This window comes from Lotus japonicus, chromosome 2, assembly GCF_012489685.1.
Source record: "Lotus japonicus ecotype B-129 chromosome 2, LjGifu_v1.2".
NCBI classification, from domain to species: Eukaryota; Viridiplantae; Streptophyta; class Magnoliopsida; order Fabales; family Fabaceae; genus Lotus; species Lotus japonicus.
The window spans coordinates 66,363,364-66,469,145 of NC_080042.1; the positions used below are offsets into that span (position 1 = coordinate 66,363,364).

The 105,782-nt window shown below is 39.1% G+C and overlaps 8 protein-coding genes across 8 annotated transcripts; 3 read left to right on the forward strand and 5 right to left on the reverse strand.

Moving 5' to 3' along the window:
• Positions 1–14,408: 14,408 nt before the first annotated feature.
• Positions 14,409–18,366, reverse strand: LOC130738940 (PKS-NRPS hybrid synthetase cheA-like). The gene is made up of 5 exons (XM_057591128.1): positions 17,568–18,366; positions 16,284–17,467; positions 15,890–16,197; positions 14,949–15,817; positions 14,409–14,854 (listed from the first exon to the last, which is right to left on the reverse strand). The coding sequence occupies exons 1-5, from the start codon at positions 17,829–17,831 to the stop codon at positions 14,660–14,662; spliced, it is 2,820 nt and encodes a 939-aa protein (XP_057447111.1). The 5' UTR covers positions 17,832–18,366; the 3' UTR covers positions 14,409–14,659.
• Positions 18,367–22,235: 3,869 nt separating this feature from the next.
• Positions 22,236–24,650, forward strand: LOC130736884 (uncharacterized). The gene is made up of 5 exons (XM_057588658.1): positions 22,236–22,691; positions 22,840–23,128; positions 23,234–23,536; positions 23,932–24,131; positions 24,228–24,650. Exons 1-5 carry the CDS (start codon positions 22,236–22,238, stop codon positions 24,648–24,650), a joined length of 1,671 nt encoding a protein of 556 aa, XP_057444641.1.
• Positions 24,651–26,306: 1,656 nt separating this feature from the next.
• LOC130736885 (glycine-rich protein 23-like) lies at positions 26,307–26,831 on the reverse strand. The gene has a single exon (XM_057588659.1). The coding sequence runs from the start codon at positions 26,829–26,831 to the stop codon at positions 26,307–26,309; it is 525 nt and encodes a 174-aa protein (XP_057444642.1).
• Positions 26,832–37,997: 11,166 nt separating this feature from the next.
• On the forward strand, positions 37,998–47,403 carry LOC130738941 (trihelix transcription factor ASIL2). The gene is made up of 2 exons (XM_057591129.1): positions 37,998–39,215; positions 47,084–47,403. Exon 1 carries the CDS (start codon positions 38,137–38,139, stop codon positions 39,208–39,210), a length of 1,074 nt encoding a protein of 357 aa, XP_057447112.1. The 5' UTR covers positions 37,998–38,136; the 3' UTR covers positions 39,211–39,215; positions 47,084–47,403.
• Positions 47,404–48,533: 1,130 nt separating this feature from the next.
• LOC130738943 (ARF guanine-nucleotide exchange factor GNL2) lies at positions 48,534–53,526 on the reverse strand. Its single transcript, XM_057591130.1, has 3 exons — positions 52,899–53,526; positions 51,843–52,414; positions 48,534–51,707 (listed from the first exon to the last, which is right to left on the reverse strand). The coding sequence occupies exons 1-3, from the start codon at positions 53,406–53,408 to the stop codon at positions 48,641–48,643; spliced, it is 4,149 nt and encodes a 1,382-aa protein (XP_057447113.1). The 5' UTR covers positions 53,409–53,526; the 3' UTR covers positions 48,534–48,640.
• An 883-nt stretch (positions 53,527–54,409) lies between these two features.
• LOC130738944 (probable pectinesterase/pectinesterase inhibitor 12) lies at positions 54,410–57,445 on the reverse strand. The gene is made up of 2 exons (XM_057591131.1): positions 56,364–57,445; positions 54,410–55,357 (listed from the first exon to the last, which is right to left on the reverse strand). Exons 1-2 carry the CDS (start codon positions 57,232–57,234, stop codon positions 54,660–54,662), a joined length of 1,569 nt encoding a protein of 522 aa, XP_057447114.1. The 5' UTR covers positions 57,235–57,445; the 3' UTR covers positions 54,410–54,659.
• Positions 57,446–57,982: 537 nt separating this feature from the next.
• LOC130738945 (DNA mismatch repair protein MSH7) lies at positions 57,983–66,521 on the reverse strand. The gene is made up of 17 exons (XM_057591132.1): positions 66,140–66,521; positions 65,199–65,739; positions 65,002–65,097; positions 64,856–64,911; positions 64,598–64,664; positions 64,077–64,172; positions 63,817–63,948; positions 63,665–63,698; positions 63,517–63,564; positions 62,606–62,799; positions 62,374–62,500; positions 61,996–62,273; positions 60,956–61,150; positions 59,683–60,090; positions 59,264–59,360; positions 58,921–59,048; positions 57,983–58,607 (listed from the first exon to the last, which is right to left on the reverse strand). The coding sequence occupies exons 1-17, from the start codon at positions 66,439–66,441 to the stop codon at positions 58,131–58,133; spliced, it is 3,276 nt and encodes a 1,091-aa protein (XP_057447115.1). The 5' UTR covers positions 66,442–66,521; the 3' UTR covers positions 57,983–58,130.
• Positions 66,522–67,948: 1,427 nt separating this feature from the next.
• Positions 67,949–68,613, forward strand: LOC130738947 (multiprotein-bridging factor 1c). Its single transcript, XM_057591135.1, has one exon. It carries the CDS (start codon positions 68,032–68,034, stop codon positions 68,467–68,469), a length of 438 nt encoding a protein of 145 aa, XP_057447118.1. The 5' UTR covers positions 67,949–68,031; the 3' UTR covers positions 68,470–68,613.
• The last annotated feature ends 37,169 nt before the right edge of the window (positions 68,614–105,782 follow it).

The following is a 105,782-nucleotide window of genomic DNA, read 5'->3' on the forward strand; positions in this document are numbered from 1 at the left end:
AGCAATTCAAATTGTCAGGCTTTACTATGATTCGAAGGGGCGTTTCAAAGGTAGTGGTTGAGATTCCACGGATTTGTTGACCTTTGCGTCACTTCAGGGCGCAGCGCGTGGCGCAGACCCGACACATGTCAGAAAATCACGATTCAGGGCACGTGCGTAACTATGGTGGGGCGAGCAGATCCAGCATCATCGCCACAACTTGTTTGTGGACTCGAGCCGCCAAGGGAGCATGACAGAGCGTTCAACATTTTAGATTTTTAAGCTTTAAATTACCAAACCATGTTGGCAATTGCTCTTCATTTCCATACCTTATGTTTAGCATTAGTTAGCTTTTTATGGCCATCGCCTTGTTTTCTTCTGTTTAAAAGACACACTTAGCTCTCATGCATCGAGCTCGGTGTCTTGTGGACTTGTGGACTGGGCGAGACCCCAGGGTCCCTCGCCCAGGTGCGCTGGCCTGGGGCGATGAGCATGCTGTGGACTTGAGCCTTCCACCCGGAGGCCCAACTGGCCCGTTAGAAAGATTTAGAGGCGCTAAGTCTAACTCCCCCAACTATAAATAGGGGAGGGATACCAAGTGTAAGAGACTCTTAGCTCATTTGAGAAATAACAAACTTGAAATTCAGTTACACTCTCTTTCTAAGCGGTTACGCTCTCATTCTCTCTAGGAATTTCACATCACGTTCCTTGCACCTTAGGTACTATACCTCATCTCGATGTTCATGAAGGAACAAGATTCATAACATGCAGCATTGTTTTGATTGTTCGTCGGTCACGATCTCAAGATGTCGTTATTTCTGTCTTCAATAAGTCTCGACAGAGCCATCACAACACATGACAATAATCTACACTTTACGTGGGTATCACACCCAAAATAATTTCCGAGTATCACAAAATTCATCATTGTTTAAATGGATTTAATTTATATACATTAATATTGTAAAACGTTTTATAAATGTATCATAATACGATTACTAGTATTGATCTCGCACCATGCAAGGATGATATAAGAGTAATTTATCGGCATACATCAGACATTTTCATATGTTTTCTCTCGTTTTTTCTTTTTTAAATACGTATATCACCTATTTAAGTTTTTTTTTTCAAACCTAGTTACATTTTAATTTCTTTTTATCTTTCTAATTTTTTATTCTTTGAATCAATATGTCAAAACCATTTTAATCTTCTAGATGTATATACGAAAACACAAAATATAAATTTTTTTTGTTAATTTTCAAATCAATTCTTTAAAACTATTTGATATTAATTTTTTGATGAAATGTTTGATATCATTTTGATAAAAAATAACATAATCATTAAAAAAAGATTTTGTCAGTATACATCTTAATGGTAGAAAAGTCGCAATTGACTTTAATAATTATTCTAATGTCATTAAAAATCATTAAATGTAAAATTAAGACAGATGTTATTTTTGAAAAAAAGTCACAATTGACTTTTGTTAATTATTCTAATGTCATTAATAGCTATTAAATGCAATACTTATACATTAATTAATTTTAAAAATTTGAAATTATTTAATATTTAAATTACTAAAGCATCAGAAAATATAAATATGACATCGGCCCCGTTTGGAAGAGCTTATTTGAGCTTATCTGATAGCATACGCGCTTATGGTAGTATTTGGCAGAACTTTTGCAAAGCTGTTTTGAGCTTATTTTCATAAGCTGTTCAGATAGCTTATGAGAAAGAGCTTGTGCTTATATATAACTTTTTTTTAATTTTTTAATTTTTTTTAAATAGCTTATGAATAAGCACTTATGACCATAAGCGCTTAATTAAGCTATTTTTCCAAACGGGGCCAATATCTACCTACTAATTATAGTATGAGATAGAAAACTTACTATCTAACTGTGTTGTTAACACTCTGTTTTTTTATTTTTCGCTTGATTATTGCTTTTGTTGCCTACTTGAGAGGGCTCGTCTCAAGTCTTTTCTTTCAATAATATGAACTTCTTCTTTCAAAAAAAAAAAAAAAACTTATGAACATATAGAAGTAGGAGGTGACACTTGTCGGAGTTTTCACTTTTTTGTTTCGAAAATAGTATATAGTATAGGATATCATTCCATTTTCCATTTTAAATATTTCAAATTTAAATTTAATTAGGATTTATTAATTTATATATGCATTGATAATGTAGAGAGAATTCAAATTTATTTATGATTTGACCTATTGGTAGATTGTAATTAAACTATGGTGTAAAATTTGTTTACACTTTACATAACAATATTAGTGGGGAAACCCGAGATGATCGTAGGCGGTGACATTCCCACATTATTGATGGATGATTAGTTGGTTCGGTAGGGCAGGAGCCCGAACTAAAACTCTAAACTACTCAGAATTGTGTTTATTTTCACCCGAATCACCTGCAGACTGAACCAAGTACTACTAACGTCATAAAAAAACCTCAGTTTAGGTTGTTTGTGGTCGGACTTGAACTCCAAAATTAATATATATTAAAAAAGAAGAATTTCTATTAGACTGATTTGGTGACGTGGCAGCTCCTGGTGTAATCTGCTCCACGTGTTATTCAATTAGATAGCTTCTCTTCTGTTGACACGTGTCATTCCAAATTTTAAAATATTTGTCCTAATTATCTAAGATTTAACTAGATTACTCATTACTAAATTTATTTTCAAAATAAATCTTGAAACCGTTTTCATTATCTCTTCAAATTAGGAAAATATTTTTATTCTAATCCATGATTTGCTTTAAATTTAATTAGTTAACCGATATGGTTTTAACTTTGTAAATTTTTTATTGCTAATTGTTTAGCTTTAATTACTTTATATAAATGGGATATTTGATTGAATTTGTTGCTTACTTTGACTTCAAAGTTAGCATTTTCTAAATAATTTTTTGATTAAACAAGATTTGTTAAAAAAAAAAACATCGTTAAAGATCTTATACGGGGATATATAAATGCTATCAAGTTGAAACTAATAAATAAATTGTAATACACTTTCAATACTTTATTTTATTTAGTTTTTAAGTGTATTGTTTTTTCTATCAATTGTAAGAAAAATTCTCCGTGTACCATGCAGGTAAAACATGACAAAAATATGACATTGGAGTTAAAACATTTTTATAATAGTAAATTTTACCTGCACGAAAAAAAAAAACTAGTTTATTTAAATAAAGAATTTGAGGATTGCCCACTGTTAGTGTAAAAGAAACCACAACCTTCCTTTGAATTTTTCTACCAAACATTCTCGCACAAAGTTGTTGCGGCTTTTTGAGTTGAGAGTAGGCAAATTAAATTCGGTTATTTCTTGCATGTACGTATACATGTTCCATCGTGTAAAACACTCCTTATGATGTAATGCTTGATTGTTTTAATGTTAAAATGAAAAAAAAATGAACTTAGGGTAAAGAAATGAAGTTTGTTGAAAGTGGTTGTGTTTATCACTTTATTTTGAATTTTCTACTAGAGACTCAAACTAAGTTTAGTTTTTTTCTTTCTTTACAGTAAACTAAGTTTGGTTAAGAATTGCGTAAGAAACCGGCACAGATTACTATTTTTCTTGTAGTATACGTGTCTATGTTCCATCGTGTAAAAATTTCCTTATGATGTATAATGCTTGTTTGTTTTATTACAATAAAAAATGAAGCTGAAGTTTGTTAAAAGTGGATGTGTTTATCACTTCATTAGTTCATTTAGAATAAAGTGTTCTGAGTTTAGTTTTTTTTACAGTAAATTAACTTTAGTTTTTTTAATAAAATTAACTTTAGTTAGTTTCAGAAAAAGAAAAAAAAAAACTTTAGTTAAAGTAATCGATAAGAGCGTATCCACAATTTTTTAATTGAGGTAATGAAATAAAATAACAATTTTTTCATTGAATATTATATGTATATATATATATTAATTATTAATAAATTCTGTCAAAAAAATATTAATAAATTCAATTAAATATAATTATTTTATAGTACTAAATTTATTTATTATTATATCAACAATGATTTGTAAGTAATTTCTCTCTAAATATATATATAACAAGTAAATTTATGAGAAAGTTATTTTCAATCTTGTTGCAAAGCCGAGTCAATTTTTAAGCTCGCTTTGTAGATGATGTTGAAGCAGAAAGTGTTAAAATAAGACGTATAAATCTATCAACAAACATTTGTATTTCCAGTTTCAACTAACCCTTTGTAAAACTCGGATAAACTCGACATATTTTTCCTAAATTAAGATCTCGAGAAACATATGAATGATAGTATCTTAGCTTAAACAATATATTCTTTTTTTCCAACTCAAAAAAAATCATTTGCATAATGTAAAGCCCGATTTCTCGAGGATCACTAGTAACTAAAAACCCACTAAAAATTTAGAGGTTGGGTGTTGGACATCTTCGAGAAGATCCATCCACAGTCTTCCAAAAACCATGCTTTTATTCTAGTGCCTACGAATTACTTCACCAAATGGGTAGAGGTAGACCCTTACTAGGACTTGAGACATTACATTCAGAGGTGATTCATTTCATTAAGAATTCGATTATTTACAAGTTTGGGATCACTCAAAAACACACAATTGATCAGGGCACAACCCTTACTAGCAGCAAAGTTCAAGAAGTTCTCCAGCAGTTTGACATTAAAATGGTGCAATCATCGCCTTTCTATATATATGCCCAAGCCAATGGACATGTCGAGGTGTCTAACAAGATTATCATTGAATTGATCAAGAAGAACATAGAGGATAAGCCGAGAAGGTGATAAAACATTGCCTGAAGTCCTATAGGCTTACATAAATTCTAAGAATAATGCAACGAAATGCACCCCGTATCAGCTAACCTATGATCGAAAGGTAGTTTCGCCACTCGAGATAAGTTTACCATCTTTGCGTGTGGATAAAGAAAATCACTTACAAGCGGATGAGTTTCACCAAGTCATGCTCAAGGAGCTAGAGTCAGCCGATGAGGATAGACTCATGACATTGGAAAACATTCGGTTGAACAAGTCTAAAGTAGCTAAAACATACAACAAGCACATGAAAGCTAAAGTGTTTAGAGAATGTGACTTGGTTTGGAAAGTCATTCTCCATGTGGGTGTGAAAGACCCCACTTATGGAAAATGGCCTCCAAACTGGGAAGGTCCCTTTGTTGTTAGCAAAGTAATTTCCGAAGATCTTATCAACTAGTAGATATAAACTAGGATGTAACAAATAAAGCAATAAACACAAAACACCTTAAAAAGTGGCATCCTTCCTTATGAGAGAATTCAAATCTTGTCCAAACAGATGACCACAGGTCGATCACCTAACCTTAAAACGTGGCAAAGCATGTCATGGAGTCTCATCGCTATCAGAGGGAGAAATACCTGCGGTGGGAGGATGGATTGAAGCATGTGAGCCTTGAGGCTGCGCCACACAAGCAGTGCATAATCGATTCCCTCTTGGCCAGCTTGGAGGTCCCGTTCGGATTATTCCTTATGCTGCGAGAGGAATTTGAGCTCATCATCCAGGGAAGTTGATCAAGCATATAGTTCAATCATTTCCAAGATGTTCTCTTTCACGCATTTAGAAAGAGAATGGTGTTAAGACTGAAGGATGTTGATCTCCTTTTGAATACGAACCAGAGAGTAATTTAGATCCTCCAATCTTATACATTCTTGCTCATGAATGGCATCCATCCACTCATGAGTGACGCGCTCAAAATCCGCAGAGATTCAATTTTTCTCTTGTTAAAGAAGATTCAAACGTCGCAGGGAAACACTTCTTCTCTCTCTTTACGAGTTAAATCTAGGGAAATCTCACCATAAACCCATTTCTCGGCATAATAAATCTTCATTAAAGATGTTTTGGCCAGGACAAGTAGGGAGGTTTTAATGGCATGAGCAGTTGTTGGGTCTTGTGGGAACTCTCCTTCCAAAAGGTTTTCTAGAAAACAATGTCCTCTTAGGCTGTAGGTGAAGGAAGAAAACCTGGTGAATAAGTCGTGGCAAAGGAAGTAAAGTGGCTCAGATAACATATTTCAGAGCAGGGGTTGCGGCAGACCCTGAGTGCCACTTCGAGGCGCACCTCGTCCACTAGACGAGGAGACATCTGGAGTGGTTACAGATGTCATCAAAAGATGTTAGCATTACAAAGGAAGCACAAAGTGAAGAAGAATGATGACCGGAATTTTTATGGTATTTTTCCCTTTATTTTCTAGTCTGTTCTTTACTTTTTATTAATTTTTTAGTTCTTAGTTAGTCTTTATTTATATTTAATTCTTTTGGTATTTTAGAGTCATCATTTGCTTAATAGTCCATTTTGACTCTTTTATTGCACTTTTAGTCCTCAAGATTAAGTATTTTTTCTATTATGGTCCTTGGTCTAGCATGTTAAAGGAATTAAGGGTAAAATGTGAATTATATAATTCTAACATGTGATGAATATTCAGCTGAAACTTCATGGCTTGATGATCATTATTTGATGTTTTGTGGTTACAAAAATAAATACATGGTGTGTTTAGTGTGCAACTCACGTTTATGGCTCTTGAAGGAGGAATGAAGCATTGTCCATGGAATCTTTTCGTGAAGAATTGCAAGAGTTGATGATGATAAAAGACCTAGAGATTTCCGAAGTGAATAATAAAGAAGAAAAAAAGTTGTTGAAAGGACTTAAGGACATTAATGTGGAGTTTTGAGCTGAAGAATGAATGAAGAAAAGATGCTGCCAGTGAGGTTTGGCCACATGTGCGTGCACATATGGCACGCACATGCGTGCCAGGTTTGTGGCTTGACACCCTGGAGTTGTGTTGGCCGCATAATCAGTTGCTTGGCACATATGCACGCATGTGCGTGCAAAAGTGGAACGCACAAGCGTGGCAATTCATTAGTTTTTGCCTATAAATAGGAATTTTGTATTTTAGTTTCATATCTTAGTTGTTCTGAATAAAAGCTTGTGAACGATGTTTTGGAGCTTTTCTAAGGCTTCTTCTCAAGTTAGAAATCATGTTTTCCTTAGTGATGGTTGGCTAGGTTTCTTTTAGCATTTGGGATGTGGATCCCTAACTTGTTTATGGTTTATTTTCTGAGTTTATATGGAATAAGGTTTTCTTCTATGAGTTCATGTTCTCTGTTTCAATATTAGCTTGAATGCGCATCAAGTTGTTTTACTTTTTTTTTATAAGCCATATATATTATATTGAAGTGAAACACAAGGGGTACTTCAACCCAATACAAGTAGGAAAAGAGGAGAAAAGAAAACTAAAAGTAGTAAAATTACAAGATGTTTTACTTATTCTTTGCACAACTGGAAGTTTGGTTTAGAATAGGGGACCTGGGTGGGATTTAATAGTGCATCTACACCTTAGGAATGAGGGTGGGGACTAGTAGTTGATGACCTGAACTAAGAACTACATCTTCAATTAATTTACTCATAGGTACTTGAGGAATCAGACTAATAAAATTTAATTGGAAGCTTTATTTGACCTGAGGAATCAACACATAAAGAACTAGGCTAGATTGACAAAAGAATGAACTTCATGTAATTCCATATACTCTATTTTATTTAAAGCATGACTTGTTTTGGTGGAGCTAAACCCAAGAGTTAGGTTCTAAACATCTTGTTTGTCCTCGTTGAGATCACTCACTGGTGCAATTAATTTGAGGCCGATGATAGTGCAATAGATGGAAGAGGCCCAGTCTCAATCTCGCGACTACATCTAACATTTAGATCTGAGAAAAATCAAAAGAAGAGAGGTAACGACGAAGGCGAGAACAAAAAGGTGGCGCTTTCAGATTTGAAGAGACGAAAGTGGTGGTGGTGGCTAGTGTGATCTGTTGCAACGAAGGGAATAGAGAAGTGGTTGTGATCGCAGTGGCTCATGCGGTCGATGGCGACAACAAGAAGAGAAAATAAATGGTGTCTATGTCCCAAAGGAGAAATGAGAGAATAGAAGGTTGTGGTGGTGGGTGAGTGGCTGCTAGGGTTTGTTGTGGTGAGGTTGAAGACTGCAGAATGTTAGGGTGGTGATAGTGATAGAATTTATATAATTGGGCTAGGGTTTTATGCAGATTGAGCTTGGGCTCTTTTTTTTTTTTTTTTAACTAAAACTGGTTCGGCCGGTTCGCTCGGTCTGGAACTCAAACTAGAACCGACCGAACCATACCACCAGAAACCTTTTTTTCTTTCTTTCAAAGAGCCCATTTTCCGACCCAATTGGCCTGGTTTTACAAAATTGTTTCGGTTTTTGCGGGTACGGTTCGGGCCGGTTTATGTTGGACTGCCCTACAATAGATCTATATATTGATCCAAACATAACGACGTTGTGTGATTAGACCAGTTAATTATTCTAAAAAATTCCAAAACTATTATCATATTTTTTTTTTAAGGAGAAACTGTTATCGTATCACAAGCCAACTTAACCTCACATTAACTGAAAACCTCATGACAATTTTTTTCCTGGAACTAGCAATTATTTAGTTTATATGGGAACTGCCTTCTATATATTGTCTTCATTTAAACCTTTTTGACTAATATGAGAATGTATCACAATTGAATTTCCATACATACTTGATCTTTAGGACTTGATGATGTGAGGTTTGCTTTAAGAAAAATCACTACTAATCCAAGATAATCTCAAATTGAGAAGAAAGAAAAGAAAAGAATATATATGGTGTTTCTCAACATTATTGACACATCTGGCGGTGTAAAGCATAAATATATACCCCTTTAGAATATTTGCATTCTTATAATATCTTTAATCACATAGTCCAAATTAATTTCTTTCCCTTTATTCTCCATTGTGAGAAAATCTGAAGTCCAAAAGTCGTCCATTCATGATATATATACTGAGATCAAACCATAAGAACGCAAAAGTAAAGATTGAAACTAAGAACAGCAATGGAGCACATGTGGCATCCATTAATATATGGAATGAATGTGGATATATAATGGGAGATCGATTTTGCTACCGAATTCAAATGCTAACAAATTAAATTCCACCAGACAATAAAGAAAAAGTGAAATCTCCTAGCTTCCAAAGATACAACTAACTTGTTGAAAAAGTGGCTGGTTTTTATTGTTTACAAAAAAAATTCGATTTATTTATGAGATAGTACTGAATCTCACTGAAGCGTCTGCGCATATGTTGCATATACTTGTTCAAATTGAAGTCAAATGGCCTTTTGTGCAGCTGAGTTTGACTCTTAGCGGTACCAAAACGTCAAAAATTAAATGTGAGTATGCTTTGGTTTTAATTTGACCCGAAAGTGAGGTGCCCATTAGGGTGGGGAAGTAACAAACTGGTCCACCGATGGACCAGCCATTCTGACTTGCTCTTCCAGGTTTGTGGGTTTAGGTGTACTTTTTCCTGTATTTGCAAATAAGGGCTTTGTAATTTCCAAAATAATAATGCCCCCAGATGCAAAACCAAACCCAATACACTCAATACTGAGGGAATAAGACCCAAGAACAATAACCCTAAATCGAGTCCTCACTTCCGAGTACTCTCCACTGTTTGCTCTCCATTGTGGCGCATCTGGGAAGAATCTGGTCTATAACTTGGTGAATCTCCGTAACTTGTAGGCAATCTCGGTTGTTGTCTTTTGTACGGTGTTTGTGTTGGAGCGGAGCTGCGTTTCCTGCTTGGGTGTTTTTTACAACCAACTTCCGTGGTCGTACTCCGATGGCGGTGTGCGGTGGTGAACGATGGTCAGAGGCAGTTGCAGGGCATACGGTGGTGGTTCTGGTTGTTGCAAAGTTTTGGGCAAAAGAAACAGGTTGTTTGGGGATGGAGGCTTTCCAGTGACGAACATGGGAGAAGGTGGTTGTAAGGAACAAGACAGCAACAAGAACAAATTCCAAGCAATTAATGAGTAACAACAACAATATAGAATGCAAGATATATTTTTCTGTAATTTTCTGTGTGAAATTCTTCTTACAATGAAGGAATTTAGTAATTCCTATGGATGGTATGCGTAAGGAAAAAAAAACAGAGTAGAAAGAAAACTGAGATTAGAGAAGAGGGATGATTCCACAATATTCCACACCCTTCTCACTCTCTCACCCTTGCCTAATATACTCTTCAGGCACACACGTAATCCTTCAATTTGGAATTGGGTATTTTTTCCCTAATGCTTCTTCGGGAGTTGGGTTTGGGGCCCCCCCTATGGGGCTCCCCGCCCCACTTAAAGTGGGGAAATTACTGGAACGCCCCCCTTTAATAGAATACGGAAGACACATTTCCGTATTGAATACGGAAGTTTAATATCCGTATTATATTAGTATGTAAACCGGCAAGGGTTTATTCAAACCCATTTCAAACCCATTTCCGTATTTTGCCAAGCTCTTCTCCCCTCTTCAACCTTCGATCTCTGTCGCTCCCCTTGCTTGAACCGTGTACTTGAAAGGTTCCATCATCTCCATCAAAGCTCTTCACAACCCCATTCTCAGAATTGAAACCTAGAGGTAAGGATTTTTTGATTTTCCCCATTTAACTTGAAATTATGTTAATCATTGAACCCTAGGGTAGTCGATTGTTGCTTGTGTAGAGGTATTGTTTGCTGAAATGTCTTGAATGTGGTTTGGGTTTAGGGCCGATAGCTCATTGTCGTTAATGGCGTTTCTGGGTAAATACGGATCACAGGTTTCCGTATTGAATATGGAAAATGGTTTTCCGTATTCAGTATGGAACATGGTTTTCCGTATTGAATACGGAAAAACGTTTTCCGTATTCATCTCAGAACCAAACCCAACACTTATAATTGATTCTGGGTTCAGAATCAATTATAGAAGGTTTCCAAAGCATTTGTGAGTAGTTTCTAGATGCCATAATTGATTATTAGGAAAATAAAAGTTGATCCAAGCATGCATAATCCACAGAAGATCCGATTATCATCTATGTACTTATAAAATTCTAGGAATTTTCCATTTGCTTGCATCATGTTTCTGTCTATGGCTGAAATGGTATATATAGTGAATGTTTGCTCTGAATATATAGTGAGAATGAAGAACAGAAAGAGGTCTCATGCTTCTAGTGAGGATGTCGGGGCTACTGAGGATAGACACCGGCGGTTACATGCTTCTAGCCGGCGCGGCGATCATGCTGCAACCTCTCAGGCGGTGGAGGCTTCAGCTCCAGTTGTTTCTCCGCCGTCTCCCATGATTGAGGTTCCTCTGGTTGATTATCCGCCGTCTCCCACGGTTGAGATACCTACAGTTGTTTCTCCGCCCTCTCCCATGGTTGAGTCATCAGGCGAGGAGTCCTCAGGCGAGGAGTCTTCCGGCGAGGAGTCATCAGGCGAGGCCTCATCCGGCATGGGAGGATCTGACGAGGATAGTATTCCTCCGCCTACTGTTGATGCTGATGTCCTGCCGCCAGAGCAGGGGGAGCAGGGGGCACAGGGTGGCGAGGAGGACCTGATCCAGAGGTTGCCGCCGTTTCCGGGGGGGCCTGTTGAGCTATCGCTCCTCACCCATTATGCTGATCACAAGGCTCCCTGGGCGTGGCATGCACTCCTACGCACAGACGAGCGGTATGTGGACCGTCGACAGTTGAAGGTGGCCACAGCTGGGGGGAAGGTTTGGAACCTTGCTTGTGATGGTGATTCAGACAGTCACAGGCGGGTTCGAGAGTTGATTGAGCAGACGGGTCTTCATCAGCTACCATATTGCAGCTACCCGGTGACAGATGCAGGCCTTATTTTGGCCCGTGTGGAGCGATGGCATGAGGAGACTAGTAGCTTCCACATGCCGTTCGGGGAGATGACTATCACCTTGGACGACGTGCCGGCTCTTCTCCATCTCCCCATGGGGTCGAGGTTCTATACGCCTGGGAGGGGGGAGAGGGACGAGTGTGCAGCGCTCTGTGCTCAGTTGATGGGAGGATCTGTTGGTATTTATGAGGCTGAGTTTGATACGAATAGGTCCCAGACTATTCGCTTTGGGGTCTTGCAGACCCGGTATGAGGCTGCGTTGGCGGGTATGTCTTAATTATTATTGTATTGTCTTTGTATCTATTATTATTGTATTGTTATAAACTATTAACTTAATTCACTTCATTGTAGAGCACCGATATGAGGACGCTGCACGGATTTGGCTGGTGAACCAGCTAGGCGCCACGCTCTTTGCTAGCAAGAGCGGAGGCTACCATACGACCGTCTACTGGATAGGGATGTTGGAGGATCTTGGTCGAGTGTGCGAGTACGCGTGGGGCGCGATTGCGCTCGCTACGCTATACGACCAGCTTAGTCGAGCGTCCAGGAGGGGGACGGCCCAGATGGGAGGTTTTACCTCGCTCCTGCTAGGATGGGTCTACGAGTACCTTTCTGACCGCGTCATTATCCGTAGGGCGGATCCGGAGTACTCGCAGGACCAGCCTAGGGCGCGGCGGTGGGCTATGTCCCGGGTCGGGCATGCAGGCCTTGATGAGAGGCGAGTCATGCTCGATGAGCTGACGGTGGATGACGTTATATGGACCCCATTTGAGGACCATCGGGCTCATCGACCACGGGATCCGAGGGCCATGTATTCTGGCTACATCCGGTCGCCATTTGGCCGTGTTGTTCGACGGCATCTACCAGACAGGGTTCTGCGCCAGTTTGGCTTCATACAGGATGTCCCTCGATACCCCTCTGAGATCCAGACGTCTGGGTCCCTTGCTGAGACCGCAGATGCTGCCTTTGCTGAGTTTGCGTCGCACCTCCGCCCTCAGGGGATCCCCGCTACATATCCGGGAGAGGCTGTGGAGGATTACATGAGGTGGTACAGCGCTGTGTCCCATCGGTTCATCATCCCTGATGATAGGAGGGAGGAGTTCAGTGCAGTGGTAAGTTTGAATTTTATTTTCCATTCAATTGTGATTTTTTGTTCATGATATTTTATTTGTATCTAATGTATCTACATTATTTTTGCAGACTGTTATGCGTCGGGCCGTGGACTTGTTGGAGCAGTCACTCGAGGTGCCAGATGCTCCTGCAGAGGGCACGCATTCCCGATCCCTCACTGAGAGGGCGCTGGATCTTATTAGATCCAATGCCTTCATTGGTACCCAGGGGGTAGCCTTTGCTGCTGTCCGAGGAGCTAGAGCTGCAGGAGGCAGAGGTCGTGGAGACAGAGCGCGTGGAGGCAGAGGCCGTGGAGGCAGAGCCCGTGGAAAGGGTGCTCCTGCAGAGGGTGCGCGTGGAGGCAGAGGCCGTGGAGGCAGAGCCCGTGGACCTAGAGGTCGTAGAGGGGCCGGTAGGGGTCGGGGCGAGTGATTGACTATATATTTGTATATTTTTTTTGTATTTTTATATTATGACATGTGACTCTTTGTATTAGGACTCTCTTTATATTAATCATGCTTTCTATTTTCACTCATTATATGCCGACTCTTGTATTGAAAAAAACCCGTATAACTACACCGTAAATAATCAAAGGCAGGATAAGTAACATAAATAATTCATGGCAAACAGTTTAAAGGGTACACGAAATTATTCAGAAGCAACACGAAAACAAAATTAATCCTCAGTGATATCGATGAAGTCGTGGGGTCCGCTATCCTGTGGAAATACTTTGACTATGTTGGGCAACGTTATATTCAGATAACGAACAGATTTACTCGGTGCAAACACAGCAACCTGCAAGTAAATTGCAAATTTAAAAGATTAATGCGTACTTGTTCAAAGGAAGCAAGATTAATGTTTAAGGTAATAGACCTTTTGGAGAACAAGAACAGATCCAACAGTTATGACATTCCTAAATTCCCCGTCAGTGAAGGCCTTGCGATGGACGCTAGCGTCAACGGTGCCCGTAGGGTCCTAAATCAATGCAATCGTGAGAGAAAATGAGACAACAAATTGACGGTTAAAGAAGCTGGACAAAAGCGAGCAAATACCTTGAGGGTAACTTTGGCATCTCCGAAACCATTGGGAGTGCATGATTTAATAACAGCAACAACACTCTCTACTCTCTCAACATTCGTTGTGATTGTGCCCAGCGGAGTGGCAGATTCCACCAATTGCAGGGCTGTAAGCCAAGCATTTGAATTGAAATCAGGATCGGTTTCGGTTGATCTGTCTTCGAGCGCACGCCTCACAAATTCTTGGGTCGGAATGAGTAGTGTGTTAGGGTTGGATCTACGCCCATACATGGCAGCCTGGACGGCGCCAGCTGGCCCAGGAATGAGAGGACGAGAGCTGCTAGAAGTGCTGCCTTGACGTTTGCAACGGCGGACTAATGCATCCCAGTCTTGTTCCATTGTTTTTTTTTATCTTCGAAAGCAAGACATGAAGAAAAGGATGAAGAAGAATAAAGAACCCAGAGAGATTTATAGCAGAATGGTCAAAAGATTTATGGTGTTTGGTGGATAATACAAGTGTGGTTGGGGTTGGTTGGTGGTAGATAGTAATGTCAGGTTTCAAGTTCGTCATTTAGTGGATGAAAATGACAAGATTCTGATGATGGGGTGGTTGGAAATGACAGGACTCTGATGATGGGGTGGTTGTAAATGACAGGACTCTGATGATGGGGTGGATGAAAATGACAGGACTCTGATGACAGAGTGGTTGTCTATGTTAATTATCCCTGATGCTGATTCAAAATAATAAGGCCCATCAATATAACAATGACCATCAAATTAATATTATTAAAAGCAACAAATGAACATCATAAAGGCAAGGCCCATCAGATTAATATTACAGAGCGTTTACAAATGAATATCACACAAAAGTGTGGTGTCAATCTGAGGTGATGTCTACATAGCTTTGGTGAATAAGAGGAACACCAAAAGTAACAAGCCAAGCTTCATATTCTGATGTGAATCTTCCTAAACGTGTACCATATGGGGCGCACCAGCTTACTGATGTAGGATCAACATACCGTTCCCACTGGAGAGCAATTGGCGGCATAGAATGTCCAGGAGTTAGATGGAGCTACATTATAGAGAATAACAATAAAATTAGATAACTTGCAAATACAACAAATCAATTCACCAATTGGATATTAGTGTACTCAATCAAAAAATACCTGTACAAAGTGATTAATCACATGACCAACAGCTATAACAGGATGTACATCCGGTGGACCTTCTCCTCTTAGTGGAAGGTATGACCAACAACCCGTAGAGGAGATGGATATGAAAACCACTTGGAACCTGGTTGCTACAAGGTATCCCATCTCTGGCAGTTGCATCCATTTATCCTCGGTAGCCGGATCACCAGGAGGAAGAGTGAGTCGGGAATGTAAGGCATTAACCACATGTCTGGACCACATTTCATCATACAACCCTCTGTGTCGTTCAAGTTCTTCTATCAACGCTGCCCTAACCCATGACCAACTTTCCTCACCTGATGGTAGTCCGAGTAATGCAGCAACGGCTCTATAGCCACAGTTACCATCATCCTCAACATTCTGAACTGTTTGTATATATGGGTGGAAAAAGGCTGGAAAATGACCCATGAAATAGCTTGTATCAGACTTCTTCACACGCTTCTTCTTCTTTGGTGGTTGTGAAACCTTCTTTGCCTCTCTGATCTCCCTATCAACATGTTCAAAACCTGAAAGATCACGAGTCAAGGATCCTATTGCTTTATTCTTAGGTGGTATTTTCTCATTCGCCTTAAGAGTGCGCTTGGACCTTATCTTAACCGCAGGAGTACAAAGTGAACTACTTTCAGGACAATAGATCGCTTGAAGCTTCCTCCTTACCATACTCTGCCCTCCAGTATCCAAAGAACTGAAATAATGTGTCAATGCCTCAACTTCTGGTTGCATATCTCCATGGTTCATGCCGCAAATATGGTTGCTGGTAGTATCTGCAACAGGTTCAGGTACATGCTCCCAACTCAGTCTCTTCCAGAATGGATGAATTGACTCATATGGAATTCTTTCATAACCTGCAAGTTCACAAAAGTGTCACTTTCAATAACAAATAGAATTAATTGACAAGAGAGTGGTTGACCGGTGACCTGCAAGTTCACAACCGCAAGGTAGTCCATGAGTCTCTCTCAACAAGCAATCGCATCCGCCGTAGGACTTCATTCTTATATGTTCATCGTCGATGAGCTGCAGGCATTTGTTTGACACAAATCCTCTAATATTTGTGTAAAATGGGAACATGAAAATGTGATCAATTCTGTGAATACTGCGCTCAAACGATGCTAATATTTCAGTATGTCGATTACATGTCAAACTATGCGACGCATCCCATGAAGTGGCCAGGTCACCCTTGCAATCCCGTAACATCTTCTTCAAACTGGCATGTGCACCCTCAGCCCTGCAAACAACAAATAGATATCTTATTAACAACAATCTATCAAATGAACAAACAACGCATAAATTAAGCTCATGTAATTTTTTTACCTGTTACTTGTTGTTGTTCCAAAGTGCATCACATGATTTGTCCATGCCTTGGCGAATTTCTCCTTGTGAACCAACCATGTAGTAGAACAATAGGAGGTAAAGTTGCTGTATTTTGCCTTGCACATATTAAACAATTGCATCCATTTCACTTCAAATTCTTCAACTGTTGCAGCATCCACCACCTCTGCCCACTTCATCATAACCAACTCAGCAAAATCATCTGTGCCAACATAGAGTTTGCACTTTGCCAAAACACACTTGTTGATGTGCCACAAGCATAATAAATGTGTAGTGTTAGGAAGGCTTTGCTTAGCAGCACTCAATAAGGCAAGATCCCTGTCAGTAACAATCACCTTAGGCAACATGGCTTGATCAGCTAATAGAGACTTCATACACTCCAGTGCCCAAACGTAGTCATCTGTGCCCTCATTAACAATGTAGCAAAAGGCTATGGAGTATGTCTTATCTGTGGAAGTCAGTCCAACAATCTCAAGCAAGGGAATTGCATATTTGTTTGTCTTGTATGTGCAATCCATAATCACTACATATGGAAATGTGTTGAACAGTTTGATAGCATTTGGATGAGCCCAAAATACATCCCTAATGACTTCCGATCCAGGCTCATGTCTTTCAAAGTGGACATACTTGTCACCGTCCAACTTCTTCAACAAGTGTTGCATTTCTGTCAATCCCCCGCGGAGGGATTTTCTTAACCTCTTGCAAACACCATAAATCTGAGATATGGTAGTCAAGTTTGAAGGATTGTTTTCCTTCAAAGTCAACAACATCTTTCTCGGTGGAACCCAACTCCTTGTCATTTTTCCCACTTGCTCCTTCTCTCCGGGTTTTAGACGACCAACAAAATTGTGCCCAAGTAGTGACCTAGCTGGTTCATGGTTGTGTATACCTTCCATCACCTTTAGCCGCCAATCTCTATCTATGCCATTTTTCCTAGGTCGTCCTTTTAGTCTAAAAGGACAACCTGTCTTTTGTGATCTCGTCCCTTCAACAAGGTCAGGGTCTCTATAAGGAACATATTTACCATGCTTCTCGCACCCCAACATGACATAAGCTTTTCTGCTTCCATTCCCACCATAATCTGACTTTGTGATCAACGTAACATATCCATTTTCAATCGCAATTCCATGAACCCAATTGATAAGATCATCACGGGTAGGGAAAATCTGTTATAATAATAAGAATTGATTACAAGGGTGATCAAGACATAATAAGAATTGATATATTACACTCTCAAAACAATGCAAAAATATGTTCAAAGAATACCTGATCAGTTGCAAATAAATGCGAGACATCTATACTTATACACGGGGGCACAAATGCTGGTGGTGGCACCTCTGTAGTGGCCTCTTCAGGTTGACCATTGTGAAATCCAGCTTCAATCAATTGTGACTCACCAAAGAAAAATGAATCTGTCATCCCTGGAAGAGAATACGGAAAGTTACATTCCATACTCAATACGGAAATATACTTTCCATACCGAATACGGATTGTTACTTTCCATACTGAATACGGAAAGTACCTTTCCATATTCAATACGGAAGATAACAATCCGTATTATATCACGACTCAGAATTCAAAAACCCATCCTTCTAACTACTTAAACTACTTAATCTAACTACTTAAACTACTTAATCTAACTACTTCCACTACTTAATCCTACAAAATAACAACAAATAAACACATAGACTTACCTCTACTACAACACTTGTTGTAGTGGTGGAGAGCTTGGGAAATGAAGGAGTGGATGGTGGTGGAGAGCTTGGGAATGAAAGTGAGGTAGGAGAGGGTGAGAGAGAGGGTGGTCTGGAGGCATTGAGGAGGTTCAGGGGGGCTGGTGAGGGGTTGGTGAAAGTTGGTGAGGGAGGAGTAATGGTGGAAAAAGGGGGAATCCTGTCAGAGTTAAATACGGAAAATACCTTTCCGTATTCATCAAAATATAATACGGAAAGTACCTTTCCGTATTCAGTTAAATTGAATACGGAAAGTACCTTTCCGTAGGGCACTTTTGGGTTTAAAAAAAAAGGGTGGGGCGCGCAGCCCCATAGGGGAGGCCCCAAACCCAACTCCCTGCTTCTTCTCAATTCTTGAGTGCCAGTGTTATGTGTCATGTGACCTGTTTCAATGACAACTTTGTCCCTCACATTAATCCCTTCTTCTTTTGTCTTGGGTCCCTCTGACTTAATAACAATGGCCATGGTCTGAATATTGAAGGAAGGAAGATGGTAGCTATGGAATTGGGAAATGGTGGAGGAGAAGATGGATTGGAAATTGAGGGTGCTGCCAAGAACAGAGTTGTTTATGGTTTCAGAAGTGAGGTTCAAGTAGCTGTAGCCGGTGTTTGAAAGAGGAGAAGAAGACCCTTTTTATGCTAATCTTTGTTTGATCCTCCCCAATATTATCAGTGTGAAGTCCCTTTCTAACCTGAACAGATCATGTGTAGTCCTTCTCACATTTCTTCTTCCATGCTAGTTAGACGAAATAGGTGAGTTAAAATAGAAGTTTGCAGATAAAACTCAGACCTTACACTTCAAAAATGGTGATTTTTTTTAGTCTAGGGACCTGGGACCTACACATAAGACAAAATACAGAACAAGGCACACAGTACATGAGAGAGACGGGTCATTGAGGGGGTGTCGTAGCAAAATATAAAAATCATGTTAGTGACAACCACTTGACCTGTTGCCAAAGTAAAAGTTGCAAAATCCTGACCACCAACTTAAAATATAATATATCAACGGCTGGGAGGACTGGTCCATCCATTGAACATTTTGAAACTTCCCCACCCTAGTGGGCACCTTTAAGGTGTTTGATAGTTGTGGTGTGGTATTGTTTCTTTGCACCCCACCTGAGAGATTTTTCTACTGGTGTATCATCAAATAAATTTGTTTTTTGCTTTAATTGCACTTTTAGTCCCCCAACTATTGCCTTCCAGCGAAAATCGTCCCCAAACTTTAAAATTAGCAAAAAACGTCCTCCAACTATACATGTCGTTGCACTTTTGGTCTGTCGTTTGCCTTCCGTGAGAAAACTAACGTGAGAAGCTGGTGTGGCTCCCTCACGTGTGTCTCACGTGACTTTCTTTAGAGAGCTTGATGACTGGACAAGTCACATGCTTCTCACGTGACTCTAAAAGGCTCCAACGGTTATGAAATTGCAAACCCTAATTAGACTTGATTACCCCCTTTTAGAGTCGATCACGTGAGAAGCATGTGACTTGTCCAGTCATCAAGCTCTCTGAAGAAAGTCACGTGAGACACGCGTGAGGGAGTCACATCATCTTCTCATGTTAGTTTTCTCACGGAAGGCAAACGACAGACCAAAAGTGCAATGACACGTATAATTGGAGGACGATTTTTGCTAATTTTGAAGTTTGGAGACGATTTTCGCAGGAAGGCAATAATTGGGGACCAAAAGTGCAATTAAGCCTTGTTTTTTTAAATGTTTGCCTTGGATTTAAGTATAAGTTAATAAGTTAATGGTGTTCACATATAAGTTAATAATCAATTGGTAATGAGATTAAGATAAACATTTATATAATCTTATAATTTGAGTATAGGGTTATTGGTGTTTATCTACTAGAAACTACACTAAATAAAAACTCTAATAAATGCTATTTGGCTTACATGTAAATGAGTTCTAAATAACTTTAAAGTAATGGAATATACACAACCACGCACATGGTTTCATTGTTGTAACAAATCACATTTAAATGAGTAAAAATAAAATTTAAAAAAATCTTTAAATTGCACTAAGTGTGCTTGTCGTGCATAATTGTTGTCGTGCCAAACAGGACAGCATTAGTGATAGCTTTGCCTGGAAAAATGTATATTGAAAGCATATCCATATTCACTCATTGGACATTCACTCCAAAATTCTTTCCACATGGAAGCTATTCACTCGTTGTTCTTTGAGCACCAAACAATTTCTTAAAAACGCGCCACTTAGGAGGTCTTATCCTTTGAAAGCATATCTTTGACACGCCAAAACTTCAATCACTATTCGAGAAAAGTATCGTAATTTGCATTAGAAAAATGGTTGGCTTTTGATTTAATTACCCTTTTGACAAAAATTTCAAGAGGGGCCTTTATGTTTTCAACTTTGGATGGGAATGACAGACATGCCTTATTCTTTTTGAAACTGAATGACACCTTATTCTAATTGATGTTATATTTTCTTTAGTCTTTAAAAAAGAAATCAACAAATTCATGGAAGTTACATGGTGGTCTAAGAGTGACCCACTATCAATACTTGTTGATATAAAGATTTTTTAATTGATCATCATCATATGAATTAAACCATCATATATAATTTGTCCATCTTATAAGAGTTGTGAGTTGTGATTGATTCACACCTTGTTGATATAAAGATTTTTTTAATTGATCATCATATAATTGGTTCATCCTATAATGAGTTATGATTATTCACAAGTGATTTTCTATTTAATTTCATTTTCACTTACCTTTTATTTTTATCTCTCTTCTTTAGTATTACATCACTGCATCACATTTCTCATATTTCTTCTTTTCCCTTCATATTCTCATAAGATGGAAGTAATTTTAGAGTGTGTGTGAAACTTTATCCACATATTATAACTCCTCACAAATTCACACTCCCATCTAACACAATAAATAAAGTACTTAAGCCATGAGACTCAAACCACATTGTTGTTACTTTGTTGTCTTGCATTTTGTCAAAAACAACCGAATGTCGAAGCTGATGCCGTGGCATCTGCCTTTGTGTTGCTAGGACATCAGTCCTCTGTTTGGAACGTTACTTGTGGGCCCTTGTAGATTTTATGAAGATATATTTTTGTAGTTACTTGAGGAACAAGTAGCTGTACCGGAAGGGTTTGATTTGTGGGTTGTTATTTGTTGAAACAATCTTTGATAAAAGATTGAGTTTCACAATATCTTGGAGATTCAGTTTTGATTTGTTGCTTCAATCTGTTACTTCAGCCAAGCAAACCCTATTGCCCAAGCCACCGCTGTTGAAGACTATAAAAGAACAAAGACCTAAAGCTTGAAGACCACCGAAGCTAATAGAGAGATCAAGTGTTTTAGGATTGTTATTGTTCTTTGTTGCTTGTGATCATACCTTGCTCACTGATTCTATAAAGCAAGGTTATGATCTGTGTTGGTTGCATCTGCAAACTCTAATTGTTGATTGTTTGTTACCAATCACTGTGGCAGTGATTGAGAGAAAGTGGGGGCTCTCATACTTAGGTTGAGGTTCTAAGTAGAAATACACTGGGTAGATTAGGAAGTGAACTATAAACTGTTGTGTTCATGAGTGTATATAATTCCTGAATCTTGAGATAGTGGATTTCCTTTCTTTTGATGAAAACCCTCCAGACGTAGGTGAAGTTTTTCACTGAACTGGGTTACCAATTCTTGTGTCTTGTTTACTTGTGTTTTTGTTTATTGCTGTTACTGTTAGTCAATTGTTGAACCTGTTGTCCCAGCATCGTGTAGGACATTTGTCCTGTGAGAGAACCAGAATTTCACACATAATATGCAGGAAGCAGACAAGCTTGGAATTGGGCCAAAAGAGACATAAAAAAGCCCCGAAACGAAAGTGCAAAAATCTAGATGGTTACTAATTTTGTTTACTTAACAAACCCCAAAGAAAAGCTTCTACCCAAAAATCAGTACCGCATGATTCCCAATCCGAGGAACCGGTGCCCAGTCCCGTTCAAGTACGAGTCCTTCTTGGGAGACTATGCTGACTGTAGCAAAGTGGTAGAAACAAGTTGGGAGCGAGAAAGTGGGAATAAAGGTGCATGTGACTCGATCAAGAGGAACATCAAGAAGAGTAGCTCTAGCCTACAACGTTGGAGCAAAGCCACGTTCAGGAAAGCTGACAAGGAGATCGATCTCTAACCTTAAGAGGAAGTTGGAATCCCTTCTCAACAGGCCCCCCTCGGATCAGGTCATGGATGAAATCAAGAGAACTAAAGCTAGCATTGCAGAACTATGGCATCAAGAGGAGAAATATTGGGGCCAACGCTCTCGGTTGAAGTGGCTTAAGTGGGGAGATAAGAACTCGAAGTTCTTTCACGCCACTACAATTCAAAGGAGAGGTAGAAACCACATAAGCAAGATCAAAGACGAATCAAGGGTTTGGAAAGAAGGAACCTCACACATTCTGGGAGCTATTGAGGACTACTATACTGACCTCTTCAAGAGCTCAGGCCCGAGGGACATCATGAAGGGCATAGCTGCCATTCCTCATAAGGTTCCACAAGCTTGCAATGACAGCCTTGAGGACCCGATTCTAGAAGCTGATATCAAACTTGCCATAGATAGCCTTGGTGAGCTCAAGGCCCATGGGCCTGATGGCCTCAATGGCATGTTCTACAAGCAACACTGGCCAACAATTAGAGAAAATGTTTGCTCGACAGTGTCTAGTTTTTTTTCAAAATGGGACCTTACCTAGCTTCATCAATGAAACCCTTGTAGCACTAGTGCCCAAAGTGGACAAACCGGAGAAGATTGGCCAGCTTAGACCCATAAGCTGTTGTAATTTCCTTTATAAGGTTATTACTAAGATCCTTGTCACTAAGCTCAAACCATTCCTGAATGACCTAGTCTCACAAGCTCAAAGTGCCTTCATCAGTGGAAGACAGATCCAAGATAATATCCTCGTGGCCCAAGAAGCCTTCCATTTTCTTAAAAAGTCTAGGAGAGGACCAGGTGAATTCATGGCTCTAAAATTAGACATGAACAAGGCTTATGAACGGTTGGAGTGGGACTTCCTCCAACCTTGCTTGGAAGCCTTTGGCTTTAGTGAAAAATGGGTGACTAGTATCATGACTTGTGTGAAAGGTGCTACCTATAGATCCAAAGTTAATGGTGAAATAAGCATAAAGATCTTTTCTCAAAGGGGCTTGAGACAAGGTAACCCCCTCTAACCCTATTTATTTTTCCTAGTTGCTGAAGCCATGTCTTACATGCTCATTAAAGCTCAAGAAGAAGGGAGAATCAAGGGAATGAAAATTGCTCCAAAATGCCCCGTGGTAACCCACCTCCTTTTTGCTGATGATTCTCTCATTTTTGCTCAAGCAACACAAGAGGAAGCTTACCAACTTGTTACTATCTTAAATGACTACACTACTGCCTCTGGCCAGAAGATTAGCACGGAGAAATTGGGGATCATCTTCAGCAAGCACACCTCTCAAGCCACTCCTAGGTTGGTCCCTGAAATCCTAAGCATGCAAGAATGGAGTGCCCCAGGTAAGTATTTAGGATTGCCAGCCGAGTGGGGAAGGTCCAGAAACAACACACTTAGTTGGCTTAAACTCAGGGTGCTAGATAAGATTGACGGGTGGAAGGAAAAGCTCATAAACCAGGCTGGAAAAGAGGTATTAATCAAAGCGGTTATTCAAGCCTTGCCATCCTATGCTATGTCTATTATTCGGCTCCCCAAGAACTTTTGCAGGTCTTTGTGCTCAAGTATTGCAAGATTTTGGTGGAGGAACTCTGGGAGAGAGAGAGAGAGAGAGAGAGAGAGAGAGAGAGAGAGAGAGAGAGAGGGATCCACTGGAAAGATTGGAACTTCATTTCTATAGCAAAGTGTAGAGGGGGACTTGACCTTAAAGATTTATCTCTTATGAACACTGCCATGTTAGTGAAGCAGGCATGGAGAGCTTACAATAATCCAGGGGCATTATGGATACAAATCCTCAAGGGACTCTATTTCCCCAAAACTGATTTCTTGAAGGAAACCAAAGGTAGAGGATCTTCGTGGGGATGGCAAAGCCTTGTTCATGGCAAGGATTTCGTGAAAAGTGCAGGCCAGTGGCTAATAGGAAACGGTAAGACCATACAAGTATGGAAGGATAATTGGCTCACCACTGCCCCTCTACAAGCTCCATCAACCCCTCCCTCTGAGATTCTGCTCAACTCTCTCTTCCACCCAGGCTAGATACATTGGGACTTCCAGAAGCTGCTTGCTACCCTTCCAAGAGATGCAGCCTTTCAAGCTCTCCAGATTCCGCTAGGACTGACTGAAGGAGAAGATAAACTATGTTGGCCTTATACCATTGATGGTAACTACTCAGTGAAATCGGGATACCAAGTGGTTATCTCTCGCTGCTCACCTGAGAACTCTCCACAAGGCTACAACCAGCATCAAGAGAATGATCCTATCTGGAAATTAATTTGGAACTTACAGGTCCTAGGAAAAATTAAGCTTTTCATTTGGAAGCTCTACAACGGTGCCCTGCCAGTGAAAGCTAGTCTCCATAGGCGAGGAATCGCCTTGGACCCTATATGCCCCCATTGCAATCAGCAACCAGAGGATAATGCTCATGCTCTAATTGGTTGCCATTTGACTCGTGAGGTCTGACAACACTCCCAAGTGCAAATAAATCATGACCAGGCCAACTCTATGCATCCTAAGGATTGGCTCCTTCACATGGCAGCACAGCTACAAGGGGATAGCGATACCATCCAGCAAGGATTAAGGACTATTGCCTACTTTCTATGGGGTGTGTGGAAGGAGAGGAATGAGTGTCACTTCCAGCAGCGCATTCCCCAACCTTTTGCCACCTCGATTAGGATTAAGGCTAGCATGGCCACTATTGAGGACATGGAACCTCAAAGAAGAGCCCCTCCTCCAAGCACTACTCGCTCCTATAGAGTACCCTGGATCAATCCCCCGCCAGGGACCTTGAAGCTCAATGTCGATGCTACCTTATTCCAACCCTCCAAGAAAGGAACGATTGCAGTTGTGATCAAGGACGAGCATGGAAGTACTGTCATGTCCCACTCAAGGTCAATACTAGCACCTGAGTCACTAGTGGCGGAAGGTCTAGCTATCAGGGAAGCTCTACTGCTGGCCATGAACCTTGAAATAAGCAAAGTCTACATTTGCTCTGATAACCTTAAGCCGGTTTCGCTGATTCGGGGACATAGGTTTGATTGGAGCGTTTACTCCATTTTGAGAGATATCCAAACCTTCAGGAACTCCTTCAGAACGTGCGGATTCTTCTGGGTCCCAAGATAGAGTAATCACCATGCACATAATGCTTCTAGAAGTGCCTACAACCACATTCATGGTCTTTGACTATTTGTTTTAGGAGGCTAATTCAATGTGTGATTTACGTACTGTCTCATTTATTACGTAGCTTACTGTCCCTGTTTAGGGTGTTTTGGGTTAGTGTCCCTCACTGAATTTTATTGTATTCATGTTGTAGTAGAGGTTGACTCTCTAACCCATTTGGGCTCTGCCTTGTACTTGCTACCTAGGCCTTTTGAGCCTCTTTTATGGAACCATGATCCATTGTCCAAAAAAAAATATATGTATCAATTTGGAGTGGTGCAATTTTACACCATGTGCTTTGATCGATCATAGCGGGTGAATACATCTTTTAAAACAAATAATCATTAAAAATTTGCTATATGTTCAATTTAATAAATAAAAAAATGTGTTGATCTGTTATGACCGGTCATAGCACATGGTATAAATTTGCACCACTTTTTTTTTTGAAAAGAATTTGCACCACTTTAAAGTGGTGCATATTAGGGAGACAAAAAAAAAAGCTATGATGATATGATATTTTCTTTTATATTTTAGAACATTTATTTCATTTCATTAATTTTAACACATTTATTCTTCTTTGCATTTCTCATTCCGCATCACATCACTAATTATATTATTCATTTTTCGCTTTTTTCTTACCATCTCACTCTAGTGTGAGTGGATTTGAGATTATTCAAATGTTTATAAATACTTCAAATCAACCTAGCTGAGCAAACTTCATAACTCTCAAGAGTTAATTACTGCAATCACAATTAACAAGATATTACATTGTAACATACATGGATCTTCTACATCGAATGAACCGTGAAGCATCTAAGAACATGGATTATTTGTGAATACAGAACCATACTACAAGAAAAACAAATCAACAAGAGCACCCATGCGAAACTATATTGATGAAATGAAACAACACTATTCATTACTACCACAAATATTCAGATTGATCTAACTCCTCAAGTTTTAAGGCTTGTTTTCTTCAACATGGTCGTGATGACCACCAACAAAACCTCCAACTCCACCAATAACACCACCTCCAATCCCTCCAATACCTCCTCCAATTCCTTTGTAAGCATAACCACCAATTCCAGCTCCAATTCCTTTAGTTATTCCTCCTCCAAGGCCTCCTCCTCCATATCCACCACCTAAACCGCCAAGTCCTCCTCCTCCATATCCTCCACCACCTAAACCACTACCACCTCCTCCTCCATATCCACCTCCTAAACCGCTACCTCCTCCGTATCCACCACCTCCACCTCCACCACCTAACCCTCCAAGGCCTCCACCTCCACCACCTAACCCTCCAATACCTCCGGCACCGCCAATGCCGGCGACTCCTCCTGAAGGGACACTGTCAAAGAACCATTCTGGTTTTTTCACGTCTTCAGCAACCTTTGCCTTCTTCAGGTTCCTTCCATCTACATTTTGGAACATTCCCAGCACTAAACATATCGCCACAACCATCACCGAAATGTACTTGCTCCTCATGACTGTTTTGTAATATAACTGTAGCTAGTAAAACACTCTTTACTCACAGTTGTAGATGTGCGCATTGCTCCCCTTTATATAGTTCTCGCTCGCATGGGAAAGTGTGCACGTATGAACATTATTGGGTGTAAACTGACAACTGTTAAACCTTGCAATAGGTGAAACAATACAATTAATTTTATCCATAGAAGGTGAAGTAAAAAAATGGGTATGTTAGATTCTCAAATAATACGAAAATGTGCTTGTTTGTTGTGTACATTAAGTTAGAACTAAGGTGTGGTATTCAAAATGAGTTAGTTCAATAATAAAGACTCATATATCAATTAAAATTTTGATTTTGTTCTATCATAGTAATGTTGTGTTCCATTCTTAGGGATGTGAGATATGTGAGTTGTGTTTTTTTGAGATTTGTTCATCCATCAACCATGATTATTTTACGTGCATCTCCATCACCATCATTCGTTTCCACCACTCATTCATTTTTCATTAAAAAATGAATATAATGAGATAAAGTTAATTGATAAGTAAAGTAAAATCTAAAGATGAAGTATTTACCTTGAATAACATGATAATAGTCCATTAAATTACTTAATGCAGGTACCACACCAAAAAAAAATTCGGACTACCACAGAATTTACGATATGAAAAATGATAAATAGACATAACAATATCGATCACTCTCATACACCCACTTTTATTTTAATTTCACTTTGTGTTAATTTTTTACAAGAGAGCTAAGTTTTGTGGCACTCAAAAACTCTAACAAAATGTATAGTGTGGTCTATGTATATATGTGACTTTCTAACTTATTCCAAACGGGAGACTATTATCTGTTGGCACTGATTTTTTATTTGAGTTTAATGGATATGCACTGTCAGTGTAAAACAGTTTTACACTGACAACAAATCACAACATGTCACGTAGGAGAAATAATAGTTTATATATTAATTTTTTATTAAAAAAAAAATATGTTTTATGATGTGCCAAAATTCAATTGAATGACTGTGTAAAATATGTTTACACTGACGGTGTATATCCCTTTAATTTTTTTATTTTCCTTTTTCTATCACATGATTCATGATATTTTTCATTTTTTTTTTATTTTATTTCTAAAACTTTCAACATGACGCTGAAATTGGGGTGTGAATAAATTATTTTGCTTCCGAAACATAATGACATAACTAGAAAAGAGAGTGTCTAAATCACCATTGTGAGTAATTTTGCCGATGTCTAATGGACCAATGATATTTAAGATAAAATAATTTAGAATTTATAAAAAAATTCTTTTATATATATATATATATATATATATATATATATATATATATATATATTACTCATCATGAGCAATTTAGACAGCCCCACTAGAAAAAACTGTGGTCTGAATAAATTACATTCCTTTCTAGAGAGGCGCCTGCCGCTAGTTTTGTTCTTATTAAATGATTAAATATTACCAATACATCTAGTACAGTTGGTAGATAATTAGACTCCTCAAACATTTAGTTCAGAGTTCAGTCTCTGGGCGGTGTCTCTAGATAATGATTTTTTTGGAGAGATTTACTCACTTAATATGATCTCTGAATTTCGAGGAATCAAACTGATGATTGTCAGTTGTGAAAATACTTTGAAGAAAGAAAAGATATATCAGTAAACAAACTTTATCATGGGTTATTTAGTGATCCTGACCCCCTGATTTTAGTTACATAAGATGTGTCATGAGTTAAATTATGTGAGGTAAAAATGTAAAGAGGATGAATATGTATTTAATGTGGAGTTGAAAGGTTGGGAGAGTGGTGTTTATTGCTACCTCGCAACTTACCTTCTCTCACGGTGATCGTCCAGCTCTACCACATGGCAATGGCGTGAAGTTCCATTCGCATTCATGATTGGCCATTGCTCTGCTATTCTCTCTTTAACTGCTTGATCGCATGTAGCCATAAACTCTACCTTACACACCGCAACCTCTGCACGATTTCTGACAAACGGTCCATCACTTAATTTGCATGCATGATTTCATTATACAGAATGGTAGTGGTGGAAATGCATGCTGGCATTTAGATGAAGCTATATTAATGTGTATTTTGTCGGGGTTAGTGTGGCACCCATTTACAGGTTGTAGATGGTGATGCTATATGACAATTGTTATTTTATTTTTTTCTTCATCGGAAAATTATATGGCAATTGTTATTAATGTTATATACCCTAGCTAGGAGGAAGGTTAATTGATTCGCAACTAATTTCAAGCTATAAATGTGAAAACAGTGTCCCATTCTCCATTGTCCATTCAGATTCAGAAGGTGTGTGGCGTGACACAATTTATTCACTCTTTCACGCGTGTCTATGCATGACTTGTGAATAATAAATAGGTCAAATAACTTTATATACAAATAAAATGAGCGGATTTGATTTTAGTACTTCACCAGAATAAAGTAGGAATAATATTTATGCATTTAGAAAATTAGTACTCCCTCCGTTCCAAAACTATTGTAATTTTAGTTTTTTTTGTTTTGTTCCAAAACCATTGTTGTTTTACATTTTCAAAGCATTTTATCTCATTCTCTTTCATCTATGCCCTCATTTAATATTGTATCTCTCAAGTACCACCTCTTATTTCCACCAATCACAATTCTCACCAATTAGTTAACCAATGATTTTCATTCTCTCTCTTTCATATAACTCATATTAAATAAGGGTGTTTCAGTCAAATTATAACATCAATTAATGAACTCTTAAACTTAGTGAAAAAACTAAAACTACAATAGTTTTAGAACGGAGGGAGTATGGTTTTAGGCCCTGTTTGGATAAACAGCTTAATTAAGCGCTTATGGTCATAAGCGCTTATGACATAAGCGCTTATTCATAAGCTATTTTTAAAAATTTATTGAAATAAATTAAAAATAAGCTGTGTATAAGCATAAGCTATTTTTCATAAGCTATCCTGAGTAGCTTATGAAAATAAGCTGAAAATAGCTTATGGCAGACCATAAGCTGTTTGCATAAGCTCTCCCAAACACTGGCATAAGAGCTTATGCTGTCAGATAAGCTCAAATAAGCTCTTCCAAACTGGGCCTTAGTTCCTGCATGAGCCAGAGCTCCAATCATTAGGTTAGTCTGGCCATAATCGTTTTTAGTCTAGCCATAATTTGTGTGGCAAACTCACGTGTATAAATGAGTTTGACATGTGGCATTTAAGTGTAGTTTTTAATTTTCATTTGCAATGTTTAGGGGCCTTGCCCCTCCATGTTATCAAAAAAAAAATTCACTTGCAATGTTAACAATTAAGTTAAATAAATTTTATTAATTAAAAAAAAATTATAAAAATCATAATGATCTAATTCCTAAACTCATATCGTGATTTTAAAAACCTCAATCTCTAACAAATGATTAAATGAATGTAAATCATTTCTTCTTTGATTAGCGACAAGAGATTGATCTTCATGATAACTCAAAAAACACCAGCAAATCCTAAGCGACTAACCACCATCAAATTTTGTTACATAATGAGTTGGGTTCTATTTACTGCGATAATAACTATTAGGGACCAACATTTGTTGCACAACCTCATCCAAGAGCACTTTTCCCCTATCCTTTGAACATTATCTTTGTTAGAGCAAGTTAGGTCCCTCGAACAATAACCCCCTCTGTGCTCTCTAAATCTTCGTCTCTTTTCCATTCAACCTTGTTGCTTCCAACTTCCACCAACTTATCAAATGTAAACAAAACTTGTGTTTCTTTCAAAATGCACACTAGGAGAAGATAGGTAAAAGGGAAGAAGTAGAAGAGTCATAATCTCCACAAGTATGTTTTTCGGTACTAGTCTACGTAGGAAGATCGTCAATGAGTGGATAGGGAAGCGAGGGCTACTCTATTAGAAATTCAAAGTATTGAGGCTCTTAAAGATTTTTTCCATGGAAATGGAATTAGGGAATTCTCCATCAAGCCTATGCGTGCTAAGGAAATGCTGCTTGAATTTCAAAGTAAAGACGAAATGCTGGAAATATTAAGGGAAGTTGAATCGTTATTATTAGAAAATTTTAATCTGGTAAAGCCATGTCCAAAGCATACTTCTTAAGAACCGCAAAAGGATGATTTCATGAAGTTTTGGATTGATATTGTTATGCATCTTCGTAACACAACAACCCGCATATAATGTTTCAATTTGTACACTTGTGAGGACTTAATTGAATTGCCATTACACATCTTAACATCTTAATGTATGTAGAATTGTGAAAGTGTTAACTATATGGTTGAAAGTGTGCATGCAAGGTTGAATTTGATGCTTAGAGATAGCAAGAACAACTTGTGTTTTTCATAAGATTGAATGAAAAAGTTAACATATCGCAACACACTAAGATATGGTCTTATTTCCTACAAAATATACTCGTTCACTAGTTTAATGTCTGATTTAATGTCAACTTACAAGGATTTATATAACACAAACTATAATTGCAAGTGAATGTGAATTTAAATATGTGGCAATTGATAGTTCCGGTATAGATGTACACTCAGGATAACACATGGATTATCTTTTGCTAGTGAACTTACAAGGTATGGTTAGGTTCCATTAGTATCAATCCATCCTTCTTGGAAGATGTTAACTTTTTCACCATATGGATGTAATGAGCCTGCAATGGAGTTTCTAATTGAGTATGAGTTTGATGCTTTATCGCATAGATCTGAAGAACTTGATGTGGTTGGGATGGTTTGTTAGCACATAAATTTGTCCTCCTAATAAGGTAAAAAAAAAAAAAAAAAAGTATTGTACAAGAGTGAGCCTTCACACTCTGACACAGTTCATGTTTATATGAACTCATTTCATGATAGCAACTTCGTTATTCCTTCAACCAATGTTTTGGGCAAAGCCTCTAAGCACACCACTGTTCCTTCCACCAAGGTTATCTCATACAATGTCCAATTTCCTTCAAAGATACGTTGTTATATTGATGTCAACATATAGGGTCCATGGAGGTTACATGAACCTATTACATGTTTACATCTGTCTTCGAGACCGGACAATTACATTACTGCATAATATATCTATTATAATATACGTCTATATTGTTATTACAAGGTTGGATCTTTAAGTACTTCTCAAACTCTCTCTTCTTTAAACAAATTAACCCTAACTACACAAAGGACCTTAACCGGTCTAGCCGATGGAGTTGTGTTTGGAGTGATAGCCTAGTACTTAATAGGTGACTCGATCTGGATGACATGGCAGCCAACGCCGTCATTTGGACATTGTATGCTTATGAGCCCAATTTGATTTCCAAACCATCATTTTGTAATTTGGCTGCATTTGATGTTCCTACATGGTACACCATCATGTGCTCAGACAGTTCGAGTCCGTGCAGGAAGTCCCTCGTTCACCTTAAGTCGTTACCCGGACACTATCTACACGCGAGGGGTAGACAATACTCCCTCCGTTCCTAATTATAAGACCTAGTTTTTAAATTTTCCATATTCCTAAATATAAGACATTTAACAATAATCTATCAAAAAGTATTTTACTCTTCCACAAATACCCCTCACATTAATTGTGTTTTTCCAATTCCAAAGTTTTAATTACCACCCACCATTAATTAGTGAGAGAAAATGACAAAGGGTAAATATGAAGTAATGTATGCATTTTTAAAAAACCAATACAATAATTAGACACATTCAATGTTTTCTTAATAAGCGCAATTTTTTGTATTAGGTCTTATAATTAGGAACAGAGGGAGTAGTTGGTTGTCACACAATACTCAAGTCATTAGAGTGCAAGTGTAAGATGACATTGTTAGCCCAACTTTCATTTATACTCAGCCCATGAGCATTAGCTGGCCCATTTTGCATTGGGGTTTCTCACCAGCCCAAAACACCAAAGTGGGAATAGAGGGGGAAAAGAGAGATAGGGAGGAAAATCGCTCTAACCCACAACCCACAACTAAGGAGGAGCTCCTCCACTGGAAAACGAAGTTGGGCTCAAGACACAAAGACTTTTCTTTACCCTAGGAGATCAGAAGGATGAGGTAAGTGAGGACAACTCCGTGGATAGTTCACCTCAGGAAAATGAAGAGCCTTCCAAACCTAGGAAGGAACAGAATATGCATTCTGCAACAAGCGACAATATTGAGGTGCGGCAACAGCCCCTTGAGCCAGGCAACTCCTCTACCTCTGATCTGAGAGGCGATACCCTGGAAGTACCTGCAACCCATGTCAACGTGCAGGGGACCCCTTCTGAAACTGAGGAGCTACTCTGCAGATATGCTTCTCTGCACTCGTACTTGGCTGGACTAAGTACAATGTACCGGAGGCGTGTAGCAGCAAAAAGTCAAATAATCAATGAGGAACTGGGGGAGTATGCTGGAGAATAAAGGCAGCTGAACTAGCCAAGCTCATGCAAGTGATTAATCAAAACCAATATCCTCATCCACAGCACAGTCACAATGATCCAACAGGAGTGGGCCAAGGCTCCAATAAGCAGGCTCCAACAAATGATTATATCGTTGAACTCCCCTCTGAAGATGAGGAAGAAGACTTTGCGCCCACCAACAGTGTAGAGAAAGACCACATCAACCATCTAAGTGTGGTGCTAGCAAGCTCCCTCAACCTGAAAAGAACAAGAGATAGAAGAGGGAGGGTATGGGGACAACACACAGTACAAGAAGGCAAAAATTATGAGGATAGAGAACCCAAACTCAAACCTGGATGATGTCAACAACAACACCTTTGTGTCTACTGGAGAGATGGCTGAGGAGGCGGGCCTTACCACACCCCCCAGGTCACCATGAAAATCCTCAGCTGGAACTGTCGTGGTGTGGCGGCCACCGCGACAGCCAGAGAGCTTAGAAGCATGATTTCTAAGCACAAGCCGACCATCCACTTCCTAATGGAGACCCGGGCCAGAAGGGAGAGGCTAGAAACTCTTAAAAACCGGTTACACTTTGACTCCCTTTTCACAGTGGATCCTAGAGGCCTCTCGGGTGGCCGTCATTTTGTGGAGAAGAGACGTTGACATCCAAGTCTTAGATAGCTCCCCCAACTTCATTCATTCAAATGTTTCTGCCAAAACCTCCACCCAATTATGGGACTGCACGTTTGTTTATGGGGACCCCTCCCCCCAAAGAAGAAGAGTAATGTGGCCAAAAATCTCAAGCCTTCAATTCCGAGATATGCCTTGGTGTCTTGTAGGTGATTTTAATGAGATCATGTTCCCACAAGAAAAAGAAGGGCTACGCCCCCAACTCCCGTCCATAATTACGCGATTCGGGAACTTCTTGCACCAATCTGAGCTGATGAACCTTGATATCAAGGGTTGTAAATTCACTTGGCAGAGCAATCCCATGGACGGGTTCATAACCAGAGAAAGAATTGATAGAGTTGTTGCAAATTGGAGATGGAGGAGTCTATTCTCGAACGCAAGAGCAATCGCATTCCCTTCAGTGAGTTCCGACCATACACCCGTCCTCTTTGAGCCCTCTCCCCAATCATCCAGTGGTACACAATTTAAATATGAACACTTTTGGAATGATCATGTCCAATGTCGTGAAGTGGTTACTACAGGATGGGAGAAACCGAGCATGGAAGTGGACCCTTGGACAAACCTGCATAAACGAGTAAAAGGCACGAGAAAAGAGTTGTGGTCATGGCAGAAAAAAACGTTCAAAGCAGAAGATCAGGAGATTGCTAAACTGAAATTCAAACTACAACAAATACAAGCGAGGCCTCACAGGTTTATTGATTGGGAAGAAGTCAGCAGCCTAAAGATGCAGATTAATGACTTGTGGGAACAAGAGGAGAAATTTTGGGGTGCCCGCTCCCGTCTCAAATGGGCCCAGTATGGAGACCGTAACTCCAAATTCTTTCATGCGTCAACCATCCACAGACGTAACAGAAACAGAATAGAGAGAATCAAGGGGTCGTAGGGAGACTGGTTAGAGGAACACCCAAGCATCTCCAATGCTTTCACAAACCACTTCAAGGAGATCTTCACATCCCAAGACCCTCAAAGAATTTATGAGTGCTTGGAGGACTTTCCCTGCAAAGTAACAGAAGACATGAATGAGACACTGTCTATGGAAGTAACAGAAATAGAGATAACTGAGGCAGTAAATATTTTAGGGAGCATGAAGGCTCCAGGCCTTGACGGGTTGAGCGGGCTGTTTTTCAAAACTCTTTGGGTTGTGATAAAGAATTCTGTCTACAAAGCTATCATAGACTTCTTTGACTCTAGAAATCTCTCTGATGAGGTGAATGAAAAAGTGGTTGCCCTTGTCCCCAAGATTGCCAACCCCGAGGAAGTCACGCAATTTCGACCCATCAGCTGCTGCAACTCCATTTTCAAGGTCATCTCCCACATCATTGTCACAAGACTCAAGAGCTACTTAGACCAACTCATCACTCCCAATCAGAGTGCCTTCGTGGGTGAAAGAGCTATCCAAGATAACATCATCGTAGCCCAAGAAGTATTTCACGGCCTTCTTAACCGGGGGAGGGAGCTAAAGGATTATCTTGCCATTAAGCTCGATATGAGCAAGGCATATGACCGTTTAGAATGGAGGTTTCTAGAGAGCACCCTCCAAGCCTACGGGTTCAACCCCACTGGATTGATCGAGTTATGAAACTGGTGAGAGGAGCCTCATACAAGCTGAAAATAAATGGGCATCTCAGCCGCAAGATCCTGCCAGAGAGGGGCCTGAGGCAGGGGGATCCCCATATCTCCCTACCTCTTTGTGTTAGCCTCTGACATTCTCTCATTTATGCTCAACAAAGCTTGCATTCAAGGGAAATTGGAGGGCCTCAAACTTGCGGTAGGTGCCCCCACCTTGACACACCTTTTTTTCGCTGACGATTCCCTTCTTTTTGCAAAAGCCTTTCCACAGGAAATCTCCCAAATTATCCAGATCCTGAACCTCTACTCCACAGCGTCGGGCCAACGAATTAATGTAGCCAAATCGGGTATTATCTCCTGCAAGTTCACTCCCAGCAATGTTCCAGATCCTGTTTGGGATGACCCAGGACGCTATCTAGGACTGCCGGCGGTATGGGGCAGAAAAAAATGCTCTTCCTTGAACTGGATTAGAGATCGAATCAAAGAAAAAATGGAGGGCTGGAAGGGCGCTCTTCTCAACCAGGCTGGAAAAGAAGTGCTGATTAAGGCTGTAATTCAAGCCATTCTGTCCTATGCCATGGCAACAGTGAGCTTCCCCAAGACCTTTTGTTCCTCGCTAAATTCTCTTGTGGCAGCCTTTTGGTGGAGGAGTCATGGCAAGGAACGAGGCATCCACTGGAAGAGTTGGGGAAAGATCTCTGAGCACAAAAAATAATGGTGGAATATGCTTTAAAGACTTCAAGTGCCAAAACTTAGCTTTTCTAGCTAAACAAGTCTGGCGGGTGCTCACCAATCCCTCTGCTCTCTGCGTCTAAGTCCTCAAAGCTTGTTACTTCCCTGATCACAATTTCCTTGAAGCACCAACTGGGAATAAATCTTCCTGGATGTGGAAGAGTCTTGTAGAATGCAGAAATTTTATCAAAGATCATGGAAGATGGACTGTGGGTAGAGGCCTGGCAATCAATGCCTGGAAAGACACTTGGATTAGCTCAAGACTCAGACGTACGTGACAGCCCCATCACCATGACTTACAGGTCTCGGATCTCCTCCTTCCCCACAGAGGGGGCTGGAACCAACCTTTAATCACATACCTCTTTGCCCCACAGATTGCTTCCCAAATTCTAGAGACCCCCTTCAGCCTCCTAGATGTTGATGATGTGCTTTACTGGCCTCATGAGAAAATGGGACATTACTCAGTTAAGTCTGGCTACAAAGTAGCAAGGGCCAATCTCCAAGTAACTATACCTTCTGCTACAACCTCCCATGTAATCCCTGATGATCTCTGGAGCTTTTATTTGGTCCTGCAAAGTGCCCCAAAAAATCAAACTCTTTCTCTGGAAAATCAGTCAAAATGCATTAGCAGTCAAAGAGAACCTGCACAAAAGGAAAATTGCCACCTGCAACCTATGCCCGATTTGCAAAAATGCCCAGGAAACCATTGAGAACTTGTTCTTCCTCTGTCCCTGGACAAGGGCTGTCTCGTTTGGCTCCTCATTCCAGTGGGCCATCCCAAGTACAGGTCTCCCTCCGGCTGATGTCTGGCTATATGAGAAATTCCAACTCCTCAAAGCAGTTTCCCAGGACTTTGACAAGGACTCTGTCGCCTTAGCTTGTACTCTTTGGTGCCTTTGGAAAGGAAGGAATAGAGCAGCCTTCAATCTGGAGACCTCCAATCCTTTTATTACCCTGGAACAAATCAGAAGAACCCTCAGCACTGCTGTACTAGCTCATACAGGGAAGGATAGAGAGACAAGCACCAAGAACCCAAAATCTAAAGAAGCTACCTCATTGGGTCCCCCCCCCCTCCGGACACCCTCAAGGTAAATGTGGATGCAAGTTGGGTACCTGGACACCCCTCTTCCTCAGTGGGCATCATCATCAGAGACAACTTCGCCTCCGTTTTAGCTGGAACCCACAGAAGACTCTCCTCCCCATCTCCACTGGTCGCGGAAGCCATGGCCATCAGGGATGGACTCGTGTTAGCTACCAACTTAGGTTGTACCAAGATTATCCTTGAGTCAGACAACCTCCAGTTGGTACACGCGTGCAGATCGGGACATACTCTATGAGAAGCGAGCTCGATCCTCCTGGACATTAAGCAACTGAGTTCGATGCTCCCATCCTGTAGCTTCCATTGGGTGAATAGAGAAAGGAATCAGACAGCACACTAGATTGCTAAGCTCAGCTTTGAAGAGAGTCTTCCTCAAGACTGGATTTTCAACCCTCCTTCTTGCCTTCGTGCTGCCCTAGTTGAGGATGCGAAGGTGGCAGCGGCCGTTTATGGCTTCCCTGGACTGGCCTCTACCATGTTGTGACCTTTGGTGCGGCGGGGAAGCTTCCCCCATTTTGGGCTTGTTCAGTTGCGGTTTCCTTAGGATTCGTTGATTGAAACCCTAGTTTAGGCAAAGAGGAAAGTTATGCTCTTCCTCTCTCCGGTCAGATCCTTTTATGTAAAAAGCATCTTGTGCTTTACTCTAAGCTTTATTGGACTCATAGGATTTGATATTGTATTCCTTGGGCCTGGCCCTTTTCCTACTTAATCCAATTTCCATTGACCCAAAAAAATGGGAAAAGAGAGAGAAAATAAGAACATGTATCAGAAAAGAAAATTGAAAATTTTCCCGAGAAAATAACCAAAAACCCTAACCCGATTTCCTCTTTCTTCAAATTTTCCCAAGAAATCGCGATTCCGAACCCTGTAATCACACAGAGATGGACGACATGGAAGATGATGCGAGGTACCCTCCCAAGTCCTTCCCGTTGAGCTGTCAAAACCCCTCTTCCCATCGCCACAAGCACCCAAATCGAGCTGCACCATTCCACCATCGCCCACCCACCACTCGCTACAAGGTGGATGAAGAAGACGACGAGGAATTCGAGGACGCTAAGGAATTCGACGATTACAACGACGATGACGACGCACCGGAAAATGGGTATGCTGGGAATTTCGAAGAGGATGATGGGTTTGCCAGGAAGAAGAGGAAGCTACGAGGTGGTCCCTCCAACTATGAGTTCGCGCCACGGGCGAAGTTCCCATTCGGGAATCGCGGTGGTTCTTCCTCCGCGGCGGAGGAATGGACGGAGCATGCGACGCTTGTGCTGTTGGAGGTGTGGGGGGATAAGTTTCTTCAAATTGGGAGGAACAGTTTGAGGTCAGAGGAGTGGCATGAGGTTGCTGAGAAGGTTTCTGATGAGTTGAAGGTGGAAAGGACGGTGGCGCAATGCATGAGTGTTTTGGATAAGCTGAAAAGGAGGTATAAGAAAGAGAAGGCTAGAATTGATGAGATGGGTGTGGGTGTGAGTTCTTGTAAGTGGCCATTTTTCAAGAAGATGGATATGTTGATGGCTTCATCTGCAAGGCAAGAGTATGGACTGGCTTGTGGGGTTGATTCTGGTGAGTATGTGTTCATGAATACTAGGGTGTATTTGAATAGGTCCAATGGGTTTGATGAGATGAGGGATAGTCCTGGTGAGTCTGAGACCTCTGAGGAGAATGATTCTGATGGAGTTGCCGCGGGGCCAGGTGGCGATGGTGATGAGGAGGACGACGAGACTTCCTATAGGGTGTTGGCTGATTCTATTCAGAAGTTTGGGAAAATATATGAGAAGATTGAGAACACTAAGAGGCAGCAGATGATGGAGTTGGAGAAGATGAGGTTGGATTTTAACAGGGAGTTGGAGTTGCAGAAGAAGCAGATTTTGGAAAGGGCTGAGGCTGAAATTGCAAAGATGCAGGAAGTGGATGAGGATGAGACAGACTCTTCTACAGAGAATCTCAGTGAATAATTTAGGTAGGTTGGTTACTGTTTTAGATATGATTTCTAGTACTGGTGTGTATTTCTTATGATTCGATTATTTTTTTCTATGTGTTGTCAAATTTGTTTAGTAATGTGACATTAATTTCCATTCTGTATGAAATGTATACTTAGAGAACATTAGTTTAGAGAACATTATTAAACTTTTGATTTATCTTTTACATTCAAGTATGTACTTCTGTCTTCAATAGAAAAGTATTACTGTATGTGTACGGCTCATGACTCTAGATTGCTATATAATTCTCTGGATGATGAATACGTTCTTCTTAGAGGGACTTAACTAGGATTGAATTCATTTCCTTAGGTTTTCATTCAGTTCTAGTCTCTAACAGAAATAGTGTAGTTATTATTATTTTGGGTTCAATGCATCATATTAACATTTAGTTGTGGAAGGTTGGTTATAGGCTTCACTCAATTTCAATTGGTTTTGATTTTGGGTGTCCTTGAACATGATTTTGTTGTTCTGTGAGTATTCGTAGTCCTGCTATACCTTGTTTGTGGGGTAAATGGTATTGGTGATCAATTGATGGATTGTCACATTTGTGGGCATGAACTTGGCTCTCTAATTATTTTTCCTGTGAGGAAATGCGTTTTTGTGGTATACTCTTTTAGCTATCTGAATAGTTCATGCACATTTCACAATTATCTCAACATGATTTGTTTATGTTGGTTAAACTTTTCATATTAGATTAGATGAATCCTCAGATCACATGGTGAAATGAATTTATAAATTGGAACCACTCTTCATAACATAGAAATTATATAAGCCAAGTAATTGACTTACATAATGTGAAGTACTGGAAGTAAACCAACAAGAACAAAAGCCTTACCCACTAAGTGAGGTCGGCAATATGGATCATACTACGCCATTGAGCTCGATCAAAAACCAGATTATGAGGGATTTTATTAATCATGAGATCATCTTTAACAATGTCTTCCCTTGTTCTCTTTGGCCTCCCTCTACCTCTCTTCACAGGGCTAAATACCATGTTATCAACCCTTCTCACCGGTGCCTCCATAGTCTTCTTTGTACATGTCCATACCACCTTAACCGATTTTCCGTCAACTTCTCCACAATAGGCTCCACTCCAATATCTTCTCTAATCCGCTCATTGTGTATCTTATCCTTTCTAGTGTCTCCACTCATCCACCTAAACATTCCCATTTCTGTTAGTCCAACTTTTCTCTCATGTTGTCCCTTTAAAGCCGACAACATGAGAGAAAAGAAAACAGTTATTTAACTTCGATAATTGAAGACTGTTGTCCATTCCATAAAATTAAGAAAATCTGCGATTTAGAATAAGTAATAAAGAAGATAAGAAACAGGTTTTCAACTTTTCAATGTGAGTGTTGAGAACCTAAGCAGAAACTGAAAAACTGAATGGAAATTATCATTGAATCAAAGGTATCATTACAAGAGTGAGTCTCAGTATTTATACTTGAGAGAGTAGCTTGCTAAACATGCTATCTAGACTAACCATAGTTCTAACTGAACTAACTAGAGTTGACAGCTGGCTAACCAGGGTTAACAACTAACCGCAACTAACTATAACAAACTCATAACAAACATTGAGTTTAACTACCTTATACTCTAATAGACCCCCTCAAACTCAAGGTGGTTGAGAAAGAAATTTCTCAAACACATTGAGTTTGTCCCTTAAGGCTTCAAACCGGGTAGAAGAAAGAGGCTTTGTAAAAATGTCTGCTAGCTGATCAACTGAAGGAATGTGAGTCACAAACAGTGACTTGTTGAGAACCTTCTCTCTAACAAAGAAAATATCTAATTCCATATGCTTAGTCCGAGTGTGCAAAACAGGATTATGGGTCAGAGCTACTGCCCCCATGTTGTCACAGTAGATCTTTGGTGTTTGGAAAGGAATGTGTAGCTCCTGGAGAAGAGACTGAACCCATAGGAGTTCTGCAGAAGTGTTGGCCAGACTCCTGTATTCAGCTTCTGTACTGGACCTTGCAACCAGGGTCTGTTTCTTAGAGCTCCAAGACACTAAGTTTGGACCAAAAAACACACAAGAACCAGAGGTTGATCGCCTATCATCAGGATCTGATCCCCAATCAGCATCACAGAAGGCAACAAGAGGGACTGGTTGAGAAAGAGAACAAGGCTTGATCAACAAACCATGATGACTGGTTGCCTTAAGATATCTGAGAATCCGTTTGACAGCTTTCCAGTGCTCTTCTAAAGGCTGGCTGAGAAATTGGCACACTTTATTCACAGAGAAACTGATCTCAGGTCTGGTTAGAGTTGCATACTGCAATGCCCCAACAATAGACCTATAGAGTGTTGGATTATCAAAGTAATCAGCACCATATTTACTAAGTCTAGCACCACCAACCATAGGAGTGGAGATACCTTTAGCTTCTGCCATATCTGCTCTCTCCAATAAATCTCCAATGTATTTAGATTGAGTGAGAAGCAAGGATCCATTTTGTAAATGATGCACCTGAACCCCTAGAAAATAATCCAACTTACCCAGCTGCTTGAGTGAGAATTCTGAGTTCAAATTCTGAACAATTTTCTGAACCAATGTCAAGGAGCTACCAGTGATGATGATATCATCAACATAGACTAGGACATAAATGCAGCAGGAACCAGTATGAAAGGTGAATAGAGAAGGATCACAGCAACTTGGCTTGAACCCAAACTTGACTAATGCTGCCTTAAGCCTCTCAAACCAGGCCCTTGGGGCCTGTTTGAGGCCATAAAGTGCCTTATTTAGCTTGCAAACTAAGGACTTGTCAGCATTCTGAAATCCTGGTGGCTGAACCATGTAGACTTCTTCCTCAAGAGCACCATTGAGGAAGGCATTATTAACATCCAGCTGATGAATATGCCACTTCTTAGTCACAGCCAAGGAAAGAATCAACCTTATGGTGATAGGTTTCACCACAGGAGAGAAGGTTTCTGAGTAATCAAAACCCTGTACTTGATGATAACCCTTTGCTACTAATCTAGCCTTGTATCTGTTAATAGAACCATCAGCATTTTCTTTAATTCGAAACACCCACTTGCAGCCTATTGGTTGTCTATGAGAAGGAAGAGGAACCAAGGTCCAAGTATTATTAGCCTGCAATGCATCATACTCAGCTTGCATAGCTGCAAGCCATTTAGGATCCTTCAAGGCCTGCTTTGTAGTGGTAGGCTCAACTTGAGTGAGCAAGAGAGTAGGAAATTGTCTTGGCATGACAATACCAGACTTGGATCTGGTCTGCATAGGGTGAGCATTAGTTGAAGCAGTAACAATAGGAACAGCAGCAGGTACTGCTGCAGAACCAGAAGGTGCAGAAGATGATGCTGCAGTAGGTTGAACAGTTGTCCCTTGAACTAGTAATGGTGAAGACTGAGGAGTAACAGGTTGAGGAGAGGGAAGAATAGGAGAGGGCTGTATATGAGTAGTGAGAGGAGGTGTCTGAAAAAGAGGGATCACAGAAGAAAGTCCCTGTTTATCCAAAACAGAACTGGAAGATGTAGGAAACAACTCAGGATAAGGGAATCTAAATTCATTAAAAAGAACATCCTTAGAAACAAAAATCCTACCCTCATCATCTAAGCACTTATACCCTTTGTGAGAGGAAGAGTATCCCAAAAAGACACACTCCTTGGACCTGAGAGACAGCTTGGACTGATTGTATGGTCTAAGAAATGGATAGCATGCACTTCCAAAAACTTTGAGAAACTTGTAATCTGGATGAGTCTTGTGGAGAAGAAAGTATGGACTAACATTTCCTAGAACAGAAGTAGGAAGCCTATTGATAAGATAAACTGCAGTTAAGAAGGCATGATCCCAATACTGAGATGGCATATGAGCTGCAGCTAACAAAGAAAGACCTGTCTCAACAATATGCCTATGTTTCCTTTCTACTGTGCCATTTTGGTGATGAGTATGAGGACAAGTGAGCCTATGAACAATCCCTAATGAAGCAAAATGAGAAGTAAGAGGTTTAAATTCTGTGCCATTGTCAGTCTGAACAGATTTTAGTTTGAGATTAAACTGCAATTCAACCATTTTCTGAAACTGAACAAAAACACTACAAGTTTCAGATTTCTTTCTTAATGGATAAATCCAGGTAAAACGAGTGTAAGCATCAACACATGTAAGGAAGTAAGTATAACCAGAAGATGACTCAACTGAGGCAGGACCCCATAAGTCTGCAAAAATAAGTTCTAAAGGAACAGTATAGGTAGTATGAGAAGAAGTAGAAGGTAGTCTATGAGACTTGGCCAAACAACAAGAAGTACAAACTGAAAACTTTGTTTTATTAGGTATGGGAATATTACAATGAGATAGTGCTGAAAGTAAAGCCTCATGATGAGGATGCCCTAATCTACCATGCCACAGATCATAAGTAGTAGGCACTACAGTGGTAGTATCTAAGGAATTTATTGAAGAAACAGTAGAAGTAGAAGCAGGTAAACAAGTAGAGAAAACAGAAGCTTGAGCTACATCATCAGATTTAGGTTCCTTGAAGAAATTGGAGGAATGCATGCTATCAAAGGAGTATAAACCATCTTGTCCAAGAGTCCCTCGAAGAAGCACTTTAGAGGTGGCCTGAGATTTCACAACACAATGATAAGGATGAAATTCAAAGAAAACATGATTATCTTTAGCAAACTTACTAACACTAACTAGATTCTTGGTTATAGAGGGAACAAGGAGAAGATGTTTGAGTATAAATTGTGTGTGTGCATTATAAGGAGAAAGAAAAGAAGCTGAACCAACAGAATGAATAGGTAAACCTTGGCCATTCCCCATGTAAACATGATCATTACCAGTCAAAGAAACACTGTCATTGACCACTGAGACATCATTGGTCACATGATGTGTAGCTCCAGAATCTGGAAACCAATTGCTCAAATCAGAAGCTCCAGAAGTTGATGCTCCAGAAGATGAAGCTGGGAGGCCAGTGAGCATGGCCTGAGGTGGCCTGGCAGGAGAAAGAGAAGGCCTATGAGCTCCTGAAAACTGTGCAGAGGACAGAGGATGTGGCATTCCATAACCAGACATGCCAGATGCACTACCAAACATAGATCCATGACCAGGAAATGGAGGCACAACTCCATACTGTGAAGGAAACTGAGACATGCCAAAATAAGGTGGTAAGCCAAACTGAGGAATCATCATCTGTGGAAGTGCAGCACCAAATTGCGCTGCCATAGCATAAGGAGAAGCAGGGAAAGCAGATTGCTTCCCAGGCATGCCAGATGGAGAAGAATTGCCATTGCCACGATGATAGCAGATGCTAGCATCATGGCCCCACTTATTGCAGATCTGACATTGGACATTGCGTCCACCACCGCGACCTCTACCAGAACGACCACCGCGACCACCAGAGCGGCCATCGTAGCCTCCATGATTCCGATCATCATAGGAGTAATCATCGTAGCCTTGACGACCGCGATCCTCATACTTGCGATCCTCATAGCGCTGACCTTGCGAGGAAGAAGACGACTATTAGAGTATACTACTCGTGTTAAGTAAAGCTACTGATTGTAGCTGAGTTAGTGTGTTAGTTATGCTTGCTTAGCTGTCAAGCTTAGCTGGCATAACAGAATTAAGAGTTAGTTGTTAGAGTTTGTTAGAATTGTTAGCTTGTTCATCAAGCTTTATATTCTTCTATAAGTACTGAACTATGGTCTATTGTATTATAACCTTTGAAATGAATGAGAATTAGATTTACAGAGTTCTGAGTTTGCAGGGGTGTATTAGAGTATACTACTCGTGTTAAGTAAAGCTACTGATTGTAGCTGAGTTAGTGTGTTAGTTATGCTTGCTTAGCTGTCAAGCTTAGCTGGCATAACAGAATTAAGAGTTAGTTGTTAGAGTTTGTTAGAATTGTTAGCTTGTTCATCAAGCTTTATATTCTTCTATAAGTACTGAACTATGGTCTATTGTATTATAACCTTTGAAATGAATGAGAATTAGATTTACAGAGTTCTGAGTTTTCAACAACGACTCAGAACCTGAGGCGGAACCAGTGGTGAGGTTCACCGCCGGTGTCGGCGCCGGAGAAGACGACGAAGGCGGCGCAGCAACTTGAGTAAGAAGCGCTGAAACCGGAGTGTCAGATAACTGACGCTTGCGCGCACGCTCCATGCGAGCCTCATGAGCGATGATCATTCCTTCAACTTGCGATATTGGACAAGGATCATCGCGATTATAGATGACAGTCATAACAGAAGAAAATTCTTCAGGAAGTCCATCGAAAATGGCTTCCAGTTGCTCGCGATGACTAACAGGATCTCCAATCGAAACCAAAGCGTTGACAATCGTCTTGATCCGCTTGAGATACTCGCTGATAGTCTTCGAGCCCTTGGTGATTGTGCGTAACTCCGTTCGAAGCTGCGTCGATTGCGCATGAAAGAACTCGAGAATCTGCTCCCAAATCTCCCAGGACTGCTTGCAATTCACCACAGTAGGAAGAACAGAGTCAGAAAGAGACGAAAGAAGCCATGTAAACAACGCTGAATCTTGCTGAATCCAGTTCGTGTAAGCTGGATTCTCAGTAGAGCTCACTCGATCTTCTTCAGAGAGAAAACGAGGAGGAATTTCTGGATCTTCCAGAAAGCTCTGCAATCGATGAGAACGAACAACGCCTTCAACAATTTGGCGCCAAGAACGAAAATTCGTATCATCAAGCTTGATCGAAATTTTGTGTGCTAAACCATTGGTAACACTGTGCTGTGCTCCTGGATTTGCTGGAATTTCAGCCATGGCTGAAGAAGAAGAAGAAAATCACAAGAATCGAAGAAGAAAATCACAAGGATCTAACCGTGCTCATGATACCATGTTGAGAACCTAAGCAGAAACTGAAAAACTGAATGGAAATTATCATTGAATCAAAGGTATCATTACAAACATTGAGTTTAACTACCTTATACTCTAATAGTGAGTACCAACAGGAATGGGTAAAGATTAGATCTTGATAACTGGATTGGGACTCAATTACAATATTAGCTAGGTTCAAACCAAGAAATACTGAAATAGTCATATGTATATTAGATTTTCAGACTACCGGATAATTGAAGAACATCTAGTATTGATAGTCACAGTTTGACACATTTACTTGACAGTCTGACACATCGTTTTTTTTAATGAGTAGTAAATGCAACTGCATCCTATATACATTGTTTAATAGGATAAGAATAATAAGTTAGAATTGTGAGATGGTCCAATATTACAATTGGATAATGTTACTTAATACATTCACTTCTTCTGTACTATGGTCATGTGTATATTAGTTTTTCTGGCTAGAGGATAATTGAAGAATGTCAGGTATTGACTATTTGACAGATTGTTTGTTTTAATGAGTATTAAAAGCAAGTGCATCAGATACACTGTTTAATAATTAATAGGATAAGATGTTAGAATTTTGTGATGGTTCAAAATTGACAATTTAGGATGCCTAACAACATTGAGTGGGCCTGGTGTTTTATGCATAAAAATGTACTAGGAGTGTGACTGTCCTATCCCTAGAAGCTGGGTAATACATTCTACTTAAATTGATTGTTAGTATTTGAGAAATATTCTTCTGAAAGATGAAATAATGAAGAAATGGTGTTCAAGTACATGGTTTTCCTCAACCCTACTTACATGCCTTGCCTTTACATTAGACAGATTCACTGGCCTTTTGTGCAATAGAGAAGGTCTGCTGTTATGCTTCCCAGGGCACAATTCTATATGTAATATCATCTCTTCCTCCCAGAATATTGATTCATGAATAATTACTCTGTTTGAATCGTATATACATACTTGATTGCTGATTTTAGATTGTGCAATGTATATAATTCCTCTATAATAAATGATATTTCTGTTTTTTTGCCGTCTTAGGTGTTGTGTAATCTGGGGACGTTGGTGACATCTGAATAGAGTGCAACAGTTTACGATAAAAGATTTGTCCACTAGCTGAAATGAGCTGCTACCAGTAAGGTTTTCTACTCCTTTGTGTCATCCGACAACCAGGATGTTGATTCGAAGTAGATTAAATCTGTAAGAGTAACCGGCCATAAATGGCGGTGCACTTTTAATAATTTGCAGCACAAATCTGTAACCCATTTCATCCAAATATGTGCTTTCATCCTTTACTCGAGAGATGGAAGCTTAATGCTGATGGTATGTTAAACTTAATTGAATCTCCATTGAATTTTGAATCTTGATGTCATCACCATTAGATACCTTTGGCAGCATTTTATCAAACTTTGCCAGCTTTGAATGATGGCAACCCTCATGGATACATGGATCTGTATTCACTGCAGTGACATATTCACACAATAATAGCCATTGGACTTAAATCAGATGGTTCATACTGAATTTTAGTTAATCAGATAGATATGTGAGCCGTACAATCTTAATCAAACAGCTTGAATTTGTGACTGTAGTGCAGTCAACATCATCAAATTCCGATCCGTTTTGGCGTGCCTCTGTAAAATTGGTTGTGGATGAATTTGATTTTGTAAATTTCTTTTGCTGGAAAAAATGAGTATGAAATAAAGTGTCTCATGTATAGAAAAAAACCTTTTCTTGAAATTAAGTTTGTTCTTGTAGTGAAACTTAGGGATTTGACTCTTCTAAAAATGAGTCACTTTAAAGAGTAAAGTAAGTAATTAAATGAGAAATCAACCATCAAGTTTGTAATTATGAAGTTATACATGTTTAGCAATTTAAGTAGTTACGGTGCATTTCAATGATTGATTTCTCAATAAGCGGCTTTGATGGTTTACAGTATTATCATAAGTGGCTTCATGACTTCTAAAGAGCCAAATTCAAAATGTAGTGTATATTTTCAACCCAGTTGTTGAAGTTGTGGTTTTCACTTCTAATTAAACTAAGTACGGACAAAATCAACTTTGAATCAAAACAACAGCACATAAAAAGAGTTATGAAATGGCATTTGTACAGAAGTAAAAATGATTTTAGTCTCACAAATATGAAACCAAACTTGCTAAACTCTCCAAGTCTTCCGAAGATACCTTAGCCATTCCGTTGGTAGAATTGAGATCAATTCTCTTAATCATTTGAAATTGCCCACATAAATAGTGCTTAAGAACTCACCTCTAAAAAGATGGATTACTCCAACACCTATGTGGGTCAAAGTTAATAGCGATGGATCTGTCATTTCGGCAACAAGCTAGGTAGCAAAGAGTTCATTCATGATCACCAAGTATGATATATTAATTTTTGCTAGATGTTTATGTGTTTGTGAAAGATAAGAAATATGTCTACATGAGTATATGTTAAAGAACTGTCAAAAAAACTAGATTAATAAAATATTGCAGGAAAACAGAATAAAATATTATTACTTTACATGCTGAAAACAAAGGTTTGTGTTTACTGCAAAACAAATAAATGGGGTAAAAAAGTGGTACTTGTCCATTTTCTGTAAAAGGCCTATAATGGAAATAGCTCATCCTTGAGAGCAGGACATATCCACTGAATTTGTATATATGTGATCTCCCACATATCATCATCTTCTTTTGGTGCTAAAATCCCCTCATCCTTCATATGTGTTATGATCTTTTTCAGCAAATCAGGGATGATTTCACTCAAGCTTGATGGACCATAGTGTCCCAGATCAGCCTTCATACACGTATCCATTCTTCTCAATATACCTAGCCAGAATGTCCTGAACCCTGGACTCTCAGCTATTTGTCTCAAGGAATTCAAGTACATATCAGACAACAGCTCCATTGCAAGCTTAAGTGTCCCTTCCATGCTTCTCATTTCCCTCTCAGCATTTTCTCTCCTAGAGTACTCCAACATCTTCTCATGAAGTTCATCCACCATGGCAAAAATCACAAGGTTGAAGTAGTTAATGCAGTTACTTGATAGATAAAGCAGCTCTTCAGCTAGGTTGAAACTCTTATGAAGAGAATAAACTGCATGGTTTCTTATCTCTTCTTGTCTGGACAAGCTTGTCCTTCTAAATGCTTCTCCAAGTTTCACAAACAAATTCATGTTGTAGTTTGCGGAACCGGGCCCTCTGGAATTGTCCTCCATGGAGGAAGTACTTGTGCTGCTTGCTGCACTGACATTGCTTCCAGGATCTGAGTATTGAGTTCTATGCCATTGAACCAACAATTTTACTGAATCAGCTAATAGATCCAGTATCTTCTTCTTTTTCTCTATTGGACTGTTCTTTGCTAAGAAGCAACCAAAAGCACAATCTATGCAATAAGCATAGTTTGTTTTTGTTACATGAGTGCCATCAGACAACAATGTAATCAAGGCCTCAATTCCCAGATCATAGGTTTCAGGATGTCGCCATGTTACCGATAACAAATTCAACACCGACTTCCATCCGAATTGAGTCTGCAAATTTGCCGGGTATTCAATGACTATTTTGCTCATTGATTGTGATATCACATCATGGCATGTATCTAGAATTTCCTTATCAAGCTTCCACATTAATGTTATAGACTTGAAAATAAGCTCCTCAATTTGTTTGTCTTCTCTTGGAGTAGAAAATAGCTTGAGACAGACCTTGAGAAGGCCTAAGAGAGCTCTTTCTGCAAATGGGATTGGAGAGAACATGGGAAATTGAGCAACTGCTAGAAGATACTCATGGAAGTTTGGCCAAAAAAACTGGAATCTGTGAACATTAGCTAAAGTAATTGTAGTGATCAAATCCCAACAGAACTCAACAGTTTCTTCTTCTTCAACAGGTGTGCTGAACTTTTGGCCTTTTCCAGCAGCTGAAAATATCAAAGATCTTCCAAGGTTGTGTAAGCAGTCTTTGGGGATATTGGAGCTATTGCTGAAGATGCTACCAATTCTGCACATTTTTATCATTTTGAGATTCTGTTCAAATTCACTACCAAGGGTCAAACCATCTTCCATATTTTCTGGTGAAAGAAGCGAGAAACGAGTGATCATGCTAGAAAATCTCTGGCTGCCACCAAATTTCTGATCATCAAGAGAAAGGGCACTCGAGTCAGGTGTTGAAACATCTGCTTGTGCCTCAAGATCAATGACAGAGTGTGGAAGCAATTTAAGCCTCTTGAGCTTTAACAAGCAGTCTACTATGTTCTTCCAACCTCCTCGAATCGAGTCTCGGAAATCATTTGCTATGGTGAAAACTGCAAGTGTTGCCAATCTAGGTTTCAAATCATGACTGAAGGTGAACATGGTTTCTTCTGAGGAAGCATAAGGATTTAGTAGTGTGGTGAATTTGCAAAATGATGATATGAGCTCATCAAGAGTGTCTTCTAGTCCAAACTGTGCAATCCTTGCAACTGAGAATAGCCCTTCAATGCACTCATGGAGAAGCTCTTCTTCATCGGCGTGCTCGAAGAACGATGAAAGAGCAGCCACTGATGGACCGGCAATACAGGCAAACATGTCTCTACACATTCTTTTATCAAAGTCACATTGTATGAAAGTTGGTGTTACTCTGGATAGGTTTATGAGCTGAATCCACCTACTTGGGCTCATTTCCAATGACACAATAGTTTGAGCAAGTGCTATTGCATGATTGGAAATTGATTGAAAAAGCTCAGCGAGGTACTCTCTAGGTAAATCATGTCCTGCATTTATTCCTCTATTGTTCTTGATGAAGTCCTCTTCTGTCATCTTCTTCTTGACTTGGGGTTTGTGCTGGTCAGTATTAAGCATGATGAGGGAGTAGCATAAAATAAGAACAGTGTCCTTGCTTGCAAATATGTCTGAGGATTGCTGATCATAGAATCTCTCAGAAAATACTTCGACTATACGTTGAATCTTTTGTGACTCTCCAGGCAACCAAAAACTCTCTAGATAAAACCTCAGTGCAGTGTCAAGATTCATGCCATTGAAATGGAAGGTGTCTGTGAATTCCTTCAGAACTTGGAGGTATAAACTATCAGGGTCTCCAAGATATTCCCCTATTGCCTTCTTGTCTAGGCCAGGAGTGTAACGAAAGAAGTAAGCGTATGCTTTCGGATCAGGAGGATCTGAGATCAGTTTAGCATGCTTCAAGTACTCAAGACCCTTCTTATTATCCCTATTGAAATGGTTTGCAGCAATTAGTAATCTCTTTTTCTGCACTTTCCTCATCCTTACATGTTCCACCCAAGCTTCCAAGTCATCATCCACTCTATCTTTCTCCTCCCAAAAGGGTTTATACTCATTCAATTGAATTGGGTAAGGGCCTAAAGGGATTGACTCATCTTTCTCAATATTATCTGCAATGTTGTGAATCATGATCAATAGTCCTTCAAAGGCTTGGATGTTCAAACTGTTCAGGTGACCATTCGCCGTGAATGAGTGCTTGCAAAGCAACCTGCTAACCTCCTCAAACACATTCCGGCAAAATGGATCACAATCATAATTTGCATAAACTTCAACAATGAATGTGGGTTGTCTGCAGAAGTTTATTATCCCTTCAACTGCAACTTCTTGAAGTGGCATCGAGCTTCCAAGAAATGCAACTCTAAATAGCACATATCCAAAGAAAGCTTCTAGTTGGAAACGAATAAACCTGCCCAATAAAACAATAAAATCCAAAGATAAATAAATTCAAAATCTTTTCACTCTCTACTTCAATCAACTTAACAAATAAATACACTTCAACCATTTGTTCTTTCTTTCATTCACAAAAGAAGAAAACTCAAACCTTCTCAGAAAGTGATAAGCATTCAACACAGTGCTGCAAATCATGGACAAGACAAAAGAGCTAGACCATGTCCCATAGTGAATCAAATGGTGAAACAAGTCATCTTGAATCATCCTCAAAAGCTTAGGGTGCTTCCCTATCTTATCCCCACTTAATTCAATAGCCGAGTTGATCAAAACCAAAGCAAAAATCTGAACATCTTCATCAGCTGTATGAGAAGTAGACCCATCTCCATCAACTATTGACACAACATTCAACAGAGAACACAAGAAATGAAAAATATCAATCGCACAACGAACCCCATAACCAGACTCCAAACTCTCATCATCTTCATCATCATCATCCTCCATGTCAGATTCTGATTCACCTTCTCTCTCCTTAACCTTAATCTCCGGCAACCGTGAAAACACAGCCTGAATAAGCTCATGCATGGTGTACCTAGCACTCCTCTGCAGCAAATCTCCCCTGTTCACTGATTGCTGAACAACCTGAAAGCATGCATTCACAAGGGTGCAAACAGCGTGATCAGATATCAAGGTTGAAGCCTTATGCTGCATCACCCCAGCCAGAACCTGCGGCAAGGACCAAAACCAAAAAATTGTAAGCTGACAAAATGTTAACACATTTAGCAATTGAAGGCAGTATAAATTTATTTTTTATATAAAAATTGGTAGAACAAAGAAAACACATCCGGACTCCCAGGCAAGGCATTAGTGACATGTTGGGAATGTCAGCATAGGCTCACTCTGTGCTAGGAGCATGTGAAGAGGGTTGCTCACCAATTGGATTTTATTAGACACATGGATTCGAACCCTCAACCTATATGAGAAGGTAGGGGTTAAACTCGAAACCTGTGTGGTCAGTTGTGCTAACTCAAGGCGCACGATCCGTTGGAAATTTAAGTGTATTTCAAAAGTTCATACATATTTTACATAATTTAAGTTGCTATTTGGCTCGGTGTTCGCGTTGTTGATTCCCATTTTTCCAACAGGATCAAATATTTTGTATGGAGGCGAATATAGAATTTAAATAGATTTTTTTTTCTTCTATCCTAACCTGCAGTATCTTCATCATCACAGCATCCTCAGAGACAGGGTCAGTTTTCTCGAGCCTGCAACTTGTTATCCCGGCGACAATGGATTCCATGGCTTCTCTGGCGCCCGGGGTCTTGTCGTCGAACACTTCAAATTTGAGAATCTTGAGGATGGAGGAGAGGGCGACGCCGGTGGCGGAGGCTGGAACCTCATCGTTTTGAATGACATCAAGGAAAGGTGAGAGGTAGATGGAAGGGTCAATGGTGCGCCATTCTTGTTGAGGGTTGAAGATGAGAGAGCGAAGGGAGCGCAAGGAACTAACCATGGAAGAGTCATAGCTCTCTTCAGGGGAAGAGATGTTGTATCCATTGTTGGGGTTGAATTCAGGGCCACGACGTATCACTGCTAGAACTGCACCCACTTCGGTGTTGAGCATGCATGAGAGTCCAAGTTGTCTTCTTTTGAATTTGGTTGAATCCTTGTTCTTCTTGTGATCATCTTCTTCTTCTTCTATGTTTGTGAAATCTTCCATGTGAAGGTTGTGGTGTAGTTACTTTCTACTCTTTGTTATTGCATGGTTTTGTTAAAATTTGCATGTTTATTTGTTTCAAATTTTGTGCACCTCAGAGGCTTTTTTTTCTAGTCACCACTTCATGTGCAACAAAAAGTGGTGTTTTGCTAAAAATGGAAAGTGTATTTTGTAGTTTTGTTGGAGGAAACACAGGGTACAGTGAGAGTAGAGATTGGAGAAGACCAAGTACAAACATCTGTGTGAGGACAAAATGAATCATAGGAAAAAATATTGCCGGATTGTTTGGTAAAGTAGTGGTAGATTTACTTTCTTTTATGTTATTGTGGTCACATCTTAAAAACAGAGTAATATAATTTTGATAAATTTAATCAGAAGATAAAGACACAACATGTTAGTAAATTATTTTATTTCTTTATTTTATAAAGTTGTTAAATCACAAAAAAGAAAAAAAGTTATGTTATATCAGAAAATATCTTCCATGCTAAAAGTTTTGTTGCCGTGATTGTAAATTGCGGAAGTTTGGTAGAGGCGACCGTACTCGTGCGACGGAGCCGTCGCCAAACCCAGTTGAGCAACAATGGAAACAAGAAACTCAGATTTGCAATGATGATGGTCCCGAACGAGGAGGCATCGTTGGTTTTGCATTTCCGGTGACCACTATTTAGTAGGGGTAAATGCCCCCATACCATTGCGAATAGATACGCGCCCGGCGCCCCTCACTCCTTCCAGCCTAGCCCAAGGATCCTTCAAGAGTTTTTCAGCTCCCTTGATATGAGTTTTGAGAGAAAATGGTGAAAGATCTTTAAAAAAAATATGATTTCTAACCTTAAATAAATGTTAAGGTGACCAAACTGGCACTCGATGCCGCTTTCCACCGCTCAAAGCTGAAAAGTCTTCAAAATTAGGTTTTTTTTCTGCCTCTTTGGCACTAAATGCGAGATCTTAGAGCTAAGCGCGAGCTTTCCTTCTAGAGAGGTTTCATTGGCGCTATGCGCCAAAAAAATTACGCTAAGTGCGCAGTCCTTCGATTCCATTTTGCCAAATAACTACACAAGTAGTGAATAAAAGAAAGAAAAAGACAAATCAACAACTTCACTCTAACCCTAACTCTGGGAACTAGGCTCGGTGTCTTAGTCCTAAGTTGAGAAAGGTGACAATTTTGGAGAGAACAATTTTTATTTTACATTTTTTTTTCTCCTGGTTGAGGAAGGTGACATTAGTAAGAAATGTAACAAACTAAAGTTAAATTAATCAAATCCCATCATCATAAGGAAAGGAAGTAGACCCAAGCCAAGCATCTCCAGAAATGAACTCTGAGACAGTGAAATTAAAGGCATCATTGTAATCCATGAAATGGTACCCAAGCCATTGCACACGACCATCTGCCCCTGAACCAGGTCCATAATTCTCATACTCTCCATAATACAGTGTGTCCAACTCCAATCCTTGATCATTAGAAGACCACTTGGTCCAACCCCTTTTGTCAATAAAGTCATCAATGTAGGACTCAAGGTAAACAGTGCGTGAGTAGTTCCTCCATGGCCTCCCAAGGTAGCTTTTGAAGCTGCTAGAGTTGGAGTAAAGATCCTCCGTCGCTAAAACTGAGCAGTTTTGGAATGAGATGCCAGTATCTTCATCTGGATTATCTCTCCCTTGTGCTGTGATCACAGTGAATTGGCCAGGCAATGGGGTTCTGGATACAATGTCACATTCTTGGAAAACCACTGCTGCATTTCCAAATATGAAGTCTATGGTCCCATAAATGTCACACTCTCTGTAGAATTGTCTAAAGGAGTGAACATAAAGAGTGTCTTGATAACCAGAAATTGCACACTTGTAAAATGCAGTCAAGTCTGCATTCACTCTCAATGCAACTGCTTGATGCTTCTCTGGCCCTGCCCTGTTCTCAATCGCTATATCTCTTGCTAGAAACCCATCACCAGACACAGCTGAAACAGAATAATCATGCAATTGTCATTCAGACACCTTTATGGGGGAAAATGCTGTAAGAACAAGCACATATCAGAATAAAGGCCTATCCAAAATGGTGAACATCCTATTTTGTTGTGTCTTCACAAACTATGATAACAAAGTAATTGCACAAAACTAAGGCCAGTAAAACCTTTAGTTTAACAATCTCGATACGTAACCCCTTACATGCACTCACTTTTTTCTCTCTATCTCGCTATCTTCCTATCACATTTCATCTATATCATATCTATCACTTATCTTTCTTCTATTTCTATCTCACACTAGATGTCTACGCTCTTTGAGTGTACACTAAACATCATTATTAGTTTAATACCTTCAGTTTAATAAAGGCTACTGTATCCTCTTATCCGGGCGGACTAGAGCATATACCCCGGGCCGGGGTACATACCTTGTGGTTAAGGGGTCCTGAGTCTAATTCTAGCTCATCCATGGGCTTACTTGAAAGATGATACATTATTACACTCGACCAATAACAATTATAAGGGACCACATATAACAATAAATAAGAAATAGATCTCAAAGACCGGGAATCAGAGACAACATAGAGTATAGATTCATAGGACAGATGAGGCAAATAGTACTTCCGAATCAGGAACATGTTACCTAGCGGCTCACATGCTCAAAAGATGAAATGGACAGTGACCCTACAAGGCAAAGAGATAAAGCAACTGGGCTGAGGGAAAACACTCAATTGATTTGATAAAAAGGGATTAGAAGAAAAAGAGAAGGCATATTCATTTTGTAATTGCATATTGTAACTTTTGTAAGAACATATACCAATTCTGACCACTATATATAAAGATGGACCCCTAACTTTTGTAAATGCATGTCCAAATAAAGATGGACCCCTAATACTTCATTGATAATTTTGATTTTGATAGTTTATAATCAGTGGTTTGTACATGCGACCAAAGTGTGTGTCCTTTGGAATGATATAGCAAGAAAAGGGAACAAGGACATCACCTAGAGTTGCAGATCTGAAAGTGGTCCAGCCATCACCAACGCTCCTGTTACCAGTAATGACAGTGACATCACTTCCATCTCCAAGCATCACAATGTTAGTCTTATAACTTGGGATCTCCACATTTTCCTGGTAAATCCCTTCTTTCACATAGATCACTGTCCTGTACATGCTATTATTTGGAGCAAAGGCTATTGCTTCTGTGATTGTGCTGAAGTTCCCAGTTCCATCTGCAGCCACAACAAGAACTCCGTATTCTTCCACATGGTCCGTGTTCTTCTGTCCTTTGAGAGGAGCCTCAATTCCTTGCTTAGAAAGCATAGAAAGAGAATTACTGACATGCTTGTAAGTGTTAATCACAGAATCCACCAGAACCTGTTTGAGTGTACCAGAAGCAGAGTCTAGGCCTTCTAGACATGTGTTCTTGTTGGTGAGGGCTGCACTGAGGTAGGATCTTGCATCAACAAGGTTCTTTGAATTGGGGGATTGATGATCAATCCCAGTTAATGATCTTTTCAGAGAAGACAAGGTGGACTGGTGGAGTTCCTTGCAGTCTTGGACTGCTCCTCTTTGTTTCTCTATGATGTTTGGGTGTCCAGCATTTTGGAATAGATTTGAGAGCTTGGTGGCTTCAGATATTGCTGTTTGGAGGGAGTGAAGGAGGTAGGTGATGATGTTTGGACTTATGTTTATTGATATGGAGAGCTTCAATGAATTGAAGCAAACTTCTGGGTATGGAGTGGTTCTGCAGAAAGATCTTAAGGAATGGAATGTTGTTGTGGAAGCATTAATGGAGTGGACAGAACAAGTGTGTGAGAAGAAGATTGCAAGAACAAGCAGAAAGAGGAAGTGCTTTTGAGATGAGGAATCCATGTAATGTTAAATTATTCACTGTTCTGACTGTGAAGTGTGAACAACTTGCATGCTGCAAATCAAGTACCATGTCAATTGCTGAATAGTTGGTGGATGTATATATAATTGAGAAAGTGAATTATGAAGAATGGCAACCCGTGACCAAACCATTAAGCGGGTTTGAAGATTGGTTTCCATTATATTGCTTCATTTTCTCCCCTCTTGATCATAATGTTAATTAATTGATGATCTAATGTCCTGTTATAAAAGGGGTTGTCTAAAAATGCATGTGAATGTCTAACCATTCCTTTGGAATCATTTATATGCTTAATTAGTCTTTTTCACAAGCCATTTATACTTCATTAGTTGTTCTTAGCTCGCAAAAAAACATCTTCTGCCAGTACTTGACTGTTTCCCGTGAAAATCACAAGTCACGATGCTCAAGTTGAGTCCAGTGCCATACTACTTTGTCCACAGATCTAACAAAATCTCACGTGAGCACTACAGATTCTGTTTTGGTATAAATATTTAAATTTACAACACAGACAAAAAGTATGTTTATCTATGTAGTTAGTTATACAGACACACACACACATCATTGTCTTATATACATTCACATGAAGGAATAATTAAGGAAAGGGAACAACTTGCTCTATCAGCCAAAAATTAAAAATACGATCTATGTTCTGTTTGATTAAGATTAATTTCAACCTAACAATGATAAGATCAAATTTTGCTTAATTTTAAAAATGTATGGACTAAATTAAAGTAGAAAGACCAAAAGTGCAATTTATGTCTTCAAATAATAAATTTACAAAGCATTTTCTTGTACCGCCCATCACTCGGAATTGAGACTAGCAGGTATAATTTTACAAGTAGCCCTATCAAAGTCAGATTATCTACCCTACTCCAGATCTCTAGTTTCCTGATCTAAATGAAGTTTTTAGTTCATACCACAAACAGATTAATGTATCTAGAACATCTTCATCAAAAGATTTACCATCCTCCATTCGTGAGATAGACATCAAGGTCTTCAACCATTCTTCATGAAGAGTTGAGAACTCAGATCTCAGTTCACTTGACCTGAATGTTCTTCCAATTGATTTTTTCATCTGCTGGCTAGCCTTTGAAGCAATGTTTACCGTCTTCTCTGGGATTCCAGCCATGAGCGCTACCTGCAACCCGTAGCTCTCAGGGCATGCTCCGGAGGCAAGCCGATATAGGAAGACTAGCTCCTGATCACGTTTTGAAAGGGTGTCGGATTTCGACTTGAAAGCACAAGCCATGTGTTGCATTGTCACACGAGGATGAGAGGCAAACTCTTTCGTCAGTGGATGGTAATGCGTGGCAAATAGCAAGCGACAGTTAACTTTCTCAATCAGATGCCGGAAAACCTGTGCACATCCAGAGAATTATTTTAAAGAGACAAGAACATTGAATCAGTAAAGAAGTCATAAAGTACTTGAAGTCATAGTAATGACAACCTAAAATGTTTTAACATGCCGGAATTCAGTGTGATCTTTTTATGTTGCAAATTTAAGGTCATTTTCTTTCCATGGTGCCCATATTACTACGAAATAAAGTGTGGTATTTTTTTCCTTTTTAACTGAACACTTAAAAGAGCGTTTAAATTGTGAATATGTCAATATAGAACAACACTACTTAAAAAAAAGAACCAAAAATGAATCATGAAGAGCAGAGACTCACAGCATATGCAATGGCATAGCCATCAAAAGTGCTTGTTCCCCGACCCAATTCATCAAGGATAACAAGAGAATCTTGAGTAGCATTCTGAAGCACCGAAGCAGTTTCTGTACACTCAATAAAGAAGGTGCCTGAAAACGGAAATAAAGTTTGTTGGGATTGGCAATACATAAGTCAGGAGCTAAACTGTATCTGTGCACATGCGCATTTTCTGAACAAAAATTCTGCATTTTCCAATTGCTGAAAAGTCTTTTAATAGAAACATAGATGGGTTTAGGTAGGCAACAACTAATTGCATGCACGCCATGTAACCATAAATCACATGTGCCATTGTTTGAGAACTTACTCTCGCCAGCCATGATTCTATCTGTGGCTCCAAGCCGAGTGAAGATGATATCCACAACTGAGATAACACAATTTTCACATGGCACATAACATCCTAGCTGCAAATACATCAGCAACATATTATACAAGAGACATCAGAACAATCTGACAGTAAAATATAAAAAAATGTAACATGCATTTCCCTTTACTAGTGTCATACGACAACAGCCTCAATATCTGTTTAAATACATCGACAGTTCTGTTTCTGATTTGTGAAAGGTTTTTCCTTGACGGGAGGGGAAAATGTGTTAAGACTTAAGAGTTAAGACTAATCTTTATTTGTATCCATTGCATGGATTAAGTGAGATCAAAATATTAAATAAGGCAACTACTCATCAGTGATATCTAACTTAAACATGTAGAGCGGAGAAGAGAGAGAACCTGGGCCATAATAACAGCTAGACATGTAGCACGCAGAAGTGTTGACTTTCCACCCATGTTTGGTCCAGTGAGCAGCAATGTACAAGGATGGCGCCTGTCTTCATTCTCACCAAGGATTATGTCATTAGGAACGGGCAAACATCCACTCTCTCCTAGGGCAAATGGATGCCATAGTCCCTTCATTTTAAGCACAGGTCCTCCACTGTCTTTACTTGTACACTCTGATCTTGGCACTATGACAGGCCTAGACATAGTTCCACATGAAAAACTAGAAGCCATAGCAAAGGATCTTAGTACATCAATGCAATTGATGGCGTTAACAACTTCAAACCATTGAGCAGCTTTCTCCAAAAGTAACTCGGTAAGTATTGTGAGTGTTTCGGCATCTGAATCTGTAACATTGTGGTTCTGGCACCAAATACAAGGTCAAATATGTACTCAAGTGAAACGTTATACTATACCCATCATCCTAAGAACAAAAAGCACTTTAAGAATATCAAACAATTGGATATGTTCTTGATGACTACATAACTGTTGGGGACATGGGGGAATACATAAAGCAAGGGAGACATGCAACAATGGGTGAAGCACCAGATCACCAGGAGAATCTAATGTCACCCATCTTCACTCAAAACCTTAAGATATTCAGTATAAAACTAGTTCTGTTCTCTAATATTATTTTTATCCAACTCATTATTAACCAATGTTTGACTTCAAAACTCACAATTAAATCCCTAATCTCCCATCAAGTGTGAGTCACCACCACATGAATATGCTCACCCTCAAACCTAAAGCATCTTCAAGTATAAATATGTCAACAAGGTTGTCACAAAGACATGAATACTCCACAACAAAGGCTCCACAAACATAGGCGAGTACCAATGCCCACACACTAACCACTACCCCCAAACACTCAATAATCCATAGTGCAAGCTCAGATAACTTCTTTGGAAGACAAAAGGCGCCCATAAAGCAGGGGGGACCTGCAACAATGGCCCAAGGCTCCAAATCACAAAGTGAACTTGACATCATATTTTCACCCAAAAATTTGAAAGCCTTTTCTTCAATTATCTTTATCTAACTCATTCTTAACCAGTGTGGGACTCCAAACTCAAACTCTCAACAGTAATTGATGAAAAATTGACCATAAATCCAATGATGGTACATACAAAACTAATTTCCAACTTCTCTAAATTCCAGATTACATTTTCAATAAAGTATGGTGAAAGTTACACCTGATATAATTTGAAAGTGCATTGAGAAAGGATAATACCAGGTAATTTGGAAAGTCACTATCTACAGCTGCTTCAAACTGAGTAAGAAATTTATCAAGCCCATTAATGCCAGTCAGAATTGGAAGTTTAAAAACTTTGTTCAAGGATGATATTAGAGGCTGTTCTTTCTGTAGAAGAAGTAACAAACTCAAAGCAGTCCGAAGGCCTTTCACAAGTGACCCAAACACTTTCACCTGTATTACATTAAAAATCAGTCATGTGCACTATAGGACAGAAAAGCAGTACAACAAAGACCATATTATAACTTTTAGTACAGATATTCTCTATACCATTATAAATTAAAGTATGAAGATCCTAAATATATAGGTAAGTTACCAAGTTGGACAATTGTGTTTTCAACAATCAATATGATCAGAATTATTTTTTTCTTGTAGTGCAGATAAAGTTCTCCAAAATCACCAGTGTTTATGTATATAGCCAGATGCCTTTCCTTGTAACATATGCAGTGTCTACTATCTCCATTCTACGTAACATGAAATGTGTTAGGGTGATAGGATCAATTACAAGGAATTAGACTTGAGTCCCACAAGTATGAGATACTAGAGTGGGGTTATAAGGCACTGGGCTCTCCAACTACAACAAGCCTTCCACCATGTCTCTCAACTGCAAACAAGGGTTTTAAGTGGTGGCCTCGTAGTGCTACCTGGGAGTCTGGGACTAGTGCACAGTCTGTGTGGGCACCTCGTGGAGGGATGTTAGGGTTTGATTGGAAGGATGGGATTCTAATGTGGAGTTTATAAGGACTTGGGCTCTCCAACTATAACGACTAGCTATTGTGGTATGATTCTTTTAAGGTTCTTATCAATATGCAACTAAGTAATTTAGATATAAGTGACAATAGTATTGTTATATATTATTAAGGATGTTTCCATCAAGTCAATATGATTTCTTTGATTTTAAAATGACAAGTTAGCTCAAAACATGAGTGAAAAAAATTGTTCAGGCATCAGAGTAAGAAATAATTAGCATATCATTTATAAATTTGGAATAAAATTTTAAAAACAGTTGAACAACTCACCCTCTGCTTCAGTATTTTCTTGACCAGCAAGGGCAGTAAGACAGGGCTTGACACTTGAAGGGTGGACTTAATTCGACCCAGCAATAGTTCTAAATCTGGAAGCTTGCGAAGATGTTGAGCAATATGAGACACAATCTCTGGGCAAGCTATTAGATTATCAACTACATCAAGCCTGTTATTAATTCCTTCGCCGTCTTTTAAAGGACAGCAGATCCAGTTCCGAAGAAGCCGCTTTCCGGGGGAAGTCACACAATTATCAAGATATTTGTACAATGTACCTGAAACTCAAGGAGGACATATTTCAGGATTTCATACTGAATATTCCAATAAAATAATATATTAGAAGGTTAAGAGTGCTCAAATTGAACAAGCCCTTGCCTGATTTGCCACCATCATCACTATTGCTAAAGATTTCTAGATTTATCAATGTTGGACCATCCATTTTGAGGCAAGCCTTATAAACTTGGTATGGATATAAATCCCCATTCTGTAGGATATCATCTAACTGTATGAAAAGTAGAAAAGATTAATCATCATAAACAACATCCCTGGAGATTTTTGAAGTACTAAACCTCTCAAGAAGGGAATCATAGTAAGCGCAAAAGTATACCATCAATCTATCCAAATGACCAATCAGCCCGCCAAGAGCAGACAAAGTGATTTCACGATGAATCACTTTGCTCATGACATGATCCAGTGGATCAGACGACCCTTTGAAGTATCCCTTTGAGAGAATTAAATCATTAATTTCAGTGTTCACCAAGTCATTGATCGACTGCACTGGAGTCAATAGTGTTGTGGAACCTATAAGAACAGATCCAATAATGAGATGCTAGACTACTTTTTAAATTTTAAATACATAGATTCAGCTCAGCATAGTAAGTAGATTATTTGAAAACTTTATGCTAGAAAAAGTTTATTTATGCCAAAATAGCTAACTGCAACAAAAATCAAACTTTCAGAAAAACTCTGAATTATTCCTAATGCAACTTGTCTCAAATAATTTACATTGTTAATACACAGGACAAAACACATATTATATGAGCAATTTTTTTATATAAGTATATAACCATCTGCAGCTTTATTACAAAGATGAAGGTAATATCCATATTAGCTTAATTTCAAAATGGAACACCTAGACTGATTTGCTAGAAAACTGATTTATTCTATATGTATTTCCAGATGTCATATGGACACAGTACAAGTATTAACTGCCTGGGTCATTCAAAAATCACATCTTGTGGTGTAAATATTAAAACATTGCTTATCTTTATGTCAAAGCAAAACTAACAGTAGCAAGGAATAACTTATAATTATTGCCCATCTCAAGATATTTGTCAGTAACATTATACAAGAACTGCTAATGATAATTTTCCAAATGATCTTGTATTTATTTAACATACAGCTTCAATGGAAAAGCTTAGTAATGAGTATAAAAACCCAATTAAAATTCAAAATTCTTTCAATATCATACTAGTATATAGATATCCCTAAAACACAATGAAAAAAATCACATCTCACCATTTCCTGAGAATTTTCTAAGGGCTTTCTGAGCTTCTTTGGACAATCCTGAAAATAGCATGTTTTAACATGAAGTAATAATGTTATATAACATCCCAAATTAAACTGTATCCAAGTCAAGTTAAGGCAAAGCAATAAAACTATTCACCTCTGCTTTCATATATAACTTCCTTGGGTGACACCTGGAACCCCATTTCCACAATAAAAACTTAGCTAACAAGTTGACAAATCTGAATATTCATTCAGATAAACTAAAGACCAAAACAGGAATAGGTAAAAGAAGGGGCATTTTTAGCGTACTTGCATCAATAAAGCACCCAAAGCAGAACAGGATGCATCATCGTCAATTGAGCCAACCCAAAACCTAAGACGAGCACAATCAACAAAAGCAAATCCATACACAACTGAGCCATCATCCGACCCATGGTTTCCCTGAAGAAAATATATAACTTCTCATCATGTAAACAATTCAAAGTATAACATTTTACATCTCTGCACAAGCAAATACTTATAATCACATAAGAAAAAAGAATAACTCAGCAGCAATTAGAAGTGAGAACCTCTTTTATTGCAAGAAGATGAGTAGCATCAGGGCCAATGTTACCATCCACAGCGGTTGATGGAGTGACTACCTGAACTAATTTTCTCAAAATAACCTGCAATCCAATTGGTGAGTGTCATACCGTGCAAAACGACAATTAATACAATCGCATAAAGGACACTAGAAACAATATTAAACAGGCTGGTCTTAAGTTAGTTTTAATAATTTAATTTTCCAATAACATTAGCATGTCTGGCCAAGTTTACAGTCTGCAATATTACTACGGAACTTAAGAAAATGTTACCTTCGTAATATTGGATAAATAGAACATGAAAAAAGTTCAGAATGTTAACTGAAGAAATTGAGACCTAGAATAATAACTCACATACGTCATACGTACAGTGAGCTACAGAATATGAAGGGGAAAGAATGTAGTTCATCGAACCATATCTTGTAAAGCACAGCCGAACAATGAAAATATTTGCAGGGAACTTTGTAAAGCCTACATGGCCACACTACTACAAGCATGTAAAAACTTACAGAATTAGCTCCTCTAGCTTTTGCTTCTTCAGATGTCTCCAATTGCTCCACTCGTCCCACCTTATATCTTCACAATGAAATAGCATACTAAGTCTATAATGCACATGCAAATTTATTATTGAGATTTAATGCATATTGTCCAATCTGTCCATAATCAAGTAAGACCATCTATATGCTGCACAAAATTTCCACTTGGCATACAATAAATGAACAAATACAATCATATCAACTATCAAATGGAATCCATTCCCTCCTTACCCACGAGCAACCAGGTTTTGAACAGCAACATCAATCCCACTTTCAGATATACCAACCTGAATCAACAAGTAAAAGCTCTCACATTAAGAGATAAACAGACAGCAAAACATGCCAATAGCCAAAAAAAAACATAAATCAGAAATAACCTGCCGACATTTTCCCACTCCGCTAATTGTGATTTTCCAATAAAGCTCTTTATGGCCAATGTCAGCATCCACTTCATAAAGCTCATAAAACTTTCCCTGTGTTGACCATTAGTTTTGGTATTAGCCAACTAAATAAATAAATCATGGGAAGGAAAGGAATCAATATGTCAGTTATACAAAGTGCTTGATTGACTAACCACTTTAAAGAACAGCACAACATCCATATATTTACATTTGATGCTCCAATACTGTTTCTGCGACGCTGACATTTTTTTCATAACTTCTGGAGGAACATAAAGCGTAGTCTTGTCATACAAAGGATCACCAGGCCTTCTCCCGCTGGCGTCCCTAATTCGAGAAGGATCAAGCCATTCAAACTTGCTAGCCACTTCTGCTTCCTTCTTAGTCATGTCCAACGCATTTAAATCCTCAAGGAACCTGACTCGTTTGCCAGAATCCCGCAAGGAACAAAACTTGGAACCCTCCTCTCGAGTTCGCTTTGCATGAGAAGCAAGGGGCTGCATCCCCGGGGTTTCCGGTCCGGTAATATCATCCTCAATTATTTCAACAGGGGCTACTTTTTCCAGATTACGCTTTTCCTTGAAACTGAAAGCATTGTCTTTCACTTTCACCAAAGGCTCAAAAGCTGACTCCTCCTTCTGCAGCCCTTTACTGTTAGTATCAATAGATATTCCTGATAGAGAAGGTTTGGGGAAACTGTCATTTGATGAATGGCTCCTGCAAAAATCGACATATAAGAATCGTATCAGCATCCAATAAACAACACTTTTCATCGCGATACAGCAAGTGCTTCAGCTTCTACTGCATCGTACTTTCGGTAATCGCTAATCGGTACTGTATCTCTAACTTGCTAAACAATTTGAATTTGATAGTTTCAAAATGCCTAATTGAGCTGAATATTTCCAAATCAGCTGTATTTCAAAACATCAAGCTTCAGTGAAATTTCATTTTCGAAAAAACAAAATCTATTCAATAAATAGCATCAATGTTTTTCCTATAACGCAACTAAATACGAAATCAACAGAACAACATTTTAGAATCTCACAAAGTACGAACAAAAACACATTCCATTTTCTCGCATTTCAACAAAGGAAAACCCTAAGGGGACGATGAGTACCTCTGACTAACATTCACGGTGTCATCGACCTTGACGAATTTATGCATGATACTCTCAAACAGGTTGGAGCCGGAGTTGTTCTCACTTCGCGCGAAGCTTGCCGGTAAAACCTGACGAGGCACCTTCTCCGGCGGCGTGTCGGTTCCTCTGACGTCATCAGCCGACGGAGGTGGCTTGGGGGCGGTGGTGACATTTCCGTTGGGTTGCTGGACCGACGATGTGGGAGCTCGCCGGCCGCCGGAAGTGCAACTCTCCGGTGCGGTTTTTTGGAAGAATGAGAGTATTGATTTCTGGCGATTCATCTTGAGTGGAGAGAGATGGAAAATGGTGTGACCTTATAAACCTCTACAAATGTGATAATTTTGGCGCCAAAAAATATTTTAGGGCTTAGAATCCCTTGAATAGGGAGTAGAATTAGCGGGAGTGAGTTCTAATAGAAGTACTCAGTGATTAATGATAAGGATGATAATTACTTTTTTCTTTTTTCTTAACTTTGAAACATTTTAGTTTTTACCATTGTTATGAAACCAGACCGGATTAGTTGGTTCAACCGCTTAAATCGGGAATCGAATGACAGGTCTAAAGTGCAGTCGTAACTATAACTTAAGAAGTATAAATTGATGAAAAAATAGGTTAAATTACCTACTTTTAATTCTTGGTTAATGATAAACAAAACAGTATATGCATATGCATTTGTTTAGCGTAATAACTCTTTATTATCATTACTTCATGCCTTCATGGTCTTCACCTTGTGACCCAACCGAAGAGTTTGGAGGCCTTAAACAAGCGGGAACAAGCAAAGGATATTTTGTTGGAATGATGTGCCGCAAGTTTTGTATAACTCTAATAAACACTAAGCTCATTCAGTTAGTGTGTCCACCGAATGTGTTCATTGAGTGTCCCTTTCTGTTCACGCTAAATATGAAAACCCACAATTTTTTTTTGATAAGCAAGAATATATATATTGAAATGAATTACAAGGAATACTTCAACTCACAATAGTATGTCCATCAAGTGTCTGGCTTTGTTGTGATCTATTCGACGCGACTCAAACACAAATGAAATGTACAACAATATTAACATGTTTAGATTTCTCCCATAACACCTTTAAAACACATGTTTCAATGCAATCATCGTAAATGATTTATTTTTTGAAAAGTCAACACATTTTTATAAAGTGGGATAAATGTGTTGACTCTTTAAAATATAAATAAATCAATATGTTAAAGTGTGTATTCGAAAAGGTGTGTCGTTGTTGATAAAAAAAATAGGTGTGTCGCTACTTTATAAAAAAATAGGTGTGTTGTTAGCACTCCTAAAATAATACTCTCCTCATTTCTATTTATAAAACAATTAAAAGACATATTTGATGCCCATTAATAGAGGAGCTCGTACTAAATTTTTCAATCATTTATTCTCTTCTTCTCTATACTCCTATATCACCTATATTTTTTTTACCGAACTTATAATTACTTGTTCTACACTACTAATACATTTTTTTGAACGTCACACTACTAATACATTAATTAAAGGTAATGTTAAGATGATATATTATATATTCCCTCAAAAAAAAAAAGATGAAATATTATATATACTCCTTAAAAATAATGTCTTAAAATGATATATTGAAAATGTCTTAAAACTGATAACTCCACGTAAGCAAGAAGAAACGCCACGCAATCAAACAAGTACCAATTCTCCCTCCTCCCATTAGAACTTTCCGGAGATAACCCGAACCCCCCACCGGCCCACCACCTTCTCACAAACAAATAGAACGTTCCAGACACTCACCACCTATAAATACCAACCACCGCTTCACACCACGCATCTTCAATCCTCTCATTTCCCCAATCACTCTCATCATTTCCTCCAATCTCAATCCCACAACCACAATGCCAACCCGATCAACCGGAGCCATAAGCCAGGACTGGGAGCCAGTCGTTCTACACAAATCAAAGCCCAAGGCACAGGACCTGCGAAACCCCAAGGCCGTGAACCAGGCTCTGCGAACCGGCGCGGAGGTGCAGACGGTGAAGAAATCCGACGCCGGATCCAACAGGAAAACCGCCGGCCCGGTTGTGAACGCGAGGAAGCTTGACGAGGCGGCGGAGCCCGCGGCGCTGGGGCGCGTGGCGGGGGAGGTGAGGCACGCGATTCAGAAGGCGCGTTTGGAGAAGAAGATGAGTCAGGCTGAGCTGGCGAAGCAGATCAATGAGCGGCCGCAGGTGGTGCAGGAGTATGAGAATGGTAAGGCGGTGCCGAATCAGGCTGTGCTTGCGAAGATGGAGAGGGTGCTCGGGGTGAAGCTTAGGGGTAAAATCGGAAAGTGAGGTTTTAGGGACATTGAATGTTGTGGTGTGATTCTGTTGGAACAAATCGTTTTGTGTCAGAATTGCTTTGCTATTGCTACTGATTCTGTAATGAAATATTGTAATCTCGTTGTAAATATTAAATAATGTGTTGCGATTTTGATCTTTCCGGATTTTGCACTATCTTTGGTTGCTCAGGGTGTTTTGGTTTATGCCTTCTGTGGTTTAATTTTAAAAGAAAAATGGTTAAACATGAAATCATAGGAATATTTTCCGGCTAGAGATGGAAACCAAACCTCGCTCAAAGTTCCGGAACGGTTTTCACGTTTAACCAAAAGAAAAAAAAAGAAAAAAAGGTTTTTCCAATTGTGTATGCCAATGTTTCTTTTCTAAACTCTCGTGTTTATGCTTCTATGTGTTTTCATCAAAGCAATAAACATCGCTGCCTTATATAGGCAACAATTCCTCACTACTTCAGAATGAAGGAAGGCAACGTGTTGTGCATAAGCAGGAGGTGTAGAGCTTGTCTTGCCTTTCCTAAGTCCCATAGTTGGTGGTGTACATGCAACAAGTTTGAGATGTCTTTCTTGAAAGCAGTTAGTCACAAAATGGTGGTGATGCATGAAACATCAGGCTGGGGGTGGAGCTTGGATACAATCATGCAAGAAGCATGACTGCATGAGGTGTGCGAAGCTTTGGACAGATTTGAAGCATATAAGAAGTTGGTAACGAAAACAAAGTTTGAAAGGAAGACAAGAGGTATATATCAATTTAGGTAGTGCTAGATTTAACTCACAATTATAGAAAAAATATTATGAAAATTAATTATTATCCTAAAAATTATTAGGGAATCTATGATATTGATGATCCGGGATTTAAGGCTATTTTTCTAGTTTATTTGCATGCATTTTAATATATTATTTAAGATATTTTAGTTATTTTAGGACACTTTAGAGTTATTTCATGCATTTTAATATTTTTATTTAGTTTTAGTATTTTTCTATATTTTATATTATTTTTTAGATATTATTAGGATTTATTTACTTTAATGGCTTAAAAGCATTTTTGGTCCCCCACAAATGCGATGTGTGCAAACATGGTCCCTAAACTTTAAAAATAGCATTTTGAGTCCCCCCACATTACCCTCCGTTAACACTTTTGGTCTTCTGTCAATAAATTAACGTTTTCTGTTAAAAAAAAAGCTAATAATAATAATTAAAAATCCTTGAAATCTAAAACCTAGAAATTAAATGTGATGAATGTTCATCAACTTCATCCTCTTCTTCCATTATCTTCATCATCTTCTCCTTCACAAACCCAGAAAATCCTAGAAATCTAAATCCTTCAACTTCTCTGTTTGAATAATAGAACTCATCAATGTCTAAATCCATAAACCCACCAATCCTCAACAAGGTTCAGATTTTGTTGCAAATCGTAGTGATATAGCTTTTGAGATGAAATCTGTATCTTGAATCTCATATTCTCGAAGTAAAGAAAAAAATTTCTGGTTTCTTAATTCGAAATTGGGGAAAGAATAAATGGGGTGGGGACAACAGTGAAATCAAATCAGAGAGAAAGATCGATGATTGTATTAAGTGAAAAACTCCCATGTTTCCTCTTCCTCAGTCTTCTTCCTCCCATGGCGTCGCTGAAAAAAGGGAATTGGTGAAGAATCGCGGACGGAGAAGATTGGGGGAAAATGAAATCTGATGCAGAAACCCTAGAATTTCTAGATTTGGGGGGAAAGGAAATTGCTGAAATAAGATGAGTTTGTTAAAGTTGGGTGAATGAAATAGGAGGAGAGGTGGCGGAGGAGGAGAAGATCAGACAGGTTGATTTCAGAATGGATTTTTGTTTCTTGGGTTCTTTTTGAAGGAAATGAAAGGAAAGGAAAGGTAAGGATTTTAGTTTGTTGATTCTCTTTCAAATCAATCTGATCAGCGATCACAATGAAAGGAAAAGAGCGTGATACTTTGAGATTGAGGTGAATCTGAATGATGGAGTTTTCTGGGTTTTGAGGTTTAATGATAGAGAAAATGATGAATATGGTGGAAGAAGAAGATGAAGATGAGCAATTTGCTGGGTTTCTTCATGGTTTTTTATTTTTTAATTATTTTTTGGGTTAAATTACATATTTGTCCCTAAAATCGTTAGTTTTTAAACGGAGGGACCAATTTTGTTGACGGAGAGTAACATGAGGGGCTTGAAATGCTATATTTAAAGTTTAGGGACCCTGTTTGCACACATCGCATTTGTGGGGGACCAAAAGTACTTTTAAGCCTACTTTAATTTAGGATTAGATAAGTTTATTTTAAGTTGTTATCTTATTTTTATCTTCTATTTGTTTTATTTTCTTGTTATTTTAGGAGAAGATTTGAGAAAAGAGTGAAAATCATTAAAAAAACGGAAATTTAGAGGATTCTGGAGGCTGGGTTCCAGTGCAGCGCAAGTGCACGAGCACACCATGCACCTGCGTTGTGATTGCGACGCGTGGCTGACGATGAAAGTAAAAGCACAGGATCACGCGGTGCACCGTAAAGTAGTGTACGTGACTGCACTAGATCATCTTCTGCATCAGAAAAAGACAAAAACACACAGAACACGAAAAAGCACTACAAAATTATTTTTTAACCTATTTTTTGAGGATCTTTCTCATCTTTCTTTACTCCTAAACCTAATAAACTCTTGGGAGACTCTTGGAGGCACTTGCTAGGTGGAGAGGAAGGTTAGGCCCTTGAGGGTCGGTTGGGTTCCACTTTCTTTTTTACCACTTTTTGTCGTCTTTTGACTCTCTTTTAGTATTTGGGATGATAGAACCTGATTTGTTTCTTATTCAATACACTATTATAAGGATGAATTTTCATTATTTGATGTTTATCTCTATGTTTAATGCATCAATTGGTTAATTTGTGATGTAAAGAGTTTATTTTAATTCATAAATAGATTGAGAAATTGATATGAGTTAATGTAGGCTTAGTTCACAGAAAAAGGGAAAAACACCTATGTCTTAGGTTTAATAATTCTCTTTGCGCGTTCATGTATCTTTTGCCAATATGATGTTTTTTAGGATTTGCATGACAATTGAGAAGTTGGTGTGAATTTAATGAGAGAAACCACCCTTGTATCAGTCATCTTAAGAAAGACTTGTCTTAGGTAGTGTAACGCCCCGATTTCTCGAGTGTCACACAGTAACCAAAATGCCACAATTTTCGTAAAAAGTTTTTGTCGTTCAATTAATTAATCTTTAATTAACGACAAACGTTCATTTTACATAAAACTCTTGAAACCTTAATTTTCAAAAGCGTGGAATTATTTAACATCACAACCTTTGAAACAAATAACTCTATTAATTAAACGGTAAAATCCAAACGGAAACAAATATCCAACCGTGGTCTGAAAACTCAAGTACTGATTACATGAAACTGTTTAGCAGAAAATTAAAAGAACCAAAATAAGTAAAGTCCAATGCTAACGATCACTCATCCCAAAAGAAAGACGAACATCACTCCGACTCAGACTCCTCAAGCCACCCTCCACATTTCTTCTTCCGTGGCTTTACTGGATCCTCAGCCTTCCGCTTGACGGTAGCTGCCTCGGGAGCTGGCACTGGTGTAGCACTGGGCCCTGCCAATGGTCGCCCCAGAGCGATCGCCATATCCTCCGAGGGGTCTTCCTCCTCTTCGGATACCTGTGCTGAAGACGTCCTCGAAACCTCGTCCTTCGGGTGTAGGAAACGACAAGGCACGAACAACATCTTCACTTTTCCTCGCTCCATCTCTTGGACTTGAATGGTGTTCCCTTTCCGATCACGACCAGTGATCGTAGCACTGCCGACATATATTCGACGCTCCTGGCGTGAGTCGGTCACCCAGGCACTGTCGTTCGCTTGATCATGGAGATCAATCGTCCAGGAATGCACCCAACTCGTGATCCGCACCATCTCCCCCCCCCCCCAAGAACAAACACATTAACAAATAGAGAGGGTTAGTTCTCATGCAAAGACTCTAAAAAATCACAAGCATATAATCATATAGTTAATAGTATCATATATCAAGTTAGTAACCCTAAGGTCGTCAAACTAACGTCCTCACCATTTCACACAACCACCACTTTCACCTTGGCCAATCACGATCATCCGCAGATGAACAATCACAAGGGGACACTCAGTCAACCCAAGTCACATGGAGACACTTAGTCAATCCATAAATCTCGAGGAGACCACAGTTATATAGTTAATAGTATAGTTAATAGTATCATATAGTAAATCTCAGAAATCACAGGCATATAATCATATAGTTAATAGTATCATATCTCAAGTTAGTAACCCTAAGGTCGTCAAACTAACGTCCTCGCCATTTCACACAACCACCACTTTCACCTTGGCCAATCACGATCATCCACAGATGAACAATCACAAGGGGACACTCAGTCAACCCAAGTCACATGGAGACACTTAGTCAATCCATAAATCTCGAGGAGACCACAGTCAATCCTCATCACGTGGAGACACACAGTCAATCCACAACCACCCTCACGTGCAAGTAACCGTTTGTCTCTAACGGCACCATCGTTCTCATGGTCCATAGCCTACTCCTAGAACTATTACCATAAGTCACATCACACTACTTGCAAGCGACTAAGTCTCATCTCTAGGCTCTACTCCTATTCTCATATTATAGAAGTGTCCATTAGTCCAATTTATATCATAACATAATATAAAAAAAAATTCAGCAACTTAAACATAGCAAGTTATTCAAACTTGCATACCGAAACCTGAGATAGTTAGGGTTTCGGCCTCACTAGTCAAGAGGGCAACCAGTGTCACCTTAACATGCTTATTCACAACATTCATACAAAATCCAGCAACACATATTCATGGATACTGGGCTAGTCAGATACTTCCCAAACTCGATTTCACCATCCGGCAGACCACCTCCTCAGGCATGGACGGTTCGGTGAAGCTTATGATTATTAGTCGCCCTTTTGTCTGGTTGTATATTCATTATGCCATTGTTGACACTTTTAATTTTATTAGTTGCCCCTTGCGGCGGGTTGTATGTTTATGACGCCATGTTGGCGACCTATATGCTTTATAGTGACTTGTATGCTTTATGGAGGGCGAGTTGTATTGCCCAAGTCGAGATTAGAGCAATGTAGCCTGAAAGGCTAGTTGTGGGGGGACATCCTGGGGTATTGGTCGTGACCGCCAATCGAAGGGTTATCTCTATAACGAGTCATCCAAGGGCGGCATATGTTCGCTAAGACTTGAGGCAATTAAGACACTTTGCCCTCATACTTCAAGCGCGTGTCTTGTGGGCTTGTGGACTGGGCGGGACCTGATCATGATAGGACCCGCCCATAGTTAGAGCTTGGTGTGACTATAGGACGGCTAGGCGAGGCCTCTTTAGGGCGACCAACTCTCTGGGTCGAGGATTTGTGAGGCCCAAAGGCCCAATTAAGCTAGCATTAGGATTTTAGATCACCCCACTATAAAAGGGGAGGTCACTCATTGTAAAAGAGATCTTTCATTAATATACTACACTCTTATCTTCTCCTAGCTTTGTCTGCTAGGGTTTTAGATAAGGTCTCTTCTTCATATGAGATCTAGGTCCAGAACATTGGCGCCGTGTGTGGCTTACCATGACCATGGAAAATCCTTTGTGTTCTTGCTGAGTTGAGAAAGCACACCGGAAAAAGTGTGAGTGAAAGAAGTTCGTGGTGAAGGACGAAGGAAAAATTGTGTGCAAAAATCAAAATGAAGAAGCAGCAATGGTTGATGAAGTAGGAGGGAACCTTCAATCGGTGTCATCTACATTACGATAGGGTCGCCAACAGCAGCAGCAGCTGTTCCGCCTACGCAGATCATACGAGATTTGGAACAGGGTATATGGCGTGCGTGCATCTGGTGAGGCGATTCTCAGGCCTCATCTTAGTCCTTGTTACAGTTGAAGTAAGACCCATCCTCTTCTGGGTTTGCTCGTGAAAGTGGAGGAAGAAATGAACAGCAGAGGGAAAGCAAATCGAAGACCTGCAAAGCCGATGGCGAGGGTGTTTGATAAAATGACTCTGAGTTAGTTTGTGTAAATGAGGACCGTGAAAGGCAGTTGGAGAAATATTGCTTCTGGATGGAGTTCTCAGGCTTGGAAAACGGCTATTTCGAAGCACAAATGGCCATAGTCTCACTGAAAAATATTACTCTATTGCTCTTAGTTGATTGGTTTGATTGATCTGGTTTTAAATTTGTTATTATATTAATCTCCATCTGCTCGATGGGTATGGTTTCACCTCTGGTTTTAGTTATTGTCTGAATATGTGAGGTACTTATGTGTTTGGTTATGGATAATTAGAGATGCATGAATATGAAGTGATGTAGGAAGGACGAAGAGACAGTTAGCTTAGGAGTAGATATATAATTTTCTTGGTATTTTTATTTTGGTTTCTGAGTCATACACACGGTTTGGTTAATTGATTGACTGAATTTATAAGCACATTACCATTGAAATTTTAATGCCTATAAACTGTTCTATAAAACTCCTGACTGGTTTTCTCTCTTTCCCCTCATGTCTCTGTTGCCTGAGAAACGGGAAAAGACGGTGAGTCAATGGCGGAGCACAGTGCGATTGCAACCACGGTTATGTCTCAGGTCATCTCTTTCCTTATCACGACCTGCTTAAGTTGCTTTCTAATTCTGTTGCAGCCTCTGTCCAGAAGTTGTTTCAGAAAATGCTTGAATGAATACTGCTTCAAATAGTTATTGAAATTATAATGCCTGCAAACTGCTCGATGAAACACTTCACTGAATTCTTTGCTTAATATTAATGGTAAAGAGTCGAATAATTTTCAGTCAAATATAAGGATAAATGTTTTACCTATCCTGGACTGACTTTGTAATTCAGTTATGTTGCTTGGAGACTTGGATTGATTTTATTTTGGATAATCTATTTGAGTTATTTTGCTGCATATAATGAGCTCGGAATATTTCCCATTTTGTTGGCCATTTTTTATGAAAAATTGTCATTTCTATATGATGAATTCTGCCTATGAGTATGCTTTGTCTTGGACTCTTTGTGTGAAACTAATATTGTTTACCTGAATGGGAACTATTGAGGTTGATGAATTTCAGTTCGAAAGTGTTCTCTTAATGCTTGTTATTTGTTTGCTAAATTGTTATAATAAGTTCATTAATGTGACTCAGTGCTTAGTGATTATATCAGATGGGCCCAGAATTATGGTTAACCGATTTGAAACTAGTTGGTAACTCTCATCTTTCAAAAATTCCATCTTTTCTTCTCTTTTGTGAGTTAATTTTTGTCCTTTATTTCAAGATGGCCTTAACAAGAAGTTTTCTAGAGTAAAAAATAAGTTAGACAGACCAACTTTCTCTTGGCCTTTTGATTTTATCGAAACATGATAAAGAAACTGAACTCCTTGCACAGCCAGTCATAATCACTGGATCATAATCTTTTAAAAGAGAATACAACCAGTTTTCTTATCAATTGAATACACTATGTCAGCACAATCTGTACATTCTGTTTACTTTTACAAATCATATTCAACTTTTGTGGCAAATAAAACCCCAGATATGCTAAATTAGCAGTGTTTTCTTTTCCAGCCAATTGCAAGTTGCTTTAGAAATTTTCTACTGCAGTTTTTTATTTTATCTTCATTGGTATGCCTCTGCTACCTTCATGTATTATTGCATCTTCTTACAACTATCACTTGTTTCATATGCTTTCTATAATGAAATGCAACTACGAGGGAAATGCTTGAAGAAACAGCGGAATAAGGAGGAGCCCCCTTAAATTGCCTTGGAAACATGAGAGTCAGAAATCCCCCCTTTTAAGATGCATGGGATCCAAAGCAGATACAACACATCGGGTAAATTTTCAGGGAATAATGTATAGTAAAGAAGGGGATGATGATAATAAAGACAAAGGCATACAAGTTGTGCTTAAGTGGAACTGTGAATGAAAAGCTTGAGGAAAGTAAATATCAAAAACCAGAATAGCAACTAGAAACGGGAACTGAGACTGCAAGACAAGTAAGCACAATCTCAAAACTAGTTTCCTTTGATGAATAGTGAAAATTATCACTGTTATACCTGGCTTATGAAGAGTTGAATTCTATGATATCTTGCTGAGTTAATTGTCAGTATATAGGGATTTCATCTTCACTGTATGGTGTAATTATATGATTACAAACTGGTTTTCAGAAACATGTTATCAATGGATAGGACTGTATTCTTCTACATATAATTTACCACAGGAAGCTATGAGAAAATATTGCATAAGTGCACACCAATGACATGAAAACAACTCTTTAAATAGATTCATTGTAGAATGAATTGTTTCTATTATAAGAAAAGATAATTCATTGGCTCCTCAAAGTTTTTGCTGAATTGCTTACAGTAAAATGGATTTAGCTTTGAGGCTTTGCTTGAATGCTTTACTTCATACTACAATTGAATGTGTATCATGTTCTCTTTTCAATTTATATCATGTGAAATTCTTTGGCTTCAAATCACCACTTCATTTGACTCCAATTTAAAAAGATGGGTTGCTAAATTGCTGGCGAAATTACAAAATGGTGTCGCTTTTGAAAGTCCTTAAGAGGGCATTGATCTCTTTTTGGTTTTCAAAGGAGGGAGAAGGAGAATAGAATGCCTCTAGGCTTCCTTAAACAGTATGTCTAGCCAAGATAAAGATTTTCAAATACAAGGCTATTTATTGCTGAAATCTATTTGATGATTATCAACGTTGATTACAAATTCAATTCAAAATTTGATGTGTAGACCCAATTGCAATGTTGATCTTTTTTTTACAAATATGAGTGTATTGATTTGGCTTATTTAGGGAAGTTCATTTAATTATGTTATCACTTTGATGACCTATTCTAAATTACCCTCACACCAAATATCATGTGATATCAAAGTGAATCTGTTGAGCTCGCCTATAGCATGTTGTTGACGAGCAATATGAGATGGGCGAGCTAAATGACACGTTGATAAAGAAGTAGGTTGAGGAAGAGGAAAGGAAGATGCAGTTGAGGCATCCCTTCCTGTTACAACAAATTGTAACATGATATATTGAAAAAAAAAAGGAAAGAAAGAAGAAAAAGAAAAGAAGAAAAGAAAAGAAGAAAGAAGAAAAAGAAAATTATAGTTATTCGGGTCGCACATGGGCGTTTACTTTTTGGAAACGTCTTTATGGGCGGGAGTCGATTCTGTTTGTTGTCAAACTATAGTGCGCCATGACAAAATGTCAAAGGTACAAGCTACCGCGTAAGCCTTTCGGAATAAGAAAGCGGCACACTGAGCATACACAGCCTTGGCAATCCTAGTGGCCACTAGGAACCAAGCCCCGTCTGTAAAAGGACTAAGGCCGAAAGCGTCTAAGCCTTGAATTTAAGTTCAAGCACAAAACAAGCCTCGCCACGGCGAGCCAAGTCTCGGTAAATTTAGCACTAAAAAAAAAACAAAAAAAACAACAACAAAAAAAAGAAGAAGAAGAAAGGCAAAGGCTTTGAATTTCTTATTGTGGGTGATGCTCAAATGAAATAAAGCTGTTGTAGAAAAAGGCGGGCAAAAGACACGCTCGATTTCCAAAGAAGGGATGTACTCATTCAAAAGAAGGCGACCTATAAGAAAGGGAAGTTGATGCAAAATAAAACATAGTTTGGTATCTTCTATACTTATCATCTTACACTTTTGCATTCTCTGGAATGATTGAAACATGGTTAAGTTCTTAAAAGAATTGTGGCTTAATTCAAAGTGACAAGATTAAAGAATATTGTTATTCACATTTGATTGTTCAAGTGACTCTAATATGTAATTTCCAATACACAAGTTTTCATGTTCATTTAAGATGGATGAGAAAGAAAGAGCAACGCCCGGGGCGTTCAAAATACTATGATTCGCCATAAAGAGGCGACTAAGCATGCTGATTATAATTGTTGGAAAAGCTAATCATTATTTTCAAGTTGACACATGAAAGACAGGTAACAGGTCACACAAAGCGTGACGATCTACTATTAGAAAGGCGAGCATGACTTGAGGCGAGCATGATGTGATTGGCGAGCTTCATGGCAAGTCTTGAGGGACAACATGCAATCATGGGGAGGCGAGACAGTAAAGACACTTTGCCTTCATGCTTCAGACGCAGTGTCTTGTGGGCTTGTGGGCTAGTCAGATACTTCCCAAACTCGATTTCACCATCCGGCAGACCACCTCCTCAGGCATGGACGGTTCGGTGAAGCTTATGATTATTAGTCGCCCTTTTGTCTGGTTGTATATTCATTATGCCATTGTTGACACTTTTAATTTTATTAGTTGCCCCTTGCGGCGGGTTGTATGTTTATGACGCCATGTTGGCGACCTATATGCTTTATAGTGACTTGTATGCTTTATGGAGGGCGAGTTGTATTGCCCAAGTCGAGATTAGAGCAATGTAGCCTGAAAGGCTAGTTGTGGGGGGACATCCTGGGGTATTGGTCGTGACCGCCAATCGAAGGGTTATCTCTATAACGAGTCATCCAAGGGCGGCATATGTTCGCTAAGACTTGAGGCAATTAAGACACTTTGCCCTCATACTTCAAGCGCGTGTCTTGTGGGCTTGTGGACTGGGCGGGACCTGATCATGATAGGACCCGCCCATAGTTAGAGCTTGGTGTGACTATAGGACGGCTAGGCGAGGCCTCTTTAGGGCGACCAACTCTCTGGGTCGAGGATTTGTGAGGCCCAAAGGCCCAATTAAGCTAGCATTAGGATTTTAGATCACCCCACTATAAAAGGGGAGGTCACTCATTGTAAAAGAGATCTTTCATTAATATACTACACTCTTATCTTCTCCTAGCTTTGTCTGCTAGGGTTTTAGATAAGGTCTCTTCTTCATATGAGATCTAGGTCCAGAACAGATACCATCACTTAAGTCTCATATACTCTCAAGGTTTCTAAGTCATGCATCAATACTATGTACATTTGGCTTATAAATCATCAAGAAATAGGTTCGTGTATCTAAAGGGTATCCATATCATCATCACCATATTCATGTTATCATAAACACATTACCAAAACAGTAACAAATTATAAAGCTGTAAGACCCAAGATTTTAAGCTTAGAATAAGTGGAAGAGATTTCCATTTACGATTAGGGTTGATGTAATGTGAAGGGAAACCTGAACGAAAGTTTATTAAATGAAATATATTTATGAAGGAGAAAGTTCAGGAAAAGTTCAAGGATTGCATTATGATCGATAAAAGTTATAGCACGAACGTTTTACGCTTAAACCTAGGTCAGAAACCCTAGTATATAGCTAATTTTCACTTTTAGGCACGATGGAAGTTAATTCCAAAAATCTTCAGAGAAATGTTAGAACTTCTCTTTTTCCATATATCAAAATCGTTTCGAGGCGAAACTCTAGGATCTACGAACGTCCGATTCCAATCATCGGAAGTTTGCCGAAACCGAATCCCTGGTATTTCAAAACCCTAAAATCACCCGACTATGGGGACTTTATCTATTCAGAGCTTCAAATGAATATTCTACACGCGTACACCTATTTCTCTTGATGATTTCAATCTTTCTTCCGAAGGAAGTTTTCTATTCCGACATTCGATGCAAAAAGCAACTTATCGGGTAAAATAGTTTTATACCGACTATGCATTAGTTGCCAAAAATACAAGGAGACCTCTTTATACTTTTGGAATTCTTTTGCCAAAACATATCTATTAATTCACGGAGAATGACGCCGGAAAAATCAGATTCGCGAAACTTTCATTTTCCCGCGAATTTCCAACCTTTATATATAGCAAAGAAAGGAAGAAAAACTCAAATTTTCCTCCATTTTCTCTCTCAAAGCCGCGAGTTCACCAAGGAAGAAGGAGAAGAAGATTTTGTTCAATCCTTGCTTGATCGTTGATTAATCAGTTGCTGCTTCAAGGTTTCGAGGTATAGTCGCTAATCCTTACCTCTGATCGCTTTTTCCATAGCTTTTCTGTAGAGTTTTCTGAGTGGATAGTTTATGGGTTTTTGCAAAACTATCCTGAATCTTTCATTTCTGATTCTAAACCTCTTCTATATGTACCCAAGATCACTTCTGCCGGATTAGATTTTCCGTTATGTCGCTGGAATTCCGCCGGAATCAATTTTAGCCTTAAATACCCATTTTTGGAGTTTTTGAGGTAAAGCTTCAACCTTTAGGCTAAAAACTATCGCCTTAGCTTAGTGTTAGTAGGATTAGTTGTCATAAACGTCGTTAGTAACGTCCCTGCAAAATTTGGTTTTTGGGATTTCAGTTTTGAAATTTCTAAGTTAAAAATCATGACCAAAATACCCCTGCGACAGTTTTTGATCCGATAATTTTTCCGAGTTCAGAATACCCTTAGTTACGGCTTATGAAAGCATAGGAACCAAGTTTGATCGAAGAAAAATCGAGCCCCACAATTACCAAAAGTGGCCGAGCCCTATAGGGGAGGAGGAGGAAAATTTCCTTTTCCGAAAACTTGTCTTTCGCGCTAGATTATCGTACCTTAGAGTATAGATTACTTCGTGTAACCTTTGAAGGTATGAAAAACGGTAGAAAGGGGGGGTTTGAATAACGTTTTCAGTATAAAACTTCCTCCTTAAAGATTTTGACAAATCTTTCGAGAACTTAAGTGCTAAAGATAAGAGATAGAAAAGCACACAAGGATTTTATCCTGGTTCACTTGATAAATCACTCAAGCTACTCCAGTCCACCCGTTAAGGTGATTTCTTCCTTCTTAGAATGAAGGCAATCCACTAATCAGGTAAGAGTTACAACTGCACTTGAAACCTACAAGTGACTAACAATTACACTGACTTAGCTCACACTAAGATTCACTCTCTTAGTCTTCTCTAGGATCTGATCAACCTTGATCTCCTAAAGGAACTAAACAAACTATTTATCAAAGAATCGTTTACAAGAGATTTGCTTCTAAAAAGCTAATAGTAAACTCAATGAATTTCAGATGAAAGAAAACTTAGAAGATTTTCGAATATGTCTTGCGTATGTGAATGCTTCTTCTTTTTCTTTCAGTCTTCAGCCTCTTTATATACTCCAAGGATTAGGGTTGAGCGATGCATGGGAAATGCTACCGTTGGAGGGAAGTTCTGGAAAATCCAGCTTCTGCTGTGGCTGAGAACGTTAGGTAGGTCGTCAGGAAGGTACAGTAGCTTTTGTACTTGGATAGCGACGCGACCTTTAAACCTAGGAGACTTCTGATCAGAGGAATGCTTCGTATTGGAACTTGTGAAGCCGGTTGATCAGAGTCAGAGGGAAAGCACATATCCTCTGACCATTGTATCTTCTGATTCTGAACTCAGAGGGAAGAACATGGCCTTCAGAGTTTCTTGCTTCTGGACTTCAGAGTTTCCACTATTCAGCTTCTGGATCTTCAGAGTCTTCTACACCATCAGAACATCTGAACCTTCAGTGTTTCTTGATTATCAGAACTTCTGGATCTTCAGAGCTTCTAGTGACTGAGTCCTCATCAGAGTTTGTATAACTTCAGAACTTCTGAAGCTTTTCCACTGTTCATGCTGAACATGGTGAATGCGAAAGCGTTGCTTGGGTCACTCTTTATACACAGTGCTTCTGATTTGTGTGAGATTGAGTTGAGGTCAGAGCCTGTAAATAGCACACTCAGAAAAACACGTTAGAGTACCACAATTGTTCATATCAAAAGGTTAACTTGTAATCATCAAAACATAGAGTTGTACTACTAGATCAAAACTTGATCTTACAATCTCCCCCTTTTTGATGATGACAAAACTAAAATTTTTGATGAACAATTCTTAAACATTAAACTGAATTCACTCAGAGTTTAGAGATATAGAATAAGACTTATCCTGATGTGAATAGTTTATCTTGCTCATTCTGAATTCAAGTCACTGCTTGATTCTGAGCTTAGCTCCCCCTGAATCTAATACTTGATGAAAACGTTAGTAAAGTCTAGATTCTGAGCTAAATAATATAAGAGTTCAGAGTGAAAAACTTATGACATAGATGAAAACCGAGTAATCAGAGCGCATAAGTAATCAGAGTCATGAACAAGGTATCAGAGTCTTGGGTATCAGAGTCAACTTATAATCACTTCAGAAGAAGTGAAATGTATTCCTTGTATTTGCCCAGTGACACATCTATGGTCATGAAGGTGGAACTCTTAAAATCTCCAAAAGAAAAATAAATCACACTAACACATCTTACACATCAAAAACTGGGTTTACTCCCCCTTTTTGTCATAAGCAAAAAGCTTGGGGTGTGAAAAACTTAGCTTGAAGTACAAGGTACTCCCCCTTAGAGAAGGTCTAAGTTTAAAGAAAATGAAAACGATGCAAGAATCAGAGTTAGGCGAAATAAATAGAGGAGTTAATGCAAGAGAAGAACGTTTACCACCGGTCAAGTGAGTAAAGAGAAGGGTCAGTTACCAAGAACTTAACCTCGAGAAACTGTAGGAGCATTAACTTTCAGAGATAAAGTGAAGCCTATATAAAGCGTTGGAGAGAGAGGTAAGCTTCACACCTCGAACAAGTTTCAGTAAGAAAAAAATGGCATCATACATCGTAGCACTAGAAGAGTTGAGGAAGAAGGCCTTTAAAGAGGACTTGTTCCTTAACATCAGGCATCCAGAGGGTGCAACTACCATCGCGGAGCTGACACGGACACTGCTGGAAGAGGACCGGCGTCCAGAGTTGGAGAGAGACCTGAAGGAATTTCTTGCCTTCGTGGAGGAGGTGCAAGAACTCAGCCGGCTTGAACTCAAGCTGCTGGAAGAAAAAGAAATCTTGGAAGAGAAGCTCAAGACTTCAGAAGAGAGTCTGGAGAGGGATGAGCTAAAGGTCAGGCTCAACAACATCCAGCATGTACTGGAGCGTCTGGAGAAAGATAGGTCAGAGCAGCGCCAGGAGTGCATAAGAATGAGGAGGGATCCTCCATTCTAGATTTTATGATGTAAAGAAATATGATGTAAACATAGAATTATGATGAATAAAAAAAATTTTTGCAAACATATGTGACACAAATATATATATAGCTATGCAAATAGAATCACAAACGAATAAAGAGACTAAATAAATAAAAAGAAACAGAGTTTAATTAAAACAACGTTAAATAAAAAGAAAAAAAATGAAGAGATCCTAAAACTAAGGTTTGTCAGATCGTCGCAGAAGTTCCATCATCATGTGCTTCATCTCAATCAGCATGGATTCATGAATGTCAAGACGCTGTTCCATGATGTCGAGTCTGGATGAACTTGTCTGAGTAGAGCTGGAAGGAACATTCTGAGCAGCTTGAGAGTCTGGAATGGAAGCAGAAGCAGCAGGAGTAAACACAACTGGTGCAAGTGCTTGGCATCTAAGAGCTTCAGCCTCAGCTTCAAGTCGCTCTGCCTCAAGTCTGGCTTGTTCACCTTGAGCTGCTGCTAGACGTGCAGCTTCTTCTGCTTGAGCCTTCTTTCTCTGGGCTTCTTCAATAGCTTCAAGAAGCTTATTTCTCTGTTCTTGTTCATGAAGAGCCACCCTTCGAGCAAACCTTTGCTTTGCAGCCTCAATGCTCTGACTTCCCTCTGCATGCAGGAGCTGCATCATAATTGGAACTTGAGCCACTAGCCAAGTGCCCAGATTGTTCCACTCATCAGCCACACATTCAGCATTCTCACTGAGGTCAGTCTGACCGTGCACATTGCGGAGCCTCAAAGAGGCTTCATGATAGAAAATATTGATGCACTCAGAGAGAGATGTAGGTTGGAGGTGAGTATAGAGAATTATGGAGAGGTTGGGTTCAGGAGAGGCTGGGTGATTGCTGCTATGAGCTTCAGAGGCACCTTGTGGAGAACCAATGTTAATCATTTGATCATTGGGGTCAGAGGTTCCAAGGTGAGGGTCTGAAGTTTCAACCAGAGGATGGGGTGATCTAACCGAGGATTGGTTAGACACTGAATGTTCGGGTTCAGGTTCTGGTTGAATAGGCTCTTGTTGGTCAGGGACAGGGTGAGCTTGTTGAGCCAAAGGGTCTGCCTCTTGGATAGGATTGGCCAAGATAGGTTCATCTGGGTCAACTAGACATTCAGGTCTAGGGCCAGGATATCTCCTAGAGCTTGGACAAGTAAGGTAATATTCCTCTAAGGTAGACACCTTTTCTTTTCTAACCTCCATGAATTTTCTAATGGATTCAGAGTTATTGGAGGGAGAAGAATCAGCAACATTGGTTGGGAAGGATACAGGTGTAAAGGCTGTTGAAGAGTCTGTATCCGTGGTTCTGGCAGCAGGACGTTCTGATGCTCTGGGAACAGAGTGATCAGACGTTCTGGGTTGTGGTTCTGTTTGGTTGGGCTCTGGTTGTTCATGGATGATGGGTTCAGAAGATAATGGGTCGTACGGAAGGGTAAGGAGAGAGGTTGGTTCTTCTGACCTAGAGGGTTGGTTCTGAAGCAAATTCCAGAGAGGTGCTTCAGTAGGGGAAGGTTGAAAGAAGGAAGATCTTGGGGAATGTGGTGGAGTGGTGGTTTGTGCGGCTGGTTGGGATTCAGGAATAGGAGTGAGGGGATTTAAGGAGTGTGTGAGCAAGGCAGAAATAGGGAGTGCATCAAATAAATTCAAATCATCATCAGAAGCAAGTGCAGGCTTACTTGGATGTGCTGATGATCGAGTCACTCTGGCAGGAGGTTCAGTCCTTCTGACCACTTCAGCAGCTGGTTCCACCCGAGTAGGCTTCACCACGATTCTGACCTTCTTCTTCTTCTTCTTGGGAGGACCATCCTCATTGTCACTATCATCACCATCATCAGGCTTTCTCTTCTTTTTTTGGACCAGAGGGACATCGGATTCCTCAGAAGATTCGTCCAGTAGCATCTTCCTCTGAGCTTTCTTCTTGGGAGGAGAAGGAAACTCTGGAGCTGGCGGTAGTCTGCTGACGAAATCATCAAGGTCAATTTCGAATCCTTGAGCCCTGAGGTCTTCAACATAACACCTGATGGCGTCAGGATTGTCTGCCTGAGTCCACAGAGGGTAGTCATTCAGAGGCATCCTTCTACCTCTGATCTTAGAAGATGTGTCTTCATGAGCAGGAGCAATCTTCTTCTGGACCAAACCCATCTTCTTCAGAGAATTTGCAGTGAAGACATCACTGACAATTGTGCTCAGATCTTCTACACATCCAGCATTAACCAGATCTTGCACCAGGTTGCTTTCAATGAGAAAGTCTGAGAGCAGCCTCCCAAAAGGGATATATTTGATTGCAGACTTGATGGAGGCAGTGGTGCGAGACTTCCGGATGCATTCCTTCAAGTAGGAGAACAGGAAGTAGGGAAGGCAGATCTTCTTCTGATCTTGGATGAAGAACAACATCACCTTCTGGTTGAAGTTGATGTAGTCTGGAGAACTGCCCTTCGGTCTCTGGTTTATGCAGTGAAGCAGGATCTTGTGCCAGATCCTGAGCTTGGGATGAAGGTCCATCACCTTGTAACTCGTCTTGCCCGGTTTGAAGGTGGTGTACAGGGCCTGGTTGATTGTATCCTTGGTGCTGGGTTTCAACTTCGATTCCGTGAGTTGGAACCGATACCCATAAGCAGTTTCTGCACCCAGCAAGTTCACGAAGGACTTTTCCGTGATGATGATCTTTCTGCCAAGAATATGAGATACCACCTGAGTATCATCGCAGTCGGCGTGCTTCCAGAATTCCTTGACCAATCTATCATACACCGGTCCTCGAAGTCTGTTGAAGTAATTTCCCCAACCTTGAGCTTGGACTTCAGGACGAAGATCATACCCATTTGTAGCCAAGTTGTCGAGTTTGAATCTCCATTCTGCCAGGACTTGGAGTTCCTCAGGAGGATAAACACAGTGAACGGCACAGCCCCGTTCTGCAATTGGAACACTCTGTTCTTGAGCTTGAACTTGATCTTGAGTTGGATTCTCAGGGCCCCTTTGACCCGTTGCTAGACCAACTACCATGTGAGGGAACTGAGGTGCATCTGCAGTAGATCTTCTGGTTTGTCTCACCATTTTTGAAGAGGTTGAAGGTTTGAGGTAGAAGATGAAGGTTGAAAGATGAAGAAAGATCGAGAGAGAAATCGAGAGGTGCGGTTTTGAAAAGCAGAGAGAGCGAGAGTAAAAACCGGAAGTGAAAGAGAACGTGTGTGTATAGTGGGTTTTATCAAATAACCGTTGTTGATTCAAAAAGCACTTTAAGATCAACGGTTGAAAATTAAAGATAGATAGTAACAGTAAAATACACAATCACACACAGGAGAGAAGCACATCTACACGCAATCATAACAGACTGTCACACGGGCACAAGGAACAATGCATCAGAAAAACTGACACACGCGTTGTTGTCTCAGCTTCAGAGTCAGTACCAGTGGGCACACACACTCTGATTGAGTTTGTTGGGTCCAGGTGGGCCAGCATCCTGCCTGCTGGTAGCATTCGAAACGGGGCGCTGTCTGCTACGCTATAAGAAATAACGTTGCGCCCTCACTAACACCAATTGGTTTTGGCGTAGTGGTAAGCGCGTGATACTACAATAAGTGGTATCAGAGCAAGGTCATGAGTTCGAATCCCCCGGCTAACACTGGGGGGGAGATTGTTGGATTTATTAATCCAGCGTCACCCTTAGGATTCGATGGGCTTAACATCCCACCCCATGGCGCTTAACATCGCAGCCCCTTGAGGACTCTGTGCTATAAGGAAATAAAGTTGCACCCTCACTAACAGCAATTGCTTTTGGCGTAGTGGTAAGCGCTTGATCCAATAAGAACTTGTAGTATCACGCGCTTACCACTACGCCAAAACCAATTGGTGTTAGTGAGGGCGCAACGTTATTTCTTATAGCGTAGCAGACAGCGCCCCGTTTCGAATGCTACCAGCAGGCAGGATGCTGGCCCACCTGGACCCAACAATCCCCCCCCCCAGCACCTGCCAGCCAAACTAGCTGCACAGCATGCCTTCCGTGGGATTCGAACACGGGACCTGGCTCTGATACCACTTATTGGATCAAGCGCTTACCACTACGCCAAAAGCAATTGGTGTTAGTGAGGGCGCAACGTTATTTCTTATAGCGTAGCAGACAGCGCCCCGTTTCGAATGCTACCAGCAGGCAGGATGCTGGCCCACCTGGACCCAACAGAGTTACCTTCTGGACTAGACATCTTCTGATCAAGAAGTATCATAGTCAAAGGTTCTGATCCATCTTCACTCTGGACAAAAGTCCATGTTCAGATTTTTCAGAATAAAATTAAATCTATCCTCAGCTAAGGGCTTTGTAAAGATATCTGCCCATTGATGGTCAGTATCAACAAACTTCAGAAGAAGTACGCCCTTCTGTACATAATCTCTAATAAAGTGATACTTTACCTCAATGTGCTTTGCCCTTGAATGCAAGATAGGGTTCTTACTCAATGAGATTGCAGCAGTGTTATCACAATAGATTGGGATATTGCTCTCAAGGATCTGATAATCCTCCAGCTGATGTTTCATCCAGAGCATCTGAGTGCTGCATATTGCTGCTGAGATATATTCTGCCTCTGCAGTTGATAGTGCAATGGTTGATTGCCTCTTGCTTGCCCATGAGACTAGATTGCTTCCCAGAAATTGACAATTTCCAGAAGTACTTTTTCTCTCTGTTCTATCTCCAGCATAATCAGCATCACAATAACCTGAAAGCTTATACTCTGATGTTTTCTTATACATCAAGCCAAGGTTAGTGGTGCCTTTCAGATACCTTAGGATCCTCTTAACAGCAGTTAAGTGGGTTTCCCTTGGATCTGATTGGAAACGAGCACATAAGTGAACACTAAATAATATGTCTGGCCTAGATGCAGTTAAGTATAGAAGTGAACCTATCATTCCACGATAGAGCTTCTGACATACTTTACCACTTTTATCTTCTTTCTCCAAAATGCATGTAGGATGCATTGGAGTCTTGGCCACTGTAGATTCCAGCATATTGAACTTCTTCAGAAGTTCTTTAGTGTACTTGCTCTGATGGATATATGTTCCTTCTGGTGTTTGATCAACTTGTATTCCCAGAAAGTACTTTAATTCTCCCATCATACTCATCTCAAATTCAGCCTGCATCATCTCAGAAAATTCTTTGCATAGAGATTGATTAGCAGAACCAAATATAATATCATCAACATAAATTTGCACAATTAAGATATCATCTTTATAAGTCTTGCAAAAGAGAGTTGTATCTACTTTACCCCTTACAAACTCATTCTCCAGAAGGAATGAGCTAAGTCTCTCATACCATGCTCTGGGAGCTTGCTTCAGACCGTAGAGTGATTTCTTCAATTTGAACACATGATCTGGTTTCTTTTCATCTTCAAAACCTGGGGGTTGATGAACATAGACTTCCTCTGAGATATAACCATTTAGGAAGGCACTCTTTACGTCCATCTGATGTATAACTATGTTGTGATTTACTGAGAAAGAGATCAACAGTCTGATAGCCTCCAGTCTTGCTACTGGAGCAAATGTTTCAGTGTAGTCTATTCCTTCCTGCTGGCTGTAGCCTTGAGCAACTAGCCTTGCCTTGTTTCTGACTACATCTCCTTTCTCATTCAGCTTGTTTCTGAATACCCATTTCGTTCCAATAACATGGACATTCTCAGGCTTCTTCACTAAGCTCCAAACATCGTTCTTGGAAAATTGATTCAGTTCTTCTTCCATGGCCAGAATCCAATCCTTGTCCTGAAGAGCTTCATCTATGGACTTGGGTTCAATTAAGGACACCAATCCTTTCAGACTGAGCAAGGTCTCTTCAGAGGGTCTGAAGGCAGATCTGGTTCTGACTGGTTCGTCTTTGTTGCCCAGAATCAATTCCTTAGGGTGAGCTGCAGTGATTCTGCTCTTCTTCAGAGTTTGTGAGTTAGAGGGACCAGCTTCTTCCTCTGGTTCATCTTCCTCTGGCTCATCTTCCTCTGGAGCTTTGCCTTTGTCAGAAACATTAATGCTTAAATCTGCAAACTTTTCAACTAGCTTTGACTGGTCAGAGTCAAGCTTATCGTCAAATCTAACATGAATAGATTCTTCAATAGTCTTAGCATCAGTATTATAAAATCTAAAACCTTTAGATCTCTCAGAGTAACCGAGTAATAGACACTTAGAAGACTTAGCATCAAATTTATGCAATCTATCCTTAGTATTGAGAACATAACAAACACAGCCAAAAGGATGAAAATAAGAAATGTTGGGTTTTATGTTCTTCCACAATTCATAAGGAGTCTTATTCAGAATTGGTCTCACAGAGATTCTGTTCTGAATGTAACATGCTGTATTTACTGCCTCTGCCCAAAAGTGCTTAGCCATGCCAGTTTCTTGGAGCATGGTTCTAGCCATCTCCTGAAGAGTTCTGTTCTTCCTCTCAACAACACCATTTTGTTGAGGAGTTCTGGGACAAGAGAAATCATGTGCAATTCCATAGGAATCAAACAGACTCTCAAACTTATCATTCTCAAACTCTCCACCATGGTCACTTCTGACACGCACAATCCTACAAGCCTTCTCGTTTTGCACTTGAGCAATAAAGGTAGAGAACACAGCATGAGACTCATCCTTGCGGGTTAGAAACTTTACCCATGTCCAGCGGCTATAGTCATCAACGATAACCATCCCATATCTCTTGCCACCTATAGACTCAGTTTTCACTGGTCCAAAAAGGTCGATATGCAGAAGTTCCAACGGCCTTGAGGTTGAGACAACATTCTTTGCCTTGAAAGGGACTTTTGTGAATTTGCCTTTCTGACATGCTTCACAAAGAGCGTCTGAAGCGAACTTCAGATTGGGTAAGCCCCTGACAAGGTTTAGCTTGCTCAGCTGAGAAATCTTTCTCATACTGGCATGCCCTAACCGTCTATGCCATACCCACTGCTCTTCATTAACAGACAGAAGGCACTTCACGTTCTGAGCCTCCAACTCAGATAATCTGATCTTATAAATGTTGTTCTTCCTCTTGCTGTTAAACAGAACAGAGCCATCGATCTGACTTACAGCCCGGCAGGACTTTTGATTGAATATAACATCATAACCCTTGTCAGCTAATTGACTTATAGACAATAAGTTATGTGTTAAGCCGTCTACCAATAACACATTATCAATGCATGGACTACTATCTACACAAATAGTACCAGTACCAACAATTTTACCCTTTTCATTTCCTCCAAAGCCAACTTCGCCTCCAGGCTTAAGTTTTAGCTCTCGGAACATACGCCTTTCTCCCGTCATGTGACGCGAGCATCCACTGTCCAGATACCATGATTGGTGTTTCAGTGGAGCTATCAAGGATATCTGCAACATAGATAATCTTGTCCTTAGGTACCCACTTTCTGGGTCCTCTCTTGTTAGTTACCCCAGAGGTTCTGATCACCTTGGGTGTCTCAACATGATATTTTAAAGGAATATTTGCATGATATTTAGTCATAGAGAAAGATCCCTTTTTAAGAGGGTTTTTAGCAACTTTAGCAGGTAAAGGATCAGGCAATATGGTACCAGAGGGAACAAAGCATTCATACAAGGATTTAGCTTTAGACACAGAGGGCTCATTTCTAATTGGTTTAGAATAGCCAATGCCATGCATTCCATTTCTGCTTACGTCATAGATCATTGAAGCCATTAAGCTTCTATCTACGCTTTTAGCTAGGAATCTTTGAAAAGACTTTTCATACTTAGATTCATTTCTACAATCAGAAGCATCACAGGCAACAATTTCTTCTAACTTAGCAATCTGGTTCTTAAGCACAGAGTTAGAATTGATCAAAGCATGATTATCATTTTTCAAATCAGAAATAATTTTCTCATGTTCAGAAGGAGTCTTGGAAACAGCAGATAAGTTCTTTTTCAGCTTCTTATGCTTAGACAATAAGGAGTTATACTTATCCATAATATCAGACAATGCATGTTTCAGTTCAGAGGTAGAGAAAGAAGCGAATACCTCGTTTTCATCGTCTGAGTTAGGATCTCCTTCTGATTCTGAGTCAGAGTCAACGGCTTCCTTTGACTCTGCTTCCTTGTCTTTGACAATTGCCATGAGTCCTTGGATTTCACCATCAGAGTCAACATCCTCTGACTCTGATTCATCAAATGTCACCATCAGACTCTTCTTCGTCTTGAAGTGCTTCTTTGGCTTCTTGTCTTTCTTCAACTTTGGACAATCACTTTTGTAGTGCCCAGATTCTTTGCACTCAAAACATGTGACTTCCTTGATTGAAGACTTCTTCTGGCCTGAGGACTCATACTTTCCTTTTGCCTTTCCAGAGCCTTTGAACTTGCTCTGCCTGTGCTTCCAGATGCGGTTGAGTCTCTTGGAGATCAGAGTCAGCTCATCTTCATCAGAATCTTCTGATGCTTCTTCAGATTCCTCTTCTTCAGCTTGAAGAGCCTTTGACTTCTCAACCTTAGCCTTTTCAGATTTGGATTTCAAGGCTATGGACTTTTTCCTCAGATCTTGCATCTCTGAGCGCTTCAGCTCATGGCATTTCAAAATGCTGATGAGTTCTTCTAAACTCATATTCTCAACGTCTCTCGTGAGCTCTATTGAAGTCACCAAAGGCATCCAACTTTCAGGAAGGCACCTGATGACCCTTATGACATGATCTTTTGTTGTGTAGCTCTTGTTGAGAGGTCGTATGCCAGCTACAAGCAACTGAAATCTGGAGAACATTTCTTCAATGGACTCATTTGGCTCCATGATGAAGGATTCATACTTTTGGATCAAAGACAATGCCTTTGATTCTTTGACTTTCTTGTTTCCTTCATGAGACATCTTCAGAGATTCGAAAATGCCTTTTGCAAACTCACGATCTGTAATCTTCTGGTACTCTTCATAGGAAATAGCACTTAGAAGAATTGCTCTTGCTTTGTGATGTTGTGAGTACAACTTCTTTTGATCTGCAGTCATCTCTGACCTTGGGATCTTCTTGCCATCTGCATCAACTGGACGCTCGTAGCCATCCACAATAATATCCCAGAGATCTGCATCGAAACCCAGAAAGAAACTTTCCAGTCTATCTTTCCAATATTCGAACCTTTGACCGTCGAACATAGGAGGCTTTGCATTGTAACCATCTCTTTGAGTTTCACTGGTGGTGGCAGCCATTGTTTTTCACACCGGCCCGGATCACTGAACATTGTTAGGTGTGGTAATCAGAACTTGCGCTCTGATACCAATTGAAGGTATGAAAAACGGTAGAAAGGGGGGTTTGAATAACGTTTTCAGTATAAAACTTCCTCCTTAAAGATTTTGACAAATCTTTCGAGAACTTAAGTGCTAAAGATAAGAGATAGAAAAGCACACAAGGATTTTATCCTGGTTCACTTGATAAATCACTCAAGCTACTCCAGTCCACCCGTTAAGGTGATTTCTTCCTTCTTAGAATGAAGGCAATCCACTAATCAGGTAAGAGTTACAACTGCACTTGAAACCTACAAGTGACTAACAATTACACTGACTTAGCTCACACTAAGATTCACTCTCTTAGTCTTCTCTAGGATCCGATCAACCTTGATCTCCTAAAGGAACTAAACAAACTGTTTATCAAAGAATCGTTTACAAGAGATTTGCTTCTAAAAAGCTAATAGTAAACTCAATGAATTTCAGATGAAAGAAAACTTAGAAGATTTTCGAATATGTCTTGCGTATGTGAATGCTTCTTCTTTTTCTTTCAGTCTTCAGCCTCTTTATATACTCCAAGGATTAGGGTTGAGCGATGCATGGGAAATGCTACCGTTGGAGGGCAGTTCTGGAAAATCCAGCTTCTGCTGTGGCTGAGAACGTTAGGTAGGTCGTCAGGAAGGTACAGTAGCTTTTGTACTTGGATAGCGACGCGACCTTTAAACCTAGGAGACTTCTGATCAGAGGAATGCTTCGTATTGGAACTTGTGAAGCCGGTTGATCAGAGTCAGAGGGAAAGCACAGATCCTCTGACCATTGTATCTTCTGATTCTGAACTCAGAGGGAAGAACATGGCCTTCAGAGTTTCTTGCTTCTGGACTTCAGAGTTTCCACTATTCAGCTTCTGGATCTTCAGAGTCTTCTACACCATCAGAACATCTGAACCTTCAGTGTTTCTTGATTATCAGAACTTCTGGATCTTCAGAGCTTCTAGTGACTGAGTCCTCATCAGAGTTTGTATAACTTCAGAACTTCTGAAGCTTTTCCACTGTTCATGCTGAACATGGTGAATGCGAAAGCGTTGCTTGGGTCACTCTTTATACACAGTGCTTCTGATTTGTGTGAGATTGAGTTGAGGTCAGAGCCTGTAAATAGACCACTCAGAAAAACACGTTAGAGTACCACAATTGTTCATATCAAAAGGTTAACTTGTAATCATCAAAACATAGAGTTGTACTACTAGATCAAAACTTGATCTTACAACCTTAGTAAGTATCGATAGCTTAGTTTTCGATAGATTCTGATAGTATTTCTGTGGTTTTGCTCTAAAGGTGATTTTGAGGAATTCCCAGAGTAGCAAGCCTTTGATTGTGAACAAGTGTTAGGAGATCGTCCTGGAGAATCTACAGGTGAGGGCTTCTCACTGAATCTCTAGTTAATGCTTAGGGTCGATGTTTCGACATTGTTTACTGTTTATGCACTGGAATTGTGTGTGATTGGAAAATGTTTTCTGAGGCTTCGGCTGACAATGTAGGTGATGCATCTACTGAATGTTTTTGATGAGTGAATGACATGCTAAGTGCTAAATTGGGTAATTTAGGATGTGTGGTGCATGCCTTATATGCTAGGTGCTATGTGGTTATTGCTTAAGATATTGACATATGACATGTTGATTGATTATGATGAGTTAATTCTGCTTTTGCACTATAATCTGAGTTCCTGAACGGTGAGAAAAGCGGGTAGGTCATGCCGATTTTATTTTGAGAGTTTTGAGAAAGCTTGAAAGGACGAATGAGATTCGGGCCTTGTTGTGGTGTTGTATGGATCGAGACATTCTCTGGAGTCATTTGGGGATTAGGGGATCCCGAGAACTTATAGGATTCGCGATAAGACTAAAAGGATAATTATTTTGTAAAGAAAACTCATAAGACATTAAACAACCTCTAAATCTTTAAGTAATGGTAATAATCTCGGAAGGAAGCTTTGGATGCAAATCATAGTTTTGGAAAACGAGAAGTGTCGTCGGATCCCAGCATTGAGAAAGTTGAGGGGCTTCGGGTATGTAGATGTTGTGGTGCTGTTGGAGCAGCGTTTGTTGTTGTGCTGTTGGAGCAGCTATTGTGGTTGTGCTGTTGGAGCAGCTATGTTGTTGGGTGTATCTTCGACTTTGCGGCGCGAATCCGTATGTCCAAACCCGACGGGTTGGGCCGATTCGGCAATAATTGTTGACACGCGCGGATCCGTATGTTCAATCCGATGGATTGGATCGATTCGGCGGTAGTCACTCAGGCACGCGTGAGTCCGTATGTTCAATCAGAGGGATTGGATCGATTCAGCGATTGCCATTTTACCTCGCGTGAATCCGTATGTTCAATCCGAGGGATTGGATCGATTCAGCGACAACTTTTCGACACGCGCGAATCCGTATATTCAATCCGATGGATTGGATCGATTCGGCGGTAGTCACTCAGGCACGCGTGAGTCCGTATGTTTAATCAGAGGGATTGGATCGATTCAGGGATTGCCATTTTACCTCGCGTGAATCCGTATGTTCAATCCGAGGGATTGGATCGATTCAGCGATAACCTTTCGACTCGCGCGGATCCGTATGTTCAATCCGATGGATTGGATCGATTCGGCGATAGTCATTGGACACGCGCAATGTCCGTATGTTCGACTCTTTTGAGTGAACCGACTTGGCGTTGTCATTTGTTGCGTGTGCGAGTCCGTATGTTCATCCCGATGGGTTGGATCGACTCGACATGCCTAATTGTGGGAGTTGCGTGTGCGAGTCCGTATGTTCAACCCAAGGGGTTGGATCGACTTGACATGCCTAATTGTTGGGCTATCCTGGGGATAAGTCCGGGAAACCGGTAGTTTCCGAGTATGTGATACTCTTTGCTTGTTGAGCAGTTGTGACCATCGGATTGAGATGAGTCGGATGATCCGGAGATCATCATGAGTTACTATGTTAATGTGAAGAAGTGTCTTTTGTCGCAGAATCGACTTTACCTTAGGGTAAGCTTTTAGAGACTTTAATTTACCTAGAACACGTGGCGACGTGTCGAGTGAGAGTCGGAGACGTTGTTTGACTAATCATCCTGCATTCATGCATACTGATTTAGTTGTCGAGTGTGATTGTTATTTGTTAATCCTATTTGGAACATGTTAATTGTTATTATTGCTGTTAAGTTCATTATGGAAAATGCAACCCTAGGATGTTATCCCTAGCTATAAGCCTAAGTGGCTATTCTCTTATCTATATCTATTGGTGCTATTATTTATGTAATTCTTTGGAGTTGACCCTCGCGTCTTCTGTGTGTGCTTTGGCGGACAAACGCCCTTTGTCAGATGTCTTTGGCGGACTGGTTCACGACGGTTCACCCTTCGGGGGAAACTAGAGTTGGGATGCTGGAACAGGAGCGCATCGCGATAGCGAGCGGAGGACGGATGGTGTACATAGACTAGGTCGTTCTGGATTTCGAATTCGGACGACGATCATGCCAGCATGTAGGATTGAGTGTTAGTGTGAGCTCCTCGAGATGGGATTAGTGTAGGAGTAGAGTCTTAGCTCTGAACATTATTTGTTTCATTCGGGACAGGGTAGTTTCCCACCTATAGCTTTTTGTGTGGTTTCTTTACGGGAATCACAGAGAGTTGGTTGGACTTAGGAGGTCTTGTTTCAGGCCGATGGGCCAGCTTATTCTCAGTTTTGAGGGATAGTGTTGCGGACACTTACCTTTAGATTTGGTTTGTACATTTTGCCTTCGGGCGCTACACTTTTCTTTCCGTCACTGGAGGTTACTCGTGACGAGGTTGTTACTTACAGCGGGGGCTGTTTATATATTGTATATTAGCTCTATTACTTTTCGCTTTTGGGTTTTATTTAATTCAGTCTTGTCTTAGTTATTATCAAAAAAAAAATATTCACGTTTTTCCGCATTAAGTTTATTTTGGTTACTAAAGTGACGCCACCGAAATCGGGGTGTTACAAAAGCCAACATGCAGATAGGAGAAACGGTAAAAGTTCGCCGGAAACCCCAAATTAGGGTTCGGCCGTAGCCTCCTTTGGCCTAGGGCTTTCCAAAATTTTTGTTCATGCTTATCAAGTCTTACATATTCATTTTCCAATAGGGTTTTCAACACTAAATATCATCATCAAATCAGATCTAACACATACTATGAACCCAAAACCCAAAACTATGCATATAGAGGAAAGATGGCAAGGTTTTGACATAAAATCATCAAGATCAAGCATAGGCATATCAAAACAGAAAACTCCAGCCCCTAAACATGTTCTTTAAGGCTCTAAAACATCAAGGAAGGTTTTGCAAGTACTAGGGACAAGCATGACATCTTCATCACATAGAACATCACAATTCATGCATCAAATAAACCTAGACTCTACCCTTTACTAGAACCACCCTCAGCTTTGCATGAGAAGAAAAGATGAAAGATGAAAGATGAAAGATGAAGAAGATAGTCCCTTGCTCTTGATCTCCCTTGATCTCTCTCGGCCTCACTCCCTTCTCCTTCTCTTCTCGGCTTCTTCTTCTTCTTCTCCTAGTCACACTCTCTTTCTCTCTTACGCTCTCTTTCTGTCTTTCTCGTTCTCTCTTTCTTTTTTACGATCTCTCTCTCTTTCTTTCTTTCTGTTTCAACGTGAATGTGTGTGAAAAATATGATTTCTATTCCAGCCTTTTGTTCACTTAAAAAAAAACTGAATTTCCCCTCCCCTTTCTAAGCAAACCCGACGGCTCCCTCTCAAGCCCAACTAGGGTTTGTTTCCAAATCTTTTCCCTATCTTCTTTTATTTGAAAATAAAATAGATATTCAGATTTTATTTAAAAAAAACTGAACTTTAAAATAAATAAATAAGGATAAATCTCCCTTCTTAAATCTAGACTCAATCTTTCCCCAAAATCTTGTAAATCCTATCAAAACCAATCTTTCCAAATCTTTCCTTGCCAAACTCGGCCACCATCCTTTCTTGGTCACCAAGAAACACAAAATCACTTATCTTGAGGTCCATAACCTCTCAATTAATTATTGTCCCTATCATACAATTATCATTACTTCCAAGATAATAATAATTCCATACACATTCACAATCAACAAACGTATTTCTTCACAAAAATCAATACCTATTTATTTATCTCAATAAATAATAATACTAATTAAATTATGGTCTTACAGGTAGGGTTGAGGTTTTCTAGGTGACAATAGGAGACATTAACTCTTAGGTATGAATATCATGAGTAGGAAAAGAGATCTATACCAAGTGACAAGTCGGGATATTCACCTCTCTAGGATATAATTATCTAGTAGGAACTATTAGGATTTCTTGAGTAACAGTTAGAGATTCTATCCACTAGGACATGAAATTCGTGGGTTAGGAACAGAGCTTGAGAATGTCTTATCGAGGAGGTATGTGCTATAATGCTCCTTTTATGATCACTAGGGCTTAAGGGATTAAGGTTAGGTTCTTAATGGGTAGATTCGCTTAGCTAAGGAATTAGTAGGTGAATAGCTCCTATCGGCATCTTAAATGTTAATTTCATCTTATAAGAGTATATTGGTTGATAATAAGTAGTAAATCAAGTGAACTCATTTTCAAATACACTTTCTTCTTTGTTTGCCTCTGTGAACTTCTTTTATCGCATAGTTGCTATTTTTCTTTATTTAAATAAGGCTTAAAGGGTCCAAAGGCCCCTGAGATTACAAAGGGAATCAAATCCAGTACCTAGAAAAATTTTACATCAAATTGGGTCCCTAAGAAAAAAAATTTAATTCAATTAAGGCCAAATGTTGCCACAGCTCAATTTTGTCATAGTCACTTTTACCACGTGGCTTTTTAAATTATTTTTTAATTAAAAAATTATTATTTTTAATTCCAACTCATTTACTTAAGTAGAAAAAAATTAAAAAACTTAATAAATCCCTAATTTAAATAAAATCCCTTAACTAAATAATTACCTAATCTAATAATAACAAAAAACATCAAACCCAACCAGAAATTAACAACTCCAAAAAACCCATTCTTCTTCTTCTTCTTCTTCTTCTTCTTCCCCACCCCACCCACACCCACCCAACAAACCCAGACAACCAGAGCCCTACCACCCCCAATCCACATGCAAATCTGAACTCAACCTCACCTCACCATAACTCTTGGAAGTAAATCCCAAGCACCCAAGCAAACCATGTCTATAAGGCAAAAACGTCTTCTTCCTCAACTCCTCTGATTGTGCTCTTTTTTTGGTGGGGGAGAATGAAATGGTGGACCATAACTTGTTGTTGCTCCTTCCTTCACTTTTACTCCTGAGAAAATCCTTCAAGAAAACCCACCTCTTTGAGCTTCTTCCAGCTGAAGAACAACTCGAAGAAGAAGCTGAAGCTGAATGAGTTTTCTCGAAACCCACTTCATCACCCACATTCTCCTCTTCCTCATCTTCTTCTTCTCCCTCGATTTTGTTGGTTCTTCCAGTCTCTGTCCAGTGTAAATGCGTGTTTCTGAGAGGAGACAGAGATCTGGTTCTTCTCCTTCTGTTCCTTCCTTATGTTCTTCACATAGGGTACAATTTGGGGATGGGGATGGATAGGGTTCAATTTGAGATGAATAGGTAAGATTAGGGATTTGTGATTATTAGATTATGTTTTTATTTAGGTTAGGGATTATTAGATTAGGTTTTTATTTAAATTTAGGATTTTATTAAGTTTTTTTTTTATTTCTGCTTAAATATATGAGTTGGAATTAAAAACTAAAATTTAATACTTTTTCTAATTAAAAAAAAATTAAAAAGCCACGTGGCATTGCTGACAAAGACAAAATTGAGCTCTGGCACACATTGGCCTTAATTGAATTTAAAAAAAATCTAGGGACCCAATTTGATGCAAAATTTTTCTAGGTCCTGGATTTGATTCCCTTTGTAATCTCAGGGGCCTTTGGACCCTTTAAACCTTTAAATAAATTCATGTTTCACTCTTTAAACCGCTTATCCAATATCTAGCTAGTGAGATTAATACGTAGCAAAACAATCCCTGTGGAGACGACAAAACCCGATACTATATTACGATTGAGTCTTGAAAGTGATTTGATAGTAGTTAGTGGAAGAAAACCTCTTCACTAAATATCCTTTCATCAGATATAATTTAAGATCATTTTGAGCAAATCTAAGTGATCAAGAAACTAGGGACTGCAACGGGTAGGATCGGGCACGAGTTTTACTATTACCAAACTCAAACCAAAATCCTAGAACCCAAACTCAAACCCAAACACAAACCCTTATGGGCGATAAAATGAAATCCGTGTCGAAACCCATTGGGTTTCGGATTTATCCGAAACCCAAACTCAAACCCATTACTTACGTGAAATAACAACCTGTCCCAGAACCTACTTTCATAAAAAAAAAGTCAAATTCATAGAAGAAAAAAAACAAATACTATTCATAATTTCATCCATCACCAAAGTGAGACAACAATAGTTTAGAGTTTGCTTTCTCAAACCTGCAAGAGTACAATTAATCATCAAACACTAAGAACAAAGTTTATAAATATGTGCGTGTGCGTGTGCGTGTGTGTGTGGGCACAAATTTAACTAACACCAACCCAAACCCATAAACTGCTACAGTAACAGGCAGAACTCAAACCCAAACTCAAATCCAGTCAACTCGGATTTTGTCCGTCAAATCGGATCGGATTCGGGCGGGTACCCATGGGTTTGGGCAAAATTGCCATCCCTAAAGAAACAAAGTGTTAGTAAAGTATTGTTGACATATATATATATATATATATTCATTCGTATGAATTCTTTTTCTTATATGTTTGTTTTTTTTAGTCACTTACGTAACCATTGTTTTCTTTTAATTTTTCTTCTTTTTATATTTAGGAAGATAAAAATAATGATAATACTAATATCAATCACAAATATTCTTCACCAAAATAAACACATATTGTCTTATGATCGGAGAAATCAAATTCTCGCTCTAACCCTAGTAAGGGTTTTTTGATGTTCCTATGACGACGAGACGTCGTTATCAAATTTCTCCAAAAATGAATGAATCTTATGATGTCGTTCCGAAAAACGTTATGGCAAAAATTAGCTCATCTAATATGAGTCATAGACATATATTCTCATATAAAATCACACACCAAGCACAAAGAATACATCAATGTAAGCTTATTAGCGCTTATCACCCTTAAATCAATACATAACTAGTTAATTAATCGTATAGACTATTTGGGTCTTACATCGCCGACACAATTCGCCAACTCATCGCCTCTGTCAGGGCATTTTGACCTAAAAAGTCACCGTCACTGACATCGACGTCCATACATTACCAAAACTTAATACTACCTCTACCAAATAATTTCTCTTATAAAGACATTATATCACATATAGCGCAAACAATTTGTAGAATAATATTTAATATTATTATTTAAATAATAGGTCTTAAGTCGGGTCTTACAAAAAATGATATCAATAACATTTTAACAATTAAACGATTAGTAATATGTTGCGCTTTCAAGTGTTACAAGTAGGAGAATGTTGAAGATTCTTTAATTGATGATGAAGGAAATGCATATTCAACAACAATAAATATTTTTTTATTAGGATATTTTTTAATAATTTTTAATTAAAACTTGATAATTTTATTTACTTATGTTTGTGTTTAATTTATCATTTATTTATTTATGCATTGCATATTCCAGTCGTGCATGAAATGAGTTCAATAGTACTATTATTAATAGATAATAGATGTAATACTCATGTGATGCACATATTTATTTATAATACTTTCTAGAATTTTTGATATACATTACTTCATTATTTCAATATTAAAATAATTTCAACATTAAATATTATGATAATTTATAAATTTTAAAATGTAAAACATTATTGATATTTTCTAATTTCAGCCAATTAACTTTTTTATTATGTTTCCTTAATTTAATTTTACTTATATATATATATATGTATATATGTATATGTATGTTTCTATGTACTTAAATGATTTTCTTAAAATAATACGCACATATGTAATAGTTGAAACAAATTAACATAATATTATTTAAAATTTCCGAATATAGTTAGCGAGTTGTATTGTGTTAGTACTATTTTATTTTTGACACTTTTGATATATATATTTCATTTATTTATTTGATAACTTTTTATGATTGACAAGAAATATTTTAATTAATTTTAAAAGTGATTACTTACTTTGAAAATCAATAACGTAACTCAATAAATTATTGTGATGACTTTCCTCTTGTAACAAAAAAAAAATTGTGATGACTTACCTTATTAGTTAGTGACTCACTTAGAGGAGCATGACCCTGGGATAATTGCCTATTTATAACAATGATCCACACAAGCTAATGCATCATCCAAGGTACAATGTCTCTATTTCATAAAAGTTTTTTTTTAATTTGCTTACTTTTGCCAGTAGTATATGGTGGTATTTGGGACAAAACACATGTGAGAGTCACAAATAATTTGGTGGGGAATTTAGATCTGACACTTCACTGCAAATCTAAGGATGATGATCTTGGAGTGAAGGTTCTCCATCAAAATCAATTCTATGAATTTAGTTTCAGACCGAACATTTGGGGCACAACACTTTTTTATTGTAGCTTTCACTGGGAAAATACAACTAAAATGTTTGATATATACAAAGCACGCAAAGAGATTTCTGGAAATCATATCTATTGGTCTGTAATTCAAGATGGACCATGCTTCTATAAAGATCCAGACGATTTTCTAGCAGTGAGGTGTTATGACTGGAAATCATAGTGATTATAAATAGGTTGTGTTATATTTCAATCTATTTTGTATGTGATGGGATGGAATCAATAAAAAATATTAATGTTCTTTTTCTTGGTTAATTTGATCAATAAATTTTTATGTTAACTAATGTGCATGTACCGCCGATAGCAATGATACTAAATTCGATTAATATGTTAATTGTTATGAATAGGATGACCATTGGACCAAGCGCATGTACTCTTATCTCCTTATACTTGGCTCATTGACTAATGCTATAAATATAGAGGATGTTGCATCAAGCAACAAACCCTCATTCCATAGTTGTCTCTCTGCTCTTGCTTCTCTCTACCTCTTACTCCTCTCTTCTCATACTTCCATCATTTACTTATATTTTATTCATAACACGTTATCAGCACGACGGTCTCTACTTTCAAGCAAGTAAGCATCGAAAACTCATTTCTCTTCGTTTGCTCATCTACTTTACATTTTTTTATTGTAATATGATGATATGGTAATGTTCCATGATGCATAAGCTACATATCCGGAAGAATTGTAGTACAACATACTTAAAACATGAATTCTGACAATTCATGAACTATGGGTCGAGAAGAACCATAGTATGATGTACTCTAGCAATGAATCCAAAAGATTTATAACATAATATGAACTATGAGTCTAGAAGAACCATTGTATGATATACCCTAACTATGAATCTAAAAGATCCACAATACAAATAGAATATTTCTTCAAAAAGAAAAGGTGGAAATCACCCTGTATCTTCATTCGATGCCCATGATCAAAGTTTGTAACTTCATCTATTTCTTGGCTATCTTCATTTTAAGTTGAAATATTAGATCCAATATTTTTGAATGTCGTTAAAATTCTGGATAACAACGCAAGGGTGATGAAATGAAAAAAAAAAGTGAATTATTGGCTAAATTTTTGTGATGTGGAGGAGTGATTAAAGGAATGAGTATAAACATTATTTTAAATTCATTGTTAATGGTATTTGTGTCAATTATTTTTAATTATTTATGACTCATTAATGTCATTTGCAACTATCTTTATGGAGCACAATTGAATGACTAGTTTAATGATATTTTTTTTATTGACCGGTTATTAATATCATTTATTGTCATCTTTATATCACATATTATTAAGGGAATTGATCATGTACCTTATATTACATTACGATTTACGGATTGATTTATAATCATTACAAATCAGTTTTATTTTCTTCCGAGCATGTACCCTGAATTGGTGAACCATATTAGACTTTTCTAGTATCTTTATTTGGTATTTTCTTTTACTTTTGACGTTTTAATGCAGTCAATATATGTGAATGTCATTGCAATTTGTACAGTCTGTAAATTAAGTGTTATTTACTATCTGTTTTAATTGATTTTAATGTTATTTAATATTTTTCTCACGTGTTTTCTTGTTAGTCTTCATGATTATTTTTGTTCCACCGCTTCATAATAGTACTTTATAATAATTGTTTGCACTTAAATACTTTAAGTAATGATTTATCTTATTTTTCCTCTAATACATGTGTTATAATCCTAGTTTTGATTACTTATTGCATAGTTGTTTGGTTCATAATTGGTCATTGATTGATAAAATGGAACATGTTTTTAACCAGTTCCGGTTTCAATGTTCAAATATGAATATGAGAAATTATACATTGGAGATTCATCCATCACCTTGCAGACAACACAAGGCTAAAGAAGGATACATCAAGGGAGATAGAACAAAGCACATATCACTGAAGCTCTTCTTCATTCATGATCTACAAATGAATGGTGACATAGACATCCAACAAATTCGTTCAAGTGATAATTTAGCAGACTTATTTATGAAGGTTCTTTCAACAACAACATTTGAAAAGCTTGTGCGAAATATCTGAGTTCGTCGGTTGAAATATCTCAATTAAAATGCATTGTACTCTTTTTTCCTTAACCATATTTTTTTCCCATTGGGTTTTTCATGGTACGGTTTTTAATGAGGCAATGTACAAAGACAAGCTATAGAATGATGTACTCTTTTTCCTTCACTAGGTTTTTATCCCACTGGGTTTTTCCTATGAAGGTTTTAATGAGGCACATTCTTAAGAGGTTGTCATCCAGGGGGAGTGTTATGAATAGGATGGCCATTGGACCAAGCCCATGTACTCTTATCTCCTTATACTTGGCTCATTGACTAATAATATAAATATAGAGGAGGTTGCATCAAACAACATACCCTCATTCTATAGTATTCTATCTGGCTCTTGCTTCTCTATACCTCTAACTCCTCTCTTCTCCTATCTTCCATCATTTACTTATATTTTATTCATAACATTAATTACTATTTTATAATTTTTTGTTTAGTTTTTTTTTTGAAAGTGAAAATATATTAAAATAGATAGATAGTGGAGAAATAACCCCTCTCAACAATGGGTACAATACAATGACCAAATCAAAGAAAAAGCTGGCGAAAACACGCAATTACAAAATCCCCTAGCAGAGTATTGCTGTAGCAGTGCGACACCAAAAACCCCCCGAAGGAGAAATGTCTCCATTTGAATTCGTAAAACAACATTAACAAGTACAACTGCACGAAACCTACCAAAACAGAGACCCAACCCAAAAACCTAACCCACCAAGGACCTAGAACAATCGTCAAACCATCGGTGAGAGGACAACATGCAGAAATATGGAGAGAAGCAAATGCTGACCAGTTGAACGCGAAGTTAACAGAAATTGAGAATGACAGAGGACGACCACGCAATGGAAAAGATGAAGAAAAACGTGAGGAAGAAGAAGAAGAAACTGTGAGAAGAGAAAGAAGATCTGAAATGGTAAAAGTGAAATTGAAATGGGGTGATGAGTGGTTTGGAGGGAAAATTTGAGATGAAAGTGGGATTGTGGTGGTTTTAGGAAGCTATTTTTTTAAGAGTATTTTAATCTTTTCACACTTTTAAGAATAGTATAATTAGATGTGAGGGTGGTGATAATAACAATGCTCTTAATATAACACCGCAGAAAGCAGGAAACCAATTAAATTATGTGGAATGCTACAAGATGGAAAAACTTTGATTACTATTGGACCGTTTATGTAGTCTAAATTTTAAAAGTGATATACTTGTATATTTGAATAGACACATTAGCGTACAAAATCTTGTGCTGAACTAGAGATACCTTGGTTGAAAGGTGCGTCCTTCGGATTGACCAGATGGAAGGATACACAACCTTTCAAGTCTAGAGATTAGAAGTGAGTAGGCTTATATATCTAAATTGGCACATTAGACGTATACAACTATGAGATGAACTTGAGATATAGCCCCTCGAGTCTAAAGCTTGGATGCTAATGGACTTGTGTGTCAATAGGCCTGAAAGATAATTCACTAAAATATACATATTTTGCAAGGACAAAAATACTTATTTTCTTCAAGTATTCTTCAATCCTTC

Coding starts and splice junctions, on each gene's coding strand:
- LOC130738940 (XM_057591128.1), bottom strand. CDS start 17,831: ATGGAAAGGTACTTTCCGTATTCAGTATGGAAAGTAACAATCCGTATT. Junction 17,468..17,567: donor ATTTATTTGCAACTGATCAG/GTATTCTTTGAA, acceptor TTATTATAACAG/ATTTTCCCTACCCGTGATGA. Junction 15,818..15,889: donor TTGCGGTTGTGAACTTGCAG/GTCACCGGTCAA, acceptor GTGAACTTGCAG/GTTATGAAAGAATTCCATAT.
- LOC130736884 (XM_057588658.1), top strand. CDS start 22,236: ATGGATGAAATCAAGAGAACTAAAGCTAGCATTGCAGAACTATGGCAT. Junction 23,129..23,233: donor TATCATGACTTGTGTGAAAG/GTGCTACCTATA, acceptor TATTTTTCCTAG/TTGCTGAAGCCATGTCTTAC. Junction 23,537..23,931: donor GCAAGAATGGAGTGCCCCAG/GTAAGTATTTAG, acceptor CTGCCATGTTAG/TGAAGCAGGCATGGAGAGCT.
- LOC130736885 (XM_057588659.1), bottom strand. CDS start 26,831: ATGAGGAGCAAGTACATTTCGGTGATGGTTGTGGCGATATGTTTAGTG.
- LOC130738941 (XM_057591129.1), top strand. CDS start 38,137: ATGGACGACATGGAAGATGATGCGAGGTACCCTCCCAAGTCCTTCCCG.
- LOC130738943 (XM_057591130.1), bottom strand. CDS start 53,408: ATGGAAGATTTCACAAACATAGAAGAAGAAGAAGATGATCACAAGAAG. Junction 52,415..52,898: donor TGATGATGAAGATACTGCAG/GTTAGGATAGAA, acceptor TCCTTGCCGCAG/GTTCTGGCTGGGGTGATGCA. Junction 51,708..51,842: donor GCTTATCACTTTCTGAGAAG/GTTTGAGTTTTC, acceptor TTTATTGGGCAG/GTTTATTCGTTTCCAACTAG.
- LOC130738944 (XM_057591131.1), bottom strand. CDS start 57,234: ATGGATTCCTCATCTCAAAAGCACTTCCTCTTTCTGCTTGTTCTTGCA. Junction 55,358..56,363: donor TTTCAGATCTGCAACTCTAG/GTGATGTCCTTG, acceptor ATTCTGTTTCAG/CTGTGTCTGGTGATGGGTTT.
- LOC130738945 (XM_057591132.1), bottom strand. CDS start 66,441: ATGAATCGCCAGAAATCAATACTCTCATTCTTCCAAAAAACCGCACCG. Junction 63,949..64,076: donor ATCTTCTTGCAATAAAAGAG/GTTCTCACTTCT, acceptor TATTTTCTTCAG/GGAAACCATGGGTCGGATGA. Junction 58,608..58,920: donor GCTATGCCATTGCATATGCT/GTGAGTCTCTGC, acceptor GGATGTGCACAG/GTTTTCCGGCATCTGATTGA.
- LOC130738947 (XM_057591135.1), top strand. CDS start 68,032: ATGCCAACCCGATCAACCGGAGCCATAAGCCAGGACTGGGAGCCAGTC.